Source organism: Notechis scutatus, chromosome 1 (genome assembly GCF_049901735.1).
Source record: "Notechis scutatus isolate UNSWTSFEM ecotype Mainland chromosome 1, rNotScu1.2, whole genome shotgun sequence".
Taxonomy (NCBI): domain Eukaryota; kingdom Metazoa; phylum Chordata; class Lepidosauria; order Squamata; family Elapidae; genus Notechis; species Notechis scutatus.
In genome coordinates, this window is record NC_142009.1 from 44,146,500 (window position 1) to 44,286,858 (window position 140,359).

The window sequence follows — 140,359 nt, forward strand, 5'->3', positions numbered from 1 at the left end:
GACCTCTCACAAACAAAATGCCTTTTACTCTTACTTCCACACCAGGAGAGCTCTTGGTAGAAAATACTTCTAATGAGTATACTAAAGTATTATATATTGGAAAAATATATAAATCAATATTGTCTCACTTAAAGCTAATTTGCAGTTAAAGAGAAATATCTCTTTTTAAACATAATTTACAGATTTGGCCTTTTTTCATGTCAGAAACAATTACATTTTTATGTGGTAAAACGAAATAAGACCCAGGAAATAGGCCTACCCCTGGAAACACAAAATTCCCTGTAATTTATATTGTCAGTACTCAGTAGCAAAAAGAAGAAATGAATAATCATAATTATGACTCATACACTCTTCCTCAGAACTTTTTTACACTTTTGTACTTAGTACTAAAGAAAAACTGCAGCAAACAGATTAAGACCAAAACCCAACAAGTTAAAACATGCTTTTACTGTAGAATAACTATGGGCCATCAACATCAATAGTGCATTAGGGGAATTTGTCATCTGGCAGAGCAACTAAGGTGCAGTGTTTGTGCCAAAACCAAGCCTGTAAACTGCTTTGAATGAGTGCAGATAATCCATATCCTCCCAAAAATGTAAAGCTGATAAACCTTCACCACTTTTTCGAGGACTTTGCCCCAAAAAAGGGATATTTATGATAGAAAATAGATGTGAAGTACCTCATATCCACTAGGAGTTGCATCATCACCTCTTTCAAGGCAGGAGGGACCAGTCCTGATTACTCATTTAGCACAAGTAATCCTCAATCATTCTTTTAGTGATTGTTTGAAATTACGGTGGCACTGAAAAAAGTGACTTGCATCTGGTCCCACACTTACAACCATTGTAACATCCCCATAGTCTTCTGATCAAAATACAGGCAACCAGCCTGTATTTATACAAGTTGCAGTATCTTAGGGTCATGTGATCATCATTGGATGTTGGAGCTGTGTCTTCTTCCATTCTGCCTTGAACTCAAGTGTTCCTGCTGTCTTTTAGAGAGACCCAATTCTGTTCTATATTAGCATTCTCCAAACCTCGCAATCCGATTGGTCCGCATGGGCCGCAATCTGATTGGTCAACTGAGCGGCCGTGATTGGTGTGCTAGGAACCTCCCGCGATTGGCCGAGCCGATCGCGGGAGATTCAAAGCCCTGTCATTGGCCGCCGAGCCACCAGCTGGCTCTATAAGTAAAGCCGCGCTGAGCGCAGGTCCTGTACCTAACTGTATATTCAATAAAGAGCTGAATGTGCACTTTAAGTCTCGCGTCTCAATGCGACCCGATCTACCTGGGACTGATCTACCTGGGACCGATCTCCCAGACATAACACTGGCGACGAGGGTGGGATATTGAGGCGAGAGACCATCAAGCACGTGGCAACCGGCGCGAAACGACCAGCAAGATGGCCAGCAGCACCCCGCCACCCGCTCCCTTCAACCCAGCCACCGAGGACTGGGAGTCCTACACCGACCGATTCCAGATGTTTCTGGAATGCAGCAACCTTAAGGATGCCAATGGACAGCGCAAACGAGCTGTATTCTTGACACACTGCGGGCCCGCAATGTTCAAGATGGCCAAAGCATTGGCAAAGCCCGCCAACGTAAAGGAGATGGACTGGGCTGACCTCGAGCCCATCCTCCGCCGCCATTACGCCCCTGCCGTGCCTACTCTCATCCGAAGGCACGACTTCTACCAGCGAGACCAGCGTGAGGGTGAAGCCATCAGCGAGTTCGTGGCCCAACTGAGAGACCTCGGAGGCCTGTGCGGGTTTACCGACTTGGACGAAGCCTTATGCAACCGAGTTGTCCTTGGGCTCCGAGACCCTGTGCTGCAAAGCCGCCTGATGGCCAAGGGCGACATCTCCCTCACCGATACCCTCGCTGAGGCGACCGCCACCGAAGCCACTCGCAAATCGGTGGCCCGGATGAGGCAAGCGAACACGACGGAATGACCGACGGCCATCGAGACAACCTCAGCACCAGCAAGGCCCGCAGAGACCAGCCACCGAGAAACGACCACCCACCATGGTGATGTCGACTCCCACTCCGACACCGACAATGAGGAGGAGGAGATCCACCGCCTCCAGGCAGAGCGAGATTGGCGGGACCGGAGGAGATGTAAGTCGGGGTTCCATTGTGCCGGCTGTGGCGGTGATCACCCCGCTCCGAATGCCATTTTCTCGACGCCATCTGCCGGCATTGCGAGAAGTGGGGACACATCGCCAAGGTGTGCCGGAACAAGCGGAACTGCAGCCCCCAGCGACGAGGCAGCAGCCCCCTGTGGCTAGGCAGCAGCCCCCGACGACAAGATGGCACCCCCAGGAACCAAGACCGCCAAGCCGAGAGCCGATGGAGCTGAGACGGCAGGAACAGACGACTCAGCGAGGTGCAGCGCCGAGAGAAACCCATCAGATGGTCATCATCAGCCACTCCTCAACCATCGACGCCCGGAAGGTACACGTGGAGGTAGGCATCGAAGACCAACCCTGCGAAATGGAGGTGGACTCCGGGTCCTACCTCTCAATGGTCTCCTGGTGCACAATCAAGCGCCTGGTGCCTACCATCCGCCGCCATGAACTGGACGACCAGAAACTAACACTGAAGGACTACCAGGGAAACCGCATCCCTGTAGTCGGCATCGGACATTTTAAAATCACCTTCAGAGGCCACACCGAGGTACTGACACTCACGATCGTAGACAAGGACCGCCCCAGCCTACTCGGACTGCAATGGTTCTCCCCGCTGGGAATCGAAGTAACGGGTATCCACCACACCGACGAGGCAGACTGGGAAGCAGCGCTCGTGAGGGACTTCCAGGAAGTCTTCGACGACACCCTAGGCAAGTACCAAGGGGCCCCTATTTCTTTCAACCTTAACCCAAATGTCGCCCCAATCCGCCTCAAACCGCGGCGAGTGCCTTTTGCGCTCAAACCTAAAATCGATGAGCAGCTAGACAAGCTCATCGCACAAGGGGTTTTAGAGCCAATTGACCATGCCCGCTGGGAAACACCCATAGTCACCCCCATCAAACCGGATGGCTCCATAAGAATCTGCGGTGACTATAAGGCCACCCTCAACCATGCTCTGCAGCAAAGCGCCTATCCCGTCCCAGTAGTACAGCACCTTCTGCACTCACTGGGGGGAGGCCGGGTCTTCGCGAAGCTCGACCTGGCGCAAGCCTACCAGCAACTGCCGGTCGACGCCGAAACAGCCGAGGCGCAAACGATTGTTACACACCGGGGGGCATTCCGGTGCAACCGACTCCAATTTGGAGTCAGCGTCACGCCAGGAGTCTTCCAAAGCCTCATGGAAAGACTCCTCCAAGGGATAAAAGGAGTGGTGCCCTACTTTGATGACGTGCTGGTAGCAGCCGCCAACAAAAAGCAATTGGAAACCTGCTTAAGAGCAGTGCTGCAAAAGTTCAAAGACGCCGGCCTTAAAGTTAAAAAAGGGAAATGCCAACTCTGCACCGAAAGGGTCGAGTTCTTGGGGTATCTCCTAGACCAACACGGAATCCACCCCACCGGAAAGAAACTTAGGGCCATCAAGGAAGCCCCCACACCCACCAACAAGGCGGAACTGCAGGCGTTTTTGGGACTTATTAACTTTTACAATGTTTTCCTACCCCAAAAGGCGACCGCGGCAGAACCCTTGCATAGGCTGCTGGATAAAACAGCCATCTGGACTTGGGGGAAGCAGGAGGAAAACGCATTCCAACAAACCAAAAACCTGCTAACGTCAGACGCCGTCCTGATCCAGTACAGCGAGACCCTGCCGCTGACGGTCACATGCGACACCTCACCCTTCGGCATCGGGGCAGTCCTCAGTCACACCTTACCGGATGGGAAGGAAGCACCCATCGCCTTCTTCTCGAGAACACTATCCAAGCCGGAGAGGAATTACAGCCAGCTGGACAAAGAAGCCCTGGCAATCATCTCCGGAGTGAAAAGGTTCCATGAGTACCTTTACGGTAGGACCTTTTCAATCATCACGGACCACAAACCTCTACTTGGGATACTGGCAGGGGACAAGGCCACCCCGAACATCCTGTCACCCAGGATGATGAGGTGGTCCGAGTTCCTTGCCACCTACACCTACGAACTGACACACCGGCCTGGCAAGGACATTTCGCACGCAGATGCACTAAGCCGATCCCCTCTACCAGACCTGGACGATGACACAGCGCCCACAACAACAACCCTGCAAATAGAGACTCTACCCAGCCCACTCCTAACCGCGCCAGACATTGCCCGAGAAACAAATAAAGACAAACGGCTGGCGCGGGTATTGAGCTGGGTAGAGAGGGGGTGGCCGGAAAGTGAAGGCAGCGAACAGTTCAAAGCCTTCCGGAACCGGCAAACCGAACTGTTCACACAGAAGGGGTGCATACTTTGGGGGGACTGGGTTGTTATACCAGAGACATTACAAAAAAAAGTACTAGCAATGCTGCATGAGGGGCACCCGGGCATGGTCAAGATGAAAGCCCTGGCCAGAAGTTACGCTTGGTGGCCAGGGATGGACAAACAAATCAAGACATGGGTAGCCGGGTGCAACAGGTGCCAAGAGACGAGGTCCACCACCCCCCGCCGCTCCAGTCCTGGAATGGGAAACCCCCAGAGGCCCATGGTCACGAATACATATAGACTTCACCGGGCCAACCAAGGGACATACATTTCTCATCACCGTGGATGCTTACTCCAACTGGCTAGAAGTAAGCACCATGAGAACAACGACGACAGAAGCCGTCATAGATAAACTGAACAGACTTTTCGCGACGCATGGGCTGCCAGATGTAATAGTGTCGGACAACGGCCCACAGTTCACGGCACTAGCATTTGAGAAATACCTTGCCATACGGGGAATCAGGCACGCGTTAACCTTGCCAGCTCACCCGGCGGCGAATGGAAGGGCGGAACAGATGGTCCAATACACAAAAAAACCATCCAAAAAATAGAAACTGGCGACATACAAGAAAAAATAAATAGAATGCTACTCATACAACACATCACCCCCAACACAACTACAAACAAAAGCCCAGCAGAGCTACTCATGGGCAGAAAGCTAAGGTCCCCACTAGACCGGTTGCACCCTACGTGCAACCCGGAGAAACCCCCAGGCTCGTCCAGTAGACACCGGACATTTAACACTGGAGATACAGTCTACGTGAAAAACTTCACCGGAGACCCACTCTGGGTGCCGGCACAAATAACCCAGGTAACGGACCCCCGGTCGTACTGGCTACAAACCACAGATGGAAGAAGCTGGAAGCGGCACATCGACCAGTTACGGTCAAGACTAGCCACTGACAGCACCAACACCCCGCAAACAAACACTAATGAAGAAACTGGGAAGGGGGGGGGGAACCCGAACGCCGAAGAGGGAAGGCCTAACACGCAGGCAGAACACCCCCCACCCAGGACAAACCAAAAACAAATAACTAACCAGCCATACTCACCAGCAGACCTCGAACCGTTGCAGACGGGAGCTTCACCTGGAAGGAGCAGCCAAGCCAGCTCAACCAGCCCGGAGAGACCAGGCAGGAGCAGTGGAGCCGACAACTCGACTGACCCGGGTAGACCGGGTGGGAGCTGCAGCAATGGGCCCGGCTCACCCTTCCAGGCGGTTCCAGCGAGAAGCTCGGGAGCGACGCAGAGCCTGTCCGAAATGGTCGACGACAAAACACCTACTGAAACGCGCAAGTCAACCAGGCAAGTAAGAAGCCCGGCCTACCTGCGCGACTACGTCACACGCTACGTCGGACAAGACCAAGAGGGGAGGGGTGTTCTATATTAGCATTCTCCAAACCTCGCAATCCGATTGGTCTGCACGGGCCGCAATCTGATTGGTCAACTGAGCGGCCATGATTGGTGCGCTAGGAACCTCCCGCGATTGGCCGAGCCGATCACGGGAGATTCAAAGCCCTGTCATTGGCCGCCGAGCTGCCGGCCGGCTCTATAAGAAAAGCCGCGCTGAGCGCAGGTCCTGTACTTAACTGTATATTCAATAAAGAGCTGAATGTGCACTTTAAGTCTCGTGTCTCAATGCGACCCGATCTACCCGGGACCGATCTCCCAGACATAACAAATTCAGTCACTGAACAGTGCTTCTTAATTTTGACAAGTTTAAGATGTGTGGATTTCAACTGCTAGAATTCTGTATGCTGGTGAATTCTGGGAGTTGAAGTCCACACATTTTAAAATTGCAAGATTGAGAAACGAGAGTTGAAGATATACTTGCAAATGTAGCTGGCTTTGTGTACGTGTTTGGAAATAACTTATTCTTGATCTCAGGCAGTTGACTGTTAAGGCTGAGTTTTCCTCTGAAAAAAACAATTTCCTGGAAGGCAATTTACAGAGAAGGGGAGGATGGCAGTATAAACCTACTTCCCATTTTTTCAAATTACTGTCAGGGAGCAAAACTACATTCTATAAGAGGACATTCAAGTGCCTCATTGCTTAACTTCTGCAACCCAGAATATTTTCACAATTATTACAACAAATCTAGCTAGGATAGGGAATCGGAAAAGGGCCTGGTCTTTTTTTACAGCCCTAGATGGAGATGGAGATGCTAAAGCTCAATTTGCTTTCCAGAATGGTACATTTAAGTTCTCCGGTGCTTGCCTGTTGTTCTCATAAGCACATTCAGCTGCGCTCTAAAATTAGAGCTTGCTCCTGAAATGAATACAGTTGCTCTTCAATCACCAGGCTGCAAATTGAACAATAAATTCTTGTCTCGTAGTATTTCATGCTGAATTAGCCAGGCTTGGGGAGGTGGGAGGGAAGACTGATCTACCTCCTGCATCTAAGGTCAGAGACCGGAGGACATTAGGAATACTTTTTTTCATCTTCCTTGTACAATTTGTGTCCAGTTTCAGCTTACCAGTTATCACAAAATAAAATGTTCTTCTTAGGATTTAATAGCAAAGAGGATTGAATATATTTTAGGTTAAAACAAACGTGTAATTTGGATTATGGTATGAGGAAATAAGTTATTACTCTATGTTTTGATTCCAGAAGCGATCCCAGTTTCTTTCAAATTTTTAACCAAAGCTATATGTTTGGATTACTGATCTATTACATACCTTCATAAGTTACTATTCTCCTGTGATAGATATGTCTTGATGAGAGAGAAGGGGTAGGAGAAAGGGAGAGAGAGAAAGAGATTTAATATATATACCTTCAGATCAGACTTAGGCCATTGTTTTGTATACTTCCCCCATGCCTGTAAAGTTGCTTGTGACAAGCAAAGAGGGAAGTTAGTCCTTGGATGGCATAATCTAGTCATGTTAATCACTCTGAGAACTAGCAGGTATTGAAATCAGTTGGAATCAAAGTGTATCAGGGCACTACCTTCCAGATACATTATATACTATTATAATGGTATCTGTATCTGAATACACCATTATATGGTTCTTTATCCTGGGCCTCCATTTTCATTTTCCACAATGCTTCCTCTTTCCAGCATTTTTCTGAGTTTTGTGGGACATATAAATTGCATTAGTTGTACCAATTGTATTAGAAGTACTGTACCAGAAAAGCTTGCTGGAGCCCAGTGATGAAATGAGATTTTGCCGACTGTCCTCAAATCTGATTTATTGGCAGAGCTTAATTTAGCAAGGTGTCTCTCCCATCTGAATGTTCCTGGTTACACCAAAGCTCATAAGGAACAGATATAAAGTTCATTAAGTGCAGCCAAGGGTTAGTTTTTCTTCAGCTGCTCTTTGTACTTCCCTATCACTCAGCACTGTAAATAAGGCAGACTGCAAGACCCGGAAAAGGGTCTCCTGCGGACACTATGCCATTACACTTAGAACTAAGATAGGCCACAGTTAGCTTATGTAATATTGTAACTTTAATTTATTAATCCAAATCTTTGGGTCCACCCTGTGACTTTTTCCGTTGTCCACCTGATCTTTTTCTTAGTCTTCTATGGTCAGAAGTGCATGACAGCTCTTTGCTCTCCTTTTCCCATATTACATTCCCACATTTTTGCATCATGTTGTGCTAAATGCTGTTGAAATGTGGTGTCTGTCAGTGGAAGCATTCTTAGTAATCCCCAGGGAATCAAAACCGGGCCTCTCTTACAGCTGACCAAGACAGGTGTACAGCAAACGGTAGCTGTGCAAATCTGAGGAAACCTGAGTGGGGATTCAAGCTCAAGGCTCTGAGGGTTAGGGAATCCTTTGCAGATTTTTTCCCCCCTGCAGCAAGACTAAAGTGCAGAAGGCAATGGTATTCCTATTCGGCCAGTAGAGCAGCACAAAAACAGTAACCTCTTTAATGGATGGATAACAGTTATTTAATTGAAAAATTAGAGCTGGTAACATTCATATAGCACACTAAGCCATAAGCCAGAGTCTATAGGCTTCAGAAGTTGGATCCTTACAAGATACAAAATCAAAACCAAATCTAGTATGTTATGATTTAGTGTATGAACCCAAGCATACAATTTGCCTCTTGCATGGTATTGCTGAGATAATAGCTCTTGATATGGATAAAAGTTGTGTGAAGAAGCATACTATTGTCTACCCTGAATTTTCTTCCAATCCATTTCAACATGTAAATTAGTATTACACTGAAACAAGAACATGTAAGCATTGTACTGTAATGTTATTTGCAGTTAGCTTTAGTTAAAGTCTTGCTCTGTGTCTGTAGCCTAATCACCTGTTTCTAAATTCCTTATCTCAGTTTACTTAGCCTCTCCAGCAGTGACCCAAATTTTTGACCCATTAGCATGTGTGCATCTGTGCCCTGGTGGGCTGCTGCTGGTTCAGACCGGCTCACCTGTACCGGTAGTTCTGACCACTGGTTGGACCTGCCCACTTGCCCCAGTGTTGTCCCATCCTATGTATCTGGCTCACTCACCCTGCCCATGCAGCCCAGCTGAATTCAGCACCTCTCCTTCTCTTCTCACTGTGGCTGCCACGCGCAGGAAATCCCTGTGTTTTTGCAGTTGCGTTCAGGTTTGCACATTTTTGATTCTGCACTAGGTGAACCAGTTGTTACACTATGTGCAGCCCACCTCTGCATATATCTGTATATAATAGAACAGATGCTGATGCTTGAACAACATGTCTTACATTGCTGCTGTTGTGAGTGCTAAGCAATACTGCTCTTTATAGTGTTAAATTTGTTAGGCTCAAAAGAATAACTGCCTTGTCCCTCAGATAATTATTAACATGTAAGAAATTATATAGCTATAAAAACATGTAAGCCTATTCTTTTAAAATATTTATTGTACATGCCATATGGAATCAGCTATGACTGAAGCAGCTGATAGTAAGAAAAGGCAAAACAGTTCATACTAGGGTCTGTCATCTGACTTCATACCAGGCGGAATTCCACAATTTGCAACAAGTCGTTTGAAAATGCAACAGTTACCCTTTTAGTAGATGACTCTCTGCAACCATGGAAAGAAGAAACAGAACAGGGGAAGTGTGGCAGTGGCATTTGTGTATTAGCACTGAACAACACATGCACGGCACTATGAGGTGAAGGAATAGAGCTAGCAAAGTGGATTGTATGAACAGTTCTACCCAGAGAAAAGCAAAACACCATGAGGTATTGCAAACAAATGCACAAAGAACACAAAATTAAGAGAGAGAAAAGGAAGAGCTAAAAAAAAGGAAATGAGGTTCTGAGAGAATCACACCGGCTAAATTCCTGACTGAATCAAACATTCTGGTTTAAAGCTCTCCATAACCTAGGTGGTTGCATTTGCCCAATTTTTAAGATTTAAAGTCTTTTTTTCATCAGTAACCAGGAGTTTATTAAGTCAGGAATAGTTCATTGGAAGTTTTGAATCCTCCCACTTGCAAATCCCTTTCATCTACTCACCCCAATTTGAGAAACAAACTCTAGTCATAAAATGAGATAAAAAAGGAAGGATGCTTTTGTTGTGGCAATGCAAATGTACCAGAGTTCTAGATCATGCAATTCTTAAACTGCAGATTCTTGCACCCCCATCTCTTTTGCTCAGGTCTGAAAATTAAGCTTGTTTATTGTGCTATAGAATTCCTAAATACTGTATATATTCAACAAAGAGCTTAAAATTGTAAGCCACCCAGTACCCTTTGGTAAGATGGGAGGCCAATAAATGTAATGGACAAACAAACAAATAAATCACATTTTTTAAAATCCTTTTGGAGCACATAAATTTTATGCTTGTTTCATTTATTGAGCCTAAACAGATTAGCATGAAAACATGGAAGAAAAAAAGTACATATTTGGCTTTGCTTTCTGTAATTCCGAGAACAGAACCCTTTTGACTTCTCAATCCTTCCAGCTGACTTTATGCTTAAAATTCTGGCATTCTTTTCTGTTTTCTCACATGTGTGACATTAAGTAATTAAAATTTCATTTATTTTTGTGATACTGTGTACATTTCAACAGTCAACAAAGTATAATTCACCTACCAGAAAGACAGATATACCTGCAGGCATCTATAAAAAAAAATAGGAAAAATGGAACTTTTTTTATTAGTAGAACAGCCTGTGAGGGAATTCTGAGATTAGTAGGTCCTTCCTTCCTTCCTTCCTTCCTTCCTTCCTTCCTTCCTTCCTTCCTTCCTTCCTTCCTTCCTTCCTTCCTTCCTTCCTTCCTTCCCTTGATGCTAATGGGAGTGTAATGAATGAAGTACGTATATTTCAAGACTAGTGTACTTAAGTCATTCTGGTAGCTTGTAATTTAAGATTATAGATTTTCTTCTGGAATGCTCAGAAGGAAAATAAAATACCTTCTCCTAACCCTAACTTTAACCTCCCCCCATATTTATTTATTTTATTTTAGACCATTTATATCATTTCCAATGTTAGTCAAATAACTCTGGGCAGCTAACAAGGTATAAAAACAAAATTAAAGTTTTTTTTTAAATCCTGTTTTTATTATTTCCATAATAAATGGAAATTTGGAGAGTTGTACTTCAAGCACATGGGGAAGGCATCAAATTGGGTGAAGCTGCCATAAGCAATGATGGTTTCTCAGGGTTAATATCATGGGAAGACCTTGTGATTTCTACTCCTATGATTTTGGAAATTATGAAAGGAAATAGCTATAATCCATTCTATCTGGCCTTGGTCATATTAAACTTGGCTTGGTTTATTTTTCATTAACTGAATAAGTTCAACTCTGTAAAAAAAGTGTTTTTTAAATTCATAAGAATCAGTCATATGTAAAAGCATTACATATCTGTGCTTCTCACTCTCTTATTATTAGAAATAAAGACAAATATTCCCAAAAGATTCATCTGCTCTTGTGACTGCTAGGCAATACTGTCCTTTATAACTATTAAAGCTGTTAGGACAGTTAGGCTGAAAAGTCCCCTAGATCACTATAAAAACATGGAAGAATCCCAGCCTTCTCTCACTGTATTTTTCTTGCACATTATACCATCATATTTGCAAAACATGCAGTCCTCAATATACAATCACGTCCTAAATTTCTGTTGCTAAGCAAGACAGTTGTTAACTGAGCTTTGCCCCATTTTACAACCTTTCTTTTGCCACAGAGGTTAAGTGAATCACTGCAGTTGTTAAGTTAGTAACACAGTTTTAAATGCAACTGGCTTCCGTACTGACTTTGCTTGCAGGAGGTTCCCAAAGTTGATCACATGACCCTGGGACACAGCCACCGTCATAAGTATGAGCCAGTTGTCAAGCCCCTGAATTTTGATCACGTGACCATGGGGATGCTGCAATGGTTGTATGTGTAAAAAAGGGTCATCAGTCACTTTTTTCAGTGCCATTGTCACTTCAAATGGTCACTAAATGAACTGTTGTAAATTGAGGACTGTCTTTATTATGCTTTTGTAGTTTGGATAGCATTGATCAGCATGACTTTTCTGTTTTGTTTCTCTTACATCAAGAGTGGGATTAATGATAATGTTATACCCTTTCAACTTCCCCAATGATGAAGTTTCTAGGGGGAAAGTGGCCAAGAATTTTGCATCCTTTTGGCGAAGACTCTTCGAAGACATGTTGTCTTAATCTTTGCTGTATTTACAACTTACAGACAAGAGTCCAAGCGAGTGGATCTGCTTAAAATGCAGAGATTCCAATAAGATGCAAGTTTCAGCTGGCATGCAAGCAGGCAGTGGCTGTTGCCAGGCAAGGGAAGGAGCATGGGTTGCTGGCATGGCAAATCTGGGGGCGGCAGAAAAATGCAGTTGGCCCACAAGTTATGGCAAGGTGCAAGTCCAGAAGTGGCTGCTGTTGTGTCAGGGAAGGTGCATGGGTGGCCTCTAAGCCACTCTAAGAAGTGGCTTCTGTTGGGTGGGAGAGGGTACATTGGTGGCTGGTGTGGCATGAGCATAGCAGGGCTGGGGCAACTGTTGCCAGGAGGGAGAAAGTGTGAGCATCTTACCAGAGCAACTTGCAATTTTCTCTGCCAGTGTCGCTTTGTTGAAAGCTAGCAGGAAAGATTGCAAATGGTGATCACCTGGGCATAGGATACCGCAACCAATGTAAGTGCAAGCTGGTTTCCAAAAGATCATGTAACTGTGGGAGTGCTGGGACAACTGGAACATCTAGCACTAGTTGTAAGGACTACTCATTCAGTAACAACATAACTTTGAATGGGTGTTGAATGGTTATTAAATGAGAGCTATCTATATATCCTCCTTTCTCTGTTATTTGGAATACATGAGAATGAAAAAGGCCCCTATTATGTGCCATTCATTAAACTTTAAATTATTTTTGGGGGAAAAAAATCACAATTTCACAGCCTTTGGTTCAATCAATAGAAGTCTTTATGGGTAAGAACATTTATTAACGTAATTTGGGGTGGGTGTGAATCGTATAGAAATTTAGCTGATGTTTTGGTATGTATGCAGAAGATAAAACATGTTGAACTTGGAAAAAAAAGTATTGTGCTTATTTAAATAAATGCCTAATGTGTCCTGGATGACTTTTTGTACATAAATCAATTTGCTTATTTGCATTATTCCCAGAACCAGTGCATTTAAATGATAAAAGTGAAATCTGACACACAGAGCTACTTATCATTAGTGTACGCTGCCACAACTTGTGACCTGTCAAATAAAATAAAAAAATTAGCTGAGGAATTGTGGCTTATCAAATGTTTGGGAAACTCTCTTTTGTCTTCTCAATAATAATTTTTTAAAAACCATCGTAATTGGCAGTAGAGAATACACTTTGTATGGGGCAGAGAAAAGAGCTTCTCTGTACAGTTGCCAAACATTTACCTCTTCCCAAATGTTGCTTTTATCTGTGAGATTTCTCCACATGTAAATTCATGTCTTTACAGCCTTTTTGAGAAAGTAAATAGAAAAGCAAGTCTCTTTACTCTCTGCAAATAGCCCCAGTGAGTATCAGTCATTGCCATGGGTGGCACACCCCAATAATTAAGGGCAGATGCATAAGCCATATGAAGGCCCATGTGGTGGGTTGATGTAAGGTTTTCTGAAAACATAAGTTACTAATTTTGCACGCATGTATCATATGCTGAAAGGCAGATTCAATATAAACCAATTTCAGACCACATCAATTTATGGAAATATGAACTTACTCTTTTGATCAGTGTGCTACCTGCATTTTGTAATCTTGTGAACACTGTAGTTTGCAGCTCACGATTGTGTGTTCAAAGGTGACACAAATCAGAATATATCCATTTTGAATGAGAAATGCATCAAGTCAGCCCTCCTTTAATATCTCTTTTCTTAAATCATAGTGATAATCTGGGGCCCATTATTTAAATGACAAAAGTACTTTAGGAGGTGGCAAATTTGAGCCCAGCAGTTCCTTTGCTTAGTCCAAGTCCCACAATTCTCCATCCTACAACAAGGATAATAATTGGTGATAAAGCTAAGTAATTTTAAACCCTGAATTGAACAGTGTTTATCCGTATCCTATTTTAGGTAGACACATGGGTTGTTTCTGATATGAAGCACACTATTACTTTTCTGTTGTCCAACCTACCCCATAATGTGTATCCACAGTTAACAGTTGTATTTGAATAACACACACATATGCTCATCAAAAAAACTTAAAGAAGGTAGAGGATATATAGTTACTGCCAATGGCATCTCCGGAATAGAGAAACAGAGTATCATTGAGGGAAATGGCAAATGAAATGGATAACCTGAAAGAAGACATATTTGTTGAAACTCAGAATGAGAATATTGTACAACATTTGATTCTTTGCAAATAATTGTAGATTATCTTAATGGAGGGCAAAATATGTTATAAGAGACATTGATTTCTAAGTGGACAGTATTTTTAACCTAACATTTATGTGGACTTGCAGTCAAACATCAAATAGGAACATTTTTTTTTTTCATCTCTTGATGCAAATTGTGTAGCATGATGGATATTAAATTAATTCAACTGGAAGCAATGTTACATTGTAGGCCAGGCAGGACAAAGGACTTCCCAACGTATTATAGGAGACTCCAGATCTACCATCTGCTTAAAGAGATTGTAATTAATTAAATGCATTCCACTCAGGCATTTGCTTAACCAAACTTTATTTCTATATTTAATTGGGAAAACAGCACCATTTGGTCATCAGGCTAGAAAGTGGGAGATTAGCCATGAAAGCCAGCTGGGTGACTTTGGGCCAATCATTCTCTCAGCTCCCAGAGATGCTGTTGTGAGGAAAAGAGGAGGTGGAAGGTGTGTTGGATACATTCACTGTCTTGAGTTATTGGTGAAAATAATAAAGACGGGACACAAGCAAGCTAGCAAACAAATTGAAATGTAGAGCCTTAACAAACGGATAAACGATTTTAACACAAACCTTCCACGTTTTCTGATCTTTGAGCATGTCCATCTAAAACAGCCTTTCTCACCTGGACCATCTTTTTCCAAGCGTCTCTACCTGTCCAATGTGATCGAAGAGATAGGGCATGTTGCAGATCCTGTTTGCCTAAGAGTGTCAAGTGGTGAGAGCCTTCTCTGGTGTAGCCCCTGCCTTATGCAATATTTTTCTCTTGGAGAGCAGAATGGCCCAAAAATGTGGATATGTACACAGCCCTGGGGCTTGGAATGTGTTAAGGGTTCCTATTTCTTGACTTTATTGTAAGTTGGTTAACTATTGCGGCTGCTGTATCTATTTTTTTTTTGATGTTTTAATTGCTTGATTGTTTAAACTTATAATTTTAGGATTATAAATCACTCAGAGTCACTTGGTTGAAATGATGTTTGAAATTGAATAAATAATAAAATAAATAATAATAAATAATGAAAAGGAGAACTGTAGCACCAATGCCCTTAGAGAACTTTGGGTTGGAAAAGTTGCTTTAAAACACAAACGGAGTTCCCAGAATTTTATAATAACTGTGATTTTTCTAGACAACAGCTCTATTAAAATGGTTATACAAAGTTTAGGAAATGGATGTTCAACTAGAATAACTTCAAGAGATTTTATGCATTAAATGCTGTAGTGGCACATGCTTCAAAAGGAATGTGAAAACTGATACAGAGATGGCTAGTTGGCTAGCTCTAGTCCTTTCCTGTAAAACAATAAACAGACATACATTCTATCTAACAGTTCTTCAGATATTTTGACTCTAAGTAGATGAGAAAGAGAGATTTAATACAGCAAAAGGCTGCCTACCCCTCTACATTAAGCTTAAGCCATAATTTCAGCTTGACAGATCTGAAAAACTACTTCAAAAGAAATCTTATCAGTGTTTGATTATGCCCCTTAAAATTTTAATTAACATTTTAAAAGTTTGCTTTAGCCCATCCATTTTCAGAAAGGGGCCAAGGCAGCCCACCGGCTACAAGACTGGACATAAAAAAAGCTGTGCTCAGACACGTTACAGTAGCTGACATTTGTGGTTCGCAGGTCTTTTGCAGTGGACTGCGCCTAAAGCCCAAACCGGGGGCCTGAAATTACACCCACGCGCCTCTCCCATCCGCCCAGTAAGGTAATGCAAGCATCGGAGGCCGGCTTCATCCCACTTTCAAGCACCTTCGATGCAAAGCGTAGGACGTGAATTGTTCCTCTGCAGCCAACGCCGTTGCAGGCCGAGCAGGTCAGCACGTTGGAGCTCAGCAACGGAGAGAGAAATCTCAAGAGAGGGAAGGATGGAAGAGCTGTTGGGACCACGAAGAGGAAGGGGGGAGACTGCTGGCGGTCTGAACGGCCGGTTAAAGGCGAAAGGTTGCGTGTGTTCTCCGCGTGTACGGCGTGACTAATATTCCTGACTATGCTTGTTTCCTCCGATTAGAGCAAGGGGAGGGAGGGGGGGCTGCCAGGCGACAAAGGGCGCCTTAGTCGATCTCGCCCAGCTGATGGTCCCAAGATGACCTCCCCTGACGGAGAAGAGCCTGATCGAGGGGCGCAACAAGATCGAGGGGCGCAATAAATACCAGAAGCCTCAGGCTCAGTCACCTCAGCCTGCGAGAAGAGCAGAGAACACGCAGCCTTCCCTTAGCAAAGCTCACTCTAAGCCCTCATTGCAACCCTTCTGAATCTCCCCACACCACCACCCGGCTATCAAAGCGCTCAGCAACCGCTTCACCGTCCTAGACGCGCACTCGCCACCTCCGACCGGCGCCCGCGGTGGCAAACCCCGAAGGCCACCACCGGTGTCGCTGCCTCTGCTGTCCTTCCCGCCTCGCTCCCGGTCTCCTGCCACGAGCGCCGGGGCCATGGAACCGCTCCAGCTCAACCTGCAGCCCTACCAAAACGGGGACTTGCATCCCAGCTGCCTCTTCGATGGGCCGAGCGGCGGCCAGATGCGGAGAACGTCTCTGAAGGGCCACGGCGCTCGAGAAGCGGAAGAAAGGGACCGGCTCCCGGTGCTGGAGGCCGCCTACGCCACCATCCTCCAGGGTTTGGGCGAAAACCCGGGGAGGCAAGGGCTGTTGCTGACGCCTCGGAGGGCGGCCAAAGCCATGCAGTTTCTCACCAAGGGCTACTATGAAACCGTCGAAGGTGAGTCTCCCCTTTCAATCCAAGATAGGAAAGAGGGCTTCGGTTCCTTCCAAGGGGCGGCTAACTAGTCCTAATCTTCACTCCATCTCTACTCAAAATAGGGTCTGAGAGGGAATTTTGAAGTGCCTTTTTCAGGCAGGATGAAGGCAAAGTGCTTTTAGTTTAGTTTACTTTGTTGTCATTGCACCCCATACAACGAAATTAAATACCATCTTCAGTGTACATTATGACTATGAAAATAAACACAAACACACATCCTTTACAGTCTATACATTGAATTGAAAATCCCTGATATTGCATTAATATTGCACTATACAATAGCATTCAATAGAGTTATTATTGCCCTGGGATAGAAGCTGCTTTTCAGCCTATTTGTCCTTGTTTTTATTATCCTGTACCATCTGGCAGATGGTAATAGTTTAAAAAAAAGGGGGGGAGGTGCCCAGGATGAGATGGATCTTTGGGAATGTTTTGAACTTTCTTAAGGCAGCGGGAGCTATAAAGCTCTTCCAAAGAGGGGAGAGGGCAACCAATGATCTTTTGGGCAATGACATTAATCCTCTGGAGTGCTTTCCTATCTGCCACTGTGCAATTGGCAAACCATACACAGGTGCAGTAAGTTAAGATACTCTCTATGGTGCAGTGATAGAAGGTCACCAGCAGTTTTTCATTCAGTTGTTGTTTTCGGAGAAGTCTCAAGTAGTATAATCTCTGCTGGGCCCTTTTGACCAGTGCTGCGATGTGAGCACCCCAGGTCAGGTCCTCTTTTATGGTAACACCCAGAAACTTAAAACTGGCCACTTGCTTCACTCGGTCTCAATTGGTAAGCAAGGGCTGGATGTCTGAACTGTTTCTTCTATAGTCTACTATAAGCTTTTAGTCTTATTGGTGTTGAGGACCAAGTTATTGTCTCCACATCACAAAAGCAACCGGTCCACCTCATCTTGATAGCCAGACTCACCCCCCCCGCCCGGGGATGAATCCCACTACTGTTGTATCATCTGCAAATTTAGTAATAGTATTACTAGCGTGAGTGGGAATGCAGTTATGCACATAAAGAGTATAGAGTACTCTTTAGCAGGATGGCTTATAGAAGCACTCTTGGAAAAAAGTTCAGGTAGAAATTGAGGCCAGCAGTTCTAGATCCTAGTCCCCCAAATCTTTCAACACAACATGTGAATTACATGAAGTGCAAAATGAAAAATCTCATGATTTGAAATTGCATTTAAATAAACAAGAGTATGGTCAAGATTGATGCTTTCCTAATCCCACCCCCCAAAAATAATTGTATATAGTATATGGAATGGGTGCATCTCATTTAGTAGGGTGTGCATAAGGTTCCAGCCAAGAAACAGTTTTACTCTTCATAAATAAAAAGAGACTAGAAAACAAGATAACTAGTGATTTTTCAGAATGCCATTAGACCAAAGTTTTCATTTCATAACACACAAGACAACTATATATTGTGTCCAAATAAAGGTATAACAAGTAGGATTTGTGTATTGAAACACAAAAATTACTTCACATGCCTTAAGGGATAGGTCTCTTCTTTATCAGAAGCCATACTATCGTCAAAAGGTTTTAATTCCTAGAAAAGTGGCTAAATTTGTGCCTCCTTCTAAATCATAATTTCCTTAAGCATGGTTTGCCGAATTATCATATTTGGCTGGATTCATTCAAGTCATAGACAAACAAGCTGCATGATAACTTTGTGCAATTTGGGAATCTAATCAGCATATTTAAGTGTGCAACCTCAGTCTTTCTTGATAAATGACTGTCTCACCATAATGCTAGGAAAGTGATTGGAGTCTTGAGTAATTTTAGTTGTACCTGAACTTTATCTGAGCATTTATATGGGCTGATTTGCACTTCCTGTTTATCACTGCACAAAAACCAGCCGCCAGTCTTTTGAGAAGGCAGAAGGGGCAACATCAGTCAACCCATAGGTTGCTGGAGAAATGATCTCCCTTGAATTATCTTGCTTTCCATCAAAAAATTATGTTTTCCTTCTTCTGCTGTTGTTGGAAAGAAGAGAATCATGGGTGAGGAGGATGTGAAAAAGAAAGACAGTAAAGATAATATTTAATGACCACAAAGCAGCAGTAAGTATAGCCCAGATGTTCTTTTATGAAGTAGCTAGTTAGCATCTATGAGACAAACTTTGTTTAGTCCTTAAGGAATAGTATTACATTTTCTAATCAGTTCTAACTGCTGTTTGGTGCTGAAATCATGATTCCTTTTCTCATTAATTTTTTCCTTGAGGCCAGCAGCAAAGTATTCTCAGAGAATTACAGCATACCCATTGATTTTTGAATATTGCGTTCATTCTTTTGGCTAGAAATTGGGTCGTTTGTCCACTCAAAGCAGTGAGTTATTACTTACAGATGATGGCATATATACCATGTTGAAGGATGGACTCTAATGCTAGGGATACAGTTAATAATTGTAGTCATATTATCAGAGTAGGTAGGAGGCAGAGTTGAGATCTGGATTCAGCACAGCATTTGGTTCCTGCATCTTTAACAGGGTGAAATAGTCTGTTGCTGCTGGTTAATAGCTGTTTTAAGCAAATAGCAGCTGCCTATAAGCAAATATATGGACCATAACAGGAATGGCTGAAGATCATTTATGGATGTACTTGAATGATTTTAGTTGGGACTTATAGATGATAGAACAGTGGTGGCTAACCTTTTTGGGCTCCTGTGCCAAAAATTGTGCATGCACTTGCACACTCGTGCTTGCGTGCCAGCACCCAGAAGGCAATGCCCGCCTCCCCACATCTACGCATGTGCGCGCAATCCTCACCCCCGGCCGTCCCCTTATCTGCACTGTGCCTCACAGCTGATTTTCAGCCGGTTTCAGTCCTTTTTTGGCCTCCCAGAGGCTTTAGGAAGGCGTCTGCAAGCTTTGCAGGCCGAAAACTAGCCCCGTTTTGTCACTTCCAGTATTTTTGGAAAAACAGGAAGTGATGAAATGGGGCTAGTTTTTGGCCTGCAAAGCCTGTAGAAGTTTGCAGAAGCCTTCCTCAAGCCTCTGAGGCTGAAAAAGGCATCAAACCAGCCAAAAATCAGCTGTGAGGTGTGCGCATGCCCAATGAGATAAGTTTGCCTGCAGTTCGCATGGTGGCACAAATGACTCTGCATGCCACCTGTGGCACGCGTGCCATAGGTTCGCCCTCACAGTGATAGAAGCTGTGTTCTGCAGTTTTCTGTTCTTGGCTGGCTTTTAGTACACTACTTCTTCAGAATCAGAGTAGATGATTTGTCATTTAAATGTAATAAGATAGATATTGTAGCTTAGATATAACTGAATAGAAGTCTCCTGATGATATGTATGCATAGTCTTTCTATTGGTTTTTCTGACAATAATTCAAAAGTCTAGGTTCAGTTTGACGATGGGTAAAAATCATCAAAGTTTGCCAATGCCTCTTTTCCTTTATTTGTGGAACTTTTTTATTACTTCATTATTCACTTCTAGACAGTTTACAGTCAAAATGCTGGCATACAATATATAATAAAATAATAAGTATAAACAATGAATAATTCTAGTATGCTGATCCAATATTAAGGTGCTGCATCTTTCTTACAACAAAATCTTATATGTACAAAGGCCTTCTGAATTAATCATGTCTTAACAAGTTTTTGGAAGAGAAGGGCTATTTGCTTTCGGGTGCAAGCTATTCCATAAGAGGGGGTCACCCAAAGAGAGTCCCCACTTGCATTCTTCCTTTTACCAAACATGTTAGTAAATGGGTTACCCAACACTTATTTTCACGCATATTGGGTTCTATCCAGAATAGCCAACTTCTGTCTTGAATTGCATTTGGAAATTAACTGACAGCCAGTGCATTTCCATAGTAATGGTATTATATGACGGTAATGGGTGAGACTTGTAAGCACATAGGCCATGGCATTTTACACTATTTGAAGTTTCCAGGCAGCTTTGAAGGATAGCTCATGTAGAATAGATTACAGTACACCAGTTGACAAATAGCATTAACACCCATGCCTGTCTTTGCTCCATTCTTTTCTATGAATGGCTGCAGGTCCATCACAAAAGCTAGATGGCTCCAGTTCTGATATCATTCTAGAAAAAGGGTAGGGTATTCAGCAAACCAAATTTGTCAGATGATTTATTTTCCATATAGTAATTTTTAAATTCATTTTATTGCATTTATTCTGATAGTGTGAACAGCTCTGAATTGGTATGGAGTCAGGCAATACCAAAGTGAAAATAAGTACAATAAAACATTTTTTCGCTTGTGCCACTTGAATAATTTCTCATGAGCCTTAAAATTGGCTTTGCTTACTAGTAATTTGCCAGTACTGCAATAATGGAAATAAAACAAATGCACTAGAATTGCCTATTCTGGAAAATAACATAAAAAACTAAAGAATGTTAATAATTGTCTATTCATGAATTACTAAAAGCATTTGCTCTGTACATTCTGCTTGTGGTAAACATACATGTGCAAAACATAAGCAAGGTAAACCAAGCCTGGTTTATATGATCTCAAAAACTGTAATGACAAGGAAAAAACAAATTTTGTTTAAGGGAATAATATTTTCAGTTTCATTGGTAAGACAAACGGAGATTATAATTAATAATCCTGGAGAACCAAATAATTTGGTTAAAATGATTAAAAAAAATTAAACAGTGAACCCTTATAATTAGCTTAACTTCCAGGTAACATAATTTTATAGCAATCCTTCAAATAAATATTAAAACTACTGGTGTCAATAGCAGAAATAAAGATCATGGATGTGCTTTCTATCAGGCTCAGAAAAGTATGGGAATTGTATTTCAATTTTGCTGCATGTAGAACCAGGTTGTAATGTCAGTTTATATTTTAAGCAGACAGAGAATTTGGAAAAAAATAATAAAGCAAATAAGTGAGAAAAAATAAAATTTGAATTTGAATTAAGTGCCCAAATAAAGTGTTGATAGGAAGAAGAAAAAATAGTTTGTAAAGAATCTAGCAAGTTGCTACAGAGCAATTTCTTTGTTTAGTTATTCTGCAGTAAAGGATAACAATTATGTAGATTGAGAAATCATGTTCTTCCCTGGCACAAAAATTCAAAAGTGTGAAACATAATTTTTTTGAAAATGCGAATAAACTAGGAAGATGGCTGGCATATAAGCTGGAAAAAAAGAAGGAAAAAAACTGATATATCGACTAATAGATGAGAAAGGAACCCTTTATTACCAAAATGAGGATAAAAAATAATAATTCAAGAGTATTACAGGAAACTGTATGACCAGGAGAAAATCCCAGAAAATAGAATAAAAAAAATATTTGGAAACAATCTGAACTTCCTGAAGTACCCAAAACAGTTAAGGTTATGTTGAATGAACGAATAACTATGATGGAATTGACAGAAGCGATTAAGAGATAAAAGAATAATAAAACGCCAGGGCCAGCTGGGCTATTGGCAGAATTTTATAAACATTTACAAGATATATTAGGCCCAGTTATGTTGGAAGTTTACAATGAAGTTCTGCTAGAAGTGAAAGTACTAGATTCATGGATGGAAGCAAATATTACTCTCATACCGAAAGATGATTCAGATTTAATGCAGATAAAGAATTATAAGCCAATGTCCTTATTGAATGTGGACTATAAAATATATGCTTCAATAATAGCAAAGAGATTAAAAAGGGGTTTGAATGAATTTACACATGTAGATCAGATTTTTTGCCAAAGAGGCAGGTTAAAAACAATATGAGAATGATTTTAAACATATTGGAGTATTATGAAATACATCCTGAAAAACAAATAACACTGATCTTTCTAGAGGCACCGAAAGCATTCGACAACATTAATTGGCAATTTATGTTATTGCAATTAAAATGCATGGATAAAAAGAAACGACAAAAATATTAGTTAAAAATCTTACAGATACAGAGAAAAGAGTGCTGATGGAAAAAACTGATATACAGATAGTCAAGGAAGTAAAGTACTTAGGGATACAACTAACAGCAAAATGTGCAATGATTAAAGAGGATAATTATATGAACTGATGCAACATCAAATTAGATTTGGAGAAATGGAAAAACTTGCAATTATCGTTGATAGGAAGAATAGCTATTATAAAAATGAATATTTTACCAAGATGATGATAATTTATTTCAAACAAGTCCAATAAAGCTGGGGGAAAATATTTTGAAGAATTAAATAAAATAATATTAAGATACATTTGGCTAGGGAAAAAAGCAAGAATAAGTCTGAAAACGTTGCAAGACTCCAAAAAAAGTGGGGGCTTTGGGTTGCCAGATTGGGAATTGTATTATTTTTATATGTTACATAAATAAAAAATAAAAAAATAAAAAAAGAGATTATGTTCATTTCTTTCGTTTCCAGAGATACTCAATGGTGCTGTTTTTGATGAAGACCATGATGAGATAGTTATCGTAAAGGGCATTGATATGTTTTCTCTTTGTGAACATCACTTGGTTCCTTTCTTTGGCAAGGTAATGACAGTGGAAACATTGACTCATATTGAATTCTGTGTCCATAATCTTGAACCATATAATCAGTGGAACAAATTTGTTGCTTTCTGTAACATGCCTTGCATAATAACTGAGTAATAATCCATTTTACTAATTTTCTGCAGCAGTATCAGCAGTATTTTTTCCAGATGAAATTAATAGGCTTCTGCTAATTTAGCCAGTTACATATATTCAGCTTCTTTTTCACTGTAATGCTGAGAAATTGAATGTAGAGTGCAACAGTAAATGTGGATGGAAAACTGATTTCTAAGTTCAACTGAAAAAAATACTCATAGTATGAAATACAGGCAGTCTTGGACTGGATATTAATACATTAATGCACATATTAATAATTCTTCATCTTCTTTTAATATCTGCAGGTACACATTGGATATTTACCAAGGAAAAAAGTAGTTGGATTAAGTAAACTTGCAAGGTATTTATTACTCTTCTTCTTAGTAATAAATCACTATTTTATATTATGGATTCAATAAGGCAACAGTAACAGATATTTTACATTAAGGTATGAGAGTGTGTCTGGTTTTCTTTCTAAGAAATAGCTATTAGATACGACAGTTATTTATTTTTATTTATTTATTTATTTATTTGATTTGCCAATTGTTTACAAGATAATAAGTATAAGTGTATACATAGTTGTGAATACATGAAATGGGTACATATAAGAAAAATAAAAGAAGAATAAGAGAAACAATAGGACAGGGACGGTAGGCACGTTGGTGCGCTTATGCACGCCCCCTACAGACCTCTTAGGAAAGGGGTGAGGTCAATAGTCTAAGGTTAAAGTTTTTGGGGTTTGGGGAAGAAACTACAGTCGGGTAGAGTATTCCAGACATTGACCACTCTATTGCTGAAGTCATATTTCCTGCAATCAAGTTTGGTGCGGTTAACATTGAGTTTGTATCTATTGTGTGCTCTTGTGTTGTTATGGTTGAAGCTGAAGTATTCATTGACAGGTAGGACATTGCAATGTATGATTTTATATACCATGCTTAAATCAGACCGAAGACGCAGCGTAATTCAAGGTTTTCTAGTTCTAGAATTTCAAGTCTGGTGGCATAAGGTATTCTACAACGAGTAGAGGAGTGGAGAACTCTTCTTGTGAAATATTTCTGGACTTTCTCAATTGTGCTAATATCAGATACGTAATGTGGGTTCCAGACTGATGAACTGTATTCGAGTATTGGTCTAGCAAATGTTTTGTATGCTCTGGTTAGTAGTGTGATATTACCAGAGAAAAAGCTACGTAGGATTAGGTTAACAACTCTTAATGCCTTTTTGGCTATGTAGTTGCAGTGGGCTCTAGCACTTAGATCATTAGAGGTGAGTATTCCAAGGTCCTTTACAGAGCTTGGGTCATCAACAAGATCTTGACTATTCAGCTTGTATTTTATTTTCTGATTTTTTTTGCCAATATGTAAGACAGAGCATTTATTTGTTGAGATTTGAAGTTGCCATTTGTTTGACCATTCTGATACATAGTCAAGATCTTTTTGTAGGGTAGCAGTATTGTCTGTGGTATTGAACAGCTTTACATCATCAGCGAAAAGAACGTTGTTTGAAATATCCATAAAAGTAAACGGGTGTAGACACTGGGGAGGAATACTGTACTTCGCACAACACTTCATCATACACAACTATTTCATAGTTGAACTATGAAATGAACTGTCACAGATGATAGATGATAGCCATGCAATTGCAGGAAAAGATGGAGCTGCTTTAAGGAATAACTGGCAGTTGATGTTTGAGCACCCATGTTCTCAGAAGTACCATTTCTCCTATGAATTTGAAGAACTTGTATAGCCCAACTGTGAACAGCCTTATTCTTTACCCATTTTCAAACACTCATTAATTCAGGCAAATTCTTGAAGTGAACTATCGTGTCATTATAGGGAATTTTAAACATTGAAATTACAGCTATCAGCTGGCAGGAATCAGGAGAAATATTGATGCGTTTTAACTCTGTACTTCCAAAAACATGGTTGGATATTTCACATGGAGATATCACCAAGGTAAAAATAATTGATGACTGTTATTGAGATCAATTTATAAACAAACTTAATCACTTTCTGATTTGCATTTCCATCAATGCCACCTCCCTATCTCATTAGTGCATCTTTTTTTTTTTTTCCTTTTTCCAGAATTGTTGAAATGTTTAGCAGAAGGCTCCAAGGTTAGTACTTTTTCTGGCACTGTGCTCTTCTTAATACATTTTTCAATTCAGGATTGGCTAAATGCAGACCAGGACCCATTGACAGTTCTCTGGAAAAGATCATCAGCTTCATCTGACCAGGAGAAAGGCTACATTCTCCCATTAGCCTGTTTGGAGGGAAATCCGGAAGCTGATCTGTGTGCATAAGAAACTGAAAACTCAAATTTTCATTCCAAAAGCAAATAACTTAGGCAGGACATAAGCTTGTGCTACCCGTGGCAAAGGTTCTAGGGATTTTTGATTTTTGTATTGATTTTATTGTTTTGTGTTTTATTATTGGTAGCCACCCATAAATATATGTGCCACAGAATGGGAGATCAATATAAGTTGTTTAAATAAATAATTATTTTTATTGAAAAACTCAAAATTTGTGATAACTACTGAAATAGACAATTTGTTTCCAGGCACAAAATGTACAAGAAGGGAAGTCTCTCCCTTCACAGTTATCTCTTTTATTTATTGAACAAGTTTGCATTTACTGTCTCAATTCATTCTGACGAATATGATTTTTCATAAAGTACTGATTGATTTCTAGTCCAGGAGCGACTTACAAAACAGATTGCTTCAGCAATTACTGAGGTTCTGAAACCTGTTGGAGTGGCTGTGGTGATAGAAGCTTCGTAAGTTCATCATTCCTTGTTTGATTTAGTTGAGTTTGTAATTCTTTCCCTCTGGTGTAAATTATTTATTTTCCATTTCCTTTTCAATACTATTGAAAAGTAATGCATTAGCACTTTGAAAGCATAGAAGTACAGGAATAGAAATATATAGCACTATGTGTATTCAGTGAGACCAATTTTGTGTCAAAGTGTGTAGCCTGGTATTACCATGCAATCCAGATGTTCCTTTTTCACAATTGATCTTGCTTCATGTGGTGCTCCTTCACTGAAGGAAAACACTTGGATCCAGAATTGGCTTCTATCATGGAAATGAGATTATTGGGGGCAATTATCCCTTCTTTATTATTACATCTGACAATGAGAAAATAAGTCGCCTGACAATGACCTCCGTTGAACTCTGTCAAACTCAATTTTGTTTTTAAGTAGTCCTTCATATGAATTGTAGTGTCACCAAGATACTGTAAATTTCCAAGGATATGTAGATTTTTAAAAAATGACAGAACGTTGATGCTCTCTGAGCTTGCTTGTTTTCTTCCAGACATTTCATTACCCAAACTAGGTAATGTCATCAATGCTAGTTTGAGTAATGAAACGTTTGCAAGAAAACATCAAGGACAGACCCCTCATGTCAACCCTGAGTTACAGATATTCTCCTTTATTTTTTAAAAATGTTTTATATTAGGAAGATTATTAGAATGAATGCATGCTTCTACATTTTGGGATAATGTAGTCCTAGAATGTATATTTAATTTTGTTATTGGTTTTATTATTTTTTTAAAAATCAGACTTGTATTAAGGGTTTTGAGGCTTGAATGCTATTGCATTCACCGTGTTTGCTAATGTTCTAAAAATGCTTCTTTTAACATTTTTTTTGACAGACACATGTGCATGATCATGAGGGGGGTTCAGAAAATGAACAGCACAACAGTCACTAGCGCTATGCTTGGCATCTTCCAAGAAGATTCAAAAGCAAGGGAGGAATTTCTTGCCTTGATCAAGAATTAAAGAGCAGCAGCTTGCGGTTACATCAATGGTTTGGAGCATACACAAGTGATTATTATAATTGCCTTATGTGAGCCATTGTTTTTGAAGCTGGATAATTAGAAAAAAGAGGAGAAGACAGAGTTCATAATTGTATCACAGCTTTGTTCCCATTTTTGCATATAACACCTTTAATAGCCTTCTACAATTGGCTCCCTTGGGAATGGCAGTCCTAGCACTTCTGAGGTGTGTAAATTTGAAGGAAAACATTCAAGAATTGAATGTTGTTGTTTTTTTTTGAAATATTACCCAGGCAGTGCACATAACAATAAATTGGTTTTATTCATATGGCAGCATATATAATTGTGATCACACATATCTATTTGCATCTTTTGATATACGCAAATGAGAATCAAGTACGAGACCTATCCTGCTTTCCAAATAAAAATGATATAAGATCTGCTTTCCCAACCCGAAGCCCATCAGAGATACTAGACTTTAAATCCCATATTGTTTTAGGATTAAGGGAGTTAGTCCAAGCATCTGGAGGATACTAGTTGGGGAAGGCTGGTTTTGGTACTTTCAGTTTGGAAGTTTGGATAGTGAAATTAGGGGAGACATATGGCTCCAGTGATGTCATTCTGCTAACAAAACCATGGAGAGAAAAATAAATAATGATTGCAAAATAGTAAAACTAAAAAACATAAATCTCATGCAGGGCATTTCTCTGTTGTTATAATTCCTTAAATTTCACAGAGCTATCTCTAGCTTGCAGTTATTGTTACTCAGTGGTGGGATTCAAATTCTTTTACTACCAGTTCTGTGGGCATGGCTTGGTGGGCATGGCAGGGAAAGGATATTGTAAAATCTCCAGTCAAAGGTGGTATTTGCCGGTTCTCCGAACTAATCAAAATTTCCGCTACTGGTTCTCCAGAATTGGTCGAATGCTGAATACCACCTCTGTTGTTATTTTTTTTTTTTTTTTTAGAGAAGACCACAAGAATGTTGCTGTCCTAACAAGTTCCACTTTTTAGGGGATCAAGGGCAAGATGTTTATTCTTGGCAATTTATAATCTAGAAAGAGATATTAGAGAAATATTAAAGCAATAAAGCCAATTTATTTCAAAGCCATCTAGTTAAAAGACAAATGCTATTATTTCATATTCCGTGCAAAGAAACTGATTGGGCAGGACCCAGTATTTCCCTGGCTAAACAGAACCATATGTTAATATGGTGCCTTCCAATATTAAAACAAAACAAAAGCAGACAAATATCTACTAAAATGGGAGGGAAAAGCCTAGAACCTATTGATTTATATAAGGGTTTTATTTCATGTGTGCTGCACTATCTGTGGTTTTATTTTTTTCCTGAATAAAAAGATTAATCATGCCAAGTCTCCAAAAAAAGAGGTATTTGGATTGCTGAGACCTCTATGCCTGGTAAAATGTTATAGATATATATATTAGATGATCCATCCATTTCTTCAATACGATAGGGCTGATTAAAAAGGTCTTTGATTTAAGACCTTGATATAATGACTTCAAATATGAAAAAAAGAGCAGGGCAAAACATTTATTTTGTAAGTAAATCATCCCAAGTGCAACATGTTCAGTGTAAACATCAGATATTAGGCAAGAAGCATTTTCTCTGTTTGAGACTGGAAACGTGTTATAATACACAGTATTTTGCTAAATGGATAATAATCTGCCTTGAATAAGGCAACTTTCTAGTCTTGGTAACTTCCAGACATACTGATTACACCTACTATCAGCCTCATTGGTCAACACTGATGGGTGTTGAGGTCCAAGTTGTTATATACATTGCTCAAAAAAATAAAGGGAACACAAAAATAAGACATCCTAGATCTGAATGAATGAAATATTCTTATTAAATACTTTGTTCATTACATAGTTGAATGTGCTGACAACAAAATCACACAAAAATTATCAATGGAAATCAAATTTAGTAACCCATGGAGGTCTGGATTTGGAATTACATTCAAAATTAAAGTGAAAAAAAAAACACTACAGGCTGATCCAACTTTGATGTAATGTCCTTCAAACAAGTCAAAATGAGGCTCAGTAGTATGTGCCTGTATGACCTCCCTACATGTATGACCTCCATGTGCCTGTATGACCTCCCTACAATGCCTGGACATGCTCCTGATGAGGTGGCAGATGGTCTCCTGAGGGATCTCCTCCCACACCTGGACTAAAGCATCCCCCAACTCCTGGAAAGTCTGTGGTGCAACGTGGAGTTGGTGGATGGAGTGAGACATGATGCCCCATATGTGCTCAATTGGATTCAGGTCTGGGGAACGGGCGGGCCAGTCCATAGCATCAATGCCTTCATCTTGCAGGAACTGCTGACACACTCCAGCCACATGAGGTCTAGCATTGTCTTGCATTAGGAGGAACCCAGGGCCAACCGCACCAGCATATGGTCTCACAAAGGGTCTGAGGATCTCATCTCGGTACTTAATGGCAGTCAGGCTACCTCTGGCGAGCACATGGAGGGCTGTGCAGCCCCCTAAAGAAATGTCACCCCACACCATTACTGACCCACTGCCAAACTGGTCATGCTGGAGGATGTTGCAGGCAGTAGAACATTCTCCATGGCGTCTCCAGACCCTGTCACATCTGTCACATGTGCTCAGTGTGAACCTGCTGTCATCTGTGAAGAGCACAGGGTGCCAGTGGTGAGTTTGCCAATCTTGGTGTTCTCTGGCAAATGCCAAACGTCCTGCACGGTGTTGGGCTGTAAGCACAACCCCCACCTGTGGACATCAGGCCCTCATACCACCCTCATGGAGTCTGTTTCTGACCGTTTGAGCAGCCACATGCACATTTGTGGCCCGCTGGAGGTCATTTTGCAGGGCTCTGGCATTGCTCCTCCTGTCCCTCCTTGCATAAAGGCGGAGGTAGTGGTCCTGATGCTGGGTTGTTGCCCTCCTACGGCCTCCTCCACGTCTCCTGATGTACTGGCCTGTCTCCTGGTAGCGCCTCCATGCTCTGGACACTACGCTGACAGACACAGCAAACCTTCTTGCCACAGCTCGCATTGATGTGCCATCCTGGATGAGCTGCACTACCTGAGCCACTTGTGTGGGTTGTAGACTCCATCTCATGCTACCACTAGAGTGAAAGCACCGCCAGCATTCAAAAGTGACCAAACCATCAGCCAGAAAGCATAGGAACTGAGTAGTGGTCTGTGGTCACCACCTGCAGAACCACTCCTTTATTGGGGATATCTTGCTAACTGCCTATGCTTTCCACCTGTTGTCTATTCCATTTGCACAACAGCATGTGAAATTGATTGTCAATCAGTGTTGCTACCTAAGTGGACAGTTTGATTTCACAGAAGTGTGACTGACTTGGAGTTACATTGTGTTTAAGTGTTCCCTTTATTTTTTTGAGCAGTATATGTTCTTCCAATACTAAGCTGTTTCTGTACTGATGGACAAGGCAGATCTTTGGTCTAATTTTACATTATTATTTCTTTTGTTCACAGTTCCACTTATTATTGACCGACCTCCACAATTACGGTAGCTATTATTTATAGTCTTCTCTATATAAAAGTTTTAAGGGTAGGCTTGTTCGGGAACTTCAGACCATGCATTGGTTCTAGGTTTAATGTTCCAGTTTAGAGGCTTGGCTTGTGGAAAAGGAGTGTATGGGAATCTAAATAAATATATAATTTGTAAAATGAGAGATTGGTCATTTATAGTGGCATACATACTTCCCTCATTGATGTCAAAAGAATACATCTGCCTTTCACGAAGATTGTTTTTATTAGCCGCTTAAACTATTGATTTAGGATTAAGAAACCTTGGGAATTATAGAAGGATGCTAAGAATTGTTGAATGAGTGAATGACTTCAGCACATTTAAAAAATTATTTGAATCTACCACGATACATTTTGAGTTATGCTACATCGTTAATACAAATCTAGGTCATTCTAAAGTCACCCATTCATTCAACCAAGTGAAATTCAACTTTTCAAATGTTGTACAGCAGGGCTGTCAAGCTGGATTTCTTTGATCAGCATTGTAGTTCTCCTCTGCGGGCTGGCGGGGGGGCAGGGAGCAGGGATGGATGGGACAGACATCTCCTGCAGTACTCTGCAAGCCAAAACAGGCCACATGGAGACCTGTTTTGTAGCTCTACAACAGGGGCATCAACTCAAGGTCCATGGGCCAGATCTGGGCCATGGGGTACTTAATCTGGCCCGGAAATATCAAAGGACTGGCCCATGGTGTCTCTGCTGACCGAAATGGGCCACGGGGACGTGTGAGGCCCTCACGTGGCCCATTTTCAGCCTCCACGGCCTCCTGCAGCACACTGCTGGCCAAAAATCAGCCATGCAAAGGCCCTGTGAGTGCCCCTGTGTGGCCTGTTTTTGGCCTCCACCGTCTCCAGCAGCACTCTGCTGGCCAAAAATGGGCATGTGGGGGCCTCATGAGGGCCCATGTGGCCCATTTTGGCTGGCAGAGGTACCGCGGGCCAATCCTTTGATATTTCTGGCCCGGCCCATGAGCCTTGAGTTGACACCCCTGTTGTAGAGCTACAGTGTTTATGTTAAGAATGTAAGAATCAGACTGGATCAGATTTTTTTTTTTTTAAAAAAAACCCTGTCTTGTCCAGCTTTCCCCGCAGTAGTCATCCAAATATATTTGTAGAGGCCATCAGCGGAACATGAGTGCAATAGCATCCTCTCACATGTTATTGAACAAGTGTTGGGAAGGATATTCCTTCATGGTTGAAACTAAGATATCTGCTATGCTACTGTGCTCAGGCAGAATGACTAAATAGTTAGCAATCCTTAGCACTTTTAATCTGGGGGATAAATTTGGGAAGCAAGATTGTGCTAGTATAATTTTATGCTTAGAACAAGTAGAAGGAAACTTGTCATACTGTATACCTTAGAAGACACAAAGGTCCTCGAAGACATATTGGAGAATGCTGAATATCAATTTTTGGTTTGAAAAGTTTTCAACTGCAGTTACTTTTTGTATAATGGCATTTTAAAAAACAACAACAGTAGGAACAAAAATAGTAAGGATTTTTGCTGCCCCCATTTTGACCTTTGAGCTATAAAGTACTGTAAAGATTACTGTATTGTCCTCAGAAAAACTGTCATACAACTTGAAATGTGCCTTATAGACTCCAATAACTTAAATATGCAAAAAATGTTGACATTTCCTAATGCAAAACTGTGTTGTCTGTGGAAAGGGAGGGGGGCTATATATTTTTACAATTTACTCACTAGAGGGATAAAGGGCTAATGTGTTATATTGTGATTTTTTTTAAAAGGGTGTCTGCCTGCCTAGCCACACATCAGGAACTGCATGTTAGCAGCAGAAACACTTGTCCCATTCATAAAAGTGAGGCCCTCTCTTTTTTCGGTTAGCTACCAAGTTCTTTAAAATAGTTTTATTATGATTGTGTCAAAGTGGTGCTAAAATACACATAACTACTTTATTTATGACATCAGATTCTTGCATGTATTAAAAGTTTGTAATACAAAACCTACTTTACATTTCTGCTTGATTTGTCATATTTAAAAATATACTTTATTAAACAGTGCTGTTGTATTCAAACGATAAAAAAAATCTTGTCCCATATTGCTGTTTCCTTGACTCTTATTTTTAGCTGTATTATATTATTATTAGATTAAATAAGCATAAGATCAAATCAGTTAAGTGCAATTTTATTGCAGGATGTTTCTGTACAATTTGTACAGACTTAAACAAATTAGTCTGCAAAGAAGCCTCTGAATCACCAGACCATGGCATACGGCAGATAGACCCTTGGTATCTATCTATCTATCTATCTATCTATCTATCTATCTATCTATCATCTATCTATCTAAATAATGATTTAAGTAAAAAAAATTTTTTTGCCAAACTGAGGAGCAGATCCAAGTCTTTCTAAATCTTACGTGAATAATTTAATTATTTTGTTAAGTGTTTTTAAATTTTATTTTATTGTACCCAGCAGAATAATGCATATTTCCGTCTCCCTTTCAATCTCAGAACAACCTATGAGATAGGTTAGCTTGCAAAATAGCTGTTATATCTGAATGAGGATGTGAACATAACTCTGCCCATTACCACACCACCTCTCCACTCTAACCATTAGATCGCACTATTGTTATTCTTCCTCTTCCCAATTCATATTAAAATTGCTTCCCCAAGCCAGCAATGCAAATATTAAAACTTAATGTCCTGTTATTATATCAAACATTATTTGCAGTGAATCTAAAATTGTGCTACACAAACAGGAATATAGTTTTGAAATGTAATGTATCATGGGCTAAGGTTGTTTTGATCGGGAAAATGGAATGAACTACTGCAAATTATGCATATGAAATAGGAATTTGTGTTTCTTCATAGAATGTTTACTAACAATGAGGAAACTGAGATATTTTAAATGTAAATGCTGGAAGAAAAATTGTGAGCAGTATGTGACCTGTTGTGAGAAATGTTTGTTTAAAGCAGTGGTTCTCAACCTGTGTTCTGTGAACCCATGGGGTCTGTGATGTCATCACAGGGGATCCATGAAGGCTGGTTGAAAAGTTATGATTTAAACCTTGAGTTAAGTCTTGGGTCCCATGCCCATAAAGGCATATAAAGAAGGGCCCATGGTGAAGAAAAGGTTGAGAATCACTAGTCTAAAGAAATAAACAAAATAGCGTTTGGATGTTAGGGTTTAAATTTTTTTAAAAAAATCCCAGGATCCCTGATCAAGGAGCAACACTTTTGTGATAGAAAATTGGCTGTATTCAACTGAAATTTATTTGGTTCTTAATGTCTCACAGAACCTCAATCAAGATCTTGCAGAATCCCAGAATTCTGCAGAACACATTTTCAAAAAACCTGATATCTGGAATTGAGGTGAACTAGATCCGACTCATGTTTCTTTAGTTTTTTTAATTATTACTTCTTACATCTTTTCTATGATTTGCACAATATTGCTTATGTCAAAAGAATAAAACAATGGTTATGTGAGATATGGATATAATAACCCTGCGTTATCATACCTGGAAAAAGCAACCTGTTTTTCCCAAAATGAATTTTTCCATTTTGGTTGCTGAATTCTACATCATTAGAAGATGCTGCTGCTTAACACTCAAAGTAAGCTATTTGTTCAAAATGAAAGCACAATAGAGGCTCTTGATTTTAAAATACAAAGAAAATTCATATATGATACACGTGTTCAAAATAAAAGGATGACTACCAACCATACAGATTTAAGCCTTTTTAGCTAAATTAGCTAAGCTGAGCAGACCATGTCTTCAATGTAACTGAACATTATGTTTCATTAAAATTCATGTTAACCCTAATAAATACATATGTATAGGTGGTGTGGCAAAAACCAGGCTCACTTAAAATAACCAAATCACACTGAAGATACAACATAGATTTATTAGCATAAAAACAGTAAAATAATATACATTGAACTCATGTCCCAGCTGGGCAGACTTGACCAAAAGCAGAATCGTAGCCTATATGCCTTTGACTTCTTACATTTCAAACACAAGGAAAGGGGAAAAGGCACAGGATAAATTGGGTAGGTGACTTTGGGCCAGGCATTTTCTCTCAGCCAACCCACCTCACAGGGCAGCTGTTGTGGGGAAAATAGGAGAAGGGAGGTGTGTTGGATATGTTCTCCACCTTGAGTTATTTCTAAAATTAATAATAAAGGCAGGATATAAATAAATAAAATGATACTGGAATGTTTTTGATGAACCCATCTTTGTAACATTTATCACTTCCTACTAGGTTGGTATGCTGGTTATACTACTTTTGAAATATGGTCTGTAAAAATAAACAATTTGGTTTACTGTCTGATTCTTCCCCCTATTACTATTCAGAATCAATTTTGCTTGCTGGAAATATTTTTTTTACAAGGTATCAGTTGGGGATGAGGGAATCCCATAGGTTTGGTATTGAATGCAACTCATATCGGTGTGTGGGGAGTATATTTATTAGTTGACAATTATATCCCATGGTTCAGTTATTGGGATCAAAGTTAAATAGAGTATTCATATGGGTTATCCATTTTTAAGATATTCAACTCAAAGGAGCATTTTGTTGGCCCCAGAGCCATTGGTGTTTGTGAAAATTAAAAACCAATGATATGGGCACCAGGATAGAGCCTCTAAACAATCAAAATTAATACTATCACAATAAAAATTTCAACTTCATAAAAGCTATTAATTAAAACATGATTGAAATTATATTGATTGCCCCTTTTTAATCATTTCTTTAAAATTTGACATTGCACCTACAATTTCAAATCAAACCAATACAACTCTATCCAGTTCAGTCATGTAGCCTACAGGCCAGTGTAATTCCCTCTGCAATTAAAAACTTGCTTGTTTTTTGCAACACAGATAAAAATGCACAAACATATTAACCATCAGATATTGTAGAAATGTATATAAGAGACTAACAAAATAAAATCCAGAATACGAGTATAACAAATTAGGAACTCTGCATTATTTAACAAGTAATACCTCTATACTAATTGTACCTAATCAAGCTAGATATTTATTTTAAAAATATTAATGCTATCTTAAATTTAAGCTACATTAAAAATGATGTCTATTTAAGTAAAAACAATTATCAATCAGGGTACAGTATTTATGTGCAACCAATCCAGCAGAATGACATTCAATGCTCATGTACTGTTATTTGCAAGCCTTTGTTGCAAGCAATTCTAGTATGTAAATTGAACCTGCCTATTGCTGTAGTTGGATTGCCAAAACTACACAGTATTATATTTAAATTTTCAATTATCCTATAAAACATCATATGCCAATTTTATTGAGAGTTTGCTGGTATGTTCAGCAATCCTTATTCTTGATGTAACAGTAGCTTAGTTGTTGGAAAAGTTAAATTATCTATTACACACTTCATTTTTTCTAAAATAATTATGGTGAACAAATATTTCTTACTCCAAATAAATATAGCCATTAATGCAGATTTAAATTTAGATCTAAGATAGCACAATTGTCCCATGCAAGTTCTCTAGAAGTCTGCCATCGTATTATCAGTAATGATGTTTAATGATTGATTCAAAGTTCAAAGTGGGTCAATTTTTAAAAAAGCATAATAATTAAACTGATGTTTGCTTGTAGTTTTTTGTATCCAAGACTTTCTTTCCACACATTGCACAGATACCTGTTAATAAAAAGCACAGGAATACTGAAATTACTTTTGATCATCCAGGATAACTTATTTCTCAGTGACCAAATACACTTTAAAGGGAAGAAACTGGGTTTACGGCAAATATCTCACCTTTTTTGTATGCACATCCCTGGCAGTAATGAGAGCCTGGCTGATGAACTGAACTTTTACAAATCCGGCATATTGCAAATTTGTTTTTGCCATAAGGATCAAATCTAAGAAGATAAAAACAAGTGAATTAGCTGTTTATCAAAACAATTTTTGTTTACTTTCATATATTTGCAATAAATGGGGTCAGAGGGAGGTGGTCACAAATCCCCCAGGAAAGCTAATAAATGACCCAATAGAGTTTGTCTGTTGCAGTAGCATAAAACAATCAAAATGCAATTTGTCATTTTGAACTATCACTATATTTTGCACAATAATATATTGTTGTGCATATATAAATTATTCATGTGTCCATGTTTTTTCTTATACCTTTTCTTTTCTACCTAGGCTCAATCAGACCATATGACATATGCATGATAATTTCCCAGTCTTTTATTTAGTTGTTCAGTGTCTTACAAAATTACCATGATCTACCCCAGTGTTTTTAAACTTGGCAACTGTAAGATGGGCTTCAGGGAATTCTGAGAGTTGAAGTCCATACATCTGAAAGTTGCCAAGTTTGAAAAACACTGATGTAGCCATTGCTCTTCAGGATGCAGTGATATTGGTAAAGAGTTACAGGTGCTAAAAGTACAGTGCAGTGGGAAAAACTTCTATGCCAACTCTAGGCTGTAAGAAGTAGGAGTGACTATATGTGGAAATATGAAAGAGACTAAAATTCAGAAGAACGAATAAGCAAGTTCACAATTTTTCCAGCATTTGATTCATTTGGTAAGTGAATTAAGATTTTAATTACCTTGCCTTTTTTGATGTCAATGCCTTGTTTTCATTTAATTTTCTCCCACCACTTTCTATAAATAAAAAGATATAATTTTGAAATCACTTCAAATTAAAGTTGAAGCCATTAAAAAGAAAAATGAATGTCCAGAATACTCAGCAATAAACATGAAAATGAGCAAGTCATCCTGAGAATGCTGATTTTTTTCCCAACCACATCTTAATCATATCCTTTTAATTTTTTACTACCACCTAACTACTTGTGAGACTGATCTACCATTAGATAAGTAACACTTCTACGTATACAATGGGATTTTGTCTTTCTTCTGCATCCACATAAGTCCACAAATCTTTTCTCCTAAGTTTTAAGAATTTATATGAACTGAAGGAATTTTGTTTCGATTCACTGTGTGACATATCCCTAGATACAACATTTTGCATTAATCTTCCTTCCACAATTTAATAATTTCTGTGATTGATTTTTCCTTGCTAATCTCAGTAGTAGATCCTGTTCTTTTTAGCAATTCGAACTACCAAAACAGAAAGTGTACATTGCTAAAGATCAAAGCAGAACTGTGGGGGAGTCACATTCATTTAAAAACTACTTCAAAACAGGAAAATAACTAAAATCAGGACATTGTGTATCTGTAGGATAGATATTTAACAGGTTTTCCTAATCTAATATGATTAAGAATGCTTGCATCATAGGACATGTAATACAACTAGAAGTCTAATGCAGATCTAAATTTTGTGATATTTAAGAATACCTGTTGTGTTTCTTGCACCATCTTTCCAGGTATCAGGTGTAATTACTATACCAAGTTTTCTTTCACCTATGGAGTAGCATTGAAAAGACAGAATAAAAATTATAATATAATAGATTGCAACAGCACAGTATATTCAGGTCAGGTCATCTCACAGAACTGATAATAATACAAATATTAGTAATACGAAGTACCACATTCCATGTGGCTTATTTTTTCTATAACTATAACTCAAGGAAACTTGAAAACCATTGAAGATACATGGAATTTATAAAATCTGTCCTCTAACTCTAGAAATTGCCCTTAGGGATTTTGTGAGTTTTTGATGCCAATACATGTTTTTAAAGCTGTGAGGTATTGATTCTTCTAAACACAGTAGAGATTACTTATCAATAACTATAAACAGCTCTCTGACACATAACTACAAGAAAGTATGATTAAATGAAAACAGGAGATAAATATAAAAATAACAAATGTAAATGTAAACAAATAGTAGTTTGCAGATTTTGAGGCTTACTGGTATATAGCAAATTGATATATGTAAACAACGATAGTTTGGGATCTAGATTTTTTAATGCATATCTTATTATATATTAATAACATTAATATTATTTTGAGTAAAAAATCTTATAGTCACTACAGTGTAATTATCTAGTTACCATAACCTTGTGTAGTTAAGTTGTAAGAATGGTAAAACTGTAATCCTACACCACTACACAATCCTTTGGGTTAAGAAAAGTTGTATTGATAACCTTGAATCTTGGTTTCGAAATGAGCTCAGCTGGTATCTTTCAGGTTCAGTTCTCTTTTTCCCATCTACATTATGAATTCTGTAACTAATAATCCCAAAAGCTGACAAAAAACTATAGCATAACAAACCTCTCCTACTGTTGTACCTGGTCAATACATTCTAGGTGTTTTGTTACCAGTGATTTTCAGAACAGCTGTTATTGCTAGGATTTACTGAAAATTTTACAGTATTCACTATTTGGGGGATGAAAACATCCAATAAACAGCAACCTTCAAGACACTTGCCCCTTTAAGTCACTTTTAAATGCTCTGAACCCTCATTCATAGTACATTCATAACAATAGAGCTACTGTACACCTCCAAACACAACAATCTAAGGCATGTGTATTCACAGACCCAAATCGTACTAAGTGCACTCAGGACGGCAACCTAAAAGCAGCTGTCCCAAAATTTCTGATTTAAGTATCACACAAAGAAGTAAATCCTTGGCTTTTAGAGCAGGCAGCCCTCCGATTTTGCTTGGGGCACTGATCTGAGTATCTGCATTAGATAGTGTCATCGACGCAATGCGCCTGATTTTGGGCAAAGCCCGGGAGACAGTGGAGGATTGTGTGTGTGTGTGTGTGTGTGTTGCTATGGTCCATAGGTTCGTGAAGAGTCAGATAGCGACTGAACAACAATAAATGATTTGAACACACTAGGTCCCGACTCCTTCAGACATATAACTGGGGGGGGGGGGAGGAGTAACTGTTCCTTGGACCCAAAATAGAAGCGTCAGTCAACCCGAATTTTACCCCTTTCTCAGGAACGGGCAGCTTCCCCCCCTCCAAAAAAAGACACACCACCCTGTACTTCAGTTGTTAAAGGAACCTTCTCACTTTACACCGCCCGTTCTCCCACCGTCACCCGTCCCTTCAACTCACACTTCTCGCACACCATGACGAAGGCCTAAAACACCAACCGAAACCGGCGAAAAACAACAACAACCGTCAGCAGCCAGCCGAGAGGGGCTCGAGCTTCCCCACCACCGCCACAACAACAACAACGTTCCACGGCCGAACCTCCGTGAGCCTCCACATTTCCGCTTCCGTTTTCCTCGTGACGTCCAGGGCACGAGAGCGCCTTCTACTTCCGTACGGTGGACTGCCGTACGGAAGTAGTCATGACGTAAGAGCCTGCGGGAGCGGGAGGGGGGGTTTGCGTGAGGCCAGTCGCGATAAAGGAGCGCGGAGGTTGTTTCTAGGTGGGTGGGTGGGTGACGTATTTTCGAAGCTTCCCCCTCATAGCATCTGGGAAGCGGCAGGTAAGCTGGATCGCCGCCGTTGCCTCGGAAGCCTTGTCTCCTGCCTGTCCTATAGGGCAGGGCTCTTCAACCTTGGCGACTTTAAGCCTGGGGCTTTGCTGGCTGGGGAATTCTGGAAGTTGAAGTCCCCCAGGTTTAAAGTCGCCAAGGTTGAAGACCCCTGGGGGCTACCTTGCCACCACTTGCCTCGATATTTTTCCGGATAGCAGCCTCCTAAAAGCCTGCACGCAGGTGAAGGAAAGGAAACTGGGAGAGACTTATGTCCTTATTGGTCCTCTGTTGATTGCAAGTCTCTTGCACATTTTCACCCACTTCCTGGCCGATCGATGCTAGGAAAAATAGCTTATTTAAGCTTTGTTTAAATAACTTAAACAAACCTTGCAAAGGCTGGCCTGAGTCTGTTGTTACATCCTCTAACCCTCACTCCTTTACCCTCAGACTAACCTCTGTTGAGCTCACCCCATTCCTGTAAGGGGCGTGCATAAGCGCACAATCGTGCCTACCGTCCCTGTCCTATTGTCCCCAATTATTACTTCCTATTTCTTATATTTAAACTTGCTTATTCTTGTTTCTGTTATATTGTATGCTTTTGACAAATAAATAAAATAAAATAAAAATAAATAAGTACCTTTCGGTACTCCGTTGGGAATAGAAACCTCAATTCAAATTGAGGTATAGTCCTCAATTTACGACCACAGTTGAGCTCAACATTAACGTTGCTAAATGAGAAATTTCTTAAGTGAGGTTTGCCTCGTTTTATGACTTCCTGTGCCACATTTGTTAAGTGAATCGCTGCCGCTGTTAAATTAGTCACAGGGTTGTGAAGTCAGTCTGGTGTCCCCGTGGACTTTGCTTATCAGAAGTTTGCAAAAAGTGATTATGTGTCCACAGGACACTACAATCGTTATAAATGGGAGTCAATTGTCAAGTATCCAAATGTAAATCATGTGACAGTGGGGATGCTGTAACAGTTATAAGTGTGAAAGATGGTCATAAGTCACTTTTTTCAGTGCTGTTGTAAGTTCGAATGGTCACTAAGCAAACTGTTGTATCTGTTGCCGAGGTCTACCTGTATCTGTGGATGTATCTGTTAGGCTCCATTCTTCACTGGTGCAGGTAACTTGGAAGGAGATCAAATCTGAACAGTGACTCAGACAGAGAGATACATTCTTTTTCTGAGGGTTTATTTATTTATTTGGCATATGGCAAATACATGGACTTATTGTAGTTCAGATGTTAAAGCTCTTGATGGACATTCCAACACAATGTGATGGATATTTTGTTGAGGAGCACTACAGTCACACTAAGGGGTAGCGACAAGACCCCTCTGAGACACCCCCCCCCGGCTTTCTGAGAGTAAAAGAGGATGTATCTCTACTTCCAGTTCTCTTCATTGGAATTGAGGTGTTTGCAGCTAAACCAACCCAACGCATAGGAGAAGACCTGGAGTCATTACTTTGGAGTGGCATCCTCTTAAATGGAAGTATGTTGAAAGTCTTAAAAGCCGTTTTTATCAACTATTTTAAATATTTTTATTTTCTTTCATACAACAAATTATAACTTTGGAGCTACTTGTTTTTTCCATGCCTCTAAAAGTTATTGCAGGGACATTTGCTATGCTATAAACCCATTTCATTTATGTAGGAATGCATTATCTTTTGTACAAAAGAGAATTGCCCTTACTACCAATGTTAATATAAATGCCTTAATTTGCTTCTCAACAGGTGGAAATTAAAGATAAGAAAACATGAAAGATACAGAAATAAAGAGACTGCTGACTGCCAATGTCATCTGTATCTTTTCTGTTATTTTAACTTCTATTATTCCTTCTTTGCTCTTGAAGAATTTCTCAATCCTGGACACACATTTGACATGGCTGTGCATCTGTTCATCAAGCGTTGGTATTATAAATATAATTTTACATATGATTTTTAAGCCGTATTTATCTACAAGAAGATATTCTCTTGCCCACAAGGTATGTTATGTTTGATAAAATTTAACTATTGGTATGAGGCATGGATAACTTTTTTATTTGGCGTTTTTTTGATTCTCAATAATGTTCTATTTGTTCCAATGCTATATGGAAGATTATATGAAAGAGTAAAATTGAATAAATGATTGCATGCTTTCAGCTCTTTAGGAACTTTATGGTTGCAATCAGAATAAAACTCAAAGCTCCATGTCTTCCATATCATTTCTCTCTCAATTGAAACAGTAAAATATTTTATAAGTAATTAAATGCTCTCTTGAAATTTCTGCTGTAAGGAATCTGGTTTTTCTTTGTCTAAATATGAGGTATACCTTGCTATTATTTAAATATAATCTTATAAAACTTTATTTTATAAAAGTCCATGTTAGACTGCATTTAAAGTTTTAAAAGAATCCAATCATATCAAGCAAAATTGCATATCAAATGAAACTGCCTTTCTAGTGTTAAAAGGATCCTAATCATATTTCCCAAAGAATGGCAAACAAATCAAGAGAGAAATGGTGGCCCTTTATAAACAGGTTAGGTAGTTTTCCTGGCATTGTGTCTGTGCCTGGGAGCTACGATAGTGCATTCTTGTAGAATATTTTCCAAACCCATCTTTCCAAGTCCACATGTGTAACCTTGTCCATTGTATAGCTTGTGTGTAGATTTATCTTGCAACAATGTGGTAATCAGAATATTGTTGTGGACTTACAAAAAATCAAAATTAAGCGTAAGAGCTTTCTAGCAGTTCTGATTAATAACTGTCACAAAATTGATTAGGACACTGACTGATTTTGTGAAATATGCTTGCAAAAGTATCCTTAGCTTGTAAATCTTGATTCAGATATATTGAATCAGCTGTGAAACTGCAATACAATAGCTCCTACAGGAGCATCTTCCTAACTTTGAGAATATCATAAGATTCAATATGGTATAAAACTAATTCTGATTATTTATATTTATATTTATATTACCAGTTTCAGCACGAGATTAAAACACATTATTATACATTTTATGCCATGAAAATAAATGTGACTTAAAAGGGTTTCAATCTGGGCATTTTGTTTCAGTTGAACATGTTTAAACAAGCATTTCATTTTAATAATAAAACTCAGTTTTTAAAGAATTTATAGCCCCAAAATGAGCAACCACTCATGCTATGCAACTCAGCCTTGTTCAAAAAGCCTTGCTAGAAATCAGATTGGACTTCTAGCAAGAGATATATATTGCTGTCTAGGAGACTGCAGGATGGGGATGGAGGGTCAGGCAGAAAGGGAGAAGTCATTAACTACTAACAGTAGTCATTGTTAGTTTTGGTTCTGCTATCAAGAGACTGTAAGAACCCAAATATTAGTTCAGTGTTAATGATCTAGAAAAGGGTTACAAGGGTTTTAATTTAATCTAAGTATAATTAATCATGTACTTCATGGTAGTACAAGAGCTTGTCCTCTACCAAAAATATGTATATTGATGGCATTATATGTATTTCATTCTCTTTAAAAGGCGACAAGATTTGTAAAATGCTGTGTTTACTTCTTCATATCTTGTATCCTCTTCCATGGAATTATTGTTCTTTACGGAGCACCGTTACTAGAGTAAGTATGTCTCTTACAACTCCACCTGGTAAATCACAAAGTTAAATTTTAGAAATTTGAACTATGAATCAGTCTGGATTTACAGTGTCCCACATAAGACCCTCTAGTGGGAAAAGGTAATATGGATTTGCTTTTAGATATGTAGTTCTGGGATAATATTAAATATTAATAATGAAGTCAAAAATAATATGACCCACTTGCTTAGTTAACTTAGAGTTGATAAAAAAGTCAGTGACAATTTTGCTCTCCTACCTTCAAGAATAAATAAAGATGATAATTCACTGCTGAAGTAAAGAGGGCAGTAATTCTAAGAAAGAATATGCAGTCAAAGTTAGACAAGATAATGAGAAAGAGGATAAATTATGGATCAGAGGACATTTAGTAAGATTACCATGGATTGCGGATAGCAGCAGCAAATCAATTTTGACCCAAATAGGTTGACCATGCGGGCAAGGAATTGATGGGCTAGAAAAAAGAAGTATATTTAGCGAAGTTGAGAGAAATCAGAAAAGTAGAGAACAGATAACCCGATAGATGTGATCAAAAAGATGTGGCAATGGTGAAATGAAATAAAGGCTCTATAACAGCGGTACTGGAGAAGCACCTGCTCGTTGGTTCTATGTTTCCAGAGTCACAGGGCCATTGTCTCTCCAAGTAGGGAATCTTCCTGTATTGGCCTTTTAAGAACAGCTGAGGGAAGGACATGACATTGAGCCATGGTAAATCCCTTCCGGTGGTTAGGTACTTTGAGTAACATACATAATTATTATTCATTATATTTACATCTCACATTGCCACAGGAACTCAAGATAGTTTATATTGGAGACTCCCCTAATTTTATCTCCAACAATAACCATCTGTAAGTTGGGTTACACTATGAGTAAGTACTTAGCCCTGAGTCAGTTTGAATTTGACTTTGGCTCCATTGATCAAAATGACATATTGGTAGAAATATTATTTTTCGTATGAAAATGGCTTATTTTAATATATTATTGCCAAGTTCTTAATGGTGTACTAAAATTGTATTTCAGTTGTAGGTAGGGCATTCTATCACAGATTCTACATTTTACTGCTATAAATTCATCATAATCAATTGTAGCATAAGGTTTAATTGGCAAAATATAAAAAGAATCCAGAGACTTTGGTGGCCTTAACCAATCAAACAAAAGGTTAGATTTTTAAAAATCCCATCTTTATTATTTTTATAAACAACTCAGGGTTGCGAACATATGCATAGATACTTGAAAGATGAGCAAGTGAAAACAGTTTAAGCTCATGATGTGACAGGATACATATTAAATTATAAAATATGTAAAGTGTACAATATGAAATTGAGCATCTATGTGTCATTTTAAGCTCATTTTAGAGAGTATTTTAATAGTTGATGCAAAAGGCAGACAAACGTGTTATTGAAACCTGATCATAATCAAAAGTAGGTAGACTTAAGGTGAATTTAATCACACTAAATTCCACTTCTGAAGGTTGCTGTGTCTCAAATAAATAAATACACACTGGCATTGCAAGAAAGACTGCTATGACAGAGGAAACACTAGACATGAATTCCCCCCTCCCTTCCCCAGAACTTCAAGTTGTCTTTGTAGGATATTATTTATTTACTTATTTGCTTACCTATTTGTATAGAAGAGCATTAAAATTTTCTATCTTTAGCATGCAGTCTGTAAAGTAGAACTAGCCAAAACTAGAAGCTTGTTTCTGAGTAAATGTGGGGGTGTTTTTAGATTCCCCCCCATATTTATTTTTATAAATAACTCAAGGTTGCAAACATACCCAATATTCCTCCCTCCCTCCTATTTTCTCCAACAACAGCAACTCTGTGAGGTGAGTTGGGCTGGCTCAAAGTCACCCAGCTATTTTCATGTCTAAGGTGAAACTAAACTCAGTTTCCTGATTTCTAGCCTGGTCCTTAATCACTGAAAACTGTAGTGCAGTAAAAAAAACAAAAACAAGATCGAACTATTTTAAATAAGGAAAAAATCAGGGTTGTGGGCAGAGCTGGGATCCGACAGGTATAACTACCGGTTCGGTGATTTTACATTTTGCATGCGTGTGTATATCGTCATCAGCTAGCTGCCTGGACAGCTGAGCAGCGCTGTGCGCGGGTGCGCAGTGGTTGAAAAGGTAATTTTTTCCTGCTTTTTCAACCGCAGCTGTGTTGCGCAAAGCAGCTGCGGTTGAAAAAGCAGGAAATAAAGGTCTATGTATGCTCTCTGTTTGCTGCTCTTCAGAGCAGCCGGTTCTACAGAGGTGGACAGAACTGGTAGAATCCCACCCCTGGTTGTGGGATGAGCTTTTTCATACATGATCATCAAATGTTGATGTTACAACAAATATCTTAATTTTTGATGGTTTCCACGGCAAAATATTCCAAAGGTGTTCCTTCTTCAAATCGCTACTGATGATCACATTATTATAGCAAAGTAACAAAATCAGAAAAGCACTTTTAAGATGTATGACAATGGAAGTTTTGAGTGGAAGTTTTGAGTTTCAGAATTGTGAAAACTCAGTGTTTATATAAGAGGTATAAACTGCTTCAGAATCAGTTTGTGTTTGGATGTCATATTAAACATTAATCACACATGCCCCAGATTATGACTTCAGAAGATCAGAGGCATTTGCTCTTATTTTGTATTCATTATGGCTTGATAAATCCCTACTGAGATTTTGTTTAGATCTTCATTTTGGGCGATGGCGATATACAACTTTTTCTAGGCCAAATGCCACAGTTGAATTTAGTGGGATGTACTACTTTCTAAAAACTAAAAGATAAGCTAGAATAAAGCCCATGTTTGATTTTAATTAACTTCTTTAATAATTAAACAATTTCCCTATAATGCTATTTATGTACATTAAAATATTATTTCTAAAGGATGTCATTTATTCACAAGATCAAATTAAGAGTCAATAGCCCCTCATTTTTTTCTGTTGTCAACAGAAAAAAATATGTCAATCTTTTCAAATGCATTTACAATTCAGCAAACTTGAACTAAGATATTTTGATGAATTCATTTTAATTTTACATCGACTCAAACAAATTTTACATTTTTAAAATATTCCTTTATTAGATATTCTGGTTCCTTAATTGTGCAAACCATCAATGCCCTTAATGTGAACTTTAAAAATATTATCTCATTTTTAATATAAAAATTGTATTTCAAACATCGAATCCATCAAGTATATATTTTTTATACCTTTCATTTCTCAGACATAGCCAAAACATCTTGTTCACTTTGACATGTTAAAATATGCTTGAATTGATAGTTATCACCCTTGTGAATTAGGGAGAAGTCAAGAAAAATGTTTAATCATTACAAAATAATCGTATTCCAGATTCTTCCCACAGCTTCCAATAGAACGCTTTGCCTCTAATTGACATTTAATTTTAATTAGAATTTAATCTAGTTAACATACTATCCAGTCATTTTGTATAATTTCCCATCCCCACTTCTCTCATTATGTTTAAGTTATCATTAACTACAAATTTTAGAAATGTCTGAAGCAATCCTGTGGCTCAGAGCTCTCAGGTTATAAAGACTTTCATTTATGCAACTGGCTGATTTCAAAAAAGCAGAAGGACTGTTAATTACTGTTTAAGTGTAACTGTTGTGATTAACTAAACTTCAAAGCAAAGTTCCCAATCTTTTGATAACCTTTCCAAAGGAAGAAAATGAGGAGTGTGCAAACCCAGAGAAAGGCTAGGTTCATTCGGTTACAGAGATTCTCAGTCATCCAGGTCATTGTTGCCTAAAGGTGCTTTTTCATGAGGCAAGAGGACTTTCTTGGGGTTTTTTTGTTTTTGTTTTGAAGATGTTTCGCTTAATCCAGGAAGCTTCTTCAGCTCTGAAGACTGGATGGTGGGGAATGGAAGGGTTTATACTCCTTGAAGACAGCTGGTCGTTTGCATTCTTTTAGAGAGTCATTAAAGTCACTTGGAGATTTATCTGTGTCCTCAGGGTCACCTGAGTAGTGCAAATGGGGGTGGAGCCAGAGGTGGTATTGAGCAGGTTCTGACCTGTTCTGGAGAACCGGTAGCGGAAATTTTGAGTATTTCGAAGAATCACGACTGGAGATTTTACAGTATCCTTCCCCTGCCATGGCCACCAAGCCATGCCCACAGAACCTGTAGTAAAAAAAATTGAATTCCACCACTGGTTGGAGCCTTCTTAGTTGCAGGATTGTCCTGTGTCCCTTCACTGTTGAAGACAGGCACAGGCTGTTGCAGATGAGTCTGTGTTGTCTGCATCTCAGACTGAAGTGCAAATGGTTCCTGTAGTCTGCAATTTTTCTGGAAATCCGTTCATACTTCCACACCATTTGCAGGGTGTTCATCCCAAAGTGCATAACCTAAAGGCTATGGAGATTCTCAGTCATCTAGATCAGCGGTCGCCAACCTTTTGGACCTCAAGGACCACCAAACTTTTAAAATTCCAGGGACCACTAACTGGTTCTGTGGGTGTGGCCTATTTTGTGGGTGTGGCTTGGTCATGTGACTGGCTGGGCATGGCTTGTATGTAAATATTATAAATATTTATATAAATATTGAATTTTTTATAAAAACAGCAACTTTTACCCAAAATCAGGCAAAGCAGGCAGGCAGATTGAGTTGCTCACCGAATCATTCAGTGATCTATCTATCTGCCATCGGCTAGCTCAGTCTGTCACATAAAATTTGCTTGCCGTGAGTCTGCACTGAATAATAGAACTTTCAGTCCTAAGGAAGGTTCGGCTGTGCTTAAAAGCAAAGCTGAAGATCTAAAGACTAGGTAGAAAGCAAGAAATCCAACCATTTCCTGCTTCCTAGCTAATCTAAATCTCCCGGCACAGCAGAACAGCTGATGGTCGGAAAAAGGAAAAATAGCAATTTAGCAGGCAAGTTTGCCAGGTAAGGAGTGGGCAGGGAGGATTCCCGTGGGCCATATGGGCAGCACAGCCTTGTGATTCTGTGCAGCCTGGATTAATTACTTTGGGGGGTGATCTGGGGTGACATTTCTCTGCAGCCCACCAAAATTTTCTCGGGGCCCACTGGTTGGCGACCACTGAACCAGATCATTGTTGTCCCAATGACTCAATACCCATCTGCACTATTCAGGTGTCCCTGAGGACACAGATAAACCTTCAAGTGGCCTTAATGACTCTCTAAAAGAATGCAAATGACCAGCTGTCCACAAAGAATATAAATCCTTCCATTGCCCACCATCCAGTCAGAGCTGAAGAAACTTCTTGGATGAGAAGTGAAATATCATCAAAAGAAAAAGCAAGACAGACCTGTTGTCTCCTGAAAAAGCACCTTTGGGGTGACTAGGTTCATTCCTACTGTAACCCCTGTTCACATGGTGTCTGAACACAAAAGCTTTACAATTTATTATTCTTACCTTTTCAATGTGTTTATCAAGATAGGCCTTTAAAATAGCTTCACTTTTTTTTTCCAGATCAGTTTGGGAGACCTTCTTATTTGCAGTTCTTTTATCCACTTTTACAACTTTGCCCTGCTTATGTTTGCTGGGACCAAACTTTCAAATATGGCTGAGAGTGTTTAGTAAAAATGGGTAAGTTGCATGCAGCTGGAATTTGACAATGCCATTAGTGCAGTTGAGATTAGGCATTTCTTTAATAGTTTAATCATAGTGAAATAATGGCCATATTCTTAACTGAGGCAAGACAGAAGGCTGCTACATTCTGGCTTAGCAGATCCAAGTAGTAATCTAATGCAGAGCTGCTCAATGGCTCCTTCTTCTACCACCAGAAGTAATTACAATTATGATTTCTCTTCTCCATCATTTATTTGAAGTTGAATCCATATGATTTTTTTTATCTTAACAAGCCAGGATTTATTGCTGGGTTCCAGTTCTGAGTTTTTAAAAAACAAACTAGAGGTTAGGTTTGCATGTCATATTATAGATACTTTTCTGATTTGTTTAAGTAGTTCTGCCAATAGGAGGCACCAAACTGCAGAATTCAGCTTAGTGGGTTCTTTGAATTAGGCATTAGCATTCTAACCCTAAATTGTGATGCAAGAACAAATCTGCATCATAAATTTGGATATGAAGCTGACTTCTATTTGCTTATCACATGTAAGATTAACTGCAATTAATATGTCCAATTGCATGGTCATACTAGATAGCTGAAGTTCAAAAGCTGAGGATTTCTGCACCATGTCTTCATAATGCTAAACATTCTTATTCAAGACTCTGGCTTATAACAGGTTTATATTATGCTAGTTAATATATTCATTGTTTATTTAATGTGTTTTGCTTTACTTGTTAAAAAACATTTACTCTTTGAAAAAATGTTTCTAAGAGTTTGGGTTTGTATCTTGCATCCTTTCAATAACAATTGCCTTTGGGGATGAAATTATTTTAATAATTTTTTTACATGTTTTGTAAATCTCCTGTTACATATAAACATGCAAAGCCTCAGTGGCGCAGTGGTTAGAGTGCAGTACTGCAAACTACTTCTGCTGACAGCCAGCTGCCTGCAATTTGGCAGATCGAATCCTACCAGGCTCAAGGTTGACTCAGCCTTCCACCCTTCTGAGGTGGGTAAAATGAGGACCCAGATTGTTGGGGGCAATAGGCTGACTCTGCAAACCGCTTAGAGAGGGCTGTAAAGCACTATAAAGTCTATTCTATTGCTGTATGCTGACTATCTCAAAAGCTGCTCTGTTCTTAGCAACTTGACATTCTGTTGAAAAGGTCAGAAACAGTTTGGTTAAATGATCTTTGAAAATTAGCTTGTTGGATCTTCTCTGATGTCTTTCATGTGCTGAACCCATTTATCTTAAGGCAGCCCAATGCTCTTCCCAATTCTCCTGTTTAAAATTGAAAGATTTCCTTACAAGTTTATACTCTTCCTTGAGTAGATGCCTATGATGGCTATACTTACCTAGCTAGATTGGAGGTACTACTATATAGGTAGCTCTTGAGTTATGATGTCACGTATCTGCATCATTTAGCGTCAGCAATCCTTTTCTGCGCCTGCCATGCTACTGCACGGTTGTCAAAATCAATCATGTCACATGACATATTGTGAAATATCGTATTGCCTTTGCAGAGCTGGGATGGCATGGCTTGCATATGATGCATCTTAGTCTACGGGCTGCCAGTTTTACACCCCTGTGTTACTATATTCTGTAAAGTGGCACTGCAGTAATTTTTTTTAGTGACTTTTCATCCAGAAGGCATTCAGTCACATCAACTGTACAAGACTTAATCAGTTCCTCAGTTATTGTGTATGCTTCTCCAGCCAATGCAAAATGATAACTTACCCTATAAAATGCTTCAGTGAGTTTTTCATTTCTGGTTTGAAAAGCTGTAAAAAAAATTGTTGGCTTCTGAAAAGCTCATTACATCTACTTTTAAAATACTTGATTTCTTTGTCTTTAACTCCACAAGTTTGGTCTGAAATGATAGTACTATTTGACTGGCACTGTAATACTTTTAAGAAATGTTCTGTTGCATAACAATGAATTGTTAGCGTCTTTACAGCTCAGGGAGAGATAGTTTTTATCATATTTTTGTTTCTCATTTGCATTTTTCCCAGTTTCTGTCAAATAGATTGCTTCCTTCTATGAGTCAGAGAACTCTGCAATATGTCAGTTTCATTTTTCCCCCAGCATCTTTAGACATAAAAGACATAGACATAGATGATGCAGGTGTGGGTTAAGAAGCACGTTATATAATCTCTTTGCTTTAAGCCAAGTTCATCCTTAAGTATATGAAAAATAGATACATTTTATTTTATAAAATATTAAATTTTAAAACAATATTAACTTGAAATGTAATGTAAACATCTAGATTTTTTAAAAAATATTACAAATAGGATAACAAAGTACTTCTTGTATTTCTGAATAAGCACAGGAAAGTTTTCGGATTTCAAAGTAACATTGATTGGATGATAATGATATTACGAAGATATAACCAAAGTTATAACCAAAGACAGCTGGAAAAAACACAATAGAAGTGCTAAGATGAACTGAATTAATTTCTGAAAACACATTTTTCTTTAAATGTGTAGCTTAGAAGAATATAAAAATACAAGATTACATAAGCACACACATTCCATTACCATCACATGATGGCAAGACATGTATTTAGTCTCTTGAAAACTCCCCTGTACATTTGTGAGAGAGTGATAGTGAAAAAGGCTAATAACGTCTTGGGGAGTTCTAGGGGTCTGGAGAGCACATTTTGAGAACCACTGCTGTAAAACGTCAAACAGTTAAGCGTCATCTCTTTTCTGCATCAACTAAGTACCATCGTGATAGTTTTGTTTTTATCACATATACAAATTGAATTAAAACCCCTGCAGAGTGTTTAAGGACACAAATATTGGTGCCTGACTCAGTCATCCCAAAGGTGCTTTTTCAAGAGGCAACTGGACTTTCTTGTTTTTCTTTGAAGATGTTTCGCTTCTCATCCAAGAAGCTTCTGCTCTGAAGTCCTTGTACTATTTGGCCATCTAATTTCTGCAAGTGATAAACCACCTACAAAAGTTCAAAAGCAACACAGGTGAAAAACAATCTATATAATCATCTCAGTGAAAAGAGTTAAAAAAAAATGATGCTTTGAAACTTCTTGGAATACTAGCAGACATGATCTCCAGGTCTTCTTGGAGCTTTGGCATTGCAGAAAGACTGGGTCCTTCATATATTCCATCATAAGCACCTCAATAGAAGATGTGCACAAGTGTCTTTCCAGCTAATTGAAGAGAAAGGAGAGGGCCTTATTCATCATAGGCAGATAGTATCATTTCATATTAATACTGGCTCTATACCTGTGCTTCGTTACAAAACTATATGATCGGGCTTAGTTTTTTGGGAGAAAAATAAGGGGGGGAAATTGTGCTTCTGCCTACCAGCATCCATCGGTATTCATCTGGCTAGTGTCCTGTCAGTGTGAGAGTTGAGGGCTGTTTGGAAACTGAAACATGGAAACTGAAACAGTATTTGCTGTGTGAGCAAGAAGACAGCAAGGAGCCTGGGCGTGGCTTAGCTCAACTGTTCTGTACTAAAGCTGCCTGATGCTCTGAAACTGAAACACCTCCTCTGCTTGTGTTTTGCATTTAGAACAGATTTCTTTTCAGGTGGGGAGGGGGAGTAGAACTCCTTAGCCTCAGAGTGTGTTAATAATAATATACGAAATACTAATGCTCTGATGGTCATTTCGGAAAATCCTTTCTTAGTGAGCATCTAGAAGGCAAGAAGAACATAAGTGCCAAATTTCAAGTTTGTAGGCTTTACGGTTCTGGAGATTTTGTGATGATGCATAGATAGAAGATAGAGAAGGGCATACTCAATACTTGTACATGTGTATTTTGTAATGCCTGTGCTGGCTTTATCTTATATATGGTACAGATTGCTTCTCCTTTTTTGGGCTGGAAGCATAGCATTACCAAAGTTTCTTCCTGCCCACCCAATACGTTTTCCTAACCAGCTATTTTCTGTGAAGGGGGTGGAATGAAACTCAACCAATTTTAATTGAAACCCAATGGCTGCTGTTAAATAAGCAGAAATCCCCTCAGACTTGAGTAGGGAGACATCTGGCTTCAGTTGCAGAAAGCAATAGCTCTGTTGCTTTTTCACATAAGTGCTATTCACAGTTTCCATAATCATCTGACAAGAATATAGATTTCACCTGTGTAAAAAGAGTGATTTTAATTATTTCTCAGTTGTGAATTTAAATTCTCAGCTTATGAGCTTTTTGTTCCCAGCTGAACATAATTGCTAACATAATGAAGAAATTGCTGTATATTCCAAGTGCCTCACAACCAAATCTAAAATTAATTAGTGAATCTTGCTATGCATGTGGAATCCCTAAATTGCATCAATGCCTCTGAGGATGGAATTCTTGTCCAGTTGACAGATTCTGTTCCAGTAGTTTTGCTAAACAGAATATGTGTTCCAATATTTATGATGCAGCATTTTTGCAACATGATTTTCAACAAAGGCACATTTTTGACTATTTTGTTCTCAGAATTATAAATGATGAATATAAAATTTGGACTTACCTTGTGATCTATTTTGTGTGCAATCAAGTCAACGTTGACTCTTAGTGATCACATATATTTTCTCCATTTGTCAATCATTTTGTATTTCCTATTGGTGCAGTTTTCTTGGTCAAAATACAGGAATTGCTTTTTAGTGCCTTCTCACACGCAGTATGAATTGATGTCTTTGCTCTGATGATCCTCCATTTTCCTATGCGGTTGACCTGGTAACTTGGTTACGTTTAGTGTTGCTGGTTTTATCTCAGCTCATATTTTTTTTAATTTATTGTTTTGCTACTGATGTTTTTAATCTTGTTTTTATTCCCTGTTAACCAACCAGAGTCATGTGTTTGAGATGAGCAGCCATATGAAATGATGAACAAACAAATGAACAAATGAATTAATAAATAAATGAATTAATAATAAATCTTTGCTGTCCCAAATAAATGCCTGTTTGCTTTAGCTCCATAGTTAGCATGACCTTCACGCCTTGAGTGTCCCTGCTGGCAATATATACTCTTGGCATACATTCCTGACTTCCTTTCCTCATCCCCCACAAGAACACCATCACAATGAGGCAGCATAGTTGGGGGCAGGGTGTTGCCTGGTTTATGGCTTGGTGCATTGTATAAACCCAAATAAAAGTTGCTTTTATTCAGTTAACCATGCATTAGTTATTCAGCCGACCTAGCCATAAGGCTAACCAAAATTTCACCCTTCAAGGCAATATCTGGAAGAATTTTCTATAAAGTAATACAACCATTACATCAAACGAAGATTTAGTATATGGCTCATCTTTTTCCCAAGTAACAGTTCCTTCCCTTTTTTCCTGCTTATACACTTGAGCAAAATACCAGACTTGCCTTCAGCCAAGAAGAAAGAAGATGCAGGAGCCACAGAAGGATTATTTTAACGTTCAGCAATGTAAAAAGTACTTTAGCAATAAAATGATATGCTTCTTAACTGCATCATATGATTTCTTTCCTACAGGAGGATCTAATAAAACAGCAGGTGCATGTGGAAAATTTTTATTAAAAAATTGAAAATCATTGGCCATTTTATCCTTTCTTAGAAAATAATGAGCCTCATTGGATATATAGAAAGTATTATTTAAAGAGTAATGTTTTCAGTATGGAAAAAAGATCATATTTAAATTTCATAACTACCACTTGACTCCCTTACTAGCATTTTCAATATTATCAGCATAGAATTAAATTGATTCGAGTTAGTAGGACAAAAAGGCATATTGCAGAAATTATCTTAATTGAGGGAGATACAAAGTTTTCATGCTGCAGGAGTAAAAAAAAAAACATTTCCATAATCAGCAGAAATAGAAGTGCTCCTTAAAGCACTTCAGAATAAAACTTTGCCAGGATGGTAGTTTATATTGTGACAGATAGTTAATGAATTTTACAGTATCACAGGTTCTTAAAAATATTGTATTTATTATAAGGAACATTAAAAAGCAAAATTATTTTTTGAAATTATCAGCAACAAAACAAATTATAGTTCAATCTGGAAGCATGCTTAATGTTTTCCATGAAATCCAAATTTTGGACTTCATGGAAATCATAATTTATAAATTAATATAACCAGAGAAAAAATAAATAAAGGGAGTTTATTATTATTTTTGGCAGATTATCCTGACTGATGAATCCATCTAAAAAGCACCCCTTTAGAGACTGGTGGTGATAGAATATTAAAATCTAATGTTGAAGTACAGTAATAAATAGATAATAATACAATCTTGCGTAGATAAGTCAAAGCTATGGTTAGTAAATAAATCAAGCAATAAAGGACACAAATTTTTTACGAATTAAGCTTCTTCCTCTTTTATAGGGCTATGTCCATCTGGGATAACAACCTCCAGATTACCACAACATGCAGTGTAGTGGGTGCCTGGCTTGGAGCATTTCCTATTCCACTGGATTGGGACCGTCCATGGCAGGTTGGTTGCTCTTTTTTATATAAATTACGTAAAATTGATCAGACCAGCTCCATCCAGTCCCATATTTAGTTTGTAATTACCTGGCCAACTCCCTTGTAAAAGCGTATAAGCAAAGTACTAAGGGTCTTTTCAGTATTTTTTATTCATAGATTGGTGATCTTTAATTGTAATTCCATTGTAAAGACTGTTAGAATATTTTCTCTAATAAGCTAGAAGTGGATGAAGCTACTTCCTCAATGTGAGTTCATGGTTGTCAGAATACTTTCAGATGGTACTCAGTGAAAACAAGGTTGCTATTGTACAGTTAACGACATTTCTCAAGTTCAAGGAGTAGCCAGTCAGCATCCGGCCCATTAATGTCATGGAGGCCCTACACTTATGCCATCTGAGTACGTGGCCTGTGGTGTGCTGCTACCTTCCATTAAAAGCACTTAACAAAATGCATTTGAAATGGCTATTGGCTTCAGATTGATCTGTGAAACAGCCTTAGCTGAGCCACCCTGTGCCGAAAACATGTTTTGTAGTTTTCCAACAAGCCCTGAAGCATTTTGCTGCTTGTAGGGAAAATGAGAAGCTGGCAGGATTGCAGGACAACTGTACATTCATCTGCCAACATTATTGTTGAGGAAGGGAGGAGAGAATAAAGTGATCTGCTAATAGTGTAAAGTGGATTAAAATGTTCTCAAAACAGATATACGCACAACTAGAGGATAACGGTATTTGGCATTCTGAATCTTGCTAGATTGAACAGAATATCTGATGTAAATGAATGTAGTCCAGTTTTAATTACTATTCTCCTACTGTTTTCGCCTCAGATTAAATGCAAATTAACTTGCTATATAATTCAGGAATAATAATGGAAATTTGGGAGATTGGTTTCTCCCTCTTTAAAAAAAAGAAGCATACATCTAATTATATTCCCACATGTTTTTACACTAGATAGATCTATCATAAATAACATGTATCAAAATGTAAATCAAATTGAGGACAAGCCCTCCCAAACTTAAGATATTAAAGGGGTGCGCCAGAGTCTAATTTCCAAACATGCCACAGCTATAGGAGGGAGGGGAGAATCCCAAGAAACAGGATGAGGTAGAGTTCTCTTAAGGAGCAAGGTTACCCGTCTCCTCCATTTTCAGAGGAAGACTTTAAAATCTGCCTTCACCATCTTTGTGTACCCAGCTCAGAGCTAATCTCCCACCAGCAGAATGCTTGATGGGAAGAGGACTCTGTTGAGCAAGGGTCTTTGAACAGACTTACAGAGATATATCACTTTTCATGCATTAGAGCTAAATTTGTGGATGAAACAGGTTTTAGTTCATTAAATCTACGTAATGATACCTTATGAAGCCTCTAGGTTCTTCGAAGTTTTAGAAAGCATCCTGTCAGCAATATTTTGTTTTACCATAATTTCTCCATTAGAAATGGCTAGGCACATAGCAACACATGTAATTATAGGTGTGGTACAAATTGGCACATCTTTCAAATTCACTACCAGGCTTTATCACCCTCTTAATAAGGGACATTGAATGAAAGTGTGTGTATGTTCACATATACTAATGTACAACAGTGGTGGATATCTGTAGGTCAGGTGTAGGATGAGAGTGAAGATTCATTCTTCAAGCTTGTGGGTTGGTTTCTGAATGTTTCATTACCAGGCGAGGTAACATCTTTAGCGGAGTTTAGGGGATAAACTAAACTCTGCTGAAGAAGTTACCTAGCCTGGTAATGAAACGTTCGGAAATGAAACCCATAAGCTTGGAGAATGAATCTTCACCCTCATACGTTAATGTTGCAAAAGCAATTTATCAATGAGCCTTTACCTCAAAACTATAAATTGTATCAAGATGAATCACCAGGATTGTGCTGGAGAAACAAGGCTCAAGAAATAATCAGCTGGAACATTTATATTGTTTTAAGAACAATTTTTTTCTTTTTTTTGAAAGAAAATTGACTTATAGGAAAAGGAATAATTTTACAAATGAAACGTCTAGCATTGCAATACAGAAACTTACAAGACCTATACAGAGGAGTTCACATACTTTGTGCTTCCTCTTGGCATTGGTTATAAAGGAAGACAAAATGATCCTCTTGATACGCACTTTTGAGAGCTTCTGAAACCTTGAAAACTGCAGCTCCTGGATTATATCATAATATGTTTATATTCAAGTAACCCTTTTCTAGTTCTATGGATTTGCCTTAGGCTGATGCAAAATTAAAAGTCTGTTACATTTTTTTGCCTCCGCTTATTTCGAGATCATATCAGTCCTTTAAAACCATTTCTGCAATATCCACAAGAGAAATTGCGAACTCTGTAGCTCTTACAATGCCTCTAACATCTTTAATAAAGAAAATGTGTGGGAGAATGGAAAAATGATGACTGCACAGTATGAGAAGCAGAAGAATGCTTACAGAGGGAGTGAGTTATTTTTGTAGTCCTAGTTTGGAAAACGATTTTCGTAGCAGAGGGATTTGGCATGATAGTTTTTTAAAAAAAGAGTTGGAATAACAACTTTTGGAGTTAATCCAAAATTAATTCCCATGCAATTTGTCTGTAGTGGTAGTGCTAACCTGTAAATCAGTACATATTTAGGGCAGCCTTGTATTCTAAGTGATGGAAAATGAGACACTATGCACCCCTCTTCTTCCTGACCTAAAGGGGGGGGGGGAATAATACCCTGAGCCAAAATCAGCTCGTTTCCAATTTAACTAGGCTTTGGTTCCCCAAAGAATCCTGGTTATGCAAGGAATAAGAAACAGCCTTTAGCAGTATTAATCGCATTAAGTCTGATCTTGTGAACCTATTTGCCTTAGCTCCTTTCTGAGTTGTGTTAGGAAATCTGATCTGTACCTTTATGATAGACTTCTGAGAAGGAAGCTGTAATCAAGGAGATAGCTAGGAACATAGCAAAACAATTACCTTTTTAACAGTAGTTGATCAGATTCAAATATGTTGGACATAAGCGGAATGAATGTTACAGGTTTTGCATACAAAGACTAATACACAATTGCCTAGATTATTTTTATTATTGTTTAATGTCTGGTTAATTCCTGAAGAGATTGAATTTATTTCGAAAGAAAATGTCCGTTAAAAATTCAGCCTTCACCAGACGAAATAACGCAGTATGTTAGTACACTATTTAACATTCTGCAGAAAATATACAATGCCATGTTACTGAACATGAATAAGCAAATCTTTGGTTTGAAAAAGCAGGCTTGACAAATTGAAATGGTGACCTTTCTCAGGCTGTAAATAAAAGGCCAAGGCAAGGTCAGTAAGAGTCCCTAAGGCACCTCATGAACATACTATTATTTTAACTGCTCTTCTGAAAACCTCCAAATAATGCTATATATAACATTAAATGCACATTTAGTGATATGAAGATTAAGCACAAAAGATCAAATCAAAACAGATTACAAAAACAAAGGAGCTGGCTTGATGTATCCCAGGTAGTCCTTGACTTACCACCATTCGTTTAGCAACTGTTCAAAGTTACGAGCACTGAAAAAAAGTGACTTACAAGCAGTCCTCACACTTATGACTATTGCAGCATCCCAAGTCATATGATTGTGATTCGGGCATTTGGCAACCGTCATGTATTTACAGTGGTTGCAGTGGTCTGGAGTCATGTGCTGATTGTTTGTGACCTTCCCCGGTGACTTTCAACAAGCAAAGTCAATAGGGAAGTCAGCAGGGAAGGTTGCAAATTATGATACCTTGCTTAACAACCACGGTAAAAAAAAAAAAAAAAAGAGTTTTAAAATTGGGTGCAGTCCCTATTTACTGAACAATCATACCACTTAACGAGGAATTTCCTTGTCCCAATTGTGGTTGTAAATTGAGGACTACCTGCGGAATATGATGGAAAATTTAACAGCCAGGAGAACATATGGAATAAGTTGACTCTTTTTTCCTGCCTGTTCTTTTCAAAACTGAAATAGTTTCATCAACCTGGACCCCTCCTCTCCCCCAGGTAGAATAGGACGATATCTCAAATATCTGTCAACTGGCTTTCCAAAACAACAGTAAGGAAAGATATTCTAGAATTTGTTGGTATGCGTGCATATTGCAAGTTGGAGGAGACAGGAGCTAAATGCCACCCACACACAGACTGTTTTGCATTATATTGCCTGGATTACATTTCATTTGTAGTCCAGGAGATGAATAAAGAAGATGATGAAGGACAAAGGATTGTAAATTGTGCCTTTTAGAAGGGTTAAGGAAGTACAGTGTGTACCTGTACCTTAGCATAGCAAAAGGCACTGTAAAGATGGCCTGGACCTACAGCATTCTACAAAAGAGGACAGATAAATTGCAGCGTAGTGTTTTTCTTCATTTGAATTAAAAGATGACCTCTGTTGTACTATTTGAACAAACAGGTTTTGGAACTGAAGTCAATTCATTAATCAAATAATTTAATCGTTAATTTTTCCTAAATGTTTAAAAGTCTTTATCTAAATAAACCATTGGTATTAAGAAAGTTAAAAGTTCATGGATTTGGATAGCAGTTCTCTGGTTTGTCTAACTGGGCATTGCCTTATACATATATAAAATAAATTCTAGTAAATAGTTGTCTGTATGAACTCCCAAGCAGGTAGATCAGTTTTCAAGCTTGGATGTACAATTCTTTGGATGTACTTCATTGCAAGAGCCAAATCCCTAATCACAATGGTCGAGAACCATGGGAATTGTTGTCCTAAGAGATTTAATCATAGAGTATTACATGAAAATAGCTGAAAGAATGTACTAAGGCAGGAGGGGTGATCAAACTTGTGGCCTGCAGGCTGGATGGATCACGCGCTGGCCATGCCCATCCCCGTTTTTGCAGGGAGGGGGGGAGTCGTGATACGTCATGTGACAATGCGACGCCACGAGTTTGACATCCCTGTACCAAGGGGTCCCACTGACATCGGGATGATAGTTGAAAATATCTGTGCATACTTTTAATACCATAGAAATGGTATGGATCGCTGCATATCGTCCATATTAAGAACATACAGTGATAACGTTAGGATTGGAGCAGATAACTGTGATTGCTGCAATGTTATATCTGCAACTCCAAAAGTGAGAGCAAAACATTCCCTGTTCAGATTATTTATACTACATGCAATGGCTGTGTGTGCAGGAGCTGTGTCTTTGCACAAAGTTGGGTTTTGGCCACAAGGTCATCATTCTAAGAATCATTTTAGAGTAGCTAGCTTAGAGCAGAATGTGAATCATGCCAAGGAAGGCTATTGTGCCAGCAGTTTGCATCCATAGGTTGAGAATCCCTTTGCTAAGAGAGTCGGCAAACTCAGCAGAGTGGAAATAAATGTAGGCTTGTTTAAGAAAGATGTAGCCCTGTTCAGTGACTCTCATGTTTTGTGTGTGTGTGTGTGTATGTGTGTATGTAGGATGGGATGGGCAAACCCTTCCTTCATTATTCTCATATATGAAGGGTAGCTGTACAGCAAGACTTCTCCCTGGGTTACAGAATCTTTGAACAATTGATTTCAATGTGGAGGAAGCAACCAGAGCAAGAAGGAAGAGTTGAACTACTAGACATTCCTCTTTTTTCTCACATGTAGAGCTCAGGCAAAAGAGCTGTGAGCGAATGCCACTTAATGTGCTTTCATGTTATCTACATTTCTGCAAATACTCCTATCTGCAATTAATTTTATTTTTTATAACAAAACAAGTAGCTTGCTTGAGACTAATGTCCTTTCAAATATTCACTGAAATGTTTTTATATTTATAGCTTGTAAATTTCAAATCTGAAAGCTCCTTAATAAACTCACACCATTTTTAAAATTTATACCATTTTCAAAATGCTTTAACAATGAATTTGCAGCTGCAGGAGACATATTCATAATTATAAAAATGTAGTCCTGTTAAACCTCAACTCATCCATTCCTTCTGTGCCAGCAATCCTTTCTTGCTGTCATTACTGAGCAGCAAAAATGAAAGAGGAAAGCGCCTCCTTAGAGTTATGTATAAAAATTCTCTTTTTATAATTCCACCTATTGTTAAGCATCAAATATTTCCTGTCTTGCCCAAATAAATCCAGCTTGGACTGGATTTCACTTCAAGAGAGAAAAATGATCAAAATGATGCCGTGTCTAATTAAGGAACTCAATTGATTGCATGTCCAGTGGAATTTAAAGCAGCATTCATTTGCAATGCATTCATTTTTATTACACGGACATTTAGTGAGTTAATCAGTAAAACCAATCAAAACTGTTTTATTGCTAAAATGGTACCTTGCATAATTGACCAACTTTTTAATCTTATTTGTGTGTGTGTGTGTGTGTAATACACACACACAATTTAGGAAGCAAGCCCTATCTTGGAAGAAGCATTTTTTTTTTCGCACTCTGAAACATTCTCTAGGTTATGCTATGATTTTTTTAAAATAACAAGTAGGTTTTTTCTCTGTAAAGTTATTTTGTTTTATTCAGACTCTATTTCAGTTTATCATTTAGCTGGCTTGCTTAATTATGTCTCTGACTATAGCCTGAGTTCTTACATACTGTAAAAAGTAGAATAGTATCCTTATTTTGTTATGGGTGGGTCTGGCTAGCTACTTCTGATTTCACCCATCACAAACAGATCTTGGAGTATAGTTTTAAGGCTTAAATTCAGTTAGTGTTACACAAATGGGGGATTTTGCTGCTATGTTTATATCTTCAGCTGTGTAATACTGAGTAGGGAATTCCACATAAATAATCTGACACTGCTCCCAGGATTTTCATCCTTAAATGTTTCAAATCTTGACAAAACTCCGAGAAATATTGAGATATTAACTGCAGCTCCACATTATCTACCCAACTTGGAATTCTAAATGTACGTATAACACACAAGCAGCAATAATTTAGGAATTCATTGATGCCAATTAAATTCGAGAACAACACCTAGAGGTAGGAAGAGTTAAAAAAGAGAGATCAACTGTTTTAATGATGGCTGGATCTAGTTCCAACCATGGGGCCATTCCCTGAACCAACTTCTGCTCAGATTTCTCTTGGTGGTATAATGGAGGCATTTTGGTATAGATCCCAGTTTCATTCCCCAAATATTGTGGACCATAAGCAGCTTCAAAAAACTGCAGGTAAAGCAGTGAATTGGGAAAGACCAGCAGTTCTTCCATTTTATTACAGGGATTCTTCTGTTGGATCAGAAGTCACCAATGATAGAGAACCTTCTATCCACAGAAGATAGATGGTCAGATCTAATTCAATATGCTTTCTAGCATGATAGCAGAACTCTGTCTTCAAATATTCATTGTCACTGCACAAAGCAGTCATTATGATGTGTGCCCCTGCCCTTCCCTTTGATGTCTCCTTTAATATGTTTCGTTCTGTTGTGCTTCAATATTAAATCTGTTAACCAGCTACCTAGGACTGAAAGAATGCAGTAGGGAAGGGAGAAGGAGCAGCTTAAAAAAACAAATAGCAAGTTAACTGGAAAATAAGAACACATCAACTGCTCTGATCACAGATACACCACATATTTCTTACCTGGTTCTGATCAAGCATCATATGTAATAGCCACCAGCTAGTTACACTTTAATGCACAGGAGTTTAAAAACTGTACAATTGTTCATATTCCCAACACATGCTTGATGGCTATTACCCTCCCCCCCCCCCACCATTCTGGATAAAAGCACATCAAGCTTGGCAAAGTATTCTGTACCCCGTTTTGATGCCTTTCAGTTATACCAAAAACTTGTGCTCATTGAAGTTCATATTTTTCTTCTTCTAATGCAGCATTTTCTTCTTTCAGGTGTGGCCCATTTCCTGTTCACTCGGAGCCACCTTTGGCTACATGGCCGGTCTCCTTATTGCATCTTTGTGGATATATTCGAATAGGAAGCATCTTACATACAAAAGCAGATAACTGGCGCAAGGAGGAAAGGCATTTTGATTGTGAGATTCCATGAAGATTGCACAGGGCTATGGTCAAAGCAAAAGGCTTTCCAAATCTTTTCAGAGCATTGTTGGGCTTTACTCTTCTTTTTTTTTTTTTACAGCATGGTCAACATGCACTGGTAATGTGATCATACATTTGTTGTATATCCTAAACTACATTACCCCTGAGAGATTGTACATTCCTTCCCATATGAATAAAATCTTCACAGTAGATGGTGCTTACTTCTTCACATATTTGTGGTTTGCTCCCTCTCATTCTGGGTTTCACCAAATGCCAGTTCCTAAAATCCGCTTCCCTGTCAATCAGTGGATTTCTTAATAAGGTGTTGCTGTCTTGAAGTGTATATTTGCACATGTCACAAGTTTCACAGTACATGTGGCTATTGTCCCAGCAGCTCTCATGTGATCAGGCAGCAATTAATGCATCTTGAACCTATTCTCTTTTTCATTGTGTGTTTCTTTGGAGTTAGAATGGCTATAATGGCTTCATCAAAAACAGTCTTCAATCCTTTCTGCGTTAAAGCTGAGCATTCCACATAGCAATAGGCTCCTATCTGTCAAGAAAACAAATGCATTTAATAGCTACATAGACAGTGGGCATCTTCCCTAAACTCTATTAGTGAACTCAAGGGGCTTTCATTTTTATTGAAACATCAATGTTTGGTTTTTGATTTGTCTTTACCCTGAGAAAAACATTCTAGCACTCTACTTTCCAGAAAAAGAAGTTTGTCTTTTGATGACAGATTTAGAATTCTTTTCATTACATTCAGGATTTGGGGGAAAAAAACCATTAAATACACTGGACTTTTCAGTTTGTTTTACTTTTGGCAGTATATTTGTATCTGAGTCACTTTAGGAAGAGGTTAAGCAAATGAAGTGTACTAATATTTAATGCACAAACAGGGATTACCATATTTCAGACAAATTTCTATGGCTAAATACATTATCACACCTGATATTAATATTATACTTTGGAGACTTAAAAAAATTCAGATGATTATTTTAATTTTCTCAAATGTATTCTCACTGTGTTCCGCTGTCTTATATTGAAATAGGTTATCTTTCAATTATTGAAAAATACTAAATGAACTCTTACTTAGCATTTAATACTATATATTATTCACAAAAAAATAGCTGTATTAACAGATAAGATTATATATGCTTAATTCTTACACAGCTGCCTTTAAATGTAGTATAAAAGTCTGCATTCTTGCTGGTCCTTCTCACTGAAAAAAAGGAAATATGAAAATACTTGCTCATTGTTTTCAGTGGCACTGGTCCATTTGAAAAACAGAGAAATGCTAGAAGTTTATTCTCTGAGATTGTGGGCATAGTTAGAATTTTGGGAGCACATGCTGCCCATGCCAAACAGTACTGGCAGCTGGAAATGCAGGAAGTCTGCAAAGAAGTCACATATGGAGGAAAATGTGGAGCAACGCAGTATTAAATTTTAGGGATAATGTAAGAAAAATGAAGCATGTGCAGAAAAATCGGTGTTTGTAATTCGTTTAAATGCAAATCCTCCACAACAGCTTCCTTATGGCCCTTGTCGTCTGCAGTTATCAATGTGATGTGTAGCATAACATATCAGGAGGGCATTAGGTTAGGGAAGTATTGTGGTTATACAGTTTATCTGGAAATAATTGAACTAAAGGGCAATTGTTTCCCTTTTTCTTTGACTGATCTTTTTTCATTGAAAAGGCTATACTAATGTCTGCTGGTTTTATATTTTTATTTACTTGTTAGAGTTATGTCCTCTATGAGGGTGAAGGGTGTTCTCCAAGCTTGTGGGTTGGTTTCCGGACATTTTGTTATGTCCTCTATATCCAAGGATTCAAAGGGATTTACATGGAGATACACTTTCTTGTTGCCATGAAACAGCAACTTTCAAAGTACAGGTAGTCCTTGAGTTATGATGGCATTCCTGACAGCCATTGCAACCTTAAGATGTTTGGGTTGTTAAGTGGGGTGGGTGGGTGGGAATGTGCCACGTGGTGGTCCAGGTGAGGCGTGCTGGGTAGGGGGGTGCACAACGTAGTGGATAGGAGCTATGATGTGTGGATGCGCTATGGAGTGCAAGTTCCGTAGGATTTTGTACTCTTTAGTGGGCTCCTCAGGAGAAAAAGCAGCAGGAGTAACTTTACTGAGGTGACATGCAACCTTACCTGGCAGCTTCCACATTGACTTTGCTTGTGGGAAGATGACAGGGAAGGTTGCAAATGACAATCACATGACATGGCACACTGTGACAGCTGGGCACCTGAGCATCTGGATTGCAGTCACATGACCACAGGAATGCTGCAACAAACGGAACTTCGAGGACTGGTTATAAGCCGATTTCTTCAGCACCACTGTAACATTGAGCAGTTGCTGAATGAATAGATTTAAGTCAAGGATTACCTGTACATTGGGCTGATCCTGCAAGTCTTTTCATACAGAAAGATAAAATAAGGGTAAGGGAAATATAATATACATATAGTAATACCAAGAAGATTTGAACTCTTAAATCTCCAGCTTACCTCTTTTGCTAATTTAACGCCCTGCTCCATACATATTGGTTTTTCTTTCATGTCATTTAGCCTTGCTAATGTTTTAGGATCATCACGAAGATCGATCTGTTAGGAAAGTTACAGAAGACATGTACACTTCCTTCTACATGTTACAAATCAAATTTGACATCACAGACTTTATCAAAAAAGGAAAATACAAGGTAGCCTGCTGATGTCTCACACAGCACCCTGGGGTTTAAATTAGAACTTGGTGAGATTTAATCACACTAACTCAGGCTGATCCAATCTATAACCTTTGCTTTAACTGGAATCTCAAGCCTATTTCCGTAAGGTACATTCTGGTTCAAATGAACTGTGCAAATTAAAAGGCCCTATGGCATTTCCACAGAATGCCCTCAAAAGGCATTTCCCCAAAATTTTAGCCCGGCATACAAGAAGATTAAGCTCAGATTAAGTCAATAATTTGAATATGAGAGGCAGGGATTCTTTTATCTTCCTACTTATTTTCTTCTGTTTATTCTGAGACCAGAAATCAATTAAGGAAAATGTTTGGAGCAAATGTGCAGAAGAAAATTGGTAGCTGAAAGAAAGGCTAAATGTTCCCCAGCCCATTTGTAGTTATATATTTGTTCATTGATTTATTTCACTTAGGCACCACCAACTACGGAAAACATATGTACAAATTACATTTTTTAAAAAGTAAGCAATGTCAATTCCAGCCAAAGGCACAACACACATATCATGCACCTACAGCAAGAGTCTTCATCCATCTCAGTCAGAACCTGAGAAAACAGCCAGATTTTCAAGGTCTCCAGAACATCATTTTGAGGGAGAGCCTGGAAGTGTCTCTGCATGACTACTGGTAAACTGGTGCTTGTGAAAGTATTATTTCATACACACAAATACTCTTTGTATCTTCAGAATAAATTACGGACCTTGTGGTTTCAAGGATTCATGTGTTGAGAGCCAAGCCAATTTATTTCTGGCTCAACTGTGGCATATTCAAAGCCATAGTAAAACTTGCCCTTTAAAATTGCTGCAGTTCTATGGAGCTAGCTTGTTTCTATATTTGTGAGCTCCCTACTACTGATTCAAGCAGGTCTTTCAAGGTAAGAGTGAGCTGATGGCTTTGCAGCCAACTCATTCATAGAAATCATTTAGATCAGGGGTATCAAACTCATGTCATCACGGCAGTGTCACGTGACATGTCGGGGCTCCGCCCCCACATTAAACTGGAAATGGGCGTGGCCAGCGCATGATGCATCTGGCCCACGGACCGGGAGTTTGACAGCCCTGATTTAGATATATTGCACAGAGAAAAATGGATAGGTGGGGATGAGGAATACAAGCGATTTTAAATTTCCTTGGTGCAGAAAAGGAATTCGGGGATTTCCAGCTTTCTAGCATCAATGGCAGGGCAGTAAATACATGAAAATATTTGCTCATTGTTTTCAGTGCATGAAGTCTACCTGATTTTCAGGAATTAAGAGAATAGGATTACCGATGATATGCCCACTGCATGTAGCTCTATCTTGAAATTCAGAATTAATTTTATGATTAACTTTTCAAGATGGAAAAAAGACGGAAATGATAAGATACATAAGTTGCAAATAAAAACTAGGAGAAAAAAGCAGGGTCTGAAATCATATATGGGGGTTGATTGAAAAGGAGGGTGGTACATTCTTACCAACAGAGTACCCCCACATTTCTATTTGGAAAACCAATGTTGGGCACTGAGCCACAGACTGCCAGTGTCACATGGGTAAAAATGGGCGAACCAATTCTTCTCACCCAGAGGATACAGAGAGATGTGTATCTATGTATCTATCAGCCACAAGACTCTTCATTCCATTCAACTGCAGCATGTGATACCCATGCTTGTCTGAATCAGCTGTCAGGATCCTATAATTGCTGCTTTATTGTTTATGAGCAAGCACCCTTTTGGTTCACAGGCAGAGCACATCAAAACACAGAGCTTTGCTTTCAATTTAAATGCTGAAAGAAGTTTTAAAAATCCATAAAGAGGACAAAAGGAATGGAGGTATTCTGAAAGGACTTGGTTCCCAGGTATTCTGATAGGACTTGGTTCCCTAACAAGAGCAACAAAAGCAGATTAAGATGCAGTTTTGTTTTCTCTCTTCAGTGGGAGGGTTCCATAGTTCATCTTTCAAGGTCTGTTTACAACTAATGGTGTTAATCACAGAAGGACTAGAGGGCTCCCAGTTGTCCCTTCTGGCTCTAAAATTAGATTGCTTTGGATGCATTTCTTGTAATTTTAGTTGCAAACTAGAAATGGAAGCCTACATGCTTGGATAGTGCAAGGGGTGAGGAAACTGTTGCTTGATCTGGAAAGAGGGAGAAGCTACATTTATGTTACAAAGAGGAAATTATAGGTGTTTAGACTTCTTCTGAATTGTAAGTGCCAAAGATTTCATGGGAAAGGATGGATTTGAAAAGAATGTTCAGGGGAAAAGAAAAGTGGCACTATACTGAGAAGGGCATTGTGACACAAGAAAAAAATTAGAAAGGGCACAGCCCAGAAGAACTTAGGAATCTGTTTGAGAGCTGATAGTAGTAGAGTTAGAGAGGTAAAGAACACAGGAAAGAACATGTCAGTAATTTTTAAAGGTTCTGATAACATTTCAAAGGCAAAAATGAGCAATGCATGTACTTTTGTAAAGGAAGAAGAAAATATCTTGCTACTTTGGATGGATGGATGGACAGGCAGGCAGAGATAGAGATAGATAAATAGACAGAGAGACAGATATTTTGAGCCACATACCTGGGTTCCAACCAATAAATAAGGTACATTTGGTGCATATTCTTTAAGTTCTGGTACCCATTCCTCCTTCACATTCTGGAAAGAAGCCGGATTTACCACAGAGAAACAGATGAGGAAAACATCAGTCATGGGGTATGACAACGGTCTGAGGCGATCATAGTCTTCCTGAAGACAGACAGATATATTATTACTTTTCACTAAAATCTTGCATTTTGATCACAGTCATTTCTAATGGATACACATGTTGGTGTTTTTAAGCAATCACTATTCCTAGTATTCCATGCTAAATAAACTAAGCGTTAAAACCCTTTTCCAATATATTGCAGATTATCCTTTCCTCCTACTTTTGGCCCATTTGGATGTACTACTATAAAAATCAGTTACCTTCCCTGTTGGCTTCTACAATATATAGAATAATAGATATATTTTTAAGAATTATTTCACACATAGCAAACAATTATATATATATATATATATGTGTGTGGGGTGTTCAGCTTTGTTAGGAGTATTTTCCCACGTCATTGTAGTTGTTCTTTTAAAGTTGTAGCAGCGTTTCAGCAGAATCTCATCTGCCATCATCAGGCTTCTGTATAGTGTTCATCTGTGAGTCAGACTTTTACTGTAAAAGTCTGACTCACAGATGAACACTATACAGAAGCCTGATGATGGCAGATGAGATCTGTTGAAACGCTGCTACAACTTTAAAAGAACAACTACAATGACGTGGGAAAACACCCAACAAAGCTGAATGCCATACATGTAAGTACCAAAAACTTAAGAATATATATATATTGTGGAGTGTCTAAAAGAACAACAACAACGACAAAAACCGTGAATTGAACTGCTTGTTTATTTGGTGAGGTCCTCACCAAAATAAATAAAGAGCATTTTTTTCTGGATCAAACCAAAATTATCCACAATGGCCAATTAGATGCCAATAGAAAGTCCACCTACAGAGCTCAAGCACAATGGGTCCCTGTCCCGATATTCTTAACAGTTGATACCCAGGACTTGCTGCCTCTGATCCTGGAAATAGCCTAAAACAGCTGTCACAACCAATAGTTGTACTTTATCTAATTCCTCTTTGAAGTAATTCACTTTAGCAGCCACAACATCTTGTGATAATTGTTTGAATTTCTGATATCATATATCTGTCATATCATATATCTGTCTTGAATGTTTCATTATGCAGCTTCCTTGCAAGGGATTGGATATTCTTATTATATGGGATAAAAACTAATCCCTGTCTACTTTTTCAGCTCCATTCATAATCTTATACATTTCAATCATATGGTATCTCAAACACTGGCTTCACTTCTTTCACATGTTGCTTCTATTACTGCCTCTCTGCCGCACTAGAGGAGTAATACAAATGTGTTGCAAGATGTATTTCTACTTCCTTCCATATGTTCCATATTCCAGCTGTATGTTAACCTCTCTACTGTGCTATCTGAGATGCAGACATTTCATTACCCAACTAGATAACATCATCAGTGTGATGTTACTTAGTTCGGTAATGAATGGCTTTAAGCAAACAAGCAAGCTCAGAAGCAGCAAGACCACCACAGTTCAACCCTGAGCTAAATATATTCTCTTCTATTGGAACCTCTCAATCATAAACTCCAAGTTCTTTCCCTGTTCTGTCACTTGTAGTTCTTACTCTAGTAGCATATATGTGAAGTTAAGATTTTTTGTCTTAATATGTATCACTCGCTCACACTGATAGCTGACATTTAAAGCCTAATTTGCAGAGATCCTTTGAGAACTCTTCACTATCCCTTTTTTGTTAATTGCTCAAAATAATATGATGTTGTCCATTATTTGTACAGCCTGACTGTTCATTCCTAATTCTAGATTATTCTTCATTGAATCAAGACTAGTGCCCCCGAACAGATTCTTGGGGAATCTCATTGTTTACAAACCTATATTTAAGAATACCTCCATTTTTGAGTATTTCCCAAATGAAGTAGTACTATGGAATGGAAACCATACTGCCATAACTATGTATTTTACTTAGTAATTAATAAGGAAGAGAGAGTTTTTTTATATTAGTTATTATATTATATTATTATATTTTTATATTAGTTTTTGTTTTTAAAAAAGTCACTGAGAACAAAAAGATGTAAAATATGTAGCTGATAAGAATATATTCTTCCTCTCAAAATACAGTACTTTCAAGATTATCCAATGAGACAGTTAACTAAAACAGATTTCACACAAAACAAAAATTCATACAATACAATCAACCTATAAAATTTACAGTTATTGGATGTGCTGAAAGCACGTAGCATTTTAAACATCCATTTCATGGAGACTACTAGCCATGAACAACCAAAAAGCACAACTTTCATGTACAAAAGACAGTGAACCTCTGATCTGACAAAAAAGCCACCTGGGACATTGTAATCTTTAAGGTTTTTAAGACTAGCTTTCTGTTTTCTTGTCTCATATCCAGGAAAACATGATTTTTTCTGGATGGAAACCACAGCAAAATCTGAAAGTAACTCCATAATTGCAAATTAAATCTGTTTTCAGAAAGTACTGTCTTCAAACTGTTGTTAGATTGAAGATAAAGTCATATTTAAGGAACTGAAAGTCTTGTAAAAAGGACCTCATTTCTCAAGATACACGCTAAAGCTGCCTTCTTTCCTGTACTAGAATTCAATTCCAATAATACACTCAAACTGTTGTTAGATTGAAGATAAAGTCATATTTAAGGAACTGAAAGTCTTGTAAAAAGGACCTCATTTCTCAAGATACACGCTAAAGCTGCCTTCTCTCTTGTACTAGAATTCAATTCCAACAATACACAAAGCACCATGGCTATGCTGGGATTGTTTCAACACATTTGGACAACAGAAGGTTGGGGAAGGCTGATATGTAGACTTTACAATATTTTATCACTTCTTTATCAATTATTCAAAAATCTACTATCTACACAAGTCAAAGGGATACCTTGATGGGTAAATGTAAACATGACAAAGGCTGATCCCCTTTACATATGCATTAATTATTTGAAAAATATGACTGAATAGATACTTTAAACTAAATCATAATGTGATTTAAGCTTTGCTTTGGCATGATATATATATGGGTTTAGTAAATAAACCATTGTTTGTTTTAGGGCAGCTGTTGTTTTTTTTTTTTTTTTTTTTTTTTTTTTTTTTTTTTTTTTTTGTTGGGGGTGGGGGGGGGTGGTGGTTTTTTTTTTTTTTGTGTGTGTTGGGGGGGTTTTTTTTTTTTTTTTTTTTTTTTATTTTGGGGGGGGGGATAGGGGGGAGGGGGGGGGGGGGGGGGGGGGTGGGGTTTGTTTTTTTTTTTTTTTTTTTGTTGGGGGGGGGGTTTGGTGGGTAAAAAAAAGGGGGGGGTGGGGGTTGGGGGGGGGGTTTTGGGTTGGTGGGGGTGTGGGTTTTTGGGGGGGGGGGGGGGGCCTTTTTTTTGGGGGGGGGGTGGGGGGGGGGGGGGGGGGTGGGGGGGGAGAAGGGGGAATTTGGGGGGGGGGGGGGGGTGTTTATTTGGGGGGGTGGTGGCCTGGGGCTCTAAAATATATATATTATATGTTATATAATCCAAATATTTAAAGACTTAGATAATTGGGCTAAACTACAAATATCTCTATTAGGCCGTATTGCAATAGTAAAAATGAACGTTCTGCCAAAATTGTTGTTCCTATTTCAGACGGTGCCAATCAAGTTGGAAAAAAGCTTTTTTTAAGAACTAAATAAACATATATCCAAATTTATATGGCAAGGGAAAAAACCCAGAATAAAATATAAATTATTACAAGATGATAGAAAGAAAGGAGGCTTTGGTCTTTCAGACTTTGAAATATATTACTATGCTGCGATAGCAACTTGGCTTAAAGACTGGGTTAATTTGATAAACAAAAGGATCTTAACACTAGAGAGTTTTGATCTCCAACTTGGATGGCACGCATTTATGTGGGATGGAAAGAGTAAACACCACTTTCAAAGGCATTATATAAGGAATGTGCTACTAAATATTTGGGAAAAGGTAAAAAAAGTACATTACTGCAAGGTCCCACTGTGGTTATCTACAATGGAGGCAGTTACACATCCAAATGTTTTAGATTTTGTGATATTGTAAGATATAAAGATTTATTACATCAAAACGGAGAGTTAAAGCTAGGAATCAAATACAAATTCTAGGAAAAGAAATACCATGGTGGCCCTATGCGCAGATACAATCGCATTACAAAAAAGATAAAGAACAATTTGGCTTTAACATGACCTACCAAGAATTAGATAAAATTTGGCAAGGAGAGGAAAGGAAGATGATTAGTAAAATATATAAATATCTATTGGATTATAAACTAAAAGAAGAAACAGTCAAGGAGTGTATGATAATTTGGGCAAAAAATGTGGGCCACAGTATTGAATTAGACAAGTGGGAACATATTTGGAAAACAAACTACAAATTAACTTGTCAGCCTCGTATAAAGAGAACCTCTATAAAATGGTGTACTGTTGGCACTTGCCACCCGCGAGACTGGCTAAGATGTTCCCAAACCTCTCCCCAAACTGCTGGAAGTGTAACTGCATCCAGGGAACATATTTCCATATGTGGTGGACCTGTCCATTTGCGCAAAAGTTTTGGAAAAATATCAAAAATTGGATTTTAAATATAACTAAACAAGAAGTAAAACTTGAACCCGAAACTTTCTTGCTGGGTATGATAGATTCAAAAATGGAAAAAATATATTTAATTTTACACATTACACAATATTTAATTTTACACATTATAACGGCAGCTAGAATAAGCTATGTACAAAATTGGAAATTGTCTACCATCCCTTCAGAGCAGATGGTCATCAAAAAAATTCACAAGTGCGCAGAGATGGATAGCCTAACTAAACTACTAAAAAATAACCAAGATAGTGATTACTATAAAACATGGAATTGCTGCTATGAATGGTTAAAGAAAAGGCAATATTTGACAACTGGATAAGTTATAAAGTTATTGAAGACGTGCGTTTAATCATAAAGCATTTTGTGAAACTAAAACATTGAAAGAACAAAGAAGGTATTGAAACAAGGCAGATCACATCACTGTTAAAAAATGTTAAAAAAATGTGTAACCATTGCTCAACTTTCGCTGCAAAATGTATATATGTATATATATCTGTTTATATGTTCGTTTGTTTTTTAAATGTTTTAAATGTATGATTGTAAAAAATAAAATAAAATAAAAAAGGTGTCATTCCAAAAGCAGATGAGAAAAAAAAAGAATTAAACCAAAAAAGGTATCAAAACCAACAATCAGTTTTTGGTTGCACAGTGGAATGCTAACGGGTACGACAAGAACATCTAATCTGTTTACTCATTTGATACTCACAGGTACATGGCCTCTGCTCAACAGAATTTTGATTTAGCTCTCAATAGCTATTAATATATCTATTCTCCTTATATTGACCTAGCTCCTTTTTAAAAAGCAATGTTAGTCATTCAAAATATGGCAAACTATATTAGGCAATGCAGTATCTATACCCTTTTTTAAAATATGTACATACCTCTCACCAAGTAATAAATTTGTGCATTGTTTTCTATTAAGCAAAAACAATGTTGGTGCCTGATCTGAAAAACTATCTTTAGAACCAAAGAAATTATCACTGACAAAAATGCTTGGGAGTTAGGAATTTTGTACTGGACAATTAAACACAGAGCACTTCCCATGACAACGAAAAATATATCTTTTTATGAGAGATGTAACCTATGTGGCAGAACATAAGATCTGCAAACAGAAAATTTCATTTTCAGTACTCAAAATAGGTCTGGGGGCACTTCTGCAGAGCTGCAAAACTGTTATCAGTCAGTGGCTGTTTTTGCAAAGAACACTATGGCAGATTCTTTTTTTTAAACCAAGGGCACAGTGGCCTAATTACACACAACCCATAATGGATTGCTCTGCACGTGAGGTTAATCCAAGAGATTGGGCAAAAAGCTATCATACAATCTTCTGTAAATGGACGGTCACCTCAAATCCCGTGAAATCAGAGATTCTCATAAGTCTGTGCACACTCTCTCCTGAGATCACAGGCAAGCTTTTTACAGTCCACAATAATACAAATTAACGATCTCTATCAAATGTACTAAAGAAAATTATATTAATCTTTCTCCTTTTGCATTATTTATTCTTTCCTGCCTTCCCTCTCTTCCTTAAACCATTTCATATCATTTATTATGACTTTATTCATGAGAGGGCAGATAATCAAATCTTTATTGAGACTACTATACGTAGAGACCTGTATACAACCCCAATTACTGTATCTCTAAAAGCATATTTGAGAACTGAAAAGGATGATGAAAAAGGATGGTGAAAGTAATTCTGGTGATGGAGCCACTCTTCTGCAAGGAAAGGGGATACCAGTAGTCCTCAACTTACAACAATTCATTTAGTGATTGTTCAAAGTTACAACAGCACTGAAAAAAGTGACATATGACCATTTTTCCATGTCTATGACCTTTTGCAGCATCCCAATGGTCACGTGATCAAAATTCAGATGCTTGGCAACTGTTTCATATTTATGATGGCTACATCATCACATTTTTTGTGACCTGACAAGCAAAATCAATGGAGAAGCCAGATTCGCTTTACAACTGTGTTATTAACTTAACAACTGTAAGTGATTCATTTTACAACTGTGGCAAGAAAGATAATAAAATGGGGAAAACTCATTTAACAACTGTCTCACTGAGTAACAGAAATCTTGTGGCCATAAGTTGAAGACTACCTGTATTAAAATAAGAGAAAAGGAGAAAAGAAAAGGAGAATAAAAGAGCTGTGAAAGAAGTCATTCAAGCTTCTAGTTCAAGAATATACTCAAGTCGAACTGTGAGAAAACACGTGCCCCTCCCCAAAGCTCTATTTTTGCTGGCAGAGAGCTGTAAGAGGCTGTCGCGGCCGAAAAAGCCTGGTACGGCTGCATGCGGTCCTCCCAAGCTCCATTTTTGCTGGCACAAACACCGCGGGCCAGTCCTTTGCTGTTTCCAGGGTGGTCCCGCTGGTCAGATCTAAGCATCCTGTGGGCCGGATCTGGCCTGTGGGCCTTGAGTTTGACACCCCTGTCCTAGAAAATTATCCTCAGCCAGAAACTCTACAATCAATAACTGAGAGTCAAAGAGAGCCTACAGAAAGGATGACAAACCGCTCAGTGAATTTCAATCTATGCCCCTGTTCTTTCTCAGGGAAAAAATTAAACTGGGCTCCGATATAGGGAAGTTGTTTTAAAAATCAATTCTATAAATTAGCATGTAGTCTGATTTGTACTGAATTTTCTCAATGGCATTGGATATCTAAAAGCACAATTCTATGGAACAATTTAGTAATTCTTTGGAGGAAGTATGGAAATCCTAAACTGGCAAAGGACTCTGATAAAGCATGTGCTTTGAAGTAGAAAGTTTCATTCCAATCCACAGCATTCTTTTTTTTAAATCACACAATTTGAAAAAAAAAAACCATCATTGCTTAATTTCCTCTAGTCCAATCACTACAACCCAAGTCCAACATCACATGGCAGTACTACACTGGGCTGTTTGAAGATGAAGCATTTACAGTTTATTCATCCTATATCAAACCCAAAATGATGGTGTTTCTCTGTTGGAACCTACCCTCCCATATTCCCCCATACTTTATTCATCTGTTTTTTCAAAATAAATTCATAAGAGAAAGATGATAAACTACTCAATTCCCTTCTTCTAAATAGAACAAGAAGTATTTTCTTATTTTAAAATGTAGTACGTAGAATGTACTAAGCAGAATCAGAATGGAATTTATATATTATTTTAAGTGTTAAATTTAGGGGAAAGATAGAAAGGCGTCACACTTCAACCAGTGATTACAGGAGAAATTTTGTATTAAAGAGAAAAGATAAATAGATAATTGAAAAAGAACGGACAAAAAATACAAGTATAATGATTTAAATTGAGATGAAATAAATAAAATAGAATTAAGAGAGTGAAAAGAGGGGAGAAGACATATAGAAAATATAGAATGCTAAATAAGATATGAAATGGTATATAAGGTGAGCATGAATTTGATTTAAGTCTGTACAAAAAGATGTAACCCGGGACTAAGCCGCTTTCCAAAAAGAAGTTTTATGTTTTCATATTTTGTGTTTTGTTTGTCTATGTTTGTTTATTGAAAATTAATAAAAAAAAATTTAAAAAAAGAACAAGAAGTATTCCATAAGGAAGCAACTGTGCAATATATTACCTTCAACATATATCATCTAATCTACCTCTGTTCTTCCTTGAGAAAAATTACTAGACTATATCAGACCATCCTTAAATGGTGCAGAAGAAAGAAAAGTCTGAAGAATTGGAGAAAGGACTGAGGTGCACTGCAGGACACCCTGAAAATATGTGGGGTAGATATCTTTCACTTAATACGGTCCTGGGATAGTGAAATAAATTCCAGGTATTTTTTGTTCTTATTTTGTGCAAGAAAACAAATTGTTTAGTAATACTATAAATTAAAAGCTACAAAAAGACAAGTAAAACTGCTCCATTGATGTATCATGCAATAATCTTTGTGGGCTGTCATCCGATGGAAACTGGGCTACCCTCCTCTATGTTCATCTTAGTAAACAGAAAAGAGGACTGAAGCAATTGCCCTACTTTCTTTTGATTGTACCCGTCAAGTTACATGAAAACACGTCCACAGCAAGATCCACATAGAAAGGAATAGGAAGCATAAAAAGTATTGGAGACAAAGAATTTGAACATAACGTTTATTTCATGTTTTAATTCTTATATATCAACATTTATATATCAACATCATCATTAAATGGAAATTGGAGAAAATTTGGTAACATATAGTGTATTGCCTATAGTACCCAAATTATTTCTGAATTTTCAGACAACAGGAAACCTGAAAAACTCAGTTATGTGTCCTTCAGGCTGTATTTTTTTGGCCATTTTATGGACAGTTCTACATAATTATTTTAACAATAATGCACAGAAGTAATTTTATATTGCTGGCTTCCAGGATGTTTATTTTTACCTATCTTTCCAGTCGGATCAACAGCTCTAGTATATTATAGTTAGAATTCTCTCATCCAAATACTCTCCTAGCCAAACCTTGCTTAGCTTCCTAGATATAGTCAGCCAGTTGTTGCCACTTGCTGAGAAGGAAGTAACAAAGAACCCAGGAAATGCTTAAGCTGGAACACCTAATTGTAGTTTAATCTATATATACTTTTGCCTTTAAGTATGTGCTTTAAAATGTTTACTTTTAAAAGCTGGCTTGCAACTTCAAATGTTACCTCAGACAAAAGACACACAGCATCATAGGGCTTCAAATAATCTTATAGCCACTAAATATACTACTTAAAGATTTTTTTTTTTAAAAAAAGATAGAATTAATTATTTTCTCTGTATATATCAGAAAAGGGCAAACATCTCATGCTGAGATTTGGAAGACAATTTGCCAGAATATCATGACAACTTGGCAATTAAAAGAGACCCTTTAACTGATAATGGAGGATATTTATAGCTCAGGGCTAAAATGGTACTCTGAGTTTGGTTGGTACTTTTTGAGTTTGGTTGTTTTCTTGAAGATGTTTCATATCCAAACTATTTAGTACTAGTTTGGGTAAGGAAACGTCTACAGGAAAACAACCAAGCTCAGAGAGCAGCAAGGACCCCTCAGAACTTTTAAGCTCCATGCTTTAATAGTTTCATTATAAGACTGGTTTCTGCACCTAGTTTAAAAAGTCACATTTTCAAAATGATAGCAACAAGTCAGATAGTGACCTAGGACATTTCCAAAATCTGATTAATCTGAAATTCTTCATGAATTTTATACTTCTTAAATTTTGTTTCAGGAATTGAACTGATATATGTCATATATGTCCCAATGTCCTAAGTTCTCTCTCTCTCTCTCTCTCTCTCTCTGTGTGTGTGTGTGTGTGTGTGTGTGTGTGTGTGTGTGTGTGTATGTGTGTGTAGAGTCAGTTTGGTGTAATGGTTAAGGCACCAGGCCAGTTGGGTGACCATGGGCCAGTAACTCTAGGAAGCCCTAGGAAGCAGGCAAACCACTTCTGAAAAACTTGCCAAGAAAACTGCAGCTACTTGTCCAGGCAATCACCATGAGTCAGCACTGCTTTGAAGGCCCCCCACTCACCCCCCCCAAAAGCCTGTATATGTGTGTTTCCCAACAGCTTTCACTGCCTTTGTATCTCTATCTCCATTCTCATTAGACATTTTTCAAAGGGAGACTCCCCTGTGTAACAGCTAAAGCTATTTATTCATTTGGGTCACTATAGCAATCAATTTAGCTATGCTTAGATTATTGTGTTATCACTACTACAATGGGGGCCTTCATTCTTAATATGGAAGGATGATCATAAAACATAGAAAAATAATTTATTAATATTCAAATAGATAGATGCACATACATACACATCCTTTTCCTAAGGTCTTTTGGAGCTCTTATGTATGCTAAAATGAATTATGATGTTTAATGTGGAAAAAAGCAACTAAACTAAGAGATGTTAAAGATACCCTTCATTGTTAGGCACCAATTCTATAATTCCATTTTTTTTCTTTCTTTCTGTTCTTAGGTTTCTGCTTTTATTTTATATTACAGTATTGTAATACAATTCTTAATAATTAGGATGATTAGGAAAATGTCTGAATGATATTTCTTACTCTATTTTCCCCCAATTTTGCAAATTTCAGATGCATTGGAATTATAATTTCCAGAAATTCTGCAGTATGAAATACAGTTCTATAGGTCCTAAAATATATATCAGGACAGATAGAATATAAGGAACAGAAAACACAGAGATTATGTCAGTTTCAGGTTCAGATAGAATGGTTTGATAAAATATGTTCCATAAACCTTCTACTTGCCTACTTAGAAGAGACAACAGACAAAATCTGTAAAATGGAAGGCATATATAGCTAGGATAATCTAGGGATTGACAGTGGCTTCCCTAGAGAAGTAAGGTCTTGGCATATGTTTAATTATCCAAGACTTCCACAGCACAAAGAAGAAACAGCACAGAGAAAAACTTTTTCATTATTCCAGATTGTAACAATCAGCTGACAGAATTATCATTCCATGAGTCATTACAGAATGGTCAGATTCTCTGAAAAGGATGGGTGGTGATAAAATTAAAAACCTGTGTAAAAGAATGAATAAATTGGTTACAATCTTGTTCCCATCCCCTTCCAATCCGTGCCAAATGATAAAAATCTCTCCTTTTCCCTCCAGTTTCTTTCAACGTTCTAAATGTATTATTTTATACTATGGTAATGCCTTCAAAAAGTCCAAGTATCAACACAACGGGTTGGGCAAATGTTATCAAATATTACACAAGGCTTCACACTCTTGAGAAACTTCTCTAGATTTTGTAACTGCCGAACTGCCAACCATCTATTGCTTAGAATTGCAGGAAGCAAAGGTTCTCAATCAAAACCATCTGTTTTTAGAAATCGAACCAAAAATAGCAATTGGTCAAAGCTAGTGAAAAAAGCCAGCCAGCCTGTGCTGAAGGGTAACCATTAGTGCTGCTAAAAATGGTACAAGGAAACACTCCTCTATACTCAAGGTTGCCGGCTTAAGAGAGGTACAGTCCCAGCCCTGGATCCACATTATAATCTCTTTCCACAGCATAACTCACTAATGAGGACCTGCAAAATTCTTCAGAAGATGATTCATCCAACTCCTCTCTTTTATTCATCCAACTCCTCTCTTTTATCGTATTCTGAAGTTCAGTGCTTTAAAGTTGCTTTTTGATGGTGTTGCAGAAAAGCCAGAGCATGGCTTGCTTTATTATAAAGAGAATAAAGAGTATATAATCTTCTATAAAACACAACGAACACAAAATCTTTAAAGCTGCAACTCAAATAAAGACAAAGTTGGAGACTATGGCAAGTCTAAAAGAGAGAATGGACTGTAATAATCTCAACATACATGCTTACAAAAATAACACGCACAACACACCAACATTAAACAATTTGGGACAAAGAAAGCTCTGGCTTATGCAAGTTAACATAAGATCATTGTAATTTTTAATTATTGGGGTGATTTATTTTCCTTTTGAGAGCCATGGAGTAAGTACGGCAGAACATGAAGCCTGCATAGAGCTTGGTCAGCCTGTTGCATTCTCTAAATTCATCACTGCCAAATGTCACTATTGTCAGGAAGGAATCACTACCCAAAAAACCCACAGCTGGGCACTTCCAATGCCTCACTGACACCACTAGCTCCATCTCTGCTGCTACTCTGCTAGCCACCAAACAGTTATTTCTTTGCGAACTGCAATTATTTTAAATTTATCAATGTCCTTTTCCCGTGTGTGTGCATGCCTGCTCTCTAATCTTCTAATAAAAAATTAATTCAGGTATCACACCAAAATCTGGTTCATACTAGTGGTATTTGGTAACTTTTGAGCCATAGTTTGGGCTTCCAAACCAACCTCCTGCATAAGTTAGTCAGCCCAAGAACACTGTGGTCATGTAAGTACTTTATTTCCTAAGCATAGGGGATTCCCTAAACTAACTTCTGTGGTCTGTGTATTGAACACATGCGCTTGAGCTGGAGTCCTGTAGAAGTAGCTTACATTCAACCTCCTGTAAGTGGGTTTAGAGACTTAATTGTGCAGCCACAGTTATTGCATCTTCACATGCACTAAATAATTCCTGATTAATCTTTTCTAGTTTACAAAATGTCCTTCTTGGTCACTTGATTTTACTGAACCCAAAATTTCCTAGAGCAGATCACACAAGTTAATATCTTATTGGCATGTTGCCGCCCCTGTGATGAAAACACACAATGCATACTCTAATCCAGTGATCCCCAACCTTTTTATGCTGCGGCCCGGTACCGGCATCAGCTGGCGCCACCATCTTTTTTTTGATGAAAAAGTGCTTCCGGTGAGCTTTCTGCCGGAAAAGCTCACGGAAGCTTTTTTCATCAAATAATGGCGGGCATCACAAGCCAGCACCGGTAGGACTTGTTCCGCGGACCGGTGCCGGTCCATGGACCCGATGGTTGGGGACCCCTGCTCTAATCTACTAGCTGATGTATGTCTTTTAAAAAATCCACGTTTTCCACTGACTTCATGTTGACAAATCTTTTAAGTGTTTCTGACTTTATAGCTTATCAAGAAAATGCTTTTCAAATTAATAAAAACTACTTATGAAAACAATAAGACTAGCATTAGTGAGTTGACTGATTCCTGGCTCCAGGGCATTTTTAAATGGGAGTTTTCCTAACCCATAAGTACTCAATATATTTTGCACATTTATTCTTTTTCCTGCTAACAGATCTTTCTGCAAAAAAATATCAAGGAGGAAGGAGTGGACAAGTATTTAGACAAATGGAAGCTTACCATACCCCAAATTATAAAATTTGGGAAAAGTAACAGGGTAATTCCACAATAAAATCTTATCTGAAAGCATTTCCAAAAATTTGAACACAACCTCCTAAAAATGCATCAGTCTGCAATCTGAATTTTGAGATGCAATCTAAAATATAGACATCACAGGCACAATATCTAGCCCAATCCTTGCATATTTTTATTTTCCTCCCTGTCTTTTTCTTCCTTCTCTCTACATTTGTTGAGTATTAAGTGGCACAGTGGTTAGAAATGCAGTACTGCAGGCTTCTGCTGCTGGCTGCTGGCTGCTGGCAGGTCAAGCCTTACTGGCTCAAGGTTGACTCAGCCTTCCATCCTTCCAAGGTCAGTAAAATGAGGACCCAGATTGTTGGGGGCAATATGCTGATTCTGTAAATTGCTTAGAGAGGGCTGTAAAGTGGTATATAAGTCCAAGTGTTATTGCTAGCAACTAGTCTGCTGAAGAATTTTAGAGAACCATTTTATTACTTTGTGATATATTGCTTGGTTCCCCAAAAACTAACACCCAACTATAGTTTTGAAGTTGTTTTTCCTGTGTGGACCACTGCAGAGTTTTAATTTTTTCCTACCATCTCCAAATATATTACTACGTTTCCTTATACAATCAAGAAAGTCTTTAAAAAAAATCCTTAATTCTACTCTATTTTGTTAATAGAAAAAAAACCCTGCCTTTGCTAGGAACTGATGGGAGAATGCTATGTCCGCTAAAGAGTGGCATTTTCCACCCACTTCCTAGAAATAGGAGCTAGTCAGCTGCAGAATAAAATAAGGAATCCTTGACCGGCAAGTGTATGTACAAGTGGCTATTTTTTGCTCCACAGAGCCTTGAATATTTCAACCCATAAGGCGGATGAGCTAGCAACAAAATGAACCTTTGTGCGTACATGTGTATGCATGCATGTATTTATCCACCCACTCACATTTCATTCACACCCCCAAACTTCTGCATCTAAAACTTCGGATGAAAAGCTGGTTGGTGGTATGGATTTATATTCTTACATCTTTTCATAACAACTTCTGAACTGATGTTGCAATAACATTTACAAAGCAAATAAAGCATGAAGTACGTGATTTCTCTTGTTTTAAAAATCTTCTGCAAAGCGGTCCTAAAGCATTTTACAACGTTCAAAAACTAAATAGAATACATTACAGATGCACAATTGAGCAAAGCTGGAATCTGTGAACACAGTAGTTTCCATTTATAATATATATTAGTCATTAATTGATTTCATTAAACATTAAAGAAAAAAAATAATTTCAGCTTCATATTCTTTATTTTTTAATTTTCTTCAATCTAAAAACTTAGAATATTTTGGGGACTTCCAGTTTGCAAGGCTTCGGAGGCGGCAGGAATCCGCGATCGTGCGCGGTTCCTGCTGCGCTCACTGCTGGAGTGCCCCCGATCCAGATAGATTTGGAGGCTATGGTTACCCCGTAGAGGTGACTGAAGATAGGGGAGATCCGGGCAGGGGTCTGGGGAATCGCAACCCCCTCCTCAAGCCGGGCTTAACTCCCTTTTCCAAAGGCGGTGGAGTGGTGGTCAGCAATGGCCGCCACAAAAGCTTTCAGCCGGACAAGAATGTGCAGGAGGAAGCTGAGAAAGTGAAAGATTTTGGCTGAACCGGGACAACAAGTAACATCTAAATACCCTGGAAATTCAACTTTCTTAAAGATACATTGTTCCCTAAGAAGATCGTAAAGCGGCGGATGAAAGTGAAAAGGAAAGTTTGTTTTCTCACTCTCCTTCCCTACGGAGATAGCAGATGGAAATCGAAAAAACCCGCTTTGGCAACAGAAGGTAATTAAATTTGAAAATTAAAGCCAAGGGGACTTTAAAGATTTCTAAACATAGGAATTAAAAATTAAAATCTTTTTGCTATAAGTGGGAAGGGAGAGGTAAAGAATTTATATTAGGACTTTGCTGGAGGAGACTGCTTGGAGCTTATAAGCTCAGAGATAAACTGCAATAAAACTTCTAAAAATACACTTTGGAACTTTGTAATTGAATTCTACCCCAGGAAGAAAGTATAAAAAGAAGAAAGTGCTAAATGAAACAGTTTGTGTTGATTTGGATTGCTTGGTGACTTTGGGACTTTTGGAAACTATTTTTTGAAAGACTAAAAACATTTGGGTTGTTTAAAAAATATATATCTCACAATGGCATTATCTGTTGAAGAATTGAAAATGGAATTCAAAAAGCTAAAAGAAAAGGAACAAGAAGGCAAGGGCTCTTCTGGATCTGTTTTCACTTCTTAGAAATGGCAATTTCTACCTACCAGGAATTACAACAAGAAGGCTGGGATGAAGAAGAAGAAGCCATCTTTAATGAACAAACAATTTTAGTTGAGGAAGAAAAGGGAAAGAGGGAAAAGAATGGAGAATTCAAGATTTAAAAAAACAACCAAGAAAGGGAAAATAAGGTGAAAAATCAATACAATGTCAGAAAGCAACAGAAAGAGGAATACAACAGAGAGGGAGACTAAGTGGGTGGAGATTAAGAGATGGGGGGTAAAAAGGCTAGATTCGACAAGAAAGGAAGGGAAAGGGGGAAGAGAAGTTATAAAGGCTTGAAACAAGATGTCAAAAAACAGGTTTTTTTTAGAGACAAAGGGTAAAATATAATTAAAAAAGAGGTTCTGCAAAAGTACATAAGATTGTATTGTAGTATTTGTATTTGAAATAGAGTTAGAAAATTGGAATATTATATGAGTTAATAAAATATTAAAGGGAATGTGTAAAATGTCTAAGACTTAATGATAGAGTTTAATTTGCTATGGAACTATATTATAAACTTATTATTTTCTTATTTTAAAATGTAGTACGTAGAGTGTACTAAGCAGAATCAGAATGGGAATTATATATTATTTTAAGTGTTAAATTTAGGGGAAAGATAGAAAGGCGTCACACTTCAACCAGTGATTACAGGATAAATTTTTGTGTTAAAGAGAAAAGATAAATAGATAATTAAAAAGAACGGACAAAAGATACAAGTAAAATGATTTAAATTGAGATGAAATAAAATAGAATTAAGAGAGTGAAAAGACGGGAGAAGACATATAGAAATTATAGAATGTTAAATAACATATGAAATGGTATATAAGGTGAGCATGAATTTGATTTATGTCTGTACAAAAAGATGTAACCCGGGGCTAAGCCGCTTTCCAAAAGGAAGTTTTATGTTTTTATGTTTTGTGTTTTGTTTGTCTATGTTTATTTATTGAAAATTAATAAAATTATGGAAGAATGTTGGAAAAGAACATATGAAATTGTAAACAAGACAGACGAAAGTATAAGTATAATGAATAAAAAGATATAGAAATTTAGGTAAAAGAAATACAATTGAATAAGAAGAAAATGAGATAACTATAAAAGAAAATTAAGTAAAGGGAGAAATAGTGAGAAGTTGGAAAAAGAGTAATAAGATATGAAGTTGAATACATAAGATGAATATGCATATGAAATTGTGTCTGTATGGAAATGTGATAACCTGGAACTATGCTGTACTCAAATAAGATGTTTTATTTGTTTTGTTAAAACCCAATAAGCAGTTTTCAGAAAAGATGTCTTATGTTTTTATGTTTTATGTTTTGTTTGTTTGTGTATTGTCTTTGAAAATTAATAAAATTTGTTTAAAAAAAACTTATATTTGGGGCATTTTAGAATCAATAGTTTGCTATTGTTTTTGGATGTGCATCTGTATATGAGTGTATTCACACACACAAACTATTATTTTAATATAAAACATTTAATAAATTTAATGAACATTACAATTTAGTACCTGCTAAGTCACCCATCACCTATTTTGTGTTCTTAAAAAAGCACTGGAAGAATTTTATTTGCAGAGTTTATCCGCAGGTGGGAGCATCATCTGACAGTAGAATAGATCTCACCTCTCTTCTTCAGCACCTTCCCTAAATCCACTCTTAAGCAATTATGGATTCCTCTAAAGAAATATATGGGATCCAATATCATGGGAAAGAAAGGGCAGCCCTATTGAATCAATATATATAATCAAAAGCAAACATAACTCAAGACATTAATCTGTTGAATTACAATTTTTAAGCAACTGAAACAGTATCTTCCATTCATCGGACAAAGGTATCAACAGCTGAGGGAAACTGGAAAACTATCAAAAGACATAACAAAGAGAACTTCTACAAATGAGGTTGGAAGGACAGACCATTCCAAAGAACATACATAATTGTCACATTTCATTGTCAGACGGTAAAAAGAAAATAATGGAAAACTACAAAAATATTTCTCAGCATCAAAAAGAGAATAGAAAGCATTGTTCTAGAGACATTACCACACAAAAAACTGAAAGTCTACACCTATTCAAGAAGAGGTGCTCTGAATAAATTTTGTTTGCTCTCAATAACCAGATGGGGCTCATTATATGACCCCTCACTGGTTAAGCTTTCCATGTGAGCAGTCCAGGAAATACATCTTCAGTCTCAATTGGTCGTGTTGACATCAGGGATCAGGGATCACCGTACAACCATAAACAATTAAAACATTACTTCACCATGAAATTCATGATATCTGATGAGATAAGAAACAGACATTCTTGGGAAAAACAATACATGAACAGCAGGGCAGAAAACATCAACACTGTGAATTGTTTATACACTAAAGATTTGAAGGGAGAGGGGGAATTTACTCTTTTGAAAGCATTGTTTTTATCTGAAAATTTAGGAAGAGCATATTTACTACTGATTCCTAATTTAAATATCAGATAATGAGTTTCACTTACCACAGATAAGGCCAGATACTCATTTCAGCTTAAAGCATTGATGAAAGCAATCTGTGGCCATCCAGAGATTACTAAATTACAATTTCCAACATCCCATGTCAGTATGGCTAATAGTGAGAGATACTGGGATTGTAGCTGTAAAACATTTGCAGTACCTTAAACTACGCTAAGCGAAATTAAATAAAATTACATTATGGCACACTTTGATATATGCATCTTCCTCAGAAACTGTTTTGATTCCCATTTATTATGCACACTCATGCAAAGAAATATTTATTACTGAAAGGCCATATGTCCTTAATATCTACCTTAAGCATTAACAAGTTTCCTGCCTTGAATGTCTTACAGTAAGACAAACAGCATATTCAACATGTTAGGAATCCTGCTTACAGCCTTCCTCATATGTAGTCTATGGCCTCTAATGGTCATCAGGCTGAGAAGTCTGGCATCATATATGTCACAAAGTAGCTTTAGCAGAAGGTCTAATGAAGTTTGATATGATACTCTAAAACAGTGGTTGCCAACCAGTGGGCGGGGACCACTGGTGATCCACGAGAAAATTTTGGTGGTCCACAGAGAAATGCAACCCCCAAAGCAATTAATCCAGGCTGCGTGGGAACTCAAGGCTGCGCCACCCACACGGCCCACAGGAACACAAGGGTTGTGTCGCTTGCACTGCAAACAACACGAGGTAGTGAGGGGAGGGGGGAAAGGGCAGAGGGGGGAACTTGTCCTACTTGCCCCATGTGCCTGGCCTGGCCACTGGGCTGCTTCTTTCTGCTTCTTTCTTCTTCTGCTTTTGGCTGCACACAAGGAAAGCAGCAAGTCTTTTTTTCTCTCCCCCATACTCTGCCAGAAATGAGTCTTTGGGACCCTGCAAGGCATCTGGCTCCAAGAAGCTGCGCCGATACGACAAGTCTTACAAAGACTCATTTCTGAAAGAGTTTGTGGGTGAGAAAGAAACATTTCTGCTGCTTCTGCTGCTTTCCTTGCATGAAGCCAAAAGTCTCTCTCTCTCTCTCTCTCCCCCATAGAACAGAGTTGGAGACAGTATCCTGTGATCCCAAATAAAGAATAAATCAGTAGGAAAACAGGGCGGGGAATTTTCCTGCAGACTTTTTTTGGGATGTTCCCAAGGTCTGTGGTCTATGGGATTTAAAATTATGAGTTTGGTGGTCCCCGAGGTCCAAAAGGTTGACGACCCCTGCTCTAAAACAACTACTTTTCTGAGGTATGCAATTAAGTGCAAATATTTCCATTTTCCCACTACATGAGTTGATACTGAAAAAATCCCTAGTTTTGTCATGTAAACAAGCAGTTAGTAAGAGATGTCGATCAGGCTATGAAAATGTCATCTGGCCTCAAGTCAAAAAAACCTTATGACAAATCAGTGGCTGGGCGCTTCTGAGCTGTCGTCTAGAACTGCACAGGAAGTCTTGGTCATCAAAAGACTGACTTGTGATTTTACAGATCATCTTGTTTGACTTTAATGATTTAAATTTTCTTTCTTTTGCAAGGCAGCCAACTTACAATGTATTTTTCTTAGCAGCAGAATTGTTCCTGACAAATGCTCTGTTATTATATATGCAACTCCTAGATCCTTAGGATATGCTATATAGTATAATATATATAATATACATATGTAAAACTTTCAACTATAAAAACATTCAGCTTATTTCTTTTACATTTGTCATGTGTTAATAAAGCATAACATTTTGAAATCAGCCCTAGCTTAGTGGTGAAATGTTTCATAATTTTCTAGTTCAACTTTCCAGCCTGGGTTGAGTGGGGGTGCAATTTACAAGCAATATTTTCTCTGTTCCCATTTGTAATGTAGAATTAATCCGTCTGGTTTATTGTACAGGTCTGCTGTAACTGCTTCAGAATTCAAAGACTTGGATTGCAAAGATAAGTACTATTATACCGTATTTTTCGGTGTATAAGATGCACTCCACCCCCCCCCCCCAAAAAAAAGCAGGTGGAAATGTCTGTCTTATAGAGAATGTTGCTGAAGCCCCGCCCACCCGTTGCCCCCATCCTTCAGCCTCTGTCTCCCAGCAATTTGCCTCCTTGCAGCAAACAGCAAACAGCCTGGTCAGCTTCAGCACAGCCTGATTTAGCACGAGCAGCTGATCGGCGGTTGGATCAGCCTCCCAGAATACTGATGATCAGCTGTTCCAGTCTGCAGGGATCACCATCGCCCTATCGCTGCCTCCGTATGCCCTATTTTCAGCCTCTGCGCATCCCATTTTCAGTGTGCGGAGGCCATAAACGGGGCATGCGGAGGCTGAAAAATGGGGTGTGCGGAGGCAGTGATAGGTGGTGGTGATTCCTGCAGATTGGAACAGCAGATCATCGGTATTCCATGAGGCAGATCCAACCAACAATCAACTACTTATGCTAAATCAGGCTGTGCTGAAGCTGACCAGGATGTTTGCTGGAAGGAGACAAATTGCTTGGAGGCAGAAGCAGATTTTTTCTTCTTCTTTTCCTCCCCAAAAGCTAGGTTCGTCTTATAGTTCAGAGCGTCTTATACTCTGAGAAATATAGGTACTATGCTACTACATGGCTATTGGCAATGCTGCCTGAGAATTGTCTCAATACATCAAGAGGGCATGATGTTGAAGAGGAAAACCCACCTATATTATTTCACTCTCCAAATATTATATACTCAAACACTGACCAAAAAAATCCCTTTCAAATGTGCTTATGAAATAACACTGAATAAGATCATTATTAATAACTGTTAGTAATGCTCTGGATAGCAGCAACTGTGATTTTCAAAACCCTTTGGAGCTTTGGGCTACCATGTGAGAAGGAAAGCCTCTTAACATATATGTGCCTAATCAACTTCTAGAATCAAGGCTATCGTTCCTCAGGAACAGGTGTCTTCTGTAGCAGTCTCCCAACTCTGAAATGTCTCAACCAAATGACATTTAGTTATCCACCAAATAACTATTTTGTAGGACTATTTCAGTTTAGATTTTAAAAGTTAAATTTAGAATAAACTATCACCCAGGTAGGTTTATTTTTTCAGCCCTCTGGAGACATTTATCACATTTCATGTATAATTTCTGAAACATCAATTAACATGTTAGTCACTGCAACAAAACGAAACTTGCAGCAACTTTAAGATTATGAGAGTTATTATAGCATTAAATTTCCTCATTACATGCTATAGTAACAAAGGAAAATAGAGATGCCTTCTAGTCAAGTTTAACTCCTTGTCTCTATATGGATATATAGATGAAATTTTCTTGGCACAAATACAATTATTTTCTTCCAGGACCTTGGGGGTTTTTTTGTTTTTATTTCCAGTGTGCCTATAGGCTTAGGGTTCTTTGGGATTCTCCCATTAAAGTATTAACCAGACCTAAACCTGTTTATTTCTGAACCCAAAGAAGATGAGCCAGTTGTTCCCACCTGCTGAAATCTATCACAACTAAAGCCTTCATTTTTAAAATGCTACACTATAGGAATCTTTATTGCTTTTTATGACTGCCACCAATTATGCCAACTACTTGAACCCTATATGGAATCCTAAATCAATAGCTATTGCAGCTACAAGCATTTCAGATGAATATTCCACTATTTTGCATTGCTTTCTTGAGCCGCTAGGCCTCTAAGAGCACCAAAAACAAACACAAATCTAGCACTGCAAACCTCTAATTGGCATTTGGGATGTTTTATGTGGATTACGAAGACTCTGCTGCCTTTCTTGTAAAAAAGGAGGGAATTTGAAAGGCTTGATATAAGTCTAATTATAGAATTTACTAATTCTAATTAAAGTCTGGGTCCTTGAAATTTTATCAAGGGCCCTGGTATTTTTTTTTTAGACATTTTATTAATGCTTTAGCTGTTAAAACAAAGCCTTTGGAGTCAATGGCTCTAGAGAAAGGTTGATAGTATGATTGCAACATGTGCTAAATAACTTTTAATAACAGATTGAATTGACATATTAATATGGAGCTACTAGCCAAATAACCAGTTCTACATATGTCATACCTTGATTCTCTGTGACTTTACAAATAAAATCTTATTACTCAAACCATAAATTGTTACATGTTTTAGATTTTCACATAAATCTTTGAAGTACAAAAGTTCAGATTACAGGCCTAATTCTGTGTATTCAAACATTCTCAAACTATTTACAGAAAATGCAATGAATGCATTTGCGCACAGCATAGGAGACATGGTTCTGCCAATGGGCCCTAAGTGATATGGAACCCATCAAGCGGATTGTCTGATTGCTGTCACCAAGAGGGTGGGGATTTATTGGGTTTTTTTTTTTTTACTGGGGTTTTATTGTCATAAGCTCAGTCAGTGAATTGGGTGGCCACCTAAATATTCTAAATAAATAAACAAGCCTCCACTTCAGGAACAGAGGAGGGCCCTGACTTAAATGGTTTTTAAAAGGAATAAGCTTCTCAATGTTTACTGGACATTAAACCAGAAGCATCTTGCCTTTTAGTATCAATCTATGGGAAATACGGGTAGAAGGGGACTAAGTGCTTTAATCATGCTATTGACTGGCTACTGTGAGACAAAAAAGTAAGTTAGTTTTAGCCCTTTCAGAGCCAGAGTTTTCTAAAGCACTGGAGCCTCAACATTCATAGAGTTATGCTGCCTAGGGAACTATGGAAGTTGGGGTTTTAAGAGATCCACCCGGATTAGAGAAGGCAGAATAAGACAGACTTTGTATATGATGAGGCAGAATTCTTTTTAATGAATTGCATTTGATGCTTCTCAGATATGCAGTCATTAAGGAAGTGAGTCATGGACTGCATCACTATTTCCCAAATATACTTTGGCTAAATCTTTTTTTTTGATCCTAGTAGTATCATGACTGTGAATGTCTTTATTTAAAGCATTCTAGCACAATAAATACTATATTAATTCTCAAAGCGATATCACTTAGGGGCCCATAGCATTACATGCAAACTGCAAGAATCAGTGGCAAATCATAGCTCTGGATGCACAGGCAATAGTTTAGGATACGCTTATTTTGCTTCCCTTGCCTCCGAGTAGATGTGTCCCAAGGAGGGAAGACACACATTCTTCCTAGTCTCCTATGCTCTCAAATTATTCAGTCATTCCTTGCAAATGTTTCAGTTCAAAGGACTTCTTTCAAGACAGAAAAGCAATGGTCTGCAATAAACAGACAGGATGCCTTCCTACCAAATTAGATGATGCCATTATTCACCAATCAGAGGCAGCAGTTCTGGTTGCCCATTCACCAATGAGAACTAACAGGCAACTCAAAAGTCAGCCCAGGCATCGGGCAGTGCAAAAAGCTACCTTTTTTTTCCCACTGTAAAGCCAGGGTTGCACAGTCACATTAACAGAGTTGTTTGTAATGTCTTTTAATGAGAGCTGTGCAGAGAAAACAAGAGGGGAAGAAGCTTCATTCTGAAAGCTCTGAAGCAAGACAGCAAATGAGGCGATTAGTAGAAGCTGCTGTAGTGAGACTTCTCAACAAACAGAACCTTTGAATAATTCAGCATGTGCAAGTGAGCATAAAAACAACTAAAGCTTTAGACTCTAAACTGGATTTATTTTTAAGTCCACTCTCTAAGCTGGACTTATTTTTTTCCCCTTCAACACAACTCTTGTCTGGTTCTACTAGATCAGAAAGGTACTTACCTGTCCAGCAGTGTCATAAAGCCCAAGAAGGTACTGCTTGCCCCCAACTGTCACACTGACTGCAAAAAGAAAGAGAGAATGAAGTGGGGAAGGGGGACAGGCACATTTAGTCCCTTCTCTCTAGAAGAGGACAAGCAAAGGATCATTTACAATCACTCACCACAATTTGGTGGAAGAAGGGGGGAATCAGGCATTGAAAATACAAAGATATACGTACATTGCTAGTTCTTTGATAACATGAAAGACTACATTAACACTAGTTCAATATCACAGCATCACCAGGAAAGATGTCCTGAGTGCATATTTCTCAACCCCCATTAACAGGCATGTGCTCAAACAAGATCAAACTACTGCAACTAATTAAAGTGCTTCAAAAGAAATATTTCTCCTAAAGCTTTTTTGTCATGATTCGCAGGGTCCCACTTAGTATGACTAAGGATATTTTCTGCTAAAACAACTTTTAACACTTTGCTTTCTCTTCCAGAGGCTTTGTCATCGGGGAGGGGGCAGGAGGGATACTTCTGGTTCATTAAAAAAAAACCAGAGAACAGTTGAAAAATCCCGTCACTTTTCCCTTTCCCACCTGCCAGAACTAACACGCCAACCGTAATGCAGGGAAAGGAAGCCCTCCAAGGGAGGTGGAGGAAGCTGTACACAAGCCATTTTGAGGAGCTGCCACAAACTGTCCCAGGAGCAAAAGACAATCCAAGCCGTTGTAAATTCCAGATTGACGTTCCCTAACTCGCTGCACCTCCCCCCCCCCCCAGCTTTTCTCAAAACTCGTTTGACAGTGGTACACATCCTGAAGACTCCCAGTCGGGGAAGGCTGACTCGGGTTTTCGTTGAAGGGCGGCAGACGGGAAGAAACGAGAAGAGAAAGGGGGGGAGAGAGGAAGACGCGGGAGGGGGAGAGCAAAGTTTTTGCCGAAGTTCCTGCTTTGCTGCTTTTTCCTGCTAAGGGGCGGGAGGGAGCGACCGAGACAGCCGGGGAGAGGCGGTGGAAGGCGGGGGGCGTTCGGGAAAAGGTGATAGGGAGACACTTACTCAGCACTTGCAAACAAGACACAATCCGCGCCCCCCCCCCGTTACCTGCGTAATGGTCAAAGACTGTGGGCACGTATTCCTCCGGGAAGGCGTCGTTGGCATAGCTCATGAGCAGGCAAGTTTTGCCCACCGCTCCGTCGCCGATCACCACGCACTTCAGCATGACTGTCGCCGCCGCGGCCGCCGCCCCCGTCCCGTTGGCCATGATGAGGTTTCCGAGCCGATCGTCATTTTAGAGAGAGGGAGAGCCGAGCAGGGAAAAGGCGGGGAGGGGGTGGCGTAGGGGAGAGAAGAGGAGGACCGGGGGGGGGGCGGGAAGCGTTCACGCGCCGAGCCGGGAAAGGCGCCGCTCCTTCGGTGGCATTTCCAGCTCAGCCACTCCGGGAGTTGGGCAGCCTTAGACTGCGCCTGGCAAGCAAGGCTTGGCTGGCTCGCCCGTTTCAGCAGGCGCCACAAATCACTGAAGGTGGCATTTCTTCCGTCCCTCGCCGTGGTCGAAGTCCTCCTCCTCCTCCTCTTTTAGTGCCAAATTTGTCTGGCAGGGAATTTCCTCCCCTGCTCTCGCCCCAGTTAGGCACGATGACACAGGCTTTCATAAGACCAACAGCAGCAGCAACAGCAGCAGGCTTGGAAGAGGAACTTAAGAGCAGCAAAACCCGCACCGAGACGGGCACCACTTTCGTCCAGCTCCTCCTCCTCTTCCCCCTCCTCTTCGAATCCAAACTGCTTCGCATGTGCCGGGTAAGCCCTCCTCCTCCTCCCTCCCTCCCTCCCTCTGTCGCTTTTCCGAAGGGAGGAGGAAGAGAGGAAGGCCCAGACTCCCTTCCAGAGCGAGGGTGGGGAGTGGGATCCCGCTTGACTTTCTTTCTGCTCCCTTCCCCCTCCCCTCCCCTCCCTTGGCTTCAGGCACCACTTTTCCAACGCGCGCAGAAAGCAGGGAATTAGCGAGGCCGCCTCCGCCTCGCTCGGGAGGAGAAAGGAGGAGCGAAGCCAAATACTGTCCTGTAGCTACAGAAGAGCTGAGGGCTCCTCTCCAAAGAGCCCGCAGCGCCGAGAAACGTCGACGGCTCTTGCAAAGTGCCCGCCTGCTTTGAGCGATGATGTCAATGATCAAGGCATCCTAACAATTGGATGTGATTCAGGGTTCCCTCCCCCCAGTTCCCACGACAGAATATATATTTTTTTTTGCACTTTGCTATTGGCAAAATGCTTTAGAAATCGTTCTTGATTGAGAGTGACGAGCTGCTCCTAAAATTCTTTCTTCCTATTGAGGGAGGGGAAGTCATGTATACTTATATAAATTTGGAAGCCCTTTTTAAAAAAATTGAACGCTGGGGTTATAAACTGTACGATTGGGAAAACATCTATCAGTGTCAATTTAAAATCCTTCAGCTAGCAACATCAGCACAATGGAATTGATGTTAGCAAAGTTGTTCTATTTTTGTATACTGTATTAGCTTCATATTTTATGCCAACTCAAACATATCTATTTTCATAACAGCACTGTGATAAAATCAGTTGGTGAGGTAGGTCACTGAGGAATATTTATGGCTAAGGGAAAAAAATCTAACCCAGCTTTCTTCCAAAGTGATACCATCTAAGGCATCAGGCAAGGGTGATAATAGTAACTGAACACATCAATTTATATATTTATATAGTATAGTAAACTACAGATGATTGTCAACTTAACAATAGTTAATTTAGTGACTGTTCAAAGTTACAATGGCACTGAAAAAAGTGACAACCACTTTTCACACTTACGCTTACAGTATTCCCATAGTCAGTGATCAAAATTTGGATGCTTGGCAATTGACTCATAGTTATGATAGTTGCAAGTGTCCCAAGATCATGCAATCACCTTTGGTGACCTTCCAAGCAGAGTTAATGGGGAAGCCAGATTCACTTATTAACTTAACAGCTTCAGTGATTCATTTAACAACTGTGACATAAAAGGTCGTAAAATGGACCAAAATTCATTTAAGCAATATTTCACTTAGCAACAAAAATTTTTGGTGCAATTGTGGTCGTAAGTTGAGGATGTTAGGGATAACATTGTTTTACCCTAACTGTTTTGGGTAAAGATAATAAAATGATGAATCATGGTTTGTCAGATAAAGTGTATGTGACTTTAAGCTAAAGGAATGTAATTAAGGGTGCAGCTGTAAAAGTACTATATAAGCAGCAAGGCACTCTCTGGCTCTTACTGGCTGGCTTATTGAAGACTGCGTTCTTGCTGGATCGGGGAGGAGAAGAAGTGTTGGATTACTTTGAAGATATTTCTCAACGGAGAGAAGATAAGTTTTGGACAGATTTATTATGTGTACTGACACTGGCTATTCGACACGGACTTTGCAATTAGAGTATCCTCGACAAGACTTGACTGAAATTGGTATATGACTAATGGACCGTTACATTTGACTATGCTATAATTCTTAAATGGAATAAACTATATTTTTGATAGCACAAGCGTATCTGTATTTTTACTGCGTGTTAACTAGAAAACTTATCTCACACATTTACCTGTCTTCCTATTTGACTTCGCTGCACATTCTGTTTAGTTTGTTTTCCTTAACACCCGTTGGGGAATCCAGGCTTAACAGAGGATTACCTATATAAGTTTCTTCCCCAAACCCCAAAAACTTTAACCTTAGACTGTCTACTATTGACCTCACCCCTTTCCTAAGAGGCCTGTAGGGGGCGTGCATAAGCGCACCAACGTGCCTACCGTCCCTGTCCTATTGTTTCTCTTATTCTTTTATTTTTCTTATATGTACCCATTTCATGTATTCACAACTATGTATACATTTATACTTATTATCTTGTAAACAATTGGCAAATCAAATAAATAAATAAATAAAATAAATATAGCATAACTAATACAATATATTAATTTTACATTGCCCCATCAGACAATTCTAGGCTATTAATGGAAGAATCCTAGATAGCAAACTCCCAGAAAATAATTCAAAACAGTAATTGAAATAGACTAAAATAAATGCAGAAGGTACCATTCATATGTACTGTGGAAAGGGAACTTCACGAAGACAGTAGTGTCACAAAAACAGGAAAAGCCCAAGGGGAACATCAGGTCAGCCATAAAATAAACTTACATAGGAAAAGGAATCAAATAAAAAGGTATTAAAGAATCCCTATAGACAAAAGCCTAAGTAATTAAGAAAACTAGACAAATAAGAAAAGGAAACCCTTACAAACACAGGACATACCAAATAAGCAAAACAAACAGACAAAAGACACAAAATATAAATTACAAAAGGGACAGACAGGAGATTGCCACAGAACAAATATGAAAAAACCATCATAAAGCTAAAAGAGATTAGGAAAAAAACCAATAATACAATCTAGCCACCCTGCGGAGTTTGTCCTCCGGCGGGAATAAAGACAAACTCAAACAGGATTTGAAACATTAAGCACAAATACAAACATTCACACGAAATCAACTCACAAAGGGAGAAAAGGGTATAAAAAACCAGGGACTTACCATAAGAAGCTAGCTTCCCCAGGAACGCAGACTTCTCACTGTCCCCCGCCTTCCTGAAAAATAAAAAGATCCAGCTTTCAAGCAGTTGTCCGTATCCTTGCGCCGGAGCTCTCCCAGTGGGAAAATCGAATCCTCGAAGGAAAGGCATTTTGACACCTTTCAACAGTACTAGAGATGAAAAGTTGCCAAAAGACTGCTTAAATAGAAAATATTTTTTAAAAGTTTTCTGAAAGCCAGAAGTAAGAAGGCTGTATTGAAAAACTGCCTTCCTCACATCTTACCTCATGTGGATTGAGACCCTAAGCAGACCTCTTAGATAGCCTGACAAAATGGCAGAACCCTTATAGTACAAGACAATGGTAACACAAGGTAACATCTGGGAGCCCTTGGGTTGGGAAAGGCTATTTGAATCAAAATCTCTAAAATCCAGTTTCATCATTCAGCCCACCATTTAAAAAAAAATTAAGATAGATCCAACCTTTATATCAGGGATCTCCCCACTACCAGGCTATAAAATGATTGGCCCAGCATCATCTTGTCATCTTCATGGCTAAGAAGGAGATGGGTCTTTAGTATTTTCCAATCTTCATCACTTCCAAACAAGTGGACTTAACCTCTAAGAATTGCTCAAGACAGCATGGCAATTGCAAAAGATTTTGGGAGCTAAAGTCCATGCATCTGGACCTTGCCTAAGATTAGGAAAAACACTTCAAGATCATATTTAATCCCATTCACATCTACTTTAAATTAACAACATTAACCTGTAACACATTCCAAAACAAAAAGAAAATGATTGTTCTCCCAGTGTAACTTGTGGGATTGGTTCACCAGGCCCAAATTCTTTGTTAGTATCATGGTAAATTAAGAACGCTGTTTCTTGGTGTACATATAGAAGTAGGAGAGATCTCTGCCCATTTTTTCTGACTATTGATGACATGAGACGATGCCGTGACTAAATTTAACATATTGCAATAATATTTCTAACATTCTCTTATGTCCCAGTCCACAAATCTCTCATCTCAACTCCTTGACTTGAAGAAAATTGAAAATAGTGGCATTCATTAAAACATGGGTTCAAGGATGGCACCAGGAATCATGACTGTGAGCATGTGATTGTTGCTGATTTATCAAAAAAGAAACACATTTGGGCTAATTAATAGCAGAACTCTTCTTAGAAATGCTAAGAACTCATGGAAGCAAACATACTCCTAAAAAGAAGAATAAACAACCTACAGTACCCTTAGGTTCCTGAAAAAGAACTACAAAAAATGGCTTCACTTTTAACTAACTTATCTCCATACTTTCTTTGCTACATTCAGACTTTCTAAAATTATCTCTTTCCTGCCCCTTTGCTAACCCAACAGTGTCATTCCCTATCCCAAAGGCATAGAAAAGAGTTTTTAAGCCATTAAGGAACATTAATATTCTTTGTTTAATCCCTGGCCATCCATTAGTTGCCTAGTGATAGGCTGTTTCACAGTAATCAAGATGACAAACTCATAATAGTGTTATAAGCAAGCTCATGGATATAGTTTGCATAGTGGAGAACTGATGTTTGTTGACTAAACTATTATATACCTTGCAATGTTTAAACTTACAGTAACATTTAAATAATAATGAAACGGAAGTAGAGGACACAACAACACACCACTAAAAATTAACAGGTGCAAAAGAATTAAAAGTTTTAAAAGCTAAGGGAAAATAAGAGAGGTAACTGGCATTGAAATTGAGTTACTTAAGTTACAACTGGTCATTTAGTGACTGTTTGAACTCATAACAGACCCTCCCTCCCAAAGCTACTTATGACCTGATTTTGAAATTACAATGACCATCCCTACCCTTGCGGTCATATGATTGAATTTTGACAACCAATTCACATTTATGGCTGTGTGCAGTGTCTCACAATCTCATGACTGCAATTTTTGATGGTTTTGTTTTGCTGGTTTCTGGTATTTACTTCCAGTTTTGTTGGGTAAAATGAATTAGCTTAACAACCACTGCAAAAAAAAAGAAGTCATAAAATCAGCTCCAGTCACATGATGATTGGCTTAATGACTGCAATGACAACTGTAATTCCATACTTATTTCTAGATGTAAGTCAAGAACTACCTGTAAAACAGAACATTTCGCATGGATACCAAGCTGAAAATTGGTTGCTAAATGCAATAAAAGCACCATATGATGGAATTGAAGCATGCATGAAAATAAATGGAATGCTTAACAAATAACAGAAAGTTCTAGTTGGATAAAATCAATGAGAACCTCAAAAATAAAAGGAGAGAATTTTAATATCCAAAGGCAATGTACAAATCAATGTATGGATGCAGTGGAAGAAAGGATAGTTCACAAGGATAGAAAGCTATGGTGAAGGTGGCGATTCAAAAACAAAAAAGAAATAAAATGCCAGGCCCAGATGGGTTACCAAATGAGCTATATAAAGAAATAGGTGATATATTAGAGACAATATTATTAGAGGTTTGCAATGAGGTATTACTGGATGCTAAAATACCAGAATTTTGGAAGGAGGCATACATAACATTAATTCCGAAAGAGGGCACAGATGCCAACCAAACAAAGAATTACAGACCAATATCCCTTTTAAACTCAGGCTACAAGATTTTTATGGCAGTAATGGTGGAAATTCACCTAAACCAAAATGGATTTCTTCCCACGAGGCAGATCAGATATAACACAAGAACAATAATAGATATATTGGAATATTATGAAAAGCATCCAGGAAGCCAAATGGCTTTGGTCTTCCTGGATGCACAAAAGGCCTTTGATAATTTAAATTGGGACTTTATGAAAAAGCAGATTAATTTGGTGGATTTTGGAGATAATTTTGTAAAAATGTTGAATGCAATCTATGCCACACAAAAGGCCAATGTATTATTAAACGGAGAAATTACCAAATCATTAGAGATAAGGAAGGGAGTCAGACAGGGATGTCCGCTTTCACCTCTGCTTTTTATAACTATTTTGGAAACTTTGCTGGATAGAATTAGATTAAATAAGGAAATTAAAGGAATTAAAATTAAAAACCAAGAATATAAATTACAAGCCTTCGCAGATGATATGGTTTTTGTCATAGAAGACCCAATAGGCTCAGGACCAGCTCTACTAAATGAAATAGACAAATTCGGTAAATTAGCAGGATTAAAAAATTAATAAGGAAAAAAACCAAAATTAGTTAAAAACAACAAATAGTAAACAAACAAAAAAAGGAAGAAAAGATGGGATTACAAATTGTAAATAAAATTAAATATTTAGGAATCTGGTTAAGAGCTAGAACATTAAACCTGCGAGAGGATAATTATACTAAATTACTGAAACAGATTGAAAAGGACTTGGAAAATTGGAATAAGATGCAAATTTCATCATTAGGTAGAATAGCAACAATCAAAATGAATGTTCTACCTAAAATATTATATTTATTTCAAACAATCCCGATATTGCTGGACAAAAAATTCTTTAAAGATTGAGATAAAATTGTAATGAAATTTATCTGGGCAAAGAAGAAAACAAGGGGAAAAAATTATTTACAAGATAATAAAAGCAGGGGTGGATTCAGACTACCTGTCCAGGAGACATATTATACAGCAGCAGCATTAGTGTGGATAAAAGATTGGATTGACTGAAGGAATAACAGGATTTTACAATTGGAGGGACATGATTTACAACTAGGCTGGCATGCATTTTTATGGAACCCAAATAGTAAAAACAATTTATATTTTACCAGACATGTATTCCGAAAATCTTTACTTAAAGTTTGGACTGAAATAAGAAAGAATCATTATACTAAAATCCCGAGGTGGTTCTCAACGATGGAGGCAATGTTTCATTTAATCACGATGGACATCAGTAAAAAACTTAAATACTACCAAATATTAGATAGCGAGGGAAGAATTAAAACGAAACGGGAACTAGAATTACAAGAGATAGCTATTGATAATTGGTCATACTTTCAAATAAAATTGAGATACAACAAAGACGTAAAAGAATATGGAATTGAGGTAAAAGATACATATTTGGATAAAATACTTCTAAATCCTGAGAAAAGCTCAATTTCCAAATTATATAATTATTTATTAGAATATGAAATGGCCGAGAAAATTGTGAAAGGTCCCATGTTGGCTTGGGAATTTTTTTTTGGTTATAGCATTGATCTGGATGACTGAGAAGAAATCTGGCAGAAAAATTTGACACTAACCAAATCAGTAGCGCACAAGGAGAATTTATACAAAATGATGTACAGATGGCATCTGGCGCCCTCCAGATTGGCCAAAATATTTCCGACAGCCAATCCTTGCTGTTGGAAATGTAAAGGGAAATTTGGTACATACTTTCATTCATGGTGGACTTGTCCTGAGATAAAGAAATATTGGCTAAAAATAAAATGTGGATAGAAGAAATTATAGAGAGTGGGCTGGAGTGGAAACCGGAACTATTTTTGTTGGGAATGATTAAAGGGGACTACCCCACTAAAGTAAAATATCTGACCATCCATTTATTAACTGTGGCACGTATCTCACTAGCACAATATTGGAAAAACCCAAATGTACCACCAATTCAGGTTGTTATTCAGAAAACATATGAATGTGCCCAATTGGAGAGGCTTACACTTAAAATTAATGGGAAGGAGGATACAGATTATTACCAGATATGGGACAAATGGCATAAGTGGGTAGACAATAAAAGGGGAAACATATAAATGAACCTAAGATACAAATTATATCCAGCGATTCATAATATATTAAGTACAATTAAAGGTTTTAAATCTTCTTTTCTTTGTTGCTACTATTATTAGTATTAGCTATTTATAATATTTTTGTGTTTATTAGTTAAAAAACATGAATGTATTAGTAATAGAAGAGTGGTTATAATCCAACGTGAAAATAAATGGAGTATATTGTGAATTATTTAGTACTTAGGATGTGATAAGGTGTGAATATGTGACTAGTACTAGCCAATAATGATTTTTGGACTCACCAAATTCGACAACAAATGTAAAAAACTATGCGTTATTATTGTTTCTGTATTTTTGAAATTGTACATTTTTAAATTTGTAAATAAAATTGTTTTTAAAACTTAAAAAAAAGAAAGAAAAGGAAGGAAGGAAGGAAGGAAGGAAGGAAGGAAGAAAGAAAGAAAGAAAGAAAGAAAGAAAGAAAGAAAGAAAGAAAGAAAGAGAGAGAAAGAAAGAAAGCTAAGGTGAAATTCAGAGAATGGTGTTGGAGTAAATCATTTTGATGATATTTCCTTTTATTGTGTCATGCCTGTAATTCTATTGGTTACTGTTTTTTCTCCTTTTTTTCCCTTTGCATAATATTCCTTACCCATACTAAACAGTATGACAATATGTAAGTATGTATATATGCACCAAGGAAGCCTCCTGGGTAGCCAATTCAATTTTGCAGATCAGGTACTTTTGAGCAGAAATATTACTAGAACACAACCGTGTTATCAGTATGAAGAAAACTAATGTTATTATGCAAATTCCATTTCTTCCATACACAAGTAAAACATCACAACACACATGCAAAAGGTCTGGAGCTTCTCTCACGAAAGTCATTTTGTTATTTGCCTCTTATCCTCTGCATGGATAGTGATGCTATTGAGAGGGCTGAGATTTGTTTAGCAAATATCTGTGTCTCGTGCTGTGAAGTTTTGGAAAGTAAGCTAACAACCATTTGAACTGAGCTGAAAGTGAGATTTGATAACAGCAAAGCTTTTGGACAGCCTTCAGAGCACTTACTACAATAATCCGCATTACCAAAGCTCTGGTAACTAAGGTTAAGTTTTCTTTGTCTAGGAAAAATTGTAGTTAGCCCTCGTTGTGAGGGGGAGGGGCAGGTCTTCAATCTTTTTAAAATGTGTAATATTTTATCTACTTGTGAAGGTCACTGAAGTATCCCTATGTAGATCTTGAAGGAAACAGGAGTCTCCTTCAGGAAGAGTGGCCTTAGGATTCATACATCATGGTGTGCTGTGTTTTGATGAATAGGTTACTACTGCTTAATAATGGTAATAATAGACTAGTTTTATGAACATCAGCTAAATTCATCATCTTATGAAGGCATAATTAAACAAGCAATGTTTTGTTATAATAATGCCCTTTGGGGAATTAATCCTCAATCAGTGGAAAGAAAGAAAAGAAGAAAAGAAAAAAGAAAAGAAAAGAAAGGAATAGAAAGAAAGAAAGAGTTTTACCTGCAACCCACTCTTGGTTTCCAATACAAGTAGTTCTTGACTTATGACCATAATTGAGCCCAAAATTTCTGTTGCTAAGCAAGACAGTTATTAAGTGAATTTTGCCTCATTTTATGACTTTTCTTGCCACAGTTTTTAAGTGAATATCACTGCAATTGTTAAGTTAGTAACACGGATATTAAGTGCATCTGGTTTCCCCATTGACATAAAAGATGATCCCGGGACATTGAAACCTTTATGAATATGAACCAATTGCCAAGCATCTGAATTTTGATCTCGTGACCATGGGGATGCTGTAATGATTGTAAATGGGAAAAGCAGTCATAAGTCACATTTTTCAGTGCCGTTGTATTTTTGAATGGTCACTAAATGAACTGTTGTAAGTCAAGGATTACCTATGTCTTTGTGGCCTATATTTCCAGACTCGTGTTTTTACATTTTTAGATTTATAATACTTGCCATAAACTTTGGAGAGCCTAGAGGCATCCATTGGGTCCCTAAAGCCCCCATGGCTTAAAAATTATGATGCTGAAACACAGAGAGCATTCTTCTATCTGCATGTGTAAATTACTTCCAGTTATAACAGTGTAAGCTGCTGTTTTTAAAAAGGGAAATTAAAATCTGGGCTTTCAAATAACAAAAACTAAGAACAGTTGCATACAAAATATAATTATTGTAGTCTGATTCAACACTTTTTATGACATGATTTGCACAAAAAGTTCACCTTACTATGCTCTCTGCATGATCCACTTCCAAACCAAGAGAGATAAATCACAGTGCATTGGTTCTCATCTCAAAGGATGTATAAATCTGATGGAAGCTTAAAGCTGTTTAGAAACCTGCACTGATTAATGAGCTAATTATCACAATCATATCTGTTGTGTAAGAGAATAAGAAAATTAGCAAAACATTTATCATGTGACAAAGCTAAATATATTGCTTCAGTGGAACAAATATATGTGTGTGTGTGTGTGTGTGTGTGTATGTAGATTTTCACGGGTACAGGTATGCAGGTCTTGGCGTGTTCAGGTCTTTTCCCGTATAAGATTGAGAGTATCTTGGCGATGTTTTGACGAGATCCCACTCGCCATCTTTAGGCTGGTGCTTTCAGCTTTGTGCTTGTGTGAGCAAAGCATGATCTGAGCTGCCGTCTTTCTATAAATACTGGTGGGGAGGTTGGCTGTGTTGTCATTTCTTGATTGGTTGAACTGGTAGACAGGTGACTTACCCTCTGGAAAAAAAATAATATGGGGGTAAGACACCCCTAACACTCCTCGGGGTGTGTGTGTGTCTTAAAATGGCTTCTACTGTACAGCTCAGTGGAGTTGCCATGGTAACGTCTTCACAGTACTCCATAAGTGGGCTCCCTCTGGTAAGGGAGATTAGTTCTTACAAAAAACAAGGGGGCTCCCTCTGGTAAGGGGCCCTAAGCTTCAAGCAAAGAGGGCAAGTTGTCGGGGGAGGTGCCTGTTAATGCAAATAATCACCTCAAAGGCTGTTCTCTGTAGAATTTTTCCAACACTGTTTGGCCAAGTCTCTAATTCTCACCACAGTGAGAATTAGGTGTCTAATTCTCAACACAGTGGTTGAGGTAACAGGGCCAGGCCCAAGATGCCTCCAAGGAAACATCAGGCGATTGGCCAACTGCAATCAAAGGCTACAAAAATGAAACACCAGCATAGACAAGAAACTCCCAAGGAGAGGTATAGAAGACTTGCTGCACAAGAGAGCTACTACAGCTAGAACTTCAGAGACAGTATAACAGCGTGAGTCCCGACTACAGGATAAGAGAGATAGAGCTTTGATTTGACACTATAAATATAATTCATTCCTTTTCCTGTCTAATACAGGATTGGGATAAATAAATACCCGTGCAACGCCGGGTTATCAGTTAGTCATGTAATAACAAATACGTGTGATCTTCAGGGATAGAAACAAGGCCTGAATGGATATGATGCAGCCACCTTGCTGCAGCTAAATAGATCTGAGGTAATACTTAGAGATTCTATGTGGGAACCTACTATAACCTCTTGTTTTTCATTTGGCAAGACATAATGAAATATAAACACATCAAATAAGGCTGACATTTACCTATGGCAGATAGTGGTTGGTGATAGTATCAGGCATCTGGCAAGTTTTAAAACATTGTAAGGACCATGACAGAAGATCTGTTTAGCATATAGGAGATCTCAGGCCAGTCTCCAGCATCTCTGCTTAAAAAGAACAGAGTCAAAAGGAAACTTCTATGCCTGAAAACCCGGAAGCTGCTATCTGTTAGCAAGCAGAGAACTTGCCTAAAAGAATACACAACCTGATTAAATCCAAAGCAACTTTCTAAAACACATCCAGTCTCTTCTAGAGACAAAGTGAGGATATTGTGGTTTCCCAGTGTTGTTTAATTACAATTTGCAGAAGCTCCTGCCAGCATGCCCAGTAGTAAGGGATCCCAAATGTTGTATTTCAACAACAGGTCCTTGGTGCTCTCTGAGCTTGGTTGTTTTCTTGAACAAATTAGGTACATTACCCAAATTAGGTAACATCATCAGTGCAAGCTAGCACTAATGATGTTACCTAGTTTTGGTAATGAAATGTCTGCAAGAAAACAACCAAGCTCAGAAAGTACCAAGGACTACCCAAAAAAGGGTGATCTACAGATAGTCCTTGACTTACAACAGTTCATTTAGTGACCATTCAAAGTTACAACAGATCTGATAAAAGTGACATGAGTGTCTTTTTACGCTTACAACTGTTGTAGCATCCCCATGGTCACATGAACAAAATTCACATGCTTGGCAACTAACTCATATTTATTATGGTTGCTGTGTCCTGGGATCATGATCACCTTTCACAACCCTAAAGTCAATGGGGAAGCACTTAACAACCATGTTACTAACTTAATGCTTGCAGTGATTCACTTAACAACTGCAAGAAAGTTTGTAAAACAGGGCAAAACTCACTTAACAAATGTGTCACTAAGCAACATAAATTTTGGGCTCAATTGTGGTCTTAAGTCAAGGACTACCTGGATAGCATTTACCAAGCAATTCAACCCTTACACACACAGCAGAGAATAGTTCGGAGGGGTCCTTGGTGCAAGAAAAGAATCAAGCTCAGAGAGCACCAAGGACCCCTCATTTCAACCCTGAGCTACAAATATTGGCCTTTATTGGAGAATACAATCTGGACTTTCAGAGTCTTTCAATAATGGTGCACCCAATTAAAGCTCTGCACAAATGTCTTCCAGTGCAATTAACAAAGTGGTGTGTGTTACTCTCTTGACTGATTGTTTTGTTTTTCTGCCTTTTATAGTGAAAAGAACTTGCAGTGTAAGGAAAAAAAGTTCCAAAAGCTAGTCAAACTCACAATTAACAAAAAGATTGATAAAGGTTTTGAACCTGCCAACTTCTAGTCCCTGTGCAGAAAATATCACAGTTTGGCATAAATTTGCTGTTTTACACACACCATACACACACAAACACACACCCCTATGGGATTTGATCTGTTCACACTGCACATTTCATCTGAAGTATACTTAATTAGCAATTTCTGTTTGAAACAGCAAGTTTTGTATTTGACTAATGCTCGTGGATTCCTTCTTTTTGAAATAATTTCTGGTATTATTTTATTCAGGAATAGGGTGACCTATTTCAAACATTACCAAACATTACTACTATTGTCTCTTTTCTGAATGTATCAAAGATGGATGAGCTAAATTACTTGCTAAGCCATTCATGCCTTCCAAAGGACCTATTCTCAGGTAGGCATTAATTATGATCAGTTAGGCTGATAAACAACTTCCTTTTAAAGAAAAAAATAACAATAATTCACAAAAGAACTGTTGTTTTGAAGCACATAGCTTTAAACTCATATATAGAGATGGAGTAAGATGAAGCCACATCTTTGAACAGCAAGCATAAGTCCAATGATTTTACCATTAGCATCTTCATCAAATGCTTTTTTATTCTAAAGAAAACAATTGAAAGGAAAATTTAATCACAATATCAATGTGATATAGCCAGATTCAGGTAACAGATTAAAGATACAACAGGTATTGCTTTATGATGAATGAAACCTACCATATTTAATGTATTTGCAAATAGCTGAAAAGATAAAAAGCAGTCTTAAAATGCCTGTGATATAAAGTCACTTATTAGGTCATGTGTCTACACTGTTTGTGAAATATGATATGGAGACGAATTAAACACTGCATGAAAAATGGATGCAAAATTTTAAAGAAATATCATAGTGGAACAATGGGAAACATAGGGAAAATCAGTAAAATTTGTTCTAAGCTACAACTTAAAAGAAAATTGGTATAAAAAGTTTTATAAATGATATATAACTGTCAGTTATTGCTAAAACTAATCAATCATGTAACATCAAGTTTTGTCATTCTGCAATATCTTCTTGCAACTGTATTTTTGACAATTATATAAAGCAGGGGTGTCAAACTCAAGGTCTGTGGGCTGGATCCATCCCATGGGAGTGCTTAGATCTGGCCCATGGGGCCACTCTGGAAACAATGAGGGACCGGCCCATGGTGCCTCTGCCAGGGAAAACAGATCTCGGGAGGTCTGCATGCGGCCCTCCCGAGCTCCGTTTTCCCTGGCAAAAGGTTGAAGGAGTCCATCACAGCCGGAAACAGGGCTCAGGAGCCTGTTTTCACTGGTACAGCACTCGGGCCACCACAGGCGTCCCAACATGAGTGACATTGAGCTGACTGCACCTATCCTGGCCTCACCCACCTCGGCCCCCAGAGGTCAAACACAACCCTGATGCAGCCCTCAATGAAATTGAGTTTGACACTTCTGATATAAACTTTATTACAGTGAAGGACTAGCAGATCTCTACTTTTGATTGTTTACTTTTGTCGGATACTTATGTAATAATATAACTAATTAATTAAATAGTGAAGGCAGGGGAAGAAGGGGATCAGGTGAAAAGCGCGTCTTCCAGTCCAAGGCTTTTTCATGCATCAGGAAAATAAACAGTGGAAACATGTGAAGTACATATGTTCTTGCTGAACTGAAGAAATGTTTTGGGAAGCTGCAGAGGGATCTGGAATCTGAATATGATTTCCTGCAGGTTCTTGTCCTCGAGACAAATTTTGAATTATTATTGTAACATTTATTTCATGTTTAAAAAACAGAAAATGCTAATTTAATGACAATTGGTAGCAGTAATGAACATCAGATATTCGATCTTATATTTTGAGAGGTTGACAGCAACAATTACACTGACTAAGCGTAACTATATAAATATGAGGGTGAAGAACTGCTAGCGGTCACATCAGAGGCAATCCATTGAAGATACTCTTTTCCAGTTGCTAACATCCTTTCCCAAGAGAAATTAACTATCATTTGGGGAGGAAGGATGGAATTAAACATTTGAAACAACAGAATACAGAACATTCATCTGATTGAAGTCTGTTCCACAGATCACTTTAATAGCCATGATTAGTAAGCATAAAATTGTACCAATGAGTTAATTACTGCTTTTACTTATATTCATGAATGCTAAAATGTTCATTATTAGGAAAACAGAAACAACAACAGAGAGCCCAGCATTTGCACTACTGAAGGGTTGGCTCCTGCATATTGTACTGGCTGAAAAAAGGCAGGAAGAATTATTTATATATATTGGTTAGAGTATGAGCTGCAATGCAAATAAATCTGTTAATGTACATTGAACACTATTGGACAATTTACGTTGGGTAGTCCTCAGTTTCTTTAAGCATTATGTCAGAAGTATAGCCTCATTGTCAGTGTTAACAACTTCCTGAGGAAGTTTGGCTTTGTGACATTGTTTTCCTGAAGCCTTTCTGCAACAGAGGTGAGGTTCTAATAAAATGATCTGCTATTAAAGAGAAATGGGATTCCTGAATCTCTAGCAGAGTCTCTGGCAGTTACAGCTGGCAGTTTTGTTCAGATCTTTGTCTTACTATAGAATTGTGAGACAAAGTGGATCATTGGTCTGATCACTAAATGCTCTCTGTAGTCCAAAAGGCTCCATTCTTTTTTGCAGGTTTTCTAGGTATGATACACAATGTCTGATAGATTGAGAAGAAAGATGCTTTGGGAAGCTATGAAACATCTCATTTTAATTCCAGATGTGACAGATCATTCCATGAGTGGTATGATAGTTTTTCAGAAGTAAATCTGAACAAGAATTGGTTATTGACAGTTCAGAGAGAAACAAATCCCAAAACACATTTTGCATTGAGTTGGAGGCATTTATGAAATGTTGTGGGGATGATCAAATAAATGTTGGAATAGTCTAGGACAGGGATCCCCAACCTTTTTGACGCCGCGGCCCGGTACCGGCATCAGCTGGGCGCCGCGGCCCGGTACAGGCATCAACTGGGCGCCGCCATCTTTTGACAAAAAGTGCTTCCGGTGACCTCACGGAAGCACTTTTTCGTCAAAAAGATGGCGGCGCCAGCGCCCGGTGAGCTTTTTCGGTAGAAATGGCTTTCTACCGGAAAAGCTCACCGAAGCGCTGGCGCCATCTTTTTTTGATGAAAACGTGCTTCCGTGAGCTTTCTACCCGGAAAAGCTCACCGGAAGCACTTTTTTACCCAAAAGATGGCGGCGCCCAGCAACCAGCGGCCCGGTAAGAGTTGTTCCGCGGACCGGTATCGGTCCGCGGACTGGCGGTTGGGGACCCCTGGTCTAGGACATAGTCATGCTTAAGCTGTGACAATGAAAAAAGCGAAGTCTTCCAAAAGTTGTGGAGCTTTTCTAATTTGAGATTTAATGTCATCTGTCCTATGAGATAGTATACTGGATTCCTTGCTATAATGAATTTCCTAGATATTTTGAGGATAAAATTCCTCAACATCAAAGTCATCTGAATGCTGAAATTAGTAAAGTGTGCAATGCACTGTCTTCTACAGCTTTGTAAAATTGATTTCAGCTTGTTTTGCCTGTGGCTGAAGAAAGTATTTTTTGTAGTAATGAAAAATGCAGATGCCTTCTTGATTCTTTCTTTTATTAGACCTAATCTATTGGCTGGATGGGTTTGACGTTCAGTCTTGGAATGAAATCAGCTGTTCTCAAGAGGCAGTTGTACACCTAATTTAGAAAATATCTTTTCTCGACCAAATAACTTATTATGATTATAAATATTCTATTGAAGGGTGCAAGAAATCACAAAATGATCCAATTGTGCTCTTTAAAACATCTAAGAAATTGACATTTCAGTGGTCTGAATTCATTTTGTTTCCTCCAACACAAGTTATCCATATAATCCCATTTATATTATGGCACAGCTGATAAAATTAGATTCAATCATTATCATTCCAACAAAAATGATAAGGTAGATGAATATATCCATTGAATATTTCCTGATTCACAGATTAAACTCAGGATCCAAAAGCATTTTCTTTAACTGTACAGAGCAACAGCCTGTCTCTCTAAAGAGGCAGAGTTTCACTATTCTCTACATCCTATAAAAGGAGGATAATGTCCAAGAAAAGGAGACTAACAGGCAGTGAACATTGAAATAGAACAAAATTATCATTCTTTAATCTGCTTAAGTACATTAATATTGACTTCTTATTGAAGTTACAATTATTTTCTATATTATATATACTCTTTAGATCAGCAGTTGCCAACCGGTGGGCCATGACCCACTGGTGGGCCCCGAGAAAATTTTGGTGGGCCTCAGGGAAATCTCACCCCCAGAGCACCCCCCAAAGCAATTAATCCAGGCTGCACAGAAACTCAAGGCTGCGCCGCCCACATGGCCCGCAGGAACCCTCCCCGCTCACTCACTCCTTACCTGGTAAACTTGGCTACTAAATTGCTATTTTTCCTTTTTTTGACCATCTTCTGTTCTGCTGTGCGGGGAAATTTAGATTAGCTAGGAAGCAGGAAATGGTTGGATTTCTTGCTTTCTACCTAGTCTTTAGATCTTCGGCTCAGCACAGCCAAACCTCCCTTAGGACTGAAGGTTTGCTTGCAAGCAAATTCAGTGCAGACTCACGGCAAGCAAATTTGAGAGACTGAGCTAGCCGATGGCAGATAGATAGATCACTGAATGATTCTGTGAGCAACTCAGTCTGCTTGCTTTGCCTGATTTTGGGTAAAAGTTGCTCTTTTTTAAAATAAAAAATCAATATTTGCATGCATGGTGTGTTGTGAGTTAATTTTGTGAGTTTGCTTGCTAGCAAATTTTATGAGTTTGCTTGCAAGCAAATTTTATGTGACAGACTGAGCTAGCCAATGGCAGATAGATAGATCTCTGAATGAATCTGTGATTCTGTGAGCAACTCAATCTGCCTGCATGCTTTGCCTGATTTTGGGTAAAAGTTGCTCTTTTTTTTATAAAAAAATCAATATTTATATAAATATTTATAATATTTACATACAAGCCATGCCCAGCCAGTCACATGACCACCAAGCCACACCTTACAAATTAGGCCACGCCCACAGAACCGGTTAGTGGTCCCTGGAATCTAAAATTATGAGTTTGGTGGTCCCTGAGGTCCAAAAGGTTGGCGACCCCTGCTTTAGATGATCATGCGATTAAGTCAATGCTGGGATCAAAGTCCAACACTGGAGTTAAAAAAATATGATCAATATTTTGATCATATGACACTGTTCATTCTGGTCATATCAGATTGCGCTACCTTTCTGCCAATCATAGGTTGTCTTGTTACTCTTACAGGTCAAACAATCCAGGAGAAAGAAGCAGAAAACTTTGCTTCAAGATTTAGATCAGGGGTGTCCAACCTTGGCAACTTTAAGACTTGTGGACTTCAACTCCCAGAATTCCTCAGCCAGCTTTGCTGGCTGAGGAATTCTGGGAGTTGAAGTCCACAAGTCTTAAAGTTGCCAAGGTTGGACACCCCTGATTTAGATTATCTTTAAGAAATAAATAAATATTTTAGACAAAAGTTGGAGATTGGGGGAAGGATGATAAGGTGAGGCACCTCTTGGAAGATAGGAGGTTGAAGCAGGAACTACCACCAAGCTTCTACTACAGACCAGGAAGCAGAGTGAAAGAGTGAAGATATAACTCAATGTTTTTCAAACTTGGCAAACTGAAGTTCACACCTCTTAAGGCTGCCAATTTTAGAAAACACTGATCAAGAGATTTTCCAGAGAGATTTGAGACCTCCAGCTTAAAGGTTTGCTTGCTACAAGGTCTGACTCTTTGTGTTTGTATGTTTAAAATGATTTAATTTGATGGGCATCAAATTAAAGCTACAATCTTAAATATGCTTGCCTAGAAAGACTCATAAAGATATCTATATCCATAACATTTTCATCATAACAAACATCTCAAGGTAATTTAGAATATAATTATCATAAGATATTACAGTTAAAATGGAAAATAATTTTAAAATGAAAAACCTGATGATTACCTAAGAAAAATCAAGGAATTGCCTGGCAAAGAGATGTATAACTACTAGGTGTAATATTCTATGCTGGGATTCACCTAATATCAAGGGAGAAATTATCCCGCAATTTAGGAATTGAGAACCTTTCCCTACTTTTATGTAACCATGATGCAAACATGCCATTAAACACTAGCCAGTTTGGTCTAATGGTTAAGCCACCAGGTTAGAAAGCAGGAGAATGTGAGTTCAAGCCCTGCTTAGCATGAAAGCCAACTGGGTGACTTTGGGCCAGTTACTCGCTCTCAGCCCAATCCACCTTATTGGGTTGTTCTGGGGAAAATAAAGGAGGAAAGTGTGTTGGATATGTTTGCCACCTTGAGTTATTTATAAAATAGGATACAAATAAATAATATCCATGATCTTTTTTTCTGGGTCCTTATTGCATTAGCTTCATTAACCCTTGAGTAAGAAAGATGTAGAAACCTTTAACTGTACCAGTACTAAAGCAATGTTTCCTCCATTAAGCCAACAGCAATCCAGTGGTAACTGCAAATTGTGTAAAATCTGGCCTACTTTACTGTCCGTGATGGGTAGCAGATGGGATCTGTCAGGATTGTATTGGCTGTTTCAGAATGTTATCAGCAGGCCCAATGCTCTATTGTTCTGTAATAATCCTGCCCCCACTCGCCCTTTTCAATTATTTTAGAAAGTTTGACTTAAGTTGCAGCCATGTACAAGTGAAACTCTACTGAACACCTTTGATTCTCATTCTGCATTAATTGATCCTTCCAAACCACTCTCAAGGGAAGCCCTAGTAAAACATGTTATGTACAGCAGTACAATTTTGTGGTTACGGATATAGGAATTACTGTGGTTAAGTTATTGAACCAGAAACCACAACGCATTAAACCAAAATCATTATAGCTTATGTTGCAATAAACAATAATATAATTTTCTGGCAATTAGGTAGTTCTGGTGTAGTACAGAAGGAAGAAACTTGTGGCACTCTGAATATCTTCCTAGGGATTTGCTATCCTTTTTTTTTTGCAGGATTATGTAATGTAAAATATGATTCCAACACTCAGCTTCATATATAAAAAATGGAATGGTGTATCAGCCATTAAAGCAAGTGGACTATCTAGCTACTAAGCTTTACTATATATCTCAAATATTTATTTAATTGGGTAAATTTTCCCTTCTTTTTACAGCTTTTCTCCTTTTGCTATAATATGCCTGGATGTGTGGGATTGCTGGGTTACTTATCCTACCAAATATGATTTCAGAATATATTTTGATATCATAGCATAGACTTAATTAGCTCCATTAACTCATGCAATTTCCATCTTTGCCAGAAAGTCTGATTTCTTGTCCCTTTTCTTCTCATCTTCTCACAGCCATTTCATTCATTTCCCTACATATGAGAATATGCAGGTAGTCTTTGACTTATGACTATAGTTGCACCCAATTTTTTGTTGCTAAACAAGACAGTTGTTAAGTGTGTTTTGCCCCATTTTATGACCTTTCTTGCCACCATTCTTAAATGAATCACTGCAGTTATTAAGTTAGTAACATGACTGTAAAGTGAATCCAGCTTCCCCATTGACTTTGTGTAACTCTAAAGCTGGCCTGACTGAGGCCATCTTGGATGCTTCTATGTTGCCACAATGGTGCAAGGGATAGGGAGGGGGAAGGGAGTAGAGATAGCTCCGGTTTTGTAGCCAAAACAAAATAGCTTCCCCTGAGAACCAAGGACATTCCTGCAGGTGGCTGAAAAGAGAAGTGAAGTTTCCAAGCAACTGGACACCAGCTTGATTGGACCATGTGACTGATTGTTTGGGAAAGGGGGGAAAAAGTAGGTGAAAACCATGGGAACCTTTAGAGTCAGTTTTTATAAGTCTGTGCCAATATCATATGTCCAATAAACCTGTTCTTTGATCTTGGCTTGCCTCAGAGCTCTGTTTGTTATGGGTGTATTAATTGGAAACCTGACATTTTGCTTGTCAGGTGGTTACAAAAGGTGATCATATCACCTTGGGATGCAGCAACTATCAAAAATTTGAGCCATTTGTCAAGAGTCCAAATTTGGATGACATGTCCATGGGGATGCTGCAGCTGTCATAAGTGTGAAACATAGTCATGGGTCACTTTTATTGGTTCCATTGTAACTGGTTACTAAATTAATCATTGTAAGTTGAGGACTATCTATATTCCCCTTCTAAGTACCCAGTTATAATGGGTACCCCATTTTTGGTCTTCATAGGTAGCAACTAGGTTCCATGGGCCTTCATGGAAATTTCTTAGTTTTTTTTTTTATAGCCCAGCATTCCAAAGAATGGCTAATGGCTATTTTGTCCCTGGTGCTTCGGCTTACCTGCACCTAACCAGGCTGTGCTGCTTGGTGATCTTCTATTGTGGGTAGGTAAACTGACCAATATTCACTGAAACAGGATGTCCAGCTGAGAACAGATCATGGATGGAAACAGTGGTGGGATTCAATTTTTTTTTACTACAGGTTCTGTGGGTATGGCTTGGTGGGTATGGCAGGGGAAGAACACTGTAAAATATAGTCAGAGGTGATATTGCCGGTTCTCTGAACTACTCAAAATTTTCGCTACCGGTTCTCTAGATCTGGTCAGAATCTGCTGAATACCACCTCTGGATGGAAACTAATCAAAGAAAGAAGCAAGCCAGAATTAAGGACAAATTTCTTGATAGAACAATTAATCAGTGGAACAACTTGCCTCCAGAACTTGTGGATGGTCTAATACTGGGGATTTTAAAGAAGAGATTGGACAACCATTTATCTGAAATAGTATAGGGTTTCCTGCTTGTGCAGGGGGTTGGACTAGAAGACCTCCAAGGTCCCTTCCAACTCTGTTATTCTGTTAAACAAATAGGAAAGCAACCAGTACTTCTAACAGATTTTGGGTTGGTTGGTCACATGACTACTGCTTTGTAGGTCTGAATCTTGATATAAAAGAAAAAAGATTCTGCTTGGATTCTTGCAGTTCACTAAGCCAAAACATGACAAACCATTTTATGGACCCATTTATAAGATGCCTGATATGTTATGTGTAAAAACATGTATTATGCCAAGGTAGTGTCAATCTTATTGTGAAGTTTATTTATTTAAAAAACAGCCTTCTTGAAGCTGAAGTGCACTTCTTTATTGCCTGGAAATAATTCTCAGAAATGTAAAAGTCATTCACCAAGATCTTGGTTGTAACAAAAATGTAAAGAAGCCCAAATCCTAAAACCTCTGGGACCAAGATGATTTTTATAGTAGTTTCAATATGTAAGCTTTTTAGAAGTTCTGCAGGAAAAGTTAATCATCAAGCTATGTGAACAGCAATAGATCAACATGGATCAAGCTTTGCATATTTTATAACCAAGCTATTTATGTGGTTTGGTTGGTTTGGTTTGGTTTAGTAGGTGCAAACCCAGGCAACTGTCAGTGTTCAAGTAAGGAGAAGAGGGGAAAAATCTTTTTCAGTACCTACCTTTCATGTCCAGTTAAGCTTGTTTTCCAGATGCGCAACCAAGAACAAGGAGAGCTGATTTGCTGGCTAATTGCAAACCTTGTTTGATAAATCCCAATGAAACTGGGTTTGCATACCACTCTAATCAACATTGTCATTTGGGTATATGAATCTAGTTATTAAGAATTGTAAATGTGCAAATCTTTGTTTTATAAGTGTGGTAATGTGGTAATATAACTGGAGAGGCAATAGTGACAATTTCCAGCCACTGGGTAGGAAGGAAGGAGCAGAATAAAAAGATTTACAGATGGAGCAAACACATTTTGATATATTTCTGCCTTTTATTAAATACTACAACAATTTTTGCAGAAAGTTATACTATTTCTGAAGAATTAGGCAACATGATCTGGTGTTGAAGACTGTAGAAGAGAGGCCAGGGTAGGTTGTATGTTGCTTGCAAGTTGCCCAAGCTGGTTTAATGAAATATGTGTACCCAATAAATTTGTTAAAGTATAGATGGCTGACACAATATGTGAGTCTGATCTAATACTATACAATTTTTTGACCCTTTCTCCTGTAAGATTTAGATTCCAGAAGAATGACTGTAAGTTTGTCACACCAAAACAAGAGTAGGGAGGGTATGTTTTTGTGCATTTTAAATATTTTAAATTTTAAATATTTATTCTGATTTAATATACCAAAGAGTACCATTATTTTTATCTATGAGAAATCCAGAATCCAGACTTCTGATTCTGGATTCTAGGTTTGAATCTCATTAGATGGTCTTGGAATGTTCTGTACTGATCACTCTAGTCTGCTTATAGAGTTAATGTGAAGCTAAAATGAGGAAGGAGAAAATTATGTGTACTGATCTTGGGCAATGGACCTAGGGTATTCCGTGACGCTATTTTTAAGGGGTTGATCAAGTGGATGAATGTGTGATGGGTTGTTAGTTTTTGTTTGTTGTTTTAAATATAGGGTTGCATTGCAAGTTGATTGATTGATTGATTGAACTTAAAGCTGCCTGGAGGAACATTTCTGGACCAGAAGTTAAAGGATAGAAATTGTCTAGGAATATCTAAGGGTCTAAAAGTCTGTAGAGATTTTCAGTCATCCAGGTCATGGTTGTCCCAAAGGTGCTTTTTCAGGAGGCAACTGGATTTCCTTATTTTTCTTTTGAAGATATTTCACTTCTCGTCCAAGAAGCTTCTTCAGCTCTGACAGGATAGTGGGAAATGGAAGGATTTATATTCCTTGCGGACAGCTGGTCATTTGCATCCTTTTAGAGGGTCACTGAAGCACTTCAATGCTGTGGGAGTAGGAATGGATTTCCAGAGAAAAATTGTAGACTACAGGAACCAGGAGCACTACACAGGTGACCCTGAGGACACAGACAAACCTCCAAGTTCTTCAAGGACCCTCTAAAAGGATACAAATTACCAGCTGTCTGCAAGGAATATAAATCCTTCCATTCCCCACTATCCTGTCAGAGCTGAAGAAGCTTCTGGGATGAGAAGCAAAATGTCTTCAAAAGAAAAAACAAACAAACAAGAAAGTCCAGTTGCCTCCTGAAAAAGCACCTTTGGGACATCTAAGGGATTAGTATAGAATAAATTTCAATGCCTTAAATAATTCCTTTTACATTTCCCCTTTCATAGAAAGACAAGTTGTATAAAATATATTTTATACATGTTTTTCCACATGGATTTCGCCAATGCTTAGTGTTGTGCAGATTTCAATTGTGTGGATTATGAGATTGTTGTTTGTTATTACAGATCACAAGATTTTAAAAAAAACTTTCAAGCTATTTTTCATATCTGTTTTTGTTTGCCAACATTTTGGATGTAATGAGAAAAGAATAATTCCATTGTTTGAAGATGAGATAAGAGAAGGTATTTCTTGTCCAATTGTTAGCTTCATGACACTGGACAATTTGGAAGAAGGAAAATTAAAACCCAAATTAATTCCTCTAGAATTTCCTACATTAAACACCTTCATTTAATCAATTATATCCAGAGATATGACAATAACTCCTGAAGGGTTTAAATTCAAAACTAGGACATAGGCGTTTGGTTTTATATACCACACAATGCCAAAATGTTATTTGATTTGACTTAATGGATGGTGCAAATCCTGACATTGTGGTAGATATCCAGTGGCCTAGCATGGCATCTGAGTCTAGTTCTATTTATCCAACAGAATAAAGTATGATGCCAAATTTATCGGGGTAAATGTGACTAATTAATTGGGGGAAAGCTCCACTGAACATGTTGCTTGGGAATAAATCTTGCTTGAACTCATTGGTGTTTATTTCTAATAGGAGAAATTCAGCTTGTAAAATGCACTGAACTTTGTAAATAATCTTTTACTAGTTGAATTGTAACCTTTTAACTTTTAATTAGAAAACCAGTATTGTAAAGTAATATCACCCTTTAAATTGCTATCTTGAAAAACAAATACCATGAAAAAAAGAGAAGGTGCCACATAGCCTTTACAGATAAAACAATCAGCAATCTCTGTCTTTTGGCAAAATTGGCAACACCATTTTTGTTTATATTTATTTTTCAAAATTAAGAATGAGAATGAGAGCATATGGGCTCTGAGAACCCATGCTAATCTGTCATGCACATTCACTTGCCAGAGCAAAGAGGCCAGTCAATTAATCATTTTATAGCTTTAGCATTTCAACACTGCTCATCTTCTGAAAAATTTTCTGGAATTATGATCCCCTGCTCTATAGAGAAACAGCACAATTTGCAATTACTCTTGATGAAGGAAGAACCAATTCACCACATAATCACTCTTCTTCTGTGCTAAAATGAGATATATGTACACATGGAGATACCTCTTTATGACCACTGCAGAAGCAATAAATATGATCCCCTGCATCAAATCCAGGATTCTGAATTAGATAAATCAACAGTGCTTCTTCTAGGATTAAGTTTGTGTTTGCGCCACACAATGCCACAAGAAATGAGGTGTTGATTTCTCTTTTCTTAATGCCCCAAATGCAGGCAATGCTATCCTCAGTTTTCCAATCATCAAACAGCAATGTTTGCACTCTTAGAATTTTATACTCTGAATTAGTTTGCACTTGCTAAGAAAGAGTGAGTGAAAATGTTACAACAGGAGATACTTTTGTATTAACTCCTTGCAATAAGTGTTACTTTGCAACTTGTAGCTGTATTTTTGCCTTTTTAGGAGTCCCATTAAAGAAACAGTCCAGAACGTTTGGCTTTTACATTTTCATGTCATAAAACTATTTCCAGATTTACTTAAAAGCCACAGAACATCTATCATAATTCAATATTACACAAGTTTACTCAGAAATAACTTTCATTCAGTAGAACTGTGTTTCCAAGCAAGTATATACACAAGATTACAGGGTCAATATTCAAAGTTTATGAGGATTCACCAGGTAAATTCACATAAAAGGAAACAACTTTTGAAAAACTTATCATTATTTCCTGGTCTAAGTCACACTGCTTGAATGGAATCTTTTTTTTAAAAAAAATAAATTTTATTGATTTTACAATTAAAACAAACCAACAACACATACATAAATGAAAGAAAGAAAAAAGAAAGAAAAAAGAAAAGAGAAAAATAGAAAACAATTAAAAACATTCTCATCTTCAACAGTTTGTAAGACCTCTTTTTTATCCTTATTTTATGCCATGTACACACACCTAATCCTTACATATATCTGTATATCACTACTATGGATCTATTCTATCCTCGTTTGCCTTTTAGTGTGAAGTCTATCTTAGGTCTATCCATTTGTACCAGCAGTTCCTGCTGTTGTAGTATATTGAAGTGTCTTTATTTTTTAATGCCAAAGTTAATTTGTCCATTTCTGCACAACCTGAAATTTTTTGAATAATCGTCTCCTCTGATGGAACATGAGGCTGCCTCCAACATTGTGCAAAAGCCAATCTGGCCGCTGTCAAAATGTGTATTATTATATATTTCACTTTTTTTTATATTTGTTTATCAAAGATCCCTAACAGAAAGGACTCTGGTTTGAATTCGATCTGTTCTCTTGTCATTTCTTCCAGCCAATTTCTAATTTTCTGCCAATATTTTTGAGCTTCTGTACAGGACCACCACATATGGAAAAAAGTTCCCTCTTTTTTTTTTTTTTTTTTTTGCATTTCCAGCAATTCGGACTTATATTGGGGTGCATCTTCACTAATCTAGAAGGTGGAAGGTGCCATCTATAAAACATTTTATAGGCATTTTCTTTATATGCTACCGATTTTGTAATTTTATTATTTCTATCCCAGACCTTTTCCCATTCTGTTATGGTGATGCTACGTCCTATATTCCTACTCCAGGCTATCATGTTCCCTTTTACAATTTCTTCTTCTTCTTCTACTTCTAATAAATAATTATAAATTTTTGTTATATTTTTTTTTGCCTGATCCTAATAAAATTTTATCTAATTGCTGGAGTTTATTGTTAATTCCAAATTCTTTCTTGTCCTGTTTATATCTACTTTGAATTTGAAAATATGCCCACTGATCAATTTTTAGTCCCCACTCTTAAAGTTCTTGCCACGATTTCAAATTTCCTTGTGTATCCAATAGGTATTTAATAATTTTAGTGATATCCAGATTATTTGGATGAATCATCGCCTCCATTGTTGAAATCCAAATTGGTATTTTTAAATAGTGTTTTTTCCGTATTTTCTTCCAATTAATTAATAATGAGTCTTTGATTAGGTGTCTGTGAAAATATTTCTGGCTAGTTTTCCCTACATCCCATAAAAAAAGCATACCACCCCCTCTGCAAGTCATGGCCTTCTAAGAATAATATTCTCTTATTGGTTAAATTCACCCATTCCTTCAACCATACTAAAGAGGCTGCACTATAATACAACTCCCAATTTGGAAGTGCCAGCCCTCCCCTGCTCTTCATATCCTGCATTGCCTTTAAATTTATTCTAGTTTTTTTCCCCTTGCCAGATAAATTTTACAGTTATTTTATTAAGTTCTTCAAAAAAAAATTTGTGTACTTTGATTGGGATCGTCTGAAATATATATAGGAATTTTGGAAGAATATTCATTTTAATAGCAGCAATCCTGCCTAATAATGAAAGTTGCAGCTTGCCCCATGTTTCTAAATCCTTCTTTACCTGTTGCATCAATTTATCATAATTATTTTCCTTAAGTGTCTTACAATGTGCCATATTCCTAAGTATTTAACTTTCTTTATAACTTGTATTCCCATAACTTCTTCTAGTTCTATTTTCTGTTTTTCGGTTCTATTTTCTAGTTCTATTTTCTGTTAAATTTTTAGTCATTAATTTTGTTTTCTTCCTATTAATTTTAAGTCCTGCTACTGCTCCAAATTGTTCTAATTCATTCATCAATTTTTGTCCTCTTTCTATTGGTTCTTCAGTGAAAAAAATCATATCATCCACAAACACTTGCAACTTATATTCTTCTTTCTTAACCTTTAATCCTTTTATGTCTGGGTTCTGTCTAATTCGCATTAGTAATGCTTCTAATGATAATATGAAGAGCAGGGGTGAGGGTGGGCAGCCCTGTCTGACTCCATTTTCTATTTTTATTGGGCAGGTATATTCCCCGTTTATTATAATATTAGCCTGTTGTGTATCATAAATGGTTGTTATAATATTTTCAAATTTGGTGCCTAAATTCATATTATAAATTTTTTGGATTAAAAATTGCCAATTTAAATTATCGAAGGCCTTCTCTGCATCTAAAAACATAAGTGCAATTTGTTTTTCGGGGTGAGCTTCGTAAAATTCTAAGACATCTAGTACTATTCTTAAGTTGTTCCTGATTTGTCTGGTCGCGAGAAATCCATTTTGATCTTCATTTATATGCTCATTTAACATTCTTTTTAGTCTACCTGCTATAATAGAAGTAAATATTTTGTAATCAGTATTTAACAAGGAAATTGGCCTATAATTTTGTATGTATCGGGGATCCGAATCCTCCTTCAGGATCAACGAAATCAATGACCCCCTCCATGAGTCCGGCATCCTGGCTGCCAATAAGACGTCATTAAAAACTTCCACCATAAGAGGTCCTATTTGTTCTGCTATTGCCTTGTACAGCTCCCCTGGAATCCCATCTGGTCCCGGGGATTTATTGTTTTTCTGGTTCTCTATTGCTGATTTCAATTCAAACCAAGTAATATCTTTGTTTAATAATTCTTCCATTTCTTTCCCAATTGCTTTATCCTTCACTTCATCTAAATAGTTTCTTATTCTATCTTCGTTAACTTCTTCCTTTTTATATAACTCTTCAAAATACTTATGGGCAATTTCTTTTTTCTGTTCTACCTCCTGATGTATATCCCCCTTTCCATCTATTAGCTGGTATATCAATCTCTTTTCTTTCCTTTTTTTAAGTGTATATGATAGCCTTATAACCCTGGCTTATTAGCATGCTCAAAATAAGTTTGTCTAGTTATATTCAAATTTATAATCATTCTCTCTTGTTCAATTCAATTCAATTTATGTTTAGTTATTGTTATCTGAGTTTGCAATTTTGAATCTTTTGGGGTACTCTGTAATTGAGTTTCTAATTCCTTAATTTTTTGTTGTAATTTGTTTTGCTGGGTGTATTTTTCCTTATTCCTCTTGGCATTATAAGAGATTGTTATACCTCTTAATACTGCCTTCATTGTATCTCAAATGTTTTGTTTCGTAGTTGCTCCATTATAATTTTCCTTTAAGAAATAATTTAAGTCCTCCTTGAGTTTGTTGGTATATTCTTTTTCTCTTATTAACTGAGTATTTAACGTCCATCTTTTCTTGGGTTTTTCTCTACCCTTCCATATTATCTGAATTGGATTGTGATCTGCCCATTCATTAGGTAAAATTTCAATCCCTTTTATCTCATTTGCTATTTCCCCATTCATCCATGCCATATCAATTCGTGTCCATATTTGATGAGGATTTGAATAGAACGTAAATTGTTTTTTCTCAGGATGTAATCTTCTCCATATATCAATCAAATTTAACTCCTTCATCATTTCCGTACATATCTTGGGAAGCTCTCTCCCCCCCCCTTTGTTCTTTCCCCCATTACTGTGGTCTTTTTGATAATCAGCAATAGAATTAAAGTCTCCTATGATACAAATATTTCTTTTTTCCAATCCTACTATTTTTCCATAAAGATGCTTAAAAAACTCTTTTTGATCTCCATTCGGGGTGTAGATTACCACTAAGAGAATTGGGATGGCATTAATCCAGATCTGCAACACCAGAGTTCTTCCCTCAGAATCCGACCATATTAAATCTGCTTTCAAATCCTCTTTAAAATATACTGCAATCCCTTTCTTTTTCCCCATGTCTGCTGGTGCGGTAAATAGCTTCCCTAATTTCAGACATTCTAGGTATTTTTCATCTGTTTTCTTTATATGAGTTTCTTGTAGGCATACTATATCAGCATTTTGTTTGATTAGTTTAGCTATTATCCTTTTCCTTTTTATCGTCGAGTTTAAACCATTTATATTAATTGATAGTAGTTTCTTTTCTTCTTCCATTTAATTAATTCTGTTTCACTCTTTGTCTTGTAATGGCTCCGGTCTCTCCTTGTGCCTGAAGATGTGTCCTACTTTCTTCTCTCTCCTGTTGTAGATGAGTATTTCTTTGATTTCCTAAAGTTCCATCTCTGTTCTTATGATAGCCTTGATCTTCCTGGGAGTTTGTTTCCAGTTCATCCTTACTGCTCTGGTCTTCCGGACCTACCAATTGCTCATAAAATTCCTGGGCCTTTTCCATGGAGTCTATTTTAATTTTTCTTTCGTTCCAAAAAACCAACATCCCCTCTGGGATTAGCCATTTAAATACAATTCTTTTCTGATTTAGGTAAGCTGCTAATAACTTGTAGTCTCGTCTTTGTTCTTTTACTCTTCTTGGTATTTGTTTGAGAATCAAGACTTCTTTGCCTTTATACGTGATTGTTTCATCTCTTGACATCCTATATATGATATCCTGGACACTCCTTCTCGCAAATCGTATATGGACTTCTCTTGGGCATTTGTGGCATCTCGCATAATTAGTGCTAATCCTGTAAACTTCATCGAACTCCCTCAAGATGTCATCTTTATCCTTTTCCAATAGTCCAGCCAGTATTCCCACCATTAGTTGTTCCAGGTCTTCTTCTTTGGATTCCACTACATTTTGAAATCTCAAGTATGTAGCAGCCTTGTCCATCTCTAGGTAGACCAGTGAGTCCTCCATTTCTTTACTCACATTCTTTAATTCTTCATCTACCCTTTCTAATTTCCTTTTGGTTCGTTCAGTCCTTTTCTCTACATCTTTTATTGTTGCTTCATTTTTCTCCAAGGCCTGCTGTAATAATCCAACTTTGTCCTCTACTTTGGAGATATCCGCTTTCATTTCTGCTTTTAAATTCCTCATCTCCTCTTTTAGTTCATTGATATCTGCTCTCATCTCGTTATGGTTTTTCATCATTGTTTCTTGCAGCTTCGTCATCGATTCCTGTAAAGTCAGCAAAATTGATTGGATGTTGGCATTCGAGATGTTAGCTTGTTTCTCCACTGGTAATGTTTCTTCTATGGTTTTTTGTGCCATGGGCGAAGCTGCTGCCGACGTAGTTGTTAATCTCGGGTTGACCTTTCTTCCAGTTTTCAGAGCTGTAGTTGTTGTGGAAGTCCTTTCTTTTAAGATTTGTTTCTGTTGTTGTACTATATTAATTATATTATCCCAAATTAACATTCAGTGATAGAATCTCTATATTAGGATTGATCGGTATCTAATTACTTAATCTATCTATCTGCTGGATAGCTGTGTTCTTAGCTGGTTACTGGAGTATAAGTTCTTATATATAAAAATATTATCACTGTGTTATTTTAAATCCAAATTCTAGATCACATATATAATTTTGTAAGGTCTATGCTCAGCTTCTATACATAACTTCACGTAATTATATATATCACGTAATTATATATATATATAGTATTCAGCTTTGCTCGGGTATTTTCCCACGTCATTGTAGTTGTGCTTTTAAAGTTGTAGCAACGTTTCGGCAGAATCTCATCTGCCATCATCAGGCTTCTGTATTGTGTTCATCTGATGAACACAATACAGAAGCCTGATGATGGCAGATGAGATTCTGCCAAACGCTTGCTCAACTTTAAAAGCACAACTACAATAACGGGAAAATACCGAGTAAAGCTGAATACCATACATGTAAGTACTTAAGAATATGAATAACTATATATATATATATATATATATATATATATATATATATATATATATATATATATATATATATAATATCCAATTCCAACTATATTTAAATATTATAAATAAATATGTGCATTTATCTAAGCTTATTTTAAATATTCTTAAACACAAACAGTATTACATTCATCCCCAAGTGGATTAATTGTGATCACACAATAAATTATAATATTAATACTTAAAATCCTATAATTATTAATTAAATAATACTTAATGTTCTTACTATTTTCCTTATATATATCTAATCAAAGTATAACTATCACTATTATTAATAAATCAATTAAATCAGTTAATTCAATTATTTAACAATCAATTACAACAATCAATTTTCTTTCCCCCAGTATACATATTTATAATCATTATAAAGAGAGAATAAAGAAGGAGAGATAGTTCATCATAGCGCTGGGTGGTGGGGGAAAAAGAAAAAAAAATTGAGCGAATGTATACAGAAAAAAGGGAGTAAAAAAGGGGGGGGAAGGAATTTTGAAGTAAGTTTTTAGCTTTCCGTCTCTAAGTTTGAGAGCTTTCACTCCAAATGCACCGGAAGTGGGGAGGTAAAAAATGCTGAGTAGTGACTGCAATTACACGGTATCTCCACACATTCGGAAGCTTTCACTATTACTTTTTGTCTTAGCGTTCCTAAGTTCAATTTTCCTGATTTTCTCCAGATGGAACCACCTCAATTAGTATGCTCCCTAAAGGGCTGTTAAATGGTTTATATCAGTTATATTGTTATGATAGGTTCAGGTTTTCTAAGTATCACCTGTGGCACCACACTGTCTCTGTTCCGTCAGCTCCGATCTTCTTCCCGTCTCCGCTTTAATAAAATCTTTCAGAATAAAAATAAAATGAGATGGTCCAAATCCTCCACAACTTCCAGGCACCTTCCAGCCACTAGTCTTCCAACCTTGTAAACTTCCCTTTTTACTCGCTATTGTCCTCTCTCTCTCTCTTCTGTCTGCCGAGCCCTTTCACTTTCACTTGCCTCGCATCCGCTTTTTGGCCGCTTTCTTTTAGAGCTCCAGACAGACACTTGTAACAGCCTTATAAAAGTCTATAGAATTCCAATCATCCTCTCCACTGCTAATTTTCTCTGCCACACTCTTCCCCAATGATCTCACAAACTGTCACTCACTCGCTTCTTTACATCGGTGGTAGTCCGGACTTCGGAGCCGCCATTGATAGGGGGCTGTTTCTTGCTCGTTGGGCTCTGGAGGGCTCCTCTTCGATGCAGGGGGGTTGCCTTCCCCACACTGCAACCCGAATCTCCCCCATGCCGACACAAACCTCTACGGGACTCGTGCACCCTCAAAGGATCGCACCAACCGCAAAAAAAGATTAACTGAAACCACAGACGGGCTTCTGCATCTCTGTTCGTCCTTGCCTTGCCACCGGAAGTTGCTTGAATGGAATCTTATCCAGGCATTGGATTAGATATCCTAGACATCCTCCAGGAGCACAGTCTTCAATTCCTAAGATTCACAACAATGGTCTTACTGGCTGGGAATTCTGGAAGCTGGAATTCACACATCTGGAGGATCCTATAATGGAGAAAGTTAGAGTAGATCACCTGTTCACAACCTAGTATCATCCAGGAATTTGGGCCACAACTGCAAAAAATACAACAAAGGAAAAAAAATAAGAATAATATATCATTTTCACAGTAACTTGATTATAATTCTATTCACAGTTCTCTAATGTAATTATTCAATTACATATATATTTCTAATATATTTATATAACTATCATGTTTTTAACCTAGTGTATTTTATATAAATGAGTCCCATATTTCATTATATGTGTTCATACTCAATCCATTGAGAAAAAGCAGCCAAAGATTTATCTTTTCAATGTTGCAGTACAAGTCTTTTGGCATAGAGTGTCCATTTATGTTGTCAGGTTGTAAAATTTTGATTCTAGTATTTAGTTCAAAAGAATATCATCTGAAAATTTGAACTTTTGTCACACAATTATGTTTAGATAATCCAGTATTTTCTTCCAAAACTTAATAAGTGTAGGACATTGCATTGTTTTAAAATGCTGTTTTGAATTTACTTTGTGAGGTTTTTGTGGGGGGAGTGCATGTGTTTTCATCCTTGTGGGGCTTTTTTCCCTTTCTATTTGTCTCTCTTTGAAAAGCAATTAAAAACACATTAAAATCATTATCTTGAATGTCTCTCTGTGTTACTTTGATAAAAGTTGCATTTGTCTTGGCCTCGACTCCCAGTAAATTCATGGATATGCCCATGCATTTTTCTTGACAATGATATGCATATGGTTTGCTCTTCCTTTCTTGTGGGCTGTTTCCCCCCCCCAACTTTTCAGTCTTTATCTGCAATCTTGATAGCCACCCATCTAAGTACTTTCCAGGCTCAATCTCACTTTGGTAGAAGTCTAACAGATCTGAGGAACACAGATGTGGTAGAAAAAGAGAGGAAACAGTCCTGTTATGGCAGAAACTCTCGGGTAAAGAAGGGAAAGGGTAAAAAAGATATTCAGAATAATTCCTCAATCACAATAGGTATTTTTATGATATTGTATCAGGGCAGTCTACAGATATATTAAAGGCAGAAGCAACAATATATTAAGCACATGCATCCTACATCTAGAATATCCATAAAACAACATCAATTAAGCAAGATGCACCATCCTTAAAACCAAACTTTTTGACCTGCCCTCGGATTATGTATTCCTTTAAACAAGGGGCTTAAAAATAATTCCCTTATATAAAGCAACCCCTTTTTTTCTTTCTGAGGTCCATGTGTCTCCCCCTCCCAATATCCCATTTCCCCCTCCTCACTACCCCAAATGTAGTTTTTCTTCTTTGTCAAAAGTGAATTGAAAGTTTCCAGGCTCAATCTCACTTTGGTAGAAGTCTAACAGATCTGAGGAACACAGATGTGGTAGAAAAAGAGAGGAAACAGTCCTGTTATGCCAGAAACTCTTGAGTAGAGAAGGGAAAGGGTAAAAAAGATATTCAGAATAATTCCTCAATTACAATAGGTATTTTTATGATATTCACTTTTTAAAGTTACTTCTGACCTGACAGTTGTGCAGAAAACTATCATTGACACCCTCCATAAGGAGGGAAAGCCTCAAAAGGTAATTTCAAAAAAAATTGGATGTTCCCAAAGTGCTGTATCAAAGCACATTAATAGAAAGTGATGTGGAAGGGAAAAGTGTGGAAGAAAAAGGTGCACAAGCAGCAGGGATGACCGCAGCCTGGAGAGGATTGTCAGGAAAAGGCTATTCAAAAATGTTGGGGACTTTCACAAGGAGTGGACTGAGGCTGGAGTCAGTGCATCAAGAGCCACCACACACAGACAGATCCTGGACATCGGCTTCAAATGTTGTATTCCTCTTGTCAAGCCGCTCCTGAACAACAAATGTCAGAAGCATCTTACCTGGGCTAAAGAAAAACAGGTCTGTTGCTCAGTAGTCAAAAGTCCTCTTTTCTGATGAGAGCAACTTTTGCATCTCATCTGGAAACCAAGGACCCAGAGTCTGGAGGACGAATGGAGAGGCACACACTGCAAAATGCTTGAAGTCTAGTGTGAAGTTTCCATAGTCTGTGTTGATTTGGGGAGCCATGTCATCTGCTGGTGTTGGTCTACTGTGCTTCATTAAGTCCAGGTTCAACACAGCCGTCTACCAGGAGATTTTGGAGCACTTATTTATTTATTTATTTATTTATTTGATTTGCCAATTGTTTACAAGATAATAAGTATAAATGTATACATAGTTGTGAATACATGAAATGGTTACATATAAGAAAAATAAAAGAATAAGAGAAACAATAGGACAGGGACGGTAGGCACGTTGGTGCACTTATGCACGCCCCTACAGACCTCTTAGGAAAGGGGTGAGGTCAATAGTAGAAAGTCTAAGGTTAAAGTTTTTGGGGTTTGGGGAAGAAACTACAGAGTCGGGTAGAGTATTCCAGACATTGACCACTCTATTGCTGAAGTCGTATTTCCTGCAATCAAGTTTGGTGCGGTTTACTTTGAGTTTGTATCTATTGTGTGCTCTTGTGTTGTTATGGTTGAAGCTGAAGTATTCATTGACAGGTAGGACATTGCAATGTATGATTTTGTATACCATGCTTAAGTCAGACCGAAGACGGCGTAATTCAAGGTTTTCTAGTTCTAGAATTTCAAGTCTGGTGGCATAAGGTATTCTACAGCGAGTAGAGGAGTGGAGAACTCTTCTTGTGAAATATTTCTGGACTTTCTCAATTGTGCTAATATCAGATACGTAGTGTGGGTTCCAGACTGATGAACTGTATTCGAGTATTGGTCTAGCAAATGTTTTGTATGCTCTGGTTAGTAGTGTGATATTACCAGAGAAAAAGCTACGTAGGATTAGGTTAACAACTCTTAATGCCTTTTTGGCTATGTAGTTGCAGTGTGCTCTAGCACTTAGATCATTAGAGGTGAGTATTCCAAGGTCCTTTACAGAGCTTGGGTCATCAACAAGATCTTGACTATTCAGCTTGTATTTTATTTTCTGATTTTTTTTGCCAATATGTAAGACAGAGCATTTATTTGTTGAGATTTGAAGTTGCCATTTGTTTGACCATTCGGATACATAGTCAAGATCTTTTTGTAGGGTAGCAGTATTGTCTGTGGTATTGAACAGCTTTACATCATCAGCGAAGAGAACGCAATTGCTCTTAATATGATCACAGAGGTCGTTTATGTAGAGTATGAAGAGAGTTGGTCCTAGAACACTGCCTTGGGGAACACCACTATTGACAGGTACTGGATTTGATAGGACGCTCCCGATTTTGACCATTTGTTGTCTGTTTGACAGGAATGCTTCTATCCAGTTATTCAGTTGTCCAGAGATACCATAGGATTTTATTTTTAGGAGTAGTTTGTCGTGTACCACTGAATCAAAGGCTTTACAGAAGTCTATGTAGATTGCGTCTATTGCTTTGCCCTGGTCGAGTTGTGTCGTCCATATGTTTTTGCAGTGTAAGAGTTGCAGATTACAGGATAGTTTTTCCTGAAACCAAATTGTTTATTGGAGAGTAGGTTATTTGTCTCTAAGTGAAGGATCTTCATGCTTCCTTCCGCAGACAAGCTTTATGAGGATGCTAACTTCATTTTCAAAAGCACCAAAACCTGGTTCAATGACTGTGGGATTACTGTGCTTGATTGGCCAGCAAACTCGCCTGACCTGAACCCCATAGAGAATCTATGGGGCATTGCCAAGAGAAAGATGAGAGACATGAGACCGAACAATGCAGAAGAGCTGAAGGCCGCTTTTGAAGCATCCTGGTCTTCCATAACACCTCAGCAGTGCCACAGGCTGATAGCTTCCATGCCACGCTGCATTGAGGCAGTAATCACTGCAAAAGGGGCCCAAACTGAATACATATGCATGCTTATACTTTTCAGAGGTCTGATATTGTTCTATGTACAACCCTTGTTTTATTGATTGCATGTAATATTCTAATTTTCTGAGATTGTGGATTTGGGGTTTTCATGAGCTGTAAGCCATAATCATCTCAATTATGACAAATCATGGCTTGAACTATCTTGCTTTGCATGTAATGAGTCTATCTCATATATTAGTTTCACCTTTTAAGTTGCATTACTGAAATAAATGAACTTTTGCACGATATTCTAATTTTTCGAGTTTCACCTGTAATCTCTATAATTTTTCTATAATCTGAAATCTCTGCAATTCAATCGATTAGGACTAATCCTGCTGCCCATAGCAGTGAGAACAAGCAATTTCTATTATGTGTCAGCTCTTCTGGAAGATCTTGAATATTTCTCTTTATAAACTTTTTTCTTCAGCCTAATTTGCTAGCTTTTCATAGACTTAATTTATAGATCTTTTGACCAATCTGGTCACTCTCTTTGGACATGCTTCAGTTATTTCATGTTCTTAAAACACATGAAACTTCGATCCATGCTTGCACTAAATATTCCTTTAAACATAGGGGCCTAAAAAAAGTGAAGCAAGTCAAATAATCTGCAACAGGGGTGTCAAGCTCAAGACCTGCAGGCTGAATCCGGCCCATGGGGTGCTTAAATCTGGCCCACGGGGCTGGCCTGGAAATAGCAAAGGACCAGCCCACTGTGCTACTGCTGGCCAAAATGGGGAACGGGGGGGCTGCATGCAGCCTCCACGTGCCCCATTTTCAGCATGGACAGCCTCCTGCAGCACTCTGTTGGAGAAAACAGGGCTTGGGGGTCCGTGTGTGGCCCCCCCCCCGGTGCCCCATTTTAGCCGGCAGAGTGCTGCAGGCCATCCAAGCTGAAAATGGGGCGAGGGGAAGCTGTGTGCAGCCCCTCCACGCCGCATTTTGGCTGGCAAGGTGCTGAAGGAGGCATCTGTCCCCTCCCCCTCCCCCTTGGGCTGGCCCCCATCACAATGCTGATCCAGCCCTTGAGAAAATCCAGTTTGACACCCCTGATCTAAAAGCACAATTATCAGTGTTCTAAGACGCTTGGGAATAAAAATTTCCAGATCACTCCAAAAACTGCTTACTGATGACCTCTAGTGTTTAATATATAAAGGCTTTAATAAAGTTTATAGATGCTATTAGAGTGACTGTTGGTGTAACAGAGATATAGATCTCTGAAAATGCTTTTTTCTTTAGAGGCACATCTTTAAAATGATCAGCAACTGAGACATTAGTGCTCTGCGAATTGAAACAAAGGCATAGCTAACTCAAACTAATGTATGTTTAAGTCAGTCCAAACTAACATGCCTATGGAAATCCATATATATTTTTTTCAGAAATAAATCCAAATTTTCCAAATCCAAGAAAAATAGCCAAAGTTTTGCAAATCTAAATTATTTAAATTTAGGCTTACATTGTGGCTGTTTTGTCTTTTCAGTTTTTTGTATGAAAGGGAAAAACCCCCCAAAAGAAATAGTAATTCATATAAATTATAAATAAAATATCTATCTAATACTCTTCTGGAAGACACTGAAGACCTGGTTCTACCAGCAGGCCTGGGGAACCCAAAGCCGGATGGAGCCCATCAAATGGCTCATGTGATCTGCTGTCGTCGGGGTGGGGGATGGGAGTTGATGATTTTTTTATTTATTTTTTCCAGGTTTTGTTCTATTGTATTTTATTAATTTATTTGATTCTTTTTGTTAGTTTTATTGTTTTTTTATTTTAAATGTGGTTTTACATTCTGTAAGCCGCCTTGAGTTGCCATGGGCAAATAGGTGGCAATATTAAATAAATAAATAAATAGATAGATAGATAAATAGATGTCTGTTCTGCCCTTAAAATTGTGGTCTAGAGGCAGAGCATTCCATATAAAGTTTTCTCTGGGAGCATCCCTAATCAGGATTAATTCAATTGGCCTGTCATCTATCTGCCAGATACATTCCTGAACATCTCTGAATTTTTAACAAACTTTCCAGTAGGTAGAAGCTCTGCCAGACTCAAGACAGCTGACCAACTAGACAGGCAGAATTCTAGACCTATCTATCATCTATCTATCTATCTATCTATCTATCTATCTATCTATCTATCTATCTATCTATCTATCTATCTATCTATCTATCCATCCATCCATCCATCCATCCATCCATCTATCAGAAACATGTTGGAAATGTAGCTGGAATTAGTTATAATTTTTACACAATAAGTAAAGTTATTCTGGAAGTGCTAAACGCAGGAGAACCCCAGATAGCAAATTTAATCCTAATGAGAAAGTACAACTCCAGAGCTGCATTTCTGCCAAACCCACCTTCCATTCTGCAATTTTTGGCTTCTACCTCGTGCTTGAAGATACCACCTTTCATGATTTTTCAGAAGACTATTTTGGCCACAGTCCTCTTGACTCTATCTATTTTGTTGAAATAGATAGATAGATAGATAGATAGATGGATGGATGGACGGACAGTCAGACAGATTATAGAATTTTGGTAACAGTCATATCATGACTGAACAATACCATCTTGAGCTGTGGTGGCGCAGTTGTTAGAGTGTAGTACTGCAGGCTACTTCTGTTGACTGCTGGCTGCCTGCAATTTGGCAGTTCAAATCTCACCAGGCTCAAGGTTGACTCAACCTTCCATCCTTCCGAGGTGGATAAATGAGAATCCAGATTGTTGGGGGCAATATGCTGACTCTGTAAATCACTTAGAGAGAGCTGTAAAGCACTGTAAAGTGGTATATAAGTCTAAAGTGCTATTGCTTTAACTACACATCTACTTTAATTCTAGTGCGGAATTTTAACATCTACTTTAAATTATATTAAATTATATTCTGCCATCTTTCTTATTTTTGCATGCTAACCATGTTTAATGAGCTACATGACAGAAATAAGGCCAGTATGAAATATTAATAATAATGAAATATTAATATTAATTAGTGGAACGACTTGCCTCAAGAAGCTGTGGGTGAGATTAGACAACCATTTTCCTGAAATAGTATAGGGTTTCCTATACTGAGCAGGGGGTTGGATGAAAAGACTTCCAGGATCCCTTCTAACTCTTGTTATTCCGTTATTTCACTGGGAAATCACATCAGCTTAATTTCTTCTATTAAACTGCTGTTAAAGATGGAAAATATCTGCCAGAGTAAATAAGTGTTAAGCATGCTGTTCAAATTACACAAAAAAGAAGATTGATGAACACTACCAGTCTCAAAATGGAAATGGGGCCAAGGTTGGCCCAACTTTTATTTTGTTGATAAAGTGTATTGTTTAGGTATAAGAACAAACCAACTTCTATTTTCTAACTGATTAGTTGGCATCCATTTTGGCAAGCAGATTTTGGTTGTGTACAAACAACATGCTTAACCTGATTACTGAAGTAGCTTGTATCAGAATTTACCAAATATACTGGGCTATAAACTAAATAGTTAAAGTAATGTGAACACAGCTGCTAAATTTGCACTGATCAGATTAAGTATGGTACATGAGTGCAACAGCTGTTTTTAGTAAACAGCAGTTGCACTCATGCACCATACTTAAAGATTGCTCTGTATTTGATCAAAGTTGAAGGGCACTCTTTTATCTAAAAAGGTCTCTGATAATATCTGGTTTAGGGTAAAAGACCAGAATCACCTGGGCTTGGAACTTTGTCCATTTGCCCAGATCTGCTGGAATTTGGGCATCAGTCAGATAGATGTTCAGATTGGATTTGGCATTTTTATCCACCTATCAAGCCCTTCCCAAGGACCTGGAATAGGCAGATGTGAATATTTGATAATGTTAGAGCAGGGGTATCAAACTCACGTTGTCACGGCAGTGTCACATGACATATTGGGACGTTTTCCCCTTTGCTAAACTGGGCATGGGCATGGCCCGGTAAAAAATGATCCACGGACCGGTACCAGTCCGGGGACCGGTGGTTGGGGACCCCTGAGTTAAGGGACCATTCAAAGTTACAATGGCACTGAAAAAAGTGACTTACGACTGTGTTTCACAGTTACGACCTTTGCAGCATCCTTGAGATCATGTGTTCAAAATTCAGATGCTTGGCAACTGGTTCATATTTATGAAGGTTGCAGGGACGCCCTTTTGCAACCTACTGACAAGCAACCTCAATGGGGAAGCCAGATTCACTTCCCAACCGGGTTACTGACTTATCAACTGCAGGGGTTCACTTAACAACTGGGGTGAGAAAGGTTGTAAAATGGGGCAAAACTCGCTTAACAGCAGGACTGTTGGGCTCAGTTGCGGTCGTGAGCCAAGGACTCCCTGCAAAGAAGAAGAAAGAAGCGCCCACCCGGGAGAGTTTGAGGGCCGTGGCCGCTTCCACCGCTTGCGGCCATTTCGCGAGTGACAAAGCCACCCCGCCCCTCGCGGGGCTTCCGCATTTAGGAGTCGCCAGCGCCGGAGTTGAGCCCAGGGGGCGCGCGCAGCCGGGAACCAAGAAAACAATCCCTCCTTCACGGACAGGATGCTCCGACGCATGTAGCGGCCGCGGAAGTGGGCAAATGCCTCAGGAAGCGGCCGGACGGCCGAAACTGCACGTACCCAAAAGAGAGCCCGTTGCACAAGTGCCGCACGCGTCGCGACTGTCGAAGGCAGGGGTCTCCAACCTTGGCAACTGTGGGAGTTGAAGTCCACAAGTCTTAAAGTTGCCAAGGTTGGAGACCCCTGCTCGAAGGGACACCGCTCATCCGGGAGGCTCGACTTGGGAGCGCGGGGAGGGGGAACGAGTGGGTGGAAGGCCGAGGATGTAGCAGGTTTTGTTGCCTGTCAAGCTTTGTGGACAGGCAATGAATGAACCCCTCTTTTGCAACTGGGCGGAAGATTTCTGCAGCTGGACGGTGACGTTCAGTCAAGCGGCATTTACGTCAACTAGACAGACGGCTTGGAATCTCGAGGCGGACAATCCCACCAGCTCCCCCCCCCCTTTACTTTTTTGCTCCTACATCATTAAGCACACGATTGTTTCTGGTGGTGATAAATAACATCCCAAAGCAGCATCAGCGATGGTCGCCTCTGTGCGATTTGCAAGCGATGTTGTGATGTTTAGAGACGCAGCTCTCCTTTATCCCACAGGTGCTTTTTCAAGAGGCAGCTGGACGTTCTGGCTCGGAAGAAGCTTCTTGGATAAGAAGCGAAACGTCTTCAAAGAAAAACCAGAAAGTCCAGTTGCCTCTTGAAAAAAAAGCACCTTTGGGACAACCACGACCTGGATGACTGAGAATATCCATTGACAGCTCTTCTTTATATTCTTTTCTGTCAGAGTGAGACGTTAAGTCTCCTCCTCTTGCACCGGTTAGAAAACAATGTGCAAAAAATATAAAGCACATTTTCCTCTTTCATGAAAGACAGCGTTGGTGTGAAATTATTGCAGAAACTTACTAGATGACCTTAATAAAATTGAGTAGAAACTCAAGCATCTTGTCCTAGGTATTATAAAACTAATTGAATCAGCGAGGAACTGCCACATTGCATCCTGGTTCAGATGTCACTTTGAGACTAAGAAGCAGGTTGTATTTGCTCCGTGGTGGGACAGATTGTTCACAACAACCCAGTGGAAGGAGCTAAGAAGACTCATTCCTGGTCTCTTTATTTTCATTTTTGTGTATGGGAGGTATCCTTAAAGAGATTATAAGGGCCTGTGAACTTATTAAAAATCATAAATAAATAAATGACAAGAATCAAATGTTGCATAGAGTTATCATAATGACTTGGCTGATATATTGCAAAAGCCACATGTGAGCAACCTTATTAGAGGTAAAAAATGTCTTTTGAAGAATTCCACAATGAACAAGGATTTGAATTTTTCTTCCAAATCTGTGTATATTCTTAGTAATCTGTCACTAGTTATAATAGTGTACCGTCTTTGTTTAGTGCAGTTTCCCCAATTATTTCAAAAAAGTGGTTGCAAAGCTGCGGTAATTAAATCCATAACTGCTGCCTACCTTCTAATAGCAGAAAAAAAATGCTCATAGTTAGACTGATTAGGGCTCTATTTTGGGACTGCAAAAATCCAAATAAGCACTAGAGGCCAGAAAGAGTTTTCTCAATCTTTTACTGCCCAGATTATAGTACTGTACAGATTAGTCATTAAATGGCAGTTGTCTAGAAGACGCCCAGAAATGTAGGCTAGAATGGAAAGTTTAAAAAAATCCAATAAAAAGGTAATAGTAAACCACTAGCATATTGTGCAAGATTGGACATTTGAAACTTTTATTTTCTTTAACTGAATTCATTGTGAAAGAATGCCTAGAACAAATAATCTGACTCTATGTTATAGCAGTTGCCTTTTTGTGTCCCTTGACTGAAGGCCCAATAATGGGGTTTACTCCCCAATAAGATGTGGTGTCCATTCTGCATATGTGCTAGAGTTGCTTAAAATCACCACACTAAATATTATTTCCTGGTTTTCAAAATGTTCCTGTCAATATAAGTTTTCAAAATGTTCCTCTCAATATAAGTTTGAGGGTAGACTTAAAATATGATTCAGTTTCTGGTTCGTTCCTGTTTGTTGTTTTATCAGCTAAAACAAACAGCAGTGATTTTTTTTTTACTTACTTCAATTAATAATTCTTGGGAAATAAAGAACACACTAAACATCTCTTCCATTATCACTTACCTAATCTTTCTTTAAATAGAGTTGCAGGCAAACAAATGTGCCACCGCTGGGTTATAGAAAAAACTATGGAGCACAATGGTGAATCCACTTGGAAAGGAGTGGATAATAGTTTCCCTTGTTAATCTCCCTGCTTAAATTTAACTTAATAATAATAAATGGAAGGATGAAATACCAGAAAGCACTAACCTAGCATACACTTTCATTTTGCAAGAATGCTTCTGGATGTAATGGTTTATTATATGAGGATTCTTAGGAAAATAAATGGCCCAGTGCATTTGCTTGGCTGTATGTCCATCCAGAGAAAAAGGGGAAAACTGAAACAGAATGACTACATTCTTGGAGTTAGATGTGTTAGTGAAAACAAATTTGCTGGTTTGCCTTTTGGTAAATTGACATTTGGTCATACAGGTAGTCCTCGTTTAGCAACCACCACTTTTAATGACTATTTGCAGTTACGGCAGTGATGAAAAAGTAACTGCAATTGATCCTTGAATTGTAAGTTCACAGATTCATAAAGCAGAAGAAAGCTGAAGATAATAAGCATAGTCATGATTTCACTTAGCAACTGCTTCTCTTAACAACCAAGTTTCTAGTCCCAATTATGGTTACTAAATGTGGATTACCTGTAATCTGTTGTCACCTTCCCACCAATATGGTACCTATTTATCTACTCACATTTGCATGCTTTCGAACTGCTAGATTGGCAAGAGCTGGGGCAAGGATGGGAGCTCATCCCATCACATGCTGCTTGGGTTGCTGGCTTTCCAGCCAACAAACCCAACATTTTAACCATTCAGCCAACATGCTGCCTCAACATGAGAATGGAGGGACAAAAAAAAATCAGGGCAGCCTTAAATTTTTATGAGCTTTGCCAACCCTGTTTAATTGGGAATAAATCCCAAAATGGGGCAATGAAGATGGATACAGAGTGGTCTTTGGTCATACCTATGTTATATGTAAAATTCTCTGTTTATAGTAAGGACATACACATCATTCCTGATCTATTGTGGCCCAAATGCATTAAGCACAAAATTCAGTTTTACCCAAGCATGTTCCTTCTATTCTATGAAACCTGAAATCACTGATCTAGAGACTTACCTTGCAATCCCAGTCTTTATCACCATATCCCACCAAATAAGAGGTACATGCAATATACAAACACATGTGGGTTTGATGAGTATTATTTTTATTATTATTCGATTTATTATGACTGCCCGCTTCAAAAGACTTTAAGGCACAAGTTATTTGTGTCTGCCACAGTTAAAGCTTCCCCTGGCCATTTTCAACTTTTCTCTCTAAATTATTTATCCTTGTTTCAAATTTTCCAGCCAGTCCAGCTTGATTCTCTCAGGGAGGTTGAGAAAAACATGCACTTTGTAGGCATAGGAAATACATCCTCATGTCTGCTTATGAGTCAGCTTGCACAAAGTTGATGCATGTGCAAGTGAAATAATCACAAGTTGCTTCCCTATTTATTCTGCTTCCACTTCCTTTCTTATGTGGCTTTACATCTGCTGAATTTTAGACTATAAAGTCCTCGGAGCAAGAAACTGTCCTCTTTACTCATAATATTCACACTGATGAAAGAATGAAAGAAAACAGGTTCTTGTATTTAGAACTATTTGTATTGCATTATAAATGCATTACAAATCAGAATATTATTCCTTTGCAATAAATAAATAGATGATAGATAGGTAAATATTTCACCTAGCAAACCCAGTAAATTTTATTCAATAATAGCCTTTCAGGACTCCAGCTCCCAGAATTCATTCATGCTAACTGGGGAATTATGGGACTTAGAGTTCACACATCTTATAAAGTGACTGAAGTTGAGAAACACTACTCTAAAGACAGAATTTTATCTAAGTCTCACCTACTTTGAAGCCTTTCAGAATATTGACCTACAGCTCACTTCAGTCCAAAGCAGCCATAAGCAAACTTATTTGGAAAGTTCCAAATTGGGAAAAGCTGCTTAATCATAGCACGTTCTCCCTTTTCTTCAGAAAAAGAAAATCCACGCTTCAAAGTGCTTCTGAAAACAGTCAGAATTGGATAGAGCAAAATTCCTTACTGGGGAATTCTGGGAGTTGAAGTTTATACATCTGAAATCTGCCAAGGCTGAGAAACATTGGGATAGGACTAGGTCTACTACAATATAGTTAAACTTTTAGAATGGAAAACTTAGGTTTTAGTCCAAACGGAAGTCTTTGCCCATGCAACAAATCTCACAGATTGCTGTGTAGATAAAAATGAAGAGAGACTCCATATGGGCTGCCTTGATCTCCCAAAGAAAAGTCAATAAAGATATTGAAAAAGATAAATAAGTGGCACTCCACATCATGGTAAGTCTCCAAAATGGGTTTCTGGAAACCTGCTGTCTTCAAGAATCCCCCATTCTCTCATTTGGCTCAAGATTTGATGCTTGGTTCATCCAAACCACAGGTGATAATTTTCATACATATGGGAACTACAGATAGATGGAACAAAAGCCTGTCCATTTTGGACAGGCAATTACATGTTTTAAATATAATAAACAAATAAAATAAGCAACTAGATATATACTAGCAAATCTGCTACTTTGCTTTCTTCCCCATAAGCTCAGTTAGGATTGCATTTTTCCATGTTAAATTTAAAGGGAGATAAATCAGTTCTTCGTTATTTTAAAGCTGACTCAATTAAATCCATGTGTGTTTTCTAATGATAAACAGACCTGCATTCATTTCATAAAGTTAGATTGCAATCAAAAGATACAGTAACTGAGATTTTTTTTTTTTTTTAAAAAAAACAGCATCCTTATGTAGAGAACTACTAGAAAGAGTGAACTCAGTGAAATTTGGGGAAAAAGAAACAGAGATTAGATTTGAGGACATCCCTATTTTC

At 38.1% G+C, this 140,359-nt stretch overlaps 4 protein-coding genes and 1 long non-coding RNA gene across 9 annotated transcripts; 2 read left to right on the forward strand and 3 right to left on the reverse strand.

Annotated features, from left to right (window-relative positions):
- Positions 1–16,386: 16,386 nt before the first annotated feature.
- LOC148132766 (GTP cyclohydrolase 1-like) lies at positions 16,387–29,100 on the forward strand. The gene is made up of 6 exons (XM_087962740.1): positions 16,387–16,900; positions 23,262–23,371; positions 23,770–23,825; positions 25,549–25,580; positions 26,155–26,239; positions 27,118–29,100. Exons 1-6 carry the CDS (start codon positions 16,615–16,617, stop codon positions 27,242–27,244), a joined length of 696 nt encoding a protein of 231 aa, XP_087818866.1. The 5' UTR covers positions 16,387–16,614; the 3' UTR covers positions 27,245–29,100.
- A 5,526-nt stretch (positions 29,101–34,626) lies between these two features.
- On the reverse strand, positions 34,627–39,877 carry CRIPT (CXXC repeat containing interactor of PDZ3 domain). Its single transcript, XM_026683713.2, has 5 exons — positions 39,736–39,877; positions 38,066–38,131; positions 37,318–37,372; positions 36,525–36,628; positions 34,627–36,407 (listed from the first exon to the last, which is right to left on the reverse strand). The coding sequence occupies exons 1-5, from the start codon at positions 39,749–39,751 to the stop codon at positions 36,343–36,345; spliced, it is 306 nt and encodes a 101-aa protein (XP_026539498.1). The 5' UTR covers positions 39,752–39,877; the 3' UTR covers positions 34,627–36,342.
- Positions 39,848–63,748, forward strand: PIGF (phosphatidylinositol glycan anchor biosynthesis class F). Of its 4 annotated transcripts, none has more exons than XM_087962759.1 (7): positions 39,848–39,979; positions 41,500–41,598; positions 41,840–42,090; positions 43,591–43,682; positions 49,130–49,246; positions 55,524–55,632; positions 63,392–63,748. In XM_087962759.1, exons 3-7 carry the CDS (start codon positions 41,863–41,865, stop codon positions 63,503–63,505), a joined length of 660 nt encoding a protein of 219 aa, XP_087818885.1. In that variant the 5' UTR covers positions 39,848–39,979; positions 41,500–41,598; positions 41,840–41,862; the 3' UTR covers positions 63,506–63,748. The 4 variants fall into 4 exon arrangements, with proteins under 4 accessions (XP_087818885.1, XP_087818877.1, XP_026539454.2 ...); XM_026683660.2 differs by lacking the exon at positions 39,848–39,979 and adding an exon at positions 39,988–40,115; XM_087962751.1 differs by lacking the exon at positions 41,500–41,598 and having other exon boundaries at positions 39,902–39,979.
- Positions 52,252–54,564, reverse strand: LOC148132767 (uncharacterized). The gene is made up of 2 exons (XR_015749165.1): positions 53,706–54,564; positions 52,252–52,396 (listed from the first exon to the last, which is right to left on the reverse strand). It is a non-coding gene; the product is annotated as an uncharacterized LOC148132767 (long non-coding RNA).
- On the reverse strand, positions 58,641–94,585 carry RHOQ (ras homolog family member Q). Of its 2 annotated transcripts, none has more exons than XM_026683691.2 (5): positions 93,702–94,585; positions 92,613–92,671; positions 68,830–68,994; positions 66,057–66,152; positions 58,641–64,091 (listed from the first exon to the last, which is right to left on the reverse strand). In XM_026683691.2, the coding sequence occupies exons 1-5, from the start codon at positions 93,859–93,861 to the stop codon at positions 63,936–63,938; spliced, it is 636 nt and encodes a 211-aa protein (XP_026539476.1). In that variant the 5' UTR covers positions 93,862–94,585; the 3' UTR covers positions 58,641–63,935. The 2 variants fall into 2 exon arrangements, with proteins under 2 accessions (XP_026539476.1, XP_026539484.1); XM_026683699.2 differs by having other exon boundaries at positions 58,641–64,087; positions 93,702–94,496.
- Positions 94,586–140,359: the final 45,774 nt, after the last annotated feature.

Bases quoted from the DNA above. Each gene is read 5' to 3' on its own strand.
- LOC148132766 (XM_087962740.1), top strand. From the start codon at position 16,615: ATGGAACCGCTCCAGCTCAACCTGCAGCCCTACCAAAACGGGGACTTG. The intron at 23,372-23,769 runs GTAATGACAGTG...TAATATCTGCAG, and splicing joins TGGTTCCTTTCTTTGGCAAG to GTACACATTGGATATTTACC. The intron at 23,826-25,548 runs GTATTTATTACT...TCCTTTTTCCAG, and splicing joins GGATTAAGTAAACTTGCAAG to AATTGTTGAAATGTTTAGCA.
- CRIPT (XM_026683713.2), bottom strand. The intron at 36,629-37,317 runs GTAATTAAAATC...TTATCTTCTTAG, and splicing joins TTGACATCAAAAAAGGCAAG to ATTTGATCCTTATGGCAAAA. The intron at 36,408-36,524 runs GTGAGATATTTG...TTTTATTAACAG, and splicing joins GGGATGTGCATACAAAAAAG to GTATCTGTGCAATGTGTGGA.
- PIGF (XM_087962759.1), top strand. From the start codon at position 41,863: ATGAAAGATACAGAAATAAAGAGACTGCTGACTGCCAATGTCATCTGT. The intron at 42,091-43,590 runs GTATGTTATGTT...TCTCTTTAAAAG, and splicing joins GATATTCTCTTGCCCACAAG to GCGACAAGATTTGTAAAATG. The intron at 49,247-55,523 runs GTAAGTTGCATG...CCTCTTTTATAG, and splicing joins AGAGTGTTTAGTAAAAATGG to GGCTATGTCCATCTGGGATA.
- RHOQ (XM_026683691.2), bottom strand. From the start codon at position 93,861: ATGGCCAACGGGACGGGGGCGGCGGCCGCGGCGGCGACAGTCATGCTG. The intron at 92,672-93,701 runs GTAACGGGGGGG...TTCTTTTTGCAG, and splicing joins AGTCTTTGACCATTACGCAG to TCAGTGTGACAGTTGGGGGC. The intron at 64,092-66,056 runs GTAAGCTGGAGA...TTTTCTTGACAG, and splicing joins GCGTTAAATTAGCAAAAGAG to ATAGGAGCCTATTGCTATGT.